This window comes from Notothenia rossii (genome assembly GCF_949606895.1).
Source record: "Notothenia rossii genome assembly, chromosome: 10".
In the NCBI taxonomy this organism is placed as follows: domain Eukaryota; kingdom Metazoa; phylum Chordata; class Actinopteri; order Perciformes; family Nototheniidae; genus Notothenia; species Notothenia rossii.
This window is the reverse complement of record NC_136908.1, coordinates 23,358,815-23,480,710: the sequence shown is the minus strand read 5'-3', so window position 1 is coordinate 23,480,710 and position 121,896 is coordinate 23,358,815. Positions and strand designations below refer to the sequence as shown.

At 40.4% G+C, this 121,896-nt stretch overlaps 4 protein-coding genes across 11 annotated transcripts; 2 read left to right on the top strand and 2 right to left on the bottom strand.

Annotated features, from left to right (window-relative positions):
• Nucleotides 1-2,302: 2,302 nt before the first annotated feature.
• On the top strand, nucleotides 2,303-4,144 carry LOC307022092 (zinc finger BED domain-containing protein 5-like; the record flags this gene model as incomplete). The annotated part of the gene is made up of 1 exon (XM_079654665.1): nucleotides 2,303-4,144. One exon carries the CDS (start codon nucleotides 2,303-2,305, stop codon nucleotides 4,142-4,144), a length of 1,842 nt encoding a protein of 613 aa, XP_079510791.1.
• A 3,645-nt stretch (nucleotides 4,145-7,789) lies between these two features.
• On the top strand, nucleotides 7,790-12,977 carry hsd17b8 (hydroxysteroid (17-beta) dehydrogenase 8). Of its 2 annotated transcripts, none has more exons than XM_079655950.1 (9): nucleotides 7,790-8,205; nucleotides 9,175-9,350; nucleotides 9,513-9,629; nucleotides 11,123-11,218; nucleotides 11,573-11,658; nucleotides 11,759-11,843; nucleotides 12,286-12,328; nucleotides 12,597-12,671; nucleotides 12,759-12,977. In XM_079655950.1, the coding sequence occupies exons 1-9, from the start codon at nucleotides 8,160-8,162 to the stop codon at nucleotides 12,776-12,778; spliced, it is 744 nt and encodes a 247-aa protein (XP_079512076.1). In that variant the 5' UTR covers nucleotides 7,790-8,159; the 3' UTR covers nucleotides 12,779-12,977. The 2 variants fall into 2 exon arrangements, with proteins under 2 accessions (XP_079512076.1, XP_079512075.1); XM_079655949.1 differs by having other exon boundaries at nucleotides 7,798-8,205; nucleotides 9,175-9,377.
• A 1,942-nt stretch (nucleotides 12,978-14,919) lies between these two features.
• col11a2 (collagen, type XI, alpha 2) lies at nucleotides 14,920-66,861 on the bottom strand. Its single transcript, XM_079655565.1, has 65 exons — nucleotides 66,364-66,861; nucleotides 53,337-53,498; nucleotides 51,661-51,871; nucleotides 51,309-51,471; nucleotides 50,490-50,612; nucleotides 44,877-46,220; nucleotides 43,464-43,577; nucleotides 41,654-41,863; nucleotides 41,028-41,081; nucleotides 40,272-40,313; nucleotides 39,893-39,955; nucleotides 39,684-39,758; nucleotides 39,347-39,433; nucleotides 39,041-39,097; nucleotides 38,815-38,868; nucleotides 38,573-38,626; nucleotides 38,153-38,206; nucleotides 37,692-37,745; nucleotides 37,477-37,530; nucleotides 37,333-37,377; nucleotides 35,817-35,870; nucleotides 34,905-34,949; nucleotides 34,750-34,803; nucleotides 34,624-34,668; nucleotides 33,219-33,272; nucleotides 33,061-33,105; nucleotides 32,897-32,950; nucleotides 32,707-32,751; nucleotides 32,434-32,487; nucleotides 32,176-32,283; nucleotides 31,515-31,568; nucleotides 31,372-31,425; nucleotides 29,172-29,216; nucleotides 28,742-28,795; nucleotides 28,177-28,221; nucleotides 28,017-28,070; nucleotides 27,357-27,410; nucleotides 26,985-27,038; nucleotides 26,667-26,864; nucleotides 26,475-26,528; nucleotides 26,084-26,191; nucleotides 25,844-25,951; nucleotides 25,656-25,709; nucleotides 25,486-25,539; nucleotides 24,957-25,064; nucleotides 24,760-24,813; nucleotides 24,596-24,649; nucleotides 24,328-24,381; nucleotides 24,152-24,205; nucleotides 23,924-24,031; nucleotides 23,716-23,769; nucleotides 23,497-23,550; nucleotides 23,349-23,402; nucleotides 22,556-22,609; nucleotides 22,164-22,271; nucleotides 21,985-22,038; nucleotides 21,635-21,796; nucleotides 21,464-21,517; nucleotides 21,283-21,318; nucleotides 21,108-21,161; nucleotides 20,064-20,349; nucleotides 19,849-19,961; nucleotides 18,981-19,049; nucleotides 18,537-18,773; nucleotides 14,920-17,645 (listed from the first exon to the last, which is right to left on the bottom strand). The coding sequence occupies exons 1-65, from the start codon at nucleotides 66,479-66,481 to the stop codon at nucleotides 17,499-17,501; spliced, it is 6,654 nt and encodes a 2,217-aa protein (XP_079511691.1). The 5' UTR covers nucleotides 66,482-66,861; the 3' UTR covers nucleotides 14,920-17,498.
• Nucleotides 66,862-84,158: 17,297 nt separating this feature from the next.
• On the bottom strand, nucleotides 84,159-106,666 carry rxrba (retinoid x receptor, beta a; the record flags this gene model as incomplete). Of its 7 annotated transcripts, none has more annotated exons than XM_079655096.1 (13): nucleotides 106,551-106,666; nucleotides 105,623-105,765; nucleotides 103,934-104,169; nucleotides 101,903-102,056; nucleotides 101,556-101,735; nucleotides 100,020-100,040; nucleotides 97,869-98,029; nucleotides 97,578-97,707; nucleotides 95,346-95,478; nucleotides 92,906-92,941; nucleotides 91,202-91,293; nucleotides 90,974-91,079; nucleotides 84,159-89,777 (listed from the first exon to the last, which is right to left on the bottom strand). In XM_079655096.1, the coding sequence occupies exons 2-13, from the start codon at nucleotides 105,636-105,638 to the stop codon at nucleotides 89,630-89,632; spliced, it is 1,413 nt and encodes a 470-aa protein (XP_079511222.1). In that variant the 5' UTR covers nucleotides 105,639-105,765; nucleotides 106,551-106,666. The 7 variants fall into 7 exon arrangements, with proteins under 7 accessions (XP_079511222.1, XP_079511223.1, XP_079511224.1 ...); XM_079655097.1 differs by having other exon boundaries at nucleotides 106,447-106,589; XM_079655098.1 differs by lacking the exon at nucleotides 106,551-106,666 and adding an exon at nucleotides 106,267-106,285.
• Between the last annotated feature and the right edge of the window lie 15,230 nt (nucleotides 106,667-121,896).

The window sequence follows — 121,896 nt, the reverse complement described above, 5'->3', positions numbered from 1 at the left end:
CAGTTATGTTAATACAAATCCTCAGTTATTGTATGTATAGAGAGATTGTGTCTATTCTGTACTATAGGGATGTAATACTGTTATTGTACCACTGTGAGGCACAGTAGTATTACGTGCTACGTAATGACCAGGCTTGCGTCATGTAAATGAGGGTGCGTTCACCTGATCCACTGTACACTGTCTATCTTTGTTCTCTTCTAAGTTAGTTCGGCTGAGCGAAAGAATCACCTGTGAAGCAGAGGAATAAATCATGCTCAAGGGCTAAACAGTTCATCGTCTCCGTCTCCAATATTTCTCTCCGAGTGCAGCGTAAGAATAAGCTGCCATCCTAAACCTCAACAAGTTACGATGGTCAAACTACATTAGAACAGAATTGTCCCCATTTTGTTTTTGATAGTTACTAACATTAGATATTTTAATGAGATATGGACCGCAAAACAAAAAATGTCCCTGGTTTTAATTTTTAAAATCACGTCACCAAATGCAAGTAGTCGCCTTAGCTTATTTTGTTATGAGATGTGAATTACTGTTCAATTTAGTTGATGTAATAATCGTTTGGTTTCTTTTACATTAAAAACAAGTTACAATTTTCAAAAGGTCTTGTGTTTTTTATCAGGGGAGGCCCTTTTTCCAGTTTAGAGCAATAGCCCCTCCAAATGTCTGTGCACGTCCCTGCCTCCCAACTGAGACTTATTTTGCATGACAATCTGCACAACTAAACCAGTATATTAATGTTTCACGATTGAAATAAATAGATAGAAAATAAATGAATAAACAACCAAAATTAACTCCACAATCACTAAAGAAGAATACAAAAGTGTAGTGATGTCAATGGGTCGCAGGCTTGATGCAGTTATTGCAAGCAAAGGATTTGCAACTACATGCTAAGTATTATTCACTTTTCACACTTTTTAAGTCTGTTCCTATACTTTTGCTCACATGAAACATGGGTGGGTTTAAACAAAAGGTGCTATGTTCTCAGTTGTTGAACAGATCTAGATGTAAATGCCTGGAATGAAAAGCTGAAATACTGACCTTTTGTCTCATATTCATCTTTTGATGTCAACCCTAATTGTTTTCAGTTTACAGCAAAAATAAAGCAATTGGCCTTGCTGTTCCAATAGTTTTGGAGGGGACTTATATTCACTTTATTCTATAGGGTTTTATATTGTTGCATCTATTCACTTGTCTTGTGTCTTATCTTTCTGAGAGAAATCATTATTTATTTTATTTTATTTTTATTATCATACTTTTTACCTCCTTGCGTCTCTTAACCTGTTAAAATGTTATATTTTGCTGCATGTATCTGTAAAGGTTTTAACATCTGATCTGAGGGGAATGTCTTGCTGTTTATTTTTAACTTGTGATGTGTGCCATTTTGTAAAGCACTTTGAGCTGCAAGTGCTGTATGAAAAGTGCGATATAAATAAAGCTTTATTATATATAGATATATATATATATCTATATATACATATATTCAGGATGTTTGTGTATATATTTATATATATATATACATATACTGTACATCCTGGGAAATGTTACAATATGTTAAAATATTTTAATATATACACATATACAGGTAATAGATAAAAGAGGACAAACTGGGAAAAACCTGCCTTCTTGTGGCCACAATGATTAACAACATTATTGTCAAGGCACACATAATCACATAGTGATAGATCCGGTTAATACTTTCAAAAATAAAACAAACTATATGTAGTAACCCAGTGTTTCCACTGGAGGGCAGTGTTTATGTGTCACTGTAATATCAAGGCGTCTAACAATGTTACAACCATAGACTACAACCAGTCTATGTTTACAACTCTACCACTGATTTGGACTATATAACACTCCTGCTTATACATTCCCTATTTAAAGAAGACTACGGTTTGTTTATAATTTCTCCGAATATCTCAGTTGTTCCACCACTATTTAGCTTTTAAATCATGGACTGTTTTAACCACATTAGAGCAGTGGTTCCCAAACGGTGTGCCGCGGCACACTGGTGTGCCGTGAGGCAAGTCCAGGTGTGCCGTGGGATTTTGTGACAAACATACGTTATTATTGCAATATACAACTACACAAAAATAATTATTTTTTTATTTACTATATCAGTACTTTGTATGCACACATTTCATAATACAGAGGCAAACTCTATACCTAAAAACGATTATTTAAAAAATAATCCTCACAGAACCCCGTATTCCGCTGTTAACGCAGTTGCGCAGGTGGGATTTATAAGACTGTGACACATCAAAGGCTGAAGGACAATATTAAAACTGAGAAACAAGCAAGCGGGAAAATGGAGCGCTTTCTTGTGCGGAGCAAACCAGCAACCACCAGTGTAGAGACTGCCGACAACCCACCACCGAAAGAGAAGAGGAAAAAAACTGTCAGCAGACAGTACCATGACAGTTATCTGTCTTATGGCTTCATTTGGACCGGGGATGTGAACAATCCTCAGCCCGAGTACGTCGTCTGTCGGGAGAAGTTAGCTAATGCTAACATGGTTCCAAGCAAGCTGAAGAGGCACTTGGAAACCAAACATCCCGCCCATGTTCACAGTAACTTGGACTACTTCAGAAGAGCGCGGGATCTGAACCAGAGGCAGCAAGGACGTTTGTTGGATTCTGTGAAAGTGTCTGATAAGGCAATGGAGGCGAGTTACATGCTAGCGGAGCTCATTGCAAAGCAGAAGAAGCCTCACACAATAGCGGAGACACTCATCCTCCCTGCTTGCAAAATACTTGCAGGTGTCATGCTGGGTCCAGATGCCGCAAATGAGCTATCGAAAGTGCCGTCGTCTGATAATACGATCAAAAGAAGAATCGACGACATGTCCGAAGACATTGAGGAACATTTGGCAGAGAAACTGCAGGCGAGCGGCAGATTTTCCCTCCAAATAGATGAATCTACGGACATCAGTGGGGCTGCCCAACTTCTGGCAAACGTCAGATATGTTGATGCTGACTCCATCAAAGAGACATTTTTATTCTGCAAAGAAATGGAAAGCCACACCACGGGAGAGGAAATATTCAGGGTAACTAATGACTATTTTAAAGAGAACAGTCTGACCTGGAATATGTGCGTCGGTCTTTGCACAGATGGTGCGGCGAGCATGACGGGGAGAGTGAAAGGATTCATTGCTAAGGTGAGGGCACAAAACCCACATATCGTGACAAACCACTGCATTCTGCACCGAGAGGCATTGGTTGCCAAAACCATGCCCCCGGAGTTGACTGAGGTGCTGAATCAGGCCGTGCAGATGGTGAATTACATAAAATCAAGGCCCCTGAAATCTCGCCTCTTCTCCCAGCTGTGCGCCGAGATGGGAGCCGACCACCAAAGCCTGATCCTGCACACAGAGGTACGTTGGCTGTCACGGGGGAAAGTCCTATCCCGTCTTTATGAGCTTCGGGAACAGCTTTTGGAGTTTTCAGGTGAAAACGCTGTCCCACATAAAGACAAGCTCGCGGATGAGAGGTGGTGCGCCAGGCTGACTTACCTCGCAGACATATTTGGGCATCTGAACGAGTTAAACGCCAAGCTTCAGGGAAGGAATGAAAACATTTTATCGTCCACAGATAAGATTCGGGGGTTTATGGGCAAACTTCTCCTGTGGCAGGAGGCTTTGGAGCAGGGCTCCATGGACATGTTCCCGCTGACATCAGCTGCGCCGCAGGCAGCTAAGGAGCGCGCTGTGTATGCGGAACACCTTCAGACCTTAAAAGAGAGGTTTGAGCAGTATTTTCCACGTGTGGCTGACATCGAGGACTATGACTGGATCCAAGACCCATTCCACCAGGAATCCTCCACAGAGAAGCTCTCCATGAAAGAGAGAGAGGAGTGCGCAGAGCTCCGTGTGGACCGCACACTGAAACTCAAATTCAGTGAGCTCCCACTGGATCAGTTTTGGTTGGCTTCTGCATCGGAGTACCCAAGCATCTCCCACCACGCGATTGAGCAACTACTTCATTTTCCCACTACCTACCTGTGTGAGCTGGCGTTCTCTACTCTGACTTATATGAAGAACAACAGCAGGTCACGGCTGTCTGTTGAACAGGACTTGCGAGTTGCCCTCTCTTCAGTGCCACCGAGGATTAAAAAAATCTGCGCGCCCCGACAGGCACATGTATCCCATTAATCTGTAAATAGGCAAATTTTAAAATAGCACATGTTTCAATGCTGATTGGTGAAATGTTATATTCATAATTTGTAGTTCAGGACCATGTTTCCTTGCATTGACAGTTCTCTGTGCTGAGTTTCTGCTGAGTTTCCGTTGCCTCATTTTTAATTTTGTGACCTGTCTGGTTTAAATGAGTGTGTTGCTGCTTTGATGAAGCCTAATTTGCTAAAGTTTAATAAATTATATAATATATATATTATATATATATATATAATATATATATATATATTTATATTTATAAATTAATTTAAAAATTTTTTCGTTAATAAATATTTCATGAGTAATATAGTTGTCTTTGTCACATTTTATTTGCCATTAGTAAATAAGTATGCACATTTACAGATATTTTACATGATATGAGTGATAACACGTGTTATAAGGGCTATTTTAGGGTAGGTGTGCCTTGAGATTTTTACTTGTCCTTTGGTGTGCCTTGGGCCCAAAAAGTTTGGGAACCACTGCATTAGAGTATTAAATAGACTGACTGAGAGTTACGTCATCTCCGACCACTTTTTTACAGCAATGGCGGATCGTGGAGCCTCTCAATCGTTCCCCGGAAGTTAGCGCCAAGGCTAGCAGAGCTGTAGAGTTGCAGCATAATATCCCGTTCGTGACGGACTTTTAAAGGTAAGAAGAAGTTTAAAGATTTATATTTCGGATATTATCAGTACATCTGATTCAAATTAACATGTGTATTAAAGGATGTCAGTGGATTATCCCTAAATTAGTAGATTTAGGGAACGTTTACAGATAACAGATTAAGCTAGGATACCATACCATAGTACCATACACTATACCAGGGGTCTGCAACCTTTTTGACCAAAAGAGCAATTTTGCTCCTTTTTCCAAACCATTTTTTTGTCTGGAGCCGCAAAACATATTTCATATCTTGATAGCTAATAAAGTTGTATTTATTGTTATATCAGACAAAAACTACGTTTTTTTTGCATGTATTAGGCTATTTATTACATTATATAAAACTGTTAACCTCTAATAAGAAACAAATAACTCCTATAAGGAGAATTAAAAATAATACACAGGCCTACTTTAAAATAAATTAAACACAGCACTTGGGGAGTCCTCTGCACATTTGAAGGAAAACAAAATATTATTAAAATGGGCCCACTTTGAAATAAATAAAACATATAGCTGCACCCTAAAAAGAGTTAAAGGTAGGGTAGGTAAGAATGGAGAAACCAGCTCGAGTGCGCTAGAATTTGAAAATACACAACCGGAAAAAATATGCCTCTTCCTTCAGACTTTCTTACAGAGTCCCTCCTCCAACACACACGAACGCGCATCACCAATGAGGCCACGATATACATTTGTGCACAGATGGAAGGCTGACAGGCAGGTAGGCCATCCAATCATTTTAGCCGGGCCGGCTAAAATGCCGTGCTTTTCACAGCGCTACGGCTTCCAGAGATTAATTTTTGTATGTATTTGTTGTCAAAGCATTTAATATATTCATTGCTATCGGGACGTTAAGATCATTCCATGAAATATAACAAAAAGTGTTTTCTGAAATAAATTACATACCCCATTGAATTATGACCGAAGATTGTCAGCTGTCTTCGTCTCCCTTGTTGTTCCTCGATACGTAAAGGCTGCAGCACCGTTGACAACTTCTCTCTACACATCAAACATACCGGTAAACCAGCATCGTTTGCTGTGAAAGCATATAACTGTCCACACAGAATTTAATTCCTGTGGTCCTCCGGTACTTTTCTTTGATTTATCCATAGTTCGCTCATCGAGCCGGGGGTCCGGTTATTCACCCGCAGGAAAAGGCGCTCGCGCGGGACCGTAGCAGGATGTGACGCATATTTTAGTTGACCTAATTAAAACCGTTTTGTTTTTTATTTATGTGTCACAGTATCACCTCAAAATACAAGATACGAAACATTTTCAACCATGCAACAAAATATAAATAGTCCTACAAATACTTTTATTTTATTTCCTTCTTATTTTTGTCTAAGCTCAAGGGAGCCAGAGCAGAGGGCTTAAAGGGCCGCATGCGGCCCGTGGGCCGCAGGTTGCCGACCCCTGCACTATACCATAGTTGTTGAATACACAGTATTAGGAAACACTTTATACCTACTGGACATGTTATACTCATTACATACTGTATATAAAATATGACCAAGAATGTGAGACAACTTTATAGAAATTCATATCACATCTGTTACTGATGCCATTTGTCATACTTTGTTAAACTCACAAATAATAAAGTTCCATAACTTCAGTTGGGAACAAAGACCACACCTTATCTCCCCAAGGCAATTTCCCATCCAATAGGTGTGCTATATAGGTGTGTATAACCCTTTCTCCTGTCTGTTACTCCCTCTTTCAGCACAAGAACCAGAGGGGGATTCAATGGAGCCTGAATACCTGCACTGAGACCCTCACCCTGCACCCTGAGTCTCAACTCTCAGTGTTTTTCAAGCCTTTCCCTGTTTTTTTGTATTAAACAAAACATTAAGCTTTCCCAATGGTGTGGTTTTCGTTTTGTGAAAAAGTGCAAATGCAGTGTTTGTATATAATAACCTCACATATTTTTTTGCTGTTGGTCGTGAAATTGCTCCTGCTGACTTGAGCCAGCCATTTTTTCCTCCGCTCTGTGTCAGTGGGGAAGCCGTACATTCATACTCCTTTCTCGGAGCGATTTGAGCATCCCCAGGCAGCACAACAAACCATGGTGGCGACTAGGAGGCAGCACAGCAAACCAGGACGACACGGAGGAAAAGGTACGGACAAACTGCATGATATGCTATTCAATGTTTATTGAATTCCATGTATTTGCAATGGATGTTCCTAAAACAACACATTTAACATCATCATCATCATCATGCTGCTGCTGCTGCTGCTGCTAGTCACCTGTCGGTCTCCTGTCCTTTCTGAAAGCCATAAAGATGAAATTAGTCATTTAGATAACTTGTGTCCTCAATTACCATGGGATTACTGAAACAACCATGAATTTAAGAAAATGGTAGAAATGAATCTAATCTGAATTTTGAAGCATTCCTTTAGATCCCCTCCCTCTAAATATATCAATAAACATTAGAAAGTGATGCTCCTGACTACCATACAAGTTTAAGAAGATAATATTGGTTTTAAAGAATTCAAAGCTATAAATAAACAGCAACAGGCTCTTTAACCAAGGCACTGTTAGCCTAACATGTAAACTAGTTGTTCACACTAATCCTAATATGATCAATTAATATGATCAAATTCTATTTTATTTTTTAAAACATATTGATGTAAATCCATACACATATCGATTTGTTGTATAAATATTCCAAATCAAAACCTTTATTCACTAATAATTACCAAAAATCGTAGTTCTATCTCCTGTTATCAATGCATTCACATTGCCCGCCATGAACTTCCGGGGAACGATCCTCGTCTACATGAACCACGTGACGATAACCGTTTTTGGACTTCCGCTGTCGTAACTCTTCTGGACTGACTGTATTCATAATCGAGATGCCCTCCGGTGGCCACAAAAAGTAACTACATCACTAGTGTCAAGTTAAAGTTAAACACTCAATAACTGTGACACTTCCGCTAAATACTTTCAAAAATAAAACGTTTACAATTGACGTACCTGTATGTGCTCTGTGACCACAGTCTATGGTTGTGAGTGACCACAATTTAAGGTTGTAACTGCTATTCTATTTACATTTCACTATGCAACATGTTGTAATTTTTGTTTTTTATGAGATAGATAGATACACAAAGCCGCCCGGAAGCCGTTTCTTATTATTACTCTTTTACTTCCATCGTCAGGTCAGTGACAGTCCTCTACGAACTTCCTGATGACTTTTTTTTGTTTTGTTATTTAACTTTTAAGGTTGACTTTTAATAGGTCGATACAACCCTATGTTTGTTGTTTGTGCACTTGAGTCAAAAGTAACATGAGAGGCAACAAACTGAGGCTAATCTAAGGCTACCTAAAGGAAGCAAACCCATCATGGCGGCCGCCACAAGACTCATATCAAGGTTGACACTGGTCACTGGTAGGTTTATAATTTCCCCTTCTTCATTCACCGTGTATTAATAGGTACAGACAGTAATACGTGCAGTGTGCTAATCTCTGCAGGACTCGATGTTTTTCCTTAGTCACGGGCGTCAGTTCATTTGGTTTTACTGTTTAAACCCCCAAATGTTTGCTACGTGCAACTGTTTTGTAAAGGTAAAGTACCCGAATAACCCTGGGGAAGTTTAAAGTAAATTATTATAAGTTTCTCTTGGGTCACAACTAGTTAGAGAGCCCTTGGGCTTTGCTTTTGCCTATTTACATCTTAGCTCTGATCCATGACTTTGAAAAAGGATTACCAGCTGGCCCAGGACTGATTTACATCCAGTCATTTCAATATAGAGCATGACTGTGGCTCTAAATCATATTTATTACTAATTATATATGAATTCTATGAATGATCAAATTGTTGATAATAGTGAAACATGAGTACACTTTCCCTGAGTCTTGTTTTGTCTAAATCCAACACTCAAAAATCATAAAAAAACAGTGAAGCAGATTATCCTACCATTCATTCATGTTCTAAGTGATTCATAGACTGTAGTCATTTCAGGTTAAATGTAAAAGCTGAAGCATCATTGGTCTTTTACAACAACAGACAGCGGAAGCTATTGCTTTTTAAAATAAAGATCAACGTGGGTTTATTTAGTTTTTAGGGATGAAGTGCAAATACACAAAAAAAAGTCACTAAAGTTTAACAATAAATGTTGTCAATATCATAAAGCAAGACATGCACATTGATGTTGCTTGAACATGGAGGCCAGGAAATTCTGTATTATAAAATGGGAAACTTTTGACCTTTTCCCAAACAAATGTATCGATAAAGGAAGTCCTGGCACACACATTATTCCTCCTGCACACCACACTAAATAAAAGTGACTCGATTGGTCGACACAGGCTGTCCGTCTCAGGTATTGCTCTGACTTCCTGTTGCTCTCTCCCCACCCAGGAGGAGGCAGTGGGATCGGGCGGGCGGTGTGTCAGCGCCTCGCCTCTGAGGGCGCCTCCGTGGTGGTCGCTGACATCAGCGAGGAGTCGGCCCATGACACCCTGGGGAGCCTGCAGAGGGACCTCAGAGGGCAGGGTCACATGGCGGCTGTGGTGGATGTGTCTTCAAAAGAGAGTGTAAAGAATCTTGTCACAAGAATACAGGTCTTTACTACTGCCCAAAAACAATCAACACACTGTGTGTTTAATTAAAGCTGCAACGAAGTCAAGCTGCAACATTCTCCATTCAATTTTCCCCTTCTGTCTTGTCTGTTAACAGTCAATGCTCTCCCTCTGCAGACTCACTACTTTCAGCCTCCGTCAGTGTGTGTGAACGCAGCAGGCATCACCCAGGACGACTTCCTGCTCAACATGGACGAGGATCATTTTGACAATGTCATCCGGGTCAACCTGAAGGTACGCAGCCTGTACCGCAAAGCTTATCGTAGAGGTTAGTGAGTTAACTCATTTAAAATATAGGTAAACTTTAGAGGTTCAGACCGTTTGACTACTGACCAATCAGTTCACTGGAAAGATGTATGTCATCATTCCTGCAGGATCATTACAGGATCAAAAGCACTAATTTTCCAATAAAGTTTTAACCAATAAAGAGCGGTATACAGTTGCAAGTACAAGTATGTGAACCCTTTGGAACTACCTGGATTTCTGCATAAATTGGTCATAAAATGTGTTCTGATCTTCATCTAAGTCACAACAATAGACAAACACAGTCTGCTTAAGCTAAAACCAAACAAACAATGATATGTTTTTATGTTTTTATTGAACACACCATGTAAACATTCACAGTGCAGGGTGGAAAAAGTATGTGAACCCTTGGATTTAATAACTGGTTGACCTCATGGCAGCAATAACCTCAACCAAACGTTTCCTATAGTTGCTTATCAGACCTGCACAACGGTCAGGAGGAATTTTGGACCATTCCTCTTCACAAAACTGTTTCAGTTCAGCAATATTCTTGGGATGTCTGGTGTGAATCGCTCTCTTGAGGTCATGCCACAGCATCTCAATTGGGTTGAGGTCAGGACTCTGACTGGGCCACTCCAGAAGGCGCATTTTCTTCTGTTGAAGCCATTCTGTTGTTGATTTACTTCTGTGCTTTGGGTCGTTGTCCTGTTGCATCACCCATCTTCCGTTGAGCTTCAATTGGTGGACAGATGGCCTAAAGTTCTCCAGCAAAATGTCTTGATAAACTTGAGAATTCATTTTTCCGTCGATGATGGCAATCTGTCCAGGCCCTGAGGCAGCAAAGCAGCCCCAAACCATGATGCTCCCTCCACCATACTTCACAGTTGGGAAGAGGTTTTGATGTTGGTGTGCTGTGCCTTTTTCTTCTCCACACATAGCATGTGTTCCTTCCAAACAACTCAACTTTGGTTTCATCTGTCCACAGAATATTTTGCCAGTAGTGCTGTGGAACATCCAGGTGCTCTTTTTGCAAACTTCAAACGTGCATATCAGAACACATTTTATGACCAACTTATGCAGAAATCCAGGTAATTCCAAAGGGTTCACATACTTTTTCTTGCAACTGTATATTCCTATGGGACGGTAGACTCTTTTAGAAGTTCCAGAGATCCGTTAAGATCTCTCTTCCCTCAATGCAGTTTCCAAAACATCAGACAACTTTTTTTTAAAATAATAACAACATTGATAACACTTCATCAAGACTTTCCCATTTAAGAAATGAGTTCACTGTGGAGGTTTGCGAGAAAAAAAAACCTTCTTCTAGTATGGAAGGTCATTCGTAGTGAGAGATTGAAATACAATTGCTCATCTTCTGCAGTGTTCCTTTCATTGCTCTCTCAGTGAAGTCAAATCTGTTTGACACAGCATGAAAGTGAAAGTGAGCATGAATATGAAATGCACTTCCCTCCCTGCATCCCTCCCAGGGTTCTTTCTTGGTCCTTCAGGCCGTGGCTCAGGCTCTGGTGGCTTGCGGAGCACCCAAAGGATCCATCGTCACCGTGGGCAGCATCGTGGGAAAGGTGGGAGCATGGTCTCTCTAATAAGTAGCTTTAAGGTTTTTATCCAGAAAGGTAAAACACTAAAAGTGACAGTAGAGTCATCCCCAAATATTAAAGCTACAGGTTAGTGGCAATTGTGGTTATGAACTTTTATAGCAGTTTTCTAAAGCATAAGACACAAGAATACACTTTCAGAAATCTATCAAGAATATATTTGTATTTTTAAATAAAGTAGGAATGCCAGACCATTTTTTTTAGGAGCTGGTTAATGAGTCGTTCAGTCCTCTCTGAGTGGGGGGGGGGGGGGTTTGACCTTTTGATGTTCCATAACAAAACCTTTAATGCTGAACTTGATGTATCCCTTCATGCTCGTAGGTGGGAAACATCGGACAGGCCAATTACTCCGCCTCTAAAGCAGGAGTGGAGGGTTTGACCAGGACCGCGGCCAAAGAGCTCAGCAGGTGAGAAGAGCCTGAAGCAACAAACACATCCTGACCCACAGTGATGGTGAGTACAGAGTCATACAATATAATAATCTGCTTTCTTTGTCCGTTGCTACAGGTTTGGCATTCGGTGTAATTGTGTGCTGCCAGGTTTCATATCCACTCCGATGACGGATAAAGTTCCAGAGAAAGTTATTAGCAGGGTAACGCACACACACGCACGAGAATACACAGATTAAGTAACACTTGATCTATTAGGTTTAAAATCCTGATTTTAACCTCCCGTCGTAATTCTGAACAGTGATTACTATGAAGTTTATAAAACTACTTATATTTTGTGCTGTAAATGACATTTTGTGCATTTCAACAAGTGAAGCCATTTGAAGTCCAAGATGTACCAAACACAAACTGTTATTTAAGCAGAGAGGGTATTGCTGATTGTTTATGATAAAGTCAAAATAACATGAAAATTCCTTTCTTTCCAGTGTATAATTCATCACTAAACACCTCTTTTAGTAAACCCATTTCTTGCCTCGATTTTAATTTAAACTGCAGTCACTTTGACCTCCCTGCAGTTAAGATAATACAAAAACCCTTTATTGATACAGCCTTAAATCTGCTCTGTCATGTTTCATTGTGTTTCAGATGAAATCCTTGGTGCCTCTGGGAAGAATGGGTGAGCCTGCAGGTCAGTGCTGACTCATGTTAACATCACTGTGTTCACCGCAGACCTTCAGTCTTTATTTCACTGTAAAGGATTGTAAAGGAACTTTTCTAAGCTCATGAATCTAAACTAGAAAAAGGTTTTACCGTTGGACACAAAACCATTTGAAATGCTGTTTTTTGTAAATACTTCTTTCTTCTTAACTTCCCCACACCTCTGATTCTTTTGTTCTGTTAAGTGAAATGAAGTACAGGGATGTAGATTGACCTGCCATCTCTTTGTCCTCCTCTAGAGGTCGCTGATGTCTGTGCCTTCCTCGCCTCAGATGACTCTCGATACATCACCGGAGTCAGCCTGGAAGTGACAGGTGGTGTGACTCAGTTCTCTCACAGCTGTTTCTGTAAAAACTCTCCTGTCATTTCATTGTCTTCAACATGTGTTCTTTCTTTGTCAGGTGGACTCTTCATTGGATAAATGGACTGTCTGTCACACCGATGAAGACCAATGGGAGGCCAGTTTCTTCGTAGTTCATTTAAATGTTGAAAATTATACTACTTTGATAATTATGTTTTGAAATTGTGGTTGTGCCAATAAACACCTGTTTGTAATATTTCTGTACAGAATGTTGTATTTTGATTTGAAAGATCTGAATAAAGTGTTTAACTAAAGCCTTCAGACGCCTGCACTGTCCTAAACTCTCATCCTAACCCCGCTCAGAGGGCTGACCGGAATCAAACGTACTCAAGATCTTCAGACCGCTCTGTCACACCACTGGAGCCTCTCAGGATTATCTTTGTGCTTTAAAAGCTTTTTTCTGATCCTCTGTAGGTTGGTGATGGAAACACTTTTGGTTAAGTTAAAGCACTGAAAAGGGTTTGGACCGCTGAGCTCTTTAAAGGGCGCTCCACTCTGATAATGAGCTCATCTGCTTTCGCCGCTGCATAGTTTACCGTAAACATCAAATAAAAGCACACTATGGTAAATCCAAAATATTTTTAAAACATGCCATGGAATACTACCTCGAAAATATCATAAAAAAACAACATACACTGAACAAAAATATAAACGCAACGCTTTTGTTTTTGCTCCCATTTTTCATGAGATGAACTCAAAGATCTAAAACATTTTCTATGCACACAAAATAACTATTTCTCTCAAATATTGTTCTCAAATCTGAAAAAATCTGTGATAGTGAGCACTTCTCCTTTGCCGAGATAATCTATCCCACCTCACAGGTGTGGCATATCAAGATGCTGATTAGACAGCATGATTATTGCACAGGTGTGCCTTAGGCTGGCCACAATAAAAGACCACTCTGAAACGTGCAGTTTTGCTTTATTGGGGGGGTCTGGGGGGGTCCGAAAACCAGTCAGTATCTGGTGTGAGGGTTAGGATTAGGGTTAGGGTTAGGGTAATGTTGTGAATCGAGTTGCCTGTGTTCATCGTCCATAACATACGCCTGCCCATACCATAACCCCACCACCACCATGGGCCACTCGATTCACAACATTACCCTAACCCTCGCACCAGATACTGAATGTTTTAGATCTTTGAGTTCATCTCATGAAAAATGGGAGCAAAAACAAAAGTGTTGCGTTTATATTTTTGTTCAGTGTAGTATAGCATTTTGGAAAAAAGAGAATATCAAAACAAACAAGTTTGTCTAATTAATGTTCTAGTATTTTGAAGAATAACGGTAACGATTTAAATTAAAGCCGTGGTAGAGTCTGTCAAATATATCAGAAAAACAGCATTGAATAGTACACCAAAAATATCAGAAAAAATCACCATAGTACCATATGCTGTAAATATCAGGAAAAAGTCATAGTATGGTGTGTCCAAAAAAAAGGACACAGAATAGTATGTTAAAAGTAAAAGAAACCTTTGTCCAAAAATGGAATGAAAAACAACATAAAGTGTGTCAAATGAATGTAATGTTGAAAATATCCTTAAAAACGTCTTACATTTATATTATGTATAGTATGTAAAAAATATCAGAAAAAAACAAATAGTATAGTATGTTGAAAATATTATAAAAAACGAGATGGTATAGTATGTGAAAAGAATATATCGGAAAATATCATAAAACAGCATAGTATAGTTTGTTCATATATGAAGAAAATTCAGTTACAGCATGTCAACAAGTCATAGAATAGAATACTATACTGTACTGTGATGTTCTTATGGAACACTGGACATTTTTTACTTTTCTATACTAAAGAAATACTTTAAACTATGATATGAAGTATTTGCAGCACACAAACTATAATATACTTTACTATACTCAACTCAACTATATTATAAATTATGGCATACCATATCATTTACCTCCCATCTGATTTTCACTTCTAACTTCTGATATTTCCATCAAATTGCTATATTTCTCTAACAGCAGTAGAATTTTAAGATACATTTGGAAGGTGTCACAATGTACCCACAAGCTTTACACAACGTGTCCTCTACAACCTGACACACTCCGCAGTGTTTTGTCCACTGAACAGAATATTATGTATTGTCTTGTAATTTCCCCCGCTCTAAAGAACCTGAACAAATGCAAAAAGATCGACAACAACTAAAGATGACGGGGCGTTGGAAGAAAAACAAGAGTCAAACAGCTCTTTTTAAAAGATGATATATTACAGAAACAAGACTTCTTTTAAAAATTACTTACACACATTATAAAATAATACTTTTTTCTCTTTTCAGCACCATATTTCTTATGTTGAAACATTTGTCTTCAACACAATAAAACAAATATTTGAGGTAATTCTCTCTGGAGAATCTCAAGGTCAGAATTGTTTCGTTTTTTAGGTTTAGGCCATCCCGCCCGGTTTCCCTGCTATAGTAAAAAAAAGACAAATAGAAAAAACAGAACTAGTATGATATCCCCCCATAGCCACATTATACTTATAAACAATACTCTTATGAATCACTTTTAATCCACTGGTGGCTAACAGAGCTGTCTCCACCCTCTCACAACCTTCCTCCTCCCCGCTGTGGTCTCAGATAGAAATGTCAAAGATCGGAAGAGTATTTTCAGCTCCTGAATGTAGAACTGTTCTTGTGTTGCAATTGAAAGCCCTGTTACGCAATAATCTGAGCCTGAAACCAATGAACCACCAGTCAAACAGTAGCAACGACAAGGACATGTGACAGAACTGGAGAGTCACCATTTAATCATTACAGAGGAAGCAAAATGTAACAGCACAGTACAGTCGTTGAAAACACTATAAAGGGATGTTACAATCAAATATGGCCACAGATTCTTTGGTTCTACAAAAGGAGTTTGGACAGGGCGTGAACAGAAGCACCATAACTCAGGCTGGCAGTGAGTCTAACATGTGAGGCACTACAGGAAATAAATACAATGAAATATACCACATTTGACTGGAATATTTGGTGGTCCGTGTATTTTTTATTTCAAAGCACCCTGTTTGTTTTTAAATAAATACAATAGAATATCACTATTTCTGTACAAATGGAATGTAATGCACATTTCCCCCAGTTAAAGCTTCATGGAAAGAGAATAAAGGAAATGAAGGACTCAAAGTGAATATTAAGACTTTTATGCTTTGGTATAAGTAACACCTTGCCACACAGTTTCTTTCAGTAAGGCATGCATTTTATTCACTGCTGTTTAAGAAAAAGAAGGCGGGACCTTTTCATCTCATATACGTATTTAAACCCTGACGATGTTCTGAGCTGTGATGAGAAATCAGATGGAAAACAATATTCAAAGGACCCAGAAAGTGACTCAGCAAATACTGGACTGGTGTGTGGTAGCGACCCTGGTAGCCTGATCCTGGATCTGAAGAAGAATCAGCTCTTTTTGAAAAGCACAAGTAAAATGCAATTACAATAGTGTCAAGTTCAGCACAGTTTACAAAATAATGGCTTTATTCACTGATCTAGGATCTTCTTCTTGCCTCACTGCATGCTTTATTAGAGGTGAACAATCCAACTAAGGTTTCTGCTGCTCTCAGGGCGGAAAGATTACATTATACTGGCCTGAATCACATTTGATTTTTAAAACTGCGAGGTGTTCATTAAAAGAATATTACAATAGACAAGTGGCAGCTTAAAATACACAAAAAAACAGCCAACTGGTATCATTTGGTTAATTCTCTCCTTTTTTCTGGGTAGAAACTGGTGGCTTTGATTCTTTGGTTCTTTTCTGTGTAGTAAGATAAAAGCTAGGGAGATCATTGTGTTTTCATTGTGAGCAACATGATTGACAAGTCACTGGATTTCACAATAAGACAACCAGATGAGTTAGACCTTACGAAGAAAGATTGATCTGAGCCGCTGATGAACTTTTGCGACCACTGGCTGTGACTTAACAGACACAGTTAGGTTTCTACTCTTTTCATTGGTTTGGAATTTGGTTCATGAGTCAAAAGGCTAATGGCAAGTGATGAAAAGTTGATTCAAAACTTTAAATCAGGAGTAACTTTCTATACGAATGACTAAAGGATCAAAGGCCAAAGCAGTGAACCAAAACCACGATGCTGAAACAGCGTAGATGCAGACATCTACATAGGAGCGTCTTGCACCTATTGTTAAAGGAGTGACTGTCAAACACATTGCTCACAGTGGGAACGCGGAATCAAAGACATTTAAATAATGTCCAAGAGTGACCCTTTTTCGGGAAGAGGAGGGGGGAGGTAGAGCAGGTGAGATGAGTGGAAAAAAAGAGAGACGGCTGGGAAGAGAGAAAAGTGAGAGGGGGTCGGAGACGGGTGGCTTCAGGCCTCAGGCTACCGGCTTGCCCTCTGTCTCAGGCCGGCCCCTGTCGCTGCTGGTAAAGAAAACACTGTTTTATTCCGAAGAACTCTCCTGGTTTTTTCTTCCTTTCTCGCGGTCGTGCGCCCAAACGATGGTCTCCTCTCCGCAAGTTTCTTTCTTCTTCTCTCCTCTTTCCTTTTTTTTCTCCGTCCATTATTTGTCGGGAGGATGTTGCTTTCCCCTGGCACGTACGTGAGTGTGAGGGCGTGTTTGTCTCACAACAGCATCCGCGTGTGTAAGTGTGTGTGTCTGTGGGTTTGTGTGTGTGTTTCATATCATTTACAAGTTAATTTACAAATTACTGGGCATGTATGTTTCTTATATATAAGTGTGTCTCTAAGTGCATGTGTGTGTGCGTGAGTATTTGTGTTGTTCTTTGCATGATGTGTGTGTGTGTATGTGTGTGTTTTTAGCCTTGGAAACAGACAGGTCCCACTTCAAAGCCAAACTGCTGGTTGCTCTCCCCAAAGTCTGACACCTTGATATCCAGCAGAGGGAGATGCTCCACCTGGGGCGTGTTGATCTCCAGGACTGTCCTGTCGAAGCCCTTGCGATACTGCAGGGACAGAAGGAACACACCGGTCAGAAACTGGTATCAAAGTATTCAAAGTATTAAACGCTGTATAATTGTCATTTTTCTCCTCTGTGTATCATGACTTTGAATTAAACAACTTGGAAAGAGAGTTAAACATAATAACTGATGCACTTTAGATCTGGGTTGTCGATGCTTGAAAATCACTACAGATTATCCTTTATTATTGATTACAAATAAATGAAAACATATCTTGTGTGATTTCAAGAAAAATATATCCAACAGGCAGTAGATCAAAAAAGGCAACTCTCAAGAGTCTTAAGTTAAGCTAAATGCATACTTCAAGTGCACTTTATTGTGATGCCAAAGTGAAGGAAGTCAACTTATTCATTCTCAAATGTTAATAACCAAATACGTTGAATGGTGGTAGAGGAAGGTAAGGGGCCCTATTAACATTCAAGGTCTAGTCTCATTATGTTCTAAATGTGATCATGTGTTATCTTTTGAAACATGATGTTTAGGAGGGACGTAACACAGGAGGGATCAATCTACAGTGCAAACCAAGTGTTGTTTGGTTTAAGAGGGCCTTTGGAGGTTAGGAGATGAAAGAGGGAGACAGAGGGGTGGACATTGCCTGAAATATTGGTCCAGCTCGGGATTCGACCAGCTTACTAGGCAGCGGTGACTGCATTACAAATCAATTGTATATAAATGGGAGAGCCAGTTTAATTGATAGGAAAGCAAGAATGGCACACTGTTCAGAAATGGGTTATTGTTGTTGTTGTTGTTGTTGTTGTTGTTGTTGTTATATAGTGCAGCATGGAATATTTCATGTTTTAAAGATATTCTACATTGTAAACCAACAATCATTCATATGTGTTAAACAGGACAGCATCAGTTTTCCGTGTCACTCACAGAGCAGCCATCGACCAGGGCCTTGATGTAGGGGCTGGTCTCGTAGCTCAGCTTCTCGTCGTTGGCCCCCTGGAGGTGCAGCGCCCGGTTGTGGTTGTTATTGGCGCTGCGGTCGGCCCAGGCCACTGAGCGGTGGCAGTGGTAGGTGAGGTTCTGGTGGGCCTGAACGCTCAGGAGACGCAGGAAGCCAAGCTGGACCACGCCCACCGGCTCACCAGCAGAGTCCACGTAGGAGAACTGGGAGGGGGGGGCAGGGTGAAGAGGAGGGGAGGTATTCGATTGGCGTTTGAGGAGGGGAAAACAGATAATAGGATGGGATAAGAAGTCAGAAAGAGAAGACAGATTGTGAGAACCAATCCACGGTAATAAAGTTAAGAATTCTTTTTTTTGTTGCTATATACACAAGGTTTACTATCTGTCTTAATGTGACAGAGGGTTACTAACCTTACTACCAGTGGTGAACTGACTGTACCAGGATCCTGGAGTCTCATTGTCCCAGGAGCTCATCTTCACCTACCGCAAGAAATGTAAACATTGTCAATACAAGTAAATACAGCTTATGTGGAAAATTAAGAACAGTCAAGAACATGAGTCTCTAGAACAGGGGTGTCCAAACTCTTTTCACCAAGGGCCACATACACAAAAATATACGAAGGGCTGGGCCGCTCGCTAGAGGTGAGTTACAGTATATTGCCTCATAAGCTCAATTATAAGTTAGCAAAATCAATCAAATGTAGGTAAATTATGCTTGATACTTGAAAATGCCTTAAGAAACAAACAGCCTACATCAAAGCTCTCCATAGGGTTTAATTGATTCTGTTACAAACAGTGTTGTATCTCATCCCTTAAAACAAAAGCCTCAGACTGCTTATAATAAGGAGGAATAGGAAAGGTGTATTTCAAGCTTGCTTGGGCTTTTTTCTTATCAACTTAAATTTGTTAGAAAATGTTTCCAACTTTAATTGACTGCATTTATTTGAAAAGTGGGCTTATTAACACATTAATTCTACTACTATATGTTTTAAATATATATTTAAGAAGTACAATATAAGACAAGCACACGTTTCAGGTGTGGGCCATATTACATTATACTTATAATGATATATAATATTATAATTTGCTGAGGGCTGATTCAAAATCGCCCGCGGGCTGCATTTGGCCCCCGGGCCATAGTTTGGACACCCCTGCTCTGGAAAGAGGGGGGTCTGATACAACATACTGTACTCTTAACAATGTTTAGTTTAATGGTTTTATAACTTGCTTAGTGTTTACATTTCACACTATTTTTAGCAGACTGATTTGCTGGACTGACCGAGTTGATGCTCGTGCTCGGGTACAGGCACGTCTCTGCTCCGCTGGTGAAATTGCAGAAGACCTTGAGGGAGTCTCTGGAACAGCCCTGGTTAGGGTCAATCCAGTACTCTCCTGAAGGGGGCAGCAGAGAGACAAGGTCAAAACATCTGTTAAATCTCTCAAGACTCCAGTTAAGTTAAGAACTATCTCTACTGTGTGTGATAATCCCCTTACCGTCTTTGAGGTCTGGCTGGCTGAGGTGCAGGTCTTGGCAGGTGCGGGCGGGGCTGTCCTGGGTGCCCAGAGGGAAACGCATGGTCTCGATCTCCTGTCGCAGTGAGTTGAGAGAGCCGAAGATCTCTTCCATGCCTTCGCTGCCCATCAGGAACTCAGCGCCAGTGGCGTCAGAAGCAGGCATTTCTGAGTCGGTTTCAGAGAGCAGCTGGCTGGCGTCGATGGAGCGCTTGGACTTGGGACTCCTCTGGATGGGCAGGGGCTGAATGACCTCTCCTGGCGGGCCCTGTGTGTGAACATCGTAATCAATTAGCTGGCAATCAACATTGAGGTGCAAAGTATGATGGAAACTTCTGAACAATGGAGAGGAAACTCAGAGAGACACGGGGAGCTTGATGGCAAACACTGATGGTTTATGGAGTTAACGGCCGGACCTGATAAGACATGTGCTCAGCCACGAGGTGACACAGCGGCTGCCAAACCAATTCTGAAGATCTCTACCCCAGACCCATGTATTTAGCTGGTTCTGAGAGAATACCCACCCCCCCCCCCCACACACACACAATACCCCCCACCCTCACAAACAATAACACAGACTATAACACCCCTTGTTGTGAAATACCAACTAATTATATGCAATATTTTCAATATATATGTATGCCGTTAATAGCTGTGCAATATATACCTGGCTGCTAATACTCAGAACTGTTACAGGATGTGTATTTTGTAAATTGTGTAACTTTTTTTATTATAATTTTTTAATAGCTTGCTTCTTAGGTACACATTAAGCTGTCTTTGGCTCTTTTCTGCTGTAACAATGTAAATGTCCCCTCTGTGGGACTAATAAAGGTATTTTGATTCTGATTCTGAATAATCAACATTGTGCATAACAAGATCAAACAGGAACAATAACACCTCTATCAGCTGACGCCAACAGGCAGGAACAGGAAGACAAAACACTGATAAACTGGGTCAAAGTTATGGGTCTATGAAAAACATTTCCCCAACACAAAGTAGTGATTTACATTAAAGTGAAGTACTTACAGGGGCTCCGGCAGGTCCTTGTACACCCTTTTCTCCCTTTGCACCAGATCCTCCCTAAACACAGCAGAGAGGGGAAAGATTCAAGAAGCATTATTGCAACAAGTCCCAGTTCATTCACTTTTTGTAGAACATTTCCTTCATTTTTTAGGTACAAACATCCTTAAAGTATACTCACAGAAGAACCCTTGGCGCCTTTGACACCTTGAGGACCCTGGAAAAGATATGAGGCATTATTTTAATGATGGTGACCATTGTTGAGTGTTTTTCTGCTGTCATTTATTAGGGCATTTAAGAACATATTGGAAATAAGAAAGAGGAAATGAGGTGTTCATGGGACATAAAGTGCAGTCACTCACAGGCAGACCAGGAGGACCAGCAGGGCCGAAGGGTCCGGACGCTCCAGCCATTCCCTGTAATAAAACACAAGACATGTCTAACATTAGATAAAGAACAACTAAATACAATTGAAGGTCAATAATGCTGGTTGATTTGGCCCTCTATAAGAAAGATAAAGAGGTCAAACTTACATTTTCTCCTTTAGATCCCAGAGATCCATGAGGCCCAGGAAGACCTCTGTCTCCTTTCTCTCCCTGCTCTCCTGAGGGTCCAATGAGACCAATAAGACCTGGGTGTCCCTTCTCTCCCTTGCCACCGGGGTCTCCACGAAGGCCAGGCAAACCGGGAGGTCCCTGCAGGAATAGAAGAAGAGAAGGAAGAGTTCAGGAGATTAGAAACAGTTGATGATGAGAGAGGGTGAGGGAGATGGAAGACAGGAAGAGTGAAGTGGCAGTATTGGATGAGAAGGGCACTGAATGTACTCTATGTCCAAGTGCAGAGTAGAAGTAAACACACAAATAAAAAGGCATTTGGATCTTACAAGAGGTCCAGCTGGTCCTTTCTGTCCAGCAAGTCCTGGAGTTCCTTGCTCACCCTGAAACACAGTTAGAAACACTTTAGGAAGGTGGTGGACATCCAACAGATATGAAACATACTTGCTACTAATGAAAATGGCTTTATCTACAGTGTCCACAACATGAAATCCAACTCTTTACTGACCACTGATCCGGGGAGTCCTCTGAGACCTTCTGTTCCTGGTTTTCCTGGTTGACCCTGAGGGCCGACGGGGCCAGTTTTTCCTGGGGCCCCGACAGCACCTGAGTCTCCCTGTGAACGATGATGACAACAAAGATGGTTATACATCTTTTAAAAAGTTGTTGCATGCATTACCTTAAACTCTGGTGGTATAGATATATCACAGAGAAAAATACATATATTCTCAGGCAAAAGGCAGTGTATGTGATTTAACCTGGGATCAATGATGGAAATGATCGTTACCGGGAAGTGTGACAGCGATCTAATGCCAATTTGGTACATTGACAGTATATTTGTATTGATTAGCATGAGTTAGAGTGGGAGCTTAATAATGGAGATAAAGGCTCTGGACTCACCTTAGTTCCCTTCTCTCCGTGACGTCCCTCTGGTCCTCTTGTTCCAGCAAGACCCTGGAAAAAGATGAATACAAATGAGTGCATTAACAAACACAAAATGACGACTATATTCTGTAATCAAATTGAATTACTTGTCTGTTAAATATAGCCTTTCAACAAACCGATATAGACTACTGAAACTCTACCAAGTACTATAAGCCTGTCTTGATAGTCATGTTATCTTCTTATTGTAAATGATACATTACATCAATAATATAAATACAAAGCTGGCTTCCTTATTGCCTGTTGTGTTTACATGTGTGTTTCTTTGCATGTTGACGTCACAACATTTTAGGTAACATGATGCCAGAATAAACAGCAGGGTTTTGGCTACTATTATCAGACCTGGGCAATGTGGAGAAGAGGCCATTTTGTAAACAGAGCCAGAGAGTCCATTTTATAAATAGTTTTTGGTTGTATTTCGTTTTTATTTATTTAGAATATATATATATTTTCACATTTCAACACCAATATGAATATTCTTAAGAATAAAAGATAATTTATCTTTGAATTTATGTTCTTGCATTATTATGATGGAATTTTTACGAGATCCTACATTTATTTAAAAAATGACAATAATATCTTGTATCACAGTTATTTGTCTCTCAATTCTAAAAGCATACGACATAGGCTAACTCTAAATCAGAATACAACAGCAGAATGGATGCATGATTGAATTCATGACAGCCAGTGTGCGCTTTTAAAAACGTTGTGTAAGGAACAGGTGCACGATAAATGAGGTTGGTGACCTTACCCTCTTTCCCAGGGGGCCGGGGGGTCCGTTCTCACCAGAAGGTCCAGGGGAGCCCTGCGTTGGGAGGCAAAGGCAGCAGATTGAGGACCCTGAGACACTTTCATTACACTTAACTGACATATCTGCATTGTTGCATTTTTTGACTTACAGATTCTCCTTGTTCACCATCTTCTCCTCTTTCTCCCTTGGCACCATCTTGACCCTGAAGTAAAGCATATCAGGGTTAGTCATTTTTCCTTTATGTTAAGTTAAAAAGACAACAAGTGTGTGGAACAAGTGGAATTGTTGGAGCCGTGCAGTCACATCATAACATAGCTTTGAAAACAAAAATAACAGAATACTGTATTCTTCAAAACAGGGTACTTACTCTGGGTCCAAGCTCACCAGGGGGACCATGATCACCAGGGAAACCAACAGGACCCTGAAATTAGAGACAAAACAAAACTCTACTTAAACAATGGAGTTCAAAATCAGATTTTATGACCATACGATTAGGAGTAAGAAGAATCGTTTAAGTCTCTGTGTCAGCAATCATTGTGTGTATGGTTGTGTTTGTTTCATGGTAGGTGTCTTACGGGGTTTCCTTTGGGCCCGTCATCTCCGGCTCGTCCTCGTCCTCCGGCAGGTCCAGCTGTTCCAGGTTGTCCGGACTCTCCCTTTTCTCCACGCTCTCCACGGGGACCCTGCCGACAGGAGCACAGATCTCATGTTAACTCATTGATACATTTGTTCTAGTCAGTAAATCCACAGTCTCTCGATATCGTGATCCAGCAGGTGTTAGGGTCAGACACTCAACCGCTCACCTTCTTTCCGGGCTCTCCTCCAATTCCAGGTGGTCCACCCTCACCAGCCTCTCCCTATGCAGCAAACAGTATTTTATTTTAGGTGTTAGGACAAATTAAAATGATTTCAGAGTGCTATATATTTGGAAACGATCAAACTCATGCAGAAATAATGCTTCAAAGTAAGTTAAATGTACCTTCTCTCCAAGAGGTCCAGGATTACCCAAACCACCAGGAGGACCTTGAGGACCCTAAAAAACAAAAACATTTCATTTGAACAATCATCTTCAGAAAAAAGCGACTTCCCTTTTGTATTTACCTACCTAAAAATGACTAGTAAATAACCAGTTCACCGTACTTAAACTGGTTTCTAAGTGTTGTCCAAAAACCATACCCAAGAATGTTGCTGTTTTTGTAGATTCAATATTTGTTGTCTTTTTGTAAATAAGAGCTGATCACACTTACGTCAGCACCGCTGGGTCCAGCAGGGCCACGGGGTCCTGGAGGGCCTGGAGGACCCTGGAAACATAAGGAGGCTCACGCTTTTATCAACATTTATGATTGTATTTTTATGGAATGAATTACTGAAGCAGTCATTATGATTGATGTTATGTATTTCTGAAACTCACCAGAGGTCCAACATCTCCCGTCTCTCCCTTCTCACCTGGTGGTCCTGGCAAGCCCTGCAGGACAGAGGTGACAAACAAAGAATAAGTTTAGCTTAGCAACTTAGCAGAAAGGTTTAGAAAAAAAGATTATCAAAATAAAGTCTTTAATAAAGATTTAATAAAAAATTTGGATGAAGTGATTGTGTCTTTTAAGATACCTGAAGTCCGATGGGACCTGGGGCCCCTGGGAATCCTCTGGTTCCTTCGTCTCCTTTAGCTCCGAACGGCCCCTGCTGGCCTCTTGCTCCGAGCTCGCCATCAGCACCCTGCACCACAGGAGAAGAACACACATGTAAAGCTTGATCAAATAAGAGATAACAATACATTAGCAGAAAACTTCATCAATACATTGAAAACTTGACTTGAAGACTCGCGATAAAATGTTCAGTAATGATCGGCATAGTGTTTATAGTTTTCCTTATTTAGCTAAATATTCATATTTTACATTAAAAGCTGCAACACAATAGTGGTTGTCTTGGGAAAATTCTCCCCTGCTTATGTATATCATAACCTCAATGTTTGTAATGAATAGAAGAACTTTGAGTTTGACAACCTCCGTTTCTTAACAGTAAACTAAACTGGCACCAAATGCAGTATAATACATGTGTATACAATGAGGAACAAGTACAACCAACTGGCACGGCAAACTGTCTGTTTTGTCTTCAAAGAATGACATGTTGTACTCACAGCAGGACCAGGCTGACCGACAGGACCCATTGGCCCGGGTGGACCAGGAGGACCCTACCAACAAACAAACATACAAACAATGAGCAAAACTACAAAACAGCAGTGATTCAAACAAATGATTTCCAACCAGAAATAAATCTTAGGGCTTGCTGGAGGTCAGTGTCACTCACATGCTCTCCTTTGCCCCCCTTGCCGCCCTTCTGTCCATGCTCTCCAACCTCTCCCTGCATTTACAAAGATACATCACGTTACAGCGGAGACATGTTTGAGACAAAGCTCCCTGTTAAGTTCATAGTAGAATAATAAGGTAACAATGGTGATTATTAAAAGGACGTTTTGGAGTCTTAGAGCTACTGGCCTTGTCTCCGTCCTCTCCAGATACTCCAGGTGATCCAGCAGGGCCGGGCAGACCCACGGGACCCTGCACTCCATCACGACCGGCCGGGCCAATAGGGCCTTTCTCACCCTGAACAGGAAGAATAGAACAAAGAGGACAAGCAATTGTTGGTTATTTGTCTTTGACTGGATGGACAATGTCTTTGGAATCTTATTCTGCATTTTTTGTTAAATGCACAACTGAATATTTCCAGAAACTCACAGTAACTCCCTTCTCTCCAGAGTTTCCAGGAGGCCCCTGGGGACCTGGTCTGCCAGGAGGTCCAACAGGTCCAGAAGTGCCAGCTAGTCCTCTCTCACCAGGAGACCCCTAGGCAGGAACAATATCATAAAGACAAGTTAATACTTCATTCTTTAGATGGATGGACTGAGTATTTTATTATTATTACATGGTATAACCACAACCCATATTGAAATATTAGACAACCCACAATAAAGGGGACAAGAAACTCATACAAATAAATATTTCCTATCTCAAAATAACCTACAAATATTTGTTGTTAGTATTTTAACGGAGTGGACCAACTATATCACTGTTTTCTTTTTATTCCGCAAATTGGGGTTAGGTTGTGTTAGAATGATTTTGAACGTACAGCAGGTCCAGGGGGTCCGGCAGGTCCTTCGCTTCCCTTCAATCCTCCACCTCCCTGGAAGGAAACAGAAGAAAGGATTTAGCAGTAATCTTTCACCTCAACAATGCAAGGGATTTTTATCTAAAAGGTACATTTACTGCAAAACTAATGATAATAATAAGCATGATGAGTATTTCCCGTGGTCATACTCACAGGGGTTCCAGGCAGTCCTCTCTCTCCGGGGAAACCTCTCAGTCCTGCGGGACCGTCTTTACCGAGGCCTCCGGTGGGTCCAGGGTCTCCCTTGGTGCCCTCTTTGCCTGAGGGACCAGAAAGTCCCTGCTCTCCAGGTGGACCTGGTGGTCCAGAGTGGCCGCGCTCGCCCAGGGAGCCGGTCTCTCCTGATGGACCCTGGTAGGATGCAGATAGGAAACAAGATGTTGTGAGGAAAAAGAAAAGAGAAGAAAACCAAGGAAAATAAAAGTTGTATAAATGATAGGAACATTCTGCATCAAGAATGGGAAAACTCACCTGAGGTCCAACGACTCCAGGAGGCCCAGGTGGACCCACTTTACCTTGGAAACCCTTAGGGAGAGAAGATCAGTTAACAAAACAAACTACTTATTTGACAAATTATTCATACTTTTTCCCACAGCATCAGAAGCTAAAGGTAAATAGCATTTCTGAGTGACTGCATCCGTGATTAAAAATGAGAATGGGTGCTTACTGCTTTTACATTTATTACCCTAACCCAACATATTTCAGTCAGTTTGACCTTCTTTAGGTATATTTTGGAATTGCTGCATCCTCAAAGAAAGCCATGACTGGAAACAGGGAAGAATCTTAATTGCATCTGCTTAAACAGCTGATCTATCTTTAAGAGTAGTAAAAAATACAACTTACAACTTCTCCTCTCTGCCCAGGGTGTCCAGGCAGCCCGTCCTTTCCTGGAGGTCCCTGTGAGGAAACACCAATCAACCATCAACATTCATTTAATCAAACATACAAGAGCTTTTACTACAAGAAAAAGAGGCAACATGAACCTGTTATATTTTATTCTTCTTTGAATTGTTTGTATTGTGTGTATGTTGAAATGTGTATGTTTGTATGTGTATATATGTATGTATATATATACACAGTGTGTATGCATACATATACATATATATAAATGTATATATTTTTTTTTTATTATCGCAAAGCTATGTGTTACACTGATTATTAACCGGGAAGGGGGAGTTAGTATTGTTTCTATTTGTGAATTGTCTATGCGTTTTTGTGAATCACTTTGTGTTACAATTGTGTATGAAAGATGCTATATAAATAAAGCTTGATTTGATTTGATAAACACAACACTATGTTGTAACACTGTACTACAATTCTCTAACGAGTGGCCAAGCATCTCTAATATATAGTATCCTACATGCTCCCTGTTACTGTCGTTTTGTTCAGTTTTTAAGAGTATTTTCTGAATTGTAAGGCGTCCTCGAGTGCTTTGAAAGGCGCATCTAAATAATGTATTATTACTATTATCTAACATACATTTTAAATTAAACATATTCTTACAGGAGGTCCCTTTGGTCCAGGGAAACCATTGGCTCCCTGAGGTCCAGGCAATCCCTGTTGAGATGATAAGATAGGATATGATCAGAACATTTAGCAATTCTCAATATTGTGTTACAAAAATCTTTAAAATGTCTTTGTGTGATGAAGTTTAGGAACTCACCCTCTCTCCAGAACCACCAGGAGGGCCATCACTTCCTGATGTTCCCTAACAAGAAACAAAACAACAACACAGTTAATAAGATATAATATTTTGGATAACAAACTGCAATTTTTTCATATCTTTTGCTAACTAAGACAAAAAATGGAAAGATGGCTTTAAGCAAAACAAAACTTGCAATCCTGACTAATAATTATACCTCTGCCACTTATATCTCTTCAACTACGTCTGAAATAAATGTATATATTTATTTCATTATTTTGTACCACATTGTATTGTGTTGTGTTATACTGAAGTACTTCATTGATGACCTTATCCAGCCACTAAATTGTAATAACCTACCCAAAGATTACAGAATAGCTCATTGGCTAACAATGGCACATTTACCATGAGGTTTGAATGTTGGACGGTTCCAGGCAGATAAGTGAATAATAATAGAGACAATGGTCCATAACAAGACATGATCATCAACAATAATCTTTATCAAAGTCATGAAAATGACACCCACAATGCACCTGTAGACACAGTTTCATTCTCAAATCTGGAGAAATTCACAGCGTAGACAAACCTTTGCTCCTCCTTTCCCAGTGGCGCCCCTCGGTCCTCTCTGCCCTCTGGGGCCCTGAACGCACACAAAGAGAATAGAATAAGTTAGAATCAATATGGAAATTATGCTATCCCAGATAACCTTGATGTTAAATAATCAAATCATATTAAATCAGTACTTAAAGAATAAATCAATACTCTCACTCCATGAAATTACTGGTGGCTCTGGTTACAGGTGCAACAAAGCAAAGAAAAAAACAACTTGTTTCAGCTTCCAACTAGAGAGGGCAGTGTGTTTCAACCCAGTACTAAGTTATTCTTAAATACCACAAACAGAAAAAAACACTTTTTGTCCATCTTTGCTAAACATCTTGAGTTGAAGACAGATTAAACAGACATTTGTCCTTTTGCAATAAAACCTAACATTTAGATGAATAAAAGTAAAATGGTACCGTTGGTCCTCTTTGTCCTCTTGGCCCTGATTTGCCAGCAAGACCCTGAAGAAAAACAGAAAACAAATACAGACTAAGTCGAGCACAAATTATCTATACAATACTTTATTGTACAATACAACATCTATATCTACAGGGGTAATAGGTCTAGCGTATCATTAATTCATTTAATTGAGTATTTCTTTGTTATGCCGAACATTCTGCCCATTCCACTTTTTAATTAAAACCCCACCATTATAAATACATCTCATTGGATAAACAATGCTTTAGAATTGGTACAAGGAATTATTAAATATTTACAGATTTCACTAAAGAGCTTTTTTTTCTTCTTCAAGTCTTTCTCTAGATACTGAAAGTAGCTCATTTTTATGTGAACAGTCATCACAGAAACAATATCTATTTTTATTATTCAAAATAAAGCTCTTCACAGTAAAAAGGACCATAAGAAAACAGGGAGGAACACGCTTTCAATATTTTTTATGAAGTTTAGATGCCACATCAGACAGATATAGGTATAGATAATCAATCAGCTACTTCCTTTCACACAGTGCATTCCACTTGAAAACATTTTTTAAAGTAGTTTAAAGTGGACCTATTATGCTATATTGGAAACATATATTGTAGTGCCATACCTATACAAAACATGTCTGTGAAGTTTTTTTGCTTAAAATACCAAACAGATCACCCATTGTAGCCATGCCTCATACTGCTCAAACCCCTCTTTTGCAGCCCTGTTATGCGGCTTTCACACCAACGCGGTCCCCGTTCTAGCTCCGTGCTAGAGCTTTTCTGGTTCGGAACCGATTTTTATTTTCAGCCCCCGTATTTGTGGGGGCTGAAAACCGCCCAGAGCCCGACTGGTGCTGCCGCTGCTGGGTCATGACGTCACCGTTTACGTCGCTGATTTTCTCCCCAACGGCGTCGGGTCATACGAAGCCACATTAAATTAAATCTCAACCCTTGTACTTCTCTCCAGAGTGCCTTGGTTCATTGTTTATGAATGTGTATCTGCGGCATTTACCGACCGCTGCAGTGCTGCCCGCTGTTTGGCATCACAACGCTGTTATGAAAGTTTCTCTGGTATAAAATGGGTGATGTTAGCATAGCAACCGAAGCTAAACTGACTATCTTGACTACTTCTTGTCGGACATGAGTTATGACAACCTGTGCAGTCCAGGTATTGATTCCATCCGATAGCTGCTATAATACAAAACAAAAAGTCTGCCTGCTCTCCACAATGATCAATAACAGCGAACGGATGGTCAAAGTAAGGTACAAAGAAACAGAATCACACGAAGCCTGGTTAGTGTTGCCTGACTTCATAAAGTGTGTGGTTGTGTTCTAGTCACTTTGGTCAGCGCTACTGCTTGTTACAACTTTCGTTTGCCGTACTACTCGCCATAAACTGTTATTGCTCAGGTTGATCCTGCCCCTGCCTCCGACGTAAGCGTGACGTATGCGGTTCTTGCTTCTAGGCCGACCATTTTTTGGTGCTTGAAAAGCACCGGGTTTCGGAGCTTAGAGGCGGCTCCGCTGCGATGTAAAAAGGAAAAAATTGTGCTTTTCAGGCTCTAGCTCTGAACCGGCCCTGGAACCGCGTTGGTGTGAAAGCCGCATTAGAGAAACAAGGATTTTGGGTTCTTAGCTTAAAAAAAAAAAAAAGAGGAGGCGGAGCTAATGCCTGATCAGAATTCTAACGGAGGTAAAGTAAAATTCTGCTGTGATAAAACGCCATCCTGTTCTAAACCACATCAAGGATGATTTCTGAAACAGTATCGAGCTCAAATGCCTTTTCTCTTGCGGGTTTATAAGGTGAGTTCCTTTTTTTATTTCCTGCTTTTTAAACACATGTGCTCTACAGTACAGGTTAGCTCTGAGTGTTAGCAAGGCTTGCTAATGTAAACAAAGACGAGATTACGTCCAAAACACGTCAGGCACAGTTTCTGATAGCAACTTTCTGTGGGTCCGCCACCGATTTGACGTCATATCGGCAGCAAATCTGTATCAGCTCGTTGTACCCCCGTTTTTAAAAGATTTGGGTACGGAGGAAAAGAGAAAGGGTTTTATTTTCTGACGCTGCGTGAGTTCCCCGACGCACCAGGGACACATATTTATGTATAAAAGACATCAAAAAGTGCATTTTGCATGATAGGTCCCCTTTAAATTAAAAAGAAAATCTTCGAATGAGGGATTGACTTACCCTTGTTCCTTTCTCGCCGTTTGAGCCGGGGAATCCTGGGAATCCAAGAGATCCCTAAATACAAATAAATATTAGGACTGTTTCTCACCATAATGAGGAATAAAAGTGTCTGATGGTTGATGCTGCGTGTGTTTTTGTCTTACCTTGGGTCCTTGTCTTCCGGGATATCCAGGAAGTCCAGGTACACCAAGTTTACCCTGAAATGAGGACATTTTTAATCATGATCAGTTAACAAGAGTGAGCACATAATCTGTAATTGTTTTTAAATGTTACCAAACTGCTACACAAAAAATCCCATTACAAGACTGTTAATGTTGAATAATGAAATATATGCCATGATAAGAAGAGAACATGGGAGCTCATACAATAGCATTTATAAAGCAACATGTCAAAGGTTTAGTAGACTCACACAAAGAATAAAAAACACTTCAGTAAAAATAAATTACTTATAGGCCTACTTGTATTGTAATTATAAATGATTGTATACAATGTTTTTTTCCACTTAAATGCATAAACTTGGACAACCACAAGAGGGCAGCACAGCTAGGTTTCCTGATTAATATTTGATCATAAAGGTGACCTTGACCTTATTTAAAGAACATGCGACTACTTGGGTAAATATGTGGGAAAAATTGGAACTTGCAAAACGAAACACCTATAATCCAGTAGAGGAGACATTTGCTTGATGTGTGATGTTATGTGAAATAATACATAAATTAGGAAATGATTCCCCTAAGAATCAGTAACTTTTCTCATATTATTGAAAGCAATCATGTAATTGTGTCCTTATTGAACTGGATGTACCTTCTCTCCAACCAATCCAAGTGGTCCGAGCTCGCCAGGGGGCCCGACGCGACCCTTTGGCCCCTCAGGACCATCCTCTCCTCTGGGCCCTGACACTCCAAGCTCACCCTGTCAGCAGGAGACAAAGCAAAATATGAGAATAAATCAACAAAAAATAGGCCAAGAGTAATAACGCAGGAAAAATGGCCTTTATAGAGAAATGACAATTAAGATCCATAAATTATTGTATTAATCAACTGATCAATCAAACCATCTTACCCTCTCTCCCTTGGCACCAAAATCTCCCTTAATTCCAGGGAAACCATCTTCACCCTAGAACACGAAAAAGAACATACAGAACATGTTTAGCTAAATATTGTAATCAGACTTATGATATTTTAGATCGTGAATATGTGACCATGGCTGTTTTGTTTTCTAGTACCTTGCTATTGTGACAATGAAAAATGGACATAATACAATTGATAATCAAGTTTTATCAATCAAGGTAATTCGTGAGTGTCTTGAAATCTTCGAATGTCAGGAATCACTTACCTTCTCTCCCCAGTGGCCCTTCAGTCCACGGATTCCTTGACCTCCCTGCAATCAACACATTGCATGGTCAATACACTCTTATTCTATATTATAATACTATTCAAATCTGAAGGTAATTTAAACAGCAATTAAAAACCTCACAATAAAAAAACATTGTGCTCACTAACTGAAAACAATCAACTGTACTGACCTTGATGCCACGAGGGCCAGGATAGCCGATAGCTCCCTGGGGACCGTTGGGACCCTGGAGAAGGACAAAAATAGAAGGGTAAATTAAGAAAATGAATACCTTAATATAATATATATTGTTAGCTGGAGGGGACCTGGTGTGATGGGGATATGATTGACACCCACCTGGTTTCCTTTGGTGCCAGAAGGCCCCTCCTTTCCTGGGTGACCCTGTAAAGTGAAAGCATCATGAAGGACATCAGGAAGGACATCCAGTGCTGGTGTATTCAACGTATTACATTTTAATGATATAAATTAAATTTAAATTGAAGAGACAAACATACAGGAGGACCGTCAGCTCCGGGCATTCCTGGAAGACCTGGTTTTCCTGTGGGTCCCTGGAAGAGAAGACAAGGTGGTCATGAGTGAGAGTGTTGGAACTGCACCTGTAACTGTTTGGTAACTGTCCTAAAACACTATGAGAAGAATGACTTGTGCCAAAAAACATTGTAGCTACCAAGCTAAACAGATATCTTAATGGCTGCACAGATCAGGGATCAGCATGCTGCAATTCTCCAATTCATAAAGTGTAACATTTGCCGTAGCAACTTTCTTTCTATGCTTAATGTGACATTAGAGAAAATGTCATTTGAATATAATTAATTGTTCACAGTTTTTGGCTACTACCACCGGGGCAGTGTTTACTGGTGAGTTTTAGAGGTGCTGCTATGTGGATCTTTTTGGTTAGCTCTTCTCCCCTGTTTTGAAACATTATGCTAAGCTAACCAGCTGCTTGCTTTAGCCTCATATTTAGTGGACATATTAATGGTTTATCCTTCCAATGAAGCTCCGCGCAAGTTCAACCAGGAAGACCTTCTTTACTCATTAGTTTACTATTTCCATGTTACTACACTCTCTACTCCCCAGCTTAACCAATAACTTCGCTCTATTCTCACAAGCCTACCATAGCGCTCCGCTAAACCTTTTAAATCTGCTCTCCCCTCTGACAGCTGTCATTTCAGGTGACTCGACGCGACCCTCCTGCAACCCCTTTTCACCTCCTGTCCCTCTGAATCCAGGGTCAAGCCAAGCCACTCCCCTTCAGACTGGGCCTAACCATCCATTCACCACCACCAGTGTCTAGTCCCCAGGGGTTTCATCGGATCGGTTCTCCCCTCCCGAATGATACTCCTGCACAACAGGGCCTAATCGCCAAAACTCCATTACATTCATTTGCTTATTCCTGGTAATAAATATGTATTCTTACATCAAAACTGTCTCTCCTGATTGAAACACCCTAACCCCATTTAACTTTTGTCAAGAAAGCAAATGAGCATACTTCACAAATTAACTGCTGCTTTAAAAGTCTGCAATACATAAAGACATAATTAAAGAATAATCAGCAGGCAACCCTACTCCTTCTCAATGCAAATCAAGAACCATGGGGTGCACAGTGCACGTGATTAGACATCTAATCTATTTTTCGGAATAAAATAGCTTTTTTTAATACAAGAACTAATTCAGAAATCGCTTATACTTGAAAATCTGCCATTACATATTTTTGGACACACTCAAGTACCTCTCTCCATCATGAACGAATGGGGCTAAAGAATGTACACTCAATGAGTTTATCCTGATGATTCTATTCTATAAATGTTGATTGTTGAAAGTATTTCCTTTAACTGAGTTTACTTCCTGTATCATTCTGTATTTTTGATCCAGAGTCACTTTATATTTTGTATTGCTTACTTTCTCTCCTGGAGGTCCGAGGGCTCCCTGAGGTCCGGGCATTCCCTGCAAAAAGAAATGAAAGAATGAATACTCACTCTCAACATTACTGTGGTAATTGTACATATGCGTTCGCAGTTGTCTCACCTGAGTTCCTCCGGTTCCCTGCTGACCTGGAGGTCCTGGCTCTCCTTGGGGACCCTGAGGGACAGGAAGAATAATGGGTGCTCATATTAATCATCTGCGGATTCAATAACATGGTTAAATGTTAACATGGTAGATAAGTTATGACCAACACTGACCAAGTTTCCTTTGGGACCGTGAGGCCCGTCATTTCCACGCACACCCTGAGAAGAAAAGAGGGTGAGAAGGTAAAATCAGAGTGGAATTCTGAACAGAATCTGTCACGAATTAACAAAAATATTTCACAATATAATTACACCTCAATAATAATAACTCACTCACTATGGTAAAGGCTTCTATCCACGCAAATTTGCAGCGGAAATTATACTCGCTAAATGTCACTCGCAGCGAAGGGTTTTGGTGATAATGCTAGCGTGTATCTTTAGATTGATAGGAATCAGCAGGTACTTAAAGCTTGCTGCTTAAAGGGGGCGTCTCCCAATTTTACACATAGATGTCTGTTTACAGGTCTTGTGGAATACAATTGTATAAAGCCTTTCGTGTGTCCAGAGGGCGCTGGTTGAAGTCAGATACATCTCGAGGGAGAGTTGATTTGTGCTGAAGAGTTTGAGGGTGTAAAGTTAAAAAGAAGTGAGCACGTGCTTGTTGCATAGCACACCGAAAACTCCAAACGAAATGTTGTGGAAGAACGAAGAAGAATGTGTGGAATGGAATAGACAATGTGTTTGGTTGTTCTGCTTTTGTCAGACCATGTTATCTCAGTGCCATGCTAAATCAGTGCTCGCAGACCTCAACCACTGTCACCAAACAACTCTAGTACAAAGTGTTAAATGGATACTTGGGACTTTGCTGCCAAAATGCTGTGTGATTCTCTGTGTTTGTTTTGTTTTGAGGTGATTGCGGGAACATTGCATGTTACATTTTTAGATCACTGGGTATCCCCGTCTCTATGTCAGGCCTCAGCGTGTTGTTTCAGGAGGTGCCGTGGGTTTTCAGTCGTTACAGATGGATAAAACAATGCCACTAAAAATACCAGCGCCACAGTGTGGTTCAAAATTATTTTTACTCACAGGAGGTCCGGAGATCCCAGGGGGACCTTTGGGTCCGAGCAAACCACGAGGTCCCTAGAGAGAGACGAAAGCACACACACACAAAGACACGCCAATATTAGTCGGTAATCAAAGTCATAAATTATATATTTAAACTATTATATTCTAGAATAAATCACAATATAGAATATTAAGTCAATAACTAAAACAGCAATTTCAGCATTGGGATAAACAGACTAATTAAAACACAGAAGTAAACTGTTAAATATATTGTAATGATGACTGAGAAATAACATACATTTGTAACAAACTATATTGACTGATTCCAATCATTTGTAAAATGGCGCACTATTTTTCATAAAAAAAGAATGTCTGTTGAAGGGAGTTATTATTTTTGAATTAGGGTATTTATAGAAATAGGCATTTTATTAATTAAAGAATGATGAAAAACACAACAAATAATTTATTTTAGTTTTGTCCTCATGTGGATGGTGTGTGGGTGGATACAAAGAAATGGGTTGCCCAGGCGATGGCTTTGGCTTCATTCTTGAGTGTGTGCCAACAAACAATCATTTCATTTTTGATGTGAAGAAGAAAGATTTTCATTTATTTGTCAGTCACCATTATATTACAGAAGGCACCAGGCCAGTTCTAGGTATGAGTTGGTCATGTTTTTGTTGTTGAATGGGGTACCTGAGTTATAAAAGGATCATTTCATTAGCTCAACCCGTGCAATCATATGCAATCCAATACAACTGTTCTGCCTTAAAGTCCTGATATTGTATCTTTAATGTATTTGATTACATTAAGAATGTTGACCATGTCATTATTATTTTGCTTATTTATTCTTACTTATTTATGGCGTTGATGTTATTAATGAGGAGTTTACAACCATCCAATTACATTTCAGTCTGAAGATGGTATTTACTTGTTAAGGACAATACATAACACCAACCTCACATAGTGCACGGCTATCAGAAAAAACAGCGATGTCATTTCTGATATACAGCACATTATGTTTATGTATCTTCTGTTTCCATATAATATATATGTCATATATTTAGAAGTATGGCGTTTGCACACATTTTTCTCTGTAATATATGGAATTGTTAACTGAATAATATTTGGATGTTCTGTCAACCTGGGTAAGAACCACGCCTGCCACCATAGAGCTGGTCTGCCTATTGGTTATCATGAAGTATACATATGGGTGTGCTTTCCACTTTTTAAACATTCTGATCTGACGAAGTTCCAAGTACGATCCAAACATAGTCATTAGAAACAAATAATGTTTTTCTAGAATTATTGCACGATAAACCTGTGATCCTGGCAGCAGTTGGCTGCATCTACTATCACTGCCTTAAACATAATAACAGTGGAGATAACTACTTCAGGTATCATTGGGAAACAGCAGGTGTGAAGGTAACTGAAGTGCTACAGATGGATACACGGAAATGCATTCTGGGATGCTGCTTATAACAGAGATAGGGGAAAGCGGGAGAGATTTAAAATCAGATGTTGTCATGGAAACACTCACTGATTCACCCTGGAGACCCCTTGGTCCAATGTCTCCGTCGTCTCCCTGGAAACACACACAGACACACCAAGGATGTGAATATTACTTACGGAGTTGTGAGGGGTGCCTGGAATCATTAACAAAATGTTTTTCATATCTTCCTACCCTCTCTCCGTCCTCTCCTTGAAGTCCTGCGGGCCCCAATGATCCTGTGTCACCCTGGGGAGAAGAAAAAGTAGAGGAGTGAGGAAACAAAACAAAGCTGCTAACAAACAGATATTCAAACAAAGAGAGTATTACAATCTCATACTTATCCTTACTAATGTAATTACTGCATGAATTGTATGTAGCATTTTGATTGTAATGTGCATTGGACTCACCCTGTGTCCTTTGTCCCCGGGCAAACCAGGAAGGCCATCAAAACCACGGTCTCCCTGAAAGTGACAAGCATTATAAAAGACATGTTAGGAATAATTGCTGCATTGTAGTAGATGTACCAATGCATCAAAAGTGGATTTGATGCATTCATAATCCAAAGTTTGATTTGCAAATAAAGTAGTGATTTTGGGGTGCAAGAGTATGTGAGATGTCTCAATGGACTTTATTGTTCCAGCAAGACCAAGTACAAGTTGACCTTATCGTTTTCTTGTGAAGCCTACCAGGTTGTACATTTAACAAATTCACCATAATACAAATAATTAAGCTACATGCATCTAGAGTAACACCACAGTAGAGATTTTTTCCCTAACTTTTAACTCATTGACTTTTAAACACAATGTCATTTAAGCTACAAACAATTAGCAAACATCTCCATAAAGGACTGACACCAGAGAAAGCGTACCTTTGTTCCAGACTCTCCTGGCATTCCCCTGGCTCCATCAGCTCCAGCACGGCCCTGTGAGGAAGAACATGTTTTAAAGGGGCTTCCGTATACGAGACACAGTCGTACCACACATCCCTGTTTTGTTTTTGACAGGGTATTAACAGACAGAGAGATCCTAAACAAGACTTTGGAGGGGTGTGAAAATAGATGATTCCTTGTCTGTGATGCAGACAAAACCTTTCCTGGAGGATTTTGGGAGTAACACATTCTGATGACACACTTGTTATTTGTTTAAACATTTACACCATTTATTACAGAATATACATTTGGAGCAGCCCCTGAGCCCCCCCAGAGAAAAGAAGTTAAAAGTGATGCCCTTTTAACTTTGGGTTAGACAACAATAAAAAAAAAGGAAAACCATTCATTTGTCATACTCACTCTTCTGCCAGATTTGCCTTGAGGTCCCATCATACCCTGGGGTCCCCTGGGGCCCTGAAGAATGGATTATCTAATTAGATGTCTGTTGGCTTTTTTTTTCTGAGCTGAGTATAAATGTACTATAAGTTTAATTATAACCGCAGTAACTGTAAAAAGGAGAGTTCATTACATGATTTTGCATACAAGCTATCTCGCTGATATAACTTTGATATGAAACAAGAGTTCTGTTTGGATGTTCTTACCTGAGGACCGGGGTCTCCACCCTCTCCCTTCAGACCATTACTTCCTGGGTTTCCCTGAAACAGAAATCATCACCATCACCATCACCATCATACAATATTAACAAGAAAAAAGAAAAAAAGCAGTTTTTGCAATTAAGAGAATTACATGATCAAAATCCTTGAAAATGTAAACAAAACACCAACTCTTGTTATAAACAGGTAAGGGTCCCAACGATTGCAAACATACCAAAGGTCCAGGGCGTCCAGTGTATCCCATTGGTCCAGGAGGTCCTTTCAGAGCCATCTAGAGACAGTAAAATCTCAAAATCAATGATCATGGAGGCAATTGGCTACACAAAAGATGACCCTTCATTTAAATATAGAGCAAAGAAAGGCTTATGTCTACCAAGTCATATGTGCATACACATGCTATACACCTTGGTCCACATCATTTTTCAAAAAAGGTAACAATCCCTGGCAATGTCAAAGCGTCAAGACTCAACTGACATGATCCTTGATGCAAACGAAATGTGAAGTAAAAGTGAGGACTGACCCTGGCTTGAGACAAGATGGCTGCTGCCTGGGCTTCCTGTGCAGAAACGGATGGACCCTTATCTCCTCCACTCTGACCGAAACGGAACTGAAAAAAGAGAAGAACACATGTGAGTGTTTGATACATTTAATATCATTTATCAACACAACGCTGAAAAATTACTTTAACTAATAATAAGGACAAACAAATCTAAATATGATGATACAAATGTTTAAAATAATATTGAACAAGGGCCAATGTTAAATCTTAAAGGTATCCACAAAATGCAAACGTTGGGGCGAATATCACTCATATTCAGACATTTCTAATACATTTTCAAAGGATTACGGAGACTCACAGGCAGCATGACAGATGTTCCAGGAGGTCCAGGGACTCCGTCAGATCCAGGCATACCAGCCTTACCAGAAGGGCCCTGCAGGATGTAGCGAGGGAGGGGTGAAGATGGCAGGTTCAAGGACAGAGTGGAAGCTAAATACACTTCTTTTAAACAGACCAGTGCAAATACACTACCAACCTGTATTTCTTCAGATAAAGTGAAACACTCACCCTCTCGCCGGGGTCACCGAAAGAGCCAGGGGGTCCAGAAGAGCCGGGTGGGCCTGTAGGACCCTGAAGGAGATGGGAAGGGGAACTTGAGTATTCTTATTCGGACTCGATGAGGCTGTCATATTCTATTTCAGCGTCAAGCACAGTGTGATAATGGTGCCGAAAATATCAAATGATGGTAATTATCATAGCCTTTCAAAAAGAAGTGTACCGACTATGATGTTACCTCATACTTGCATGAAGCAAATTACAGTACTGCCAAAATAACTCTGAGAATAAAGGCACTTATGTAAAGGAGTAAACTACAGACGTGTAAATGTTTGGAAAACGGAAAATGTGTTTCGAATAAAAAACAAGGAGATAAACACAATGTACTTACAGCAGCTCCCTCAGGTCCGGGAGGTCCTTCAATTAGCATACCCTGCAAAATACACAATAAAGTTAGAAATGTAACGAAAGGGAACAAAAAAACCCTGACAAACATCCAATGGAGATCAGTGCAAATATTCCTGCAATTAGGCTACTCTGTTGTTTATTTGAAAGTACAATTGTAGTGCTATTTTTTAAAGCAGAAAACGTGTGGATCCCACTGTGGGGATCTGTTCCTTTTCAACGGCTACATCAAATGCATAATAACTAATGACAATATTATAAGGTAAAAGATGCAAAGGAAAAATACATGAATCAGTTCAGATGACAAATGGAAATGTGTTGTGGCTTTGCTGCAAGGTCAACGGGCTAAGGTTTGTCCTTCAGTCTTTGGATGGACATGGTTACCGTTACTTGAATGACGAGCTGTTTAAGCTAGGGAATTTGTCAAGCTCCCAACTGGAAATCAGTAAGATGGTTTATAATGTAGGTCACAGCCAATTCAAATGACAGACAAAGATATGTAAGGTAGCCCGATGTTTATATGTTGTTTTGTTTTTTAACAGAGTAGGTGTGGCTTTCAATGACACCCTCAAATTGATGTGGCAAAACCTTCTAGAGTTGGAAAAGCAAGATTATGACAAGAGGGCTGCTGATGTGAACCCCTGGAGCTTCTTGGGAAAGTGACTCTGTAAGGTTTTGTCTTTCTGTCCCTGAATGATCCAGTTCAAATCAAATGCTCAGTTAAAGATAATAAGTAACTCACAGGCTCCAAGACAGCAGGGTCTCCTTGTTCTCCTTTTTGTCCTCTGACGGCAGCCTGAGGAAAACACACATGTAGCCAACAACACAGCATAGTCAGTATAGAGATGCACACACACACACACTCATAGAATGCAGATTTGGCTGCATGCATTTTGACAACAGGTGCACATGTACATACATACACCCACAATAGTTTGCCACATTAATATGCAAGTGTAGAAAATAGAATGATAAAAATAAAAACCTGTTTTGCTTTGGATAGAATTATAAGCTTTGGCTGAAATGATGATGATGATGATGATGATGATAATTCAATAGTTCTGCACACTTTTGGTCTATTACTTAGCATCGATCATCATCTGGGCTTAGCAGCACTTAATGAAGCCATGCATTGCAATAAATTGCATTTTAGAAAAAGGATGCAGCAATCGGTTACTGCTGCACTTCAAAATGCCTCTTTATGCAGTGTACACAATAGTTCAAGTTATCGTTGTGTTTATCCATAATGGCCTGACACTCAAACAAGTACTTTGAGAGGACATTGAATAACATTTGACCAAGATAAGTATTCAGAGTTAGTTGAAACTGGTTTTGTAGTTTTTTTGCGTCAGGAGCAAAACGACTTACGCCTCCCTCATCTGTCACAGCGGACAGGGCGGGGCCCATGTTGGCATCTCCATTCTCCTGTATTGGCTCATTGTAGTCCCTGTAGGAATAGTCGTATTCCTTAAGGCCCAAGTCCCCAGTCACATACTCCTCAGTGAAGGGTTCCTCCAGCACCCCGCCTGCCTTGGTGGCATCTACCTCCTCTCCCAGAAACGTGGTCTCCACCTGGGGCTGGTTTGGTTTATCAGAGCCGCAACAGGATAGATAGAGGGGCGAGAGAGGAGGAATCAAGCGAAGGAAAATAGAAAGTCAAGGGAAAGAAGGAAGGAAGAGAGAAAGGTATGTATGATGGGGAAATAGTTAGAAAAAATAAAAAATAAATATAGAAGCAAACAACAGGGGGAGTGGAAGAAGAAGGCATATGTAGAAGGAAGTGAGTCTTACCTTTTGCAAATAAACAGTGACACATGGACAGAAATAAGACATCTGACAGGATGTGGGGACCTTTTCAGCCCTTAATGCTGTAAATTCAGTCTGATTTTTTCAGTTGAATTACGGATTAGCAGGTTTTTCCTGCCATTTCAAATCTCCTGTTAATAATCTATTATTGAGACTATAATAGTATGTGTTTTGACCAAAGCGTATCCTTATCAGCTTGTGTGATGAGGGACTTCTCCAAATATATTATTTCACATTTGAAATGTTGGTTTAAAAAGAGAGACAGAGAGAAATGCAAAAGCACTATTAATCTCAATGTCATGCTTGCCTTTTCCCTTAACACACTTAACTGATATGAAGCACTTTGTGAAAACAAGTTGCAATACGCTATGCTTTGCAAAGCAAAAACTATGTTATTTTCTATTTTACTTACCATGGGTGTTTTTAAAACAAATGAATCCAGTGGAATAATGCTGTACCGTTACCTCATACAAAAAGAGTTTTAAACTCAAACAAATGTGCGTATTTGGTCGTAAAATAAACCCTTCTATAATAGGCACCAAAGAATTAATGGCGTCAACATTGGAAAACAAAACAAAGTCATCAAGGTCAGCTAATATACATGGATGATAAAAGGGTTATAAAGACAATACGGTTTATTGTCAAAAACAGGTGAACTGTGAGAAACAGATCAAAACTGAGAAACTCATTCTCAAATTCTGATATAGTTTAGGCTGTAAGGTTAGCCACAGCAACTACTGTATTCTTTAGTTCAGTTAATTTTTCTCTCAAACCAGAATGCATTATATTCATCTCCATTTGTTGCTTTGGTTAAATCTGCATATCGAATATTCCTATGCGGATCCATTTTTCCACAAGATTGTTGTTCTTATGTCAAGATAACAACCTGATCAACAGAATACCTTGAGATGAGAACAGGAATCTTGTTGTTAGGGGGGAAAAGGAGCCACGTACGAATATTTGATGATACAAGCAGATGAATGTCATGCATTCTCTTTGAAAAAGATTTGTTTCTTGTTATGTGGCATCGGGTCCAACAAAACATTGATGTGTGGTTAGAAGAGAGACACGGAGTTGTACTACTTGGTTAAACTACAAAGACTGGGCTCACCACCACACAAGTGTTACACTGTCTTCTGCTTTTGGCGATGGAGGTCTCTTGTATTGAGGCGCTGATTTCTTCCTGTATTTGTCACTGTAGGCTAATCGGTAACTTCTGTTTCTTTATATTTTACTGAGCAAAAAAGAAAATCTATCTGTAGAAATCAATAATTTTCATGTATGTTAATTATAAAGTTGATATAAAATGTTTTTGGACTATTTAATTTTTCTTTATCTGTGTGACTGACCAGTTTGTAATTTTCTTTTTTACCTGTACAGGGATTTCTTCCTCTCCAATCACCTCACCCTCTGGCACCGTCTCCTCATAGTAATAATCAGTCTCTGTAGGGGTGTGGCCAGCCTCGGAATATTCAGTATCTACATCCTGATTGGTCAAGTTGACAGGAATTGGGTTGCAGGGAGGAAATAAGCAGATTTGAACGGAAGAGCGCGGTTAGTTCAAATTCTGCTTGTAAGTTATGAGTCAAAATAATAAAATGGAACACGTCATAAAACTGTGGTTGCCAGTGCTGAAGGAAACTTTTTTAGTGGCAACTCACATTTTTAAAGTTGTAAAGATCCATTTTACAAAAGAAATGTCAGGTTTCAGGATCTCAATAACTATAAATGTTGCCATATGCAAGATTTAGGGAGTCATTGAGTCTACTTTGCTGAGAATTCTTTTTATTGTATTGGTCAACAACTTTTTAAAGTTCACAAAGCCAATATTCATGAAAGGTGGAAGTCTCCTCTTTTTGGAGGTAGGACTGAGAGCCTCTATCCATCCCTTAAGATAAAAACATCAGAACTTGATGCTTTGGGATGTTTAGTTTCACCCAAGACCAGAAAATAGAGAGACAACTCAAATCAGCAGCCTCACAGAAAACAATCCAGTTAATTCCAGATTTTACATCTATTTCCCAGAACCCACTAATGACCATGAACCTCACAATGTCCCTCAACCTTAAAGCAGGTCAGCGTCATAATAGAGTAGACATTTCATGAAGTTAAACTTCTACAAAAGCACCCTTTTTTGTTTCTGTGAGGCTGCTTTATTCGTATTTGATACAAAATATGGCAAAAGACAGGGAGAGAGAAAACACAGGTACTTAAATCTAACAAAACAAGGAGAGAATGACAGAGTAACAGAGGAGGTTTGTTGTGTTGCTTGTGTATAGAATGTGATAGTATTTGTGTTTTCTTAAGTTTAGTTTTTGTGCCATAGAAATCCATGCTCATTCATTTCACCGGTACGTTAATGTTTTCCCCGAAAAGAAAGAGGTGGAGTGCTGCGTATTCAGTTCCTGAGATCCAGCTTCAACAGCTTGAAGGAAGTATAGGGAAGTAAAGAACAATGAAACCGTACAATAAGCCATGCTTCAATGTGCACCGCTGTATCATATCATATGGAGAAGTTGGGGCAATCATAAAGATCATATGATATATAAGAAGGCACCCAGCTTGGTATGAACCAACGTCCATTCTGATGACCAGATTGTCCACCATCCAGGATTTAACTCAACATCTGCACTGCAAGCCACCTATTTAAAGATGAAACTATGCATACAAAAGACTGCAAACGAGTTGCAAACCCTAGATGGTGAAACGTTCTGGCAACCAGATGGGACAGATGGGACATACGACTCTGGACATTCTGACCCAAACATGGTCCTTCTTGTTGTACCTGTTGATAACCGTTGGTATTTTTCTTCGCTGGGACTGAAGTTCCACCCAGCATAGTCTTGCCAAACGGTGGGAATGGTTTGTGCAGGGACTTGACATTATTGTCGACCGCCACCTTTGGTTTTGTAGGTCTGGGTGGAGTGGGCTGGACAGGGGCAGATGTTGAAGCAACTTTCTTCTGGATGGTAACCTTTTCGATCACATTCTTCAAAACTTTGCTGACGCTTGTTTTGACCAGAGGGACTTTGGTGACAACAGTTTTCACTTTGGTGACCTCTTTGACTTCCTTTGCTGGAGGTTTCACAGCTGGAGCTTTGGTGGCCACAGGCTTCACTGTTTTTGTAGATTCAGGTTTTGGTGCTTTTGCAGGTTCAGGTTTTGGTGCTTTTGCAGGTTCAGGTTTTGCTGCTTTTGTGGGTTCATGTTTTGCTGCTTTTGTAGGTTCATGTTTTGCTGCTTTTGTAGGTTCAGGTTTTGCTGCTTTTGGAGATTCAGGTTTAGCTGCTTTTGTAGGATCAGGTTTTGCTGCTTTTGTCGGTTTAGGTGCCTTAGTAGCTTCTACTTTGGCATCTGTTTTAGGTGCAATGACCACAGTCTTTTCGGTCTTTTCTACTTTGACAACTTTTTCAGTCTTTACTTTAGTAGTGGTTTCAATTTTTGCCTTTACAGCTTTCTTTTCTACAACAGTATTAACTTTGCCATTGGCCTTGGCTTTAGCCTCACCGCTGACTTTACTCTCAGTTTTGCCATTCATTTTGACTTTAACCTCTTTAACCTCAATAGTAGTTTTGCCATTTCCATTGGCTTTCTTCTCTGCTGTAGCTTTGCCATTGCCATTTCCATTAGTATTAGACACAACAGTGGCTTTTCCATTTCCATTGACTTTCTTTTCTGATGAAGATTTTGCATTTGCATTACCATTGACTTTCTTCTCAGCTACAACCTTGCCATTGCCATTCCCATTCACCTTGGCCTGAGCTGCTGGCTTGGCATCAGCTGTAGCTTTACCATTGCCATTAGTTTTTGTTACAGCTGCTTTTCCATTGCCATTGGCTTTAGCTGCACCATTTCCTTGTTTTTCCACCGTTGGTTTGCCATTCTTAGCTGGAGCAGCTGCTGGCTTAGATTTAGCTGCTGCTGTTGGTTTTATCTTAGACAACAGGATCTCTACAGCGGAGGGCTTAGCTTTGGTTGCCTTGGCTGCAACAGTCTTGGGGGCTTTGGCAGGCATAGGCAACTTGACGACAAGTTTGGATGGAACAGTCTTGGCTGGCTTAGCAGTAGCTGGTTTTGGTTTGACAGGAGTGGATTTAGTGGGGACGGATTCTCCATTGATCACCTTCTTCTAATATCCGTGATTGTTTTGTTTTTTGGTTGGGATGGTGTTTAGTATGTAAAAGTGTATAATGATAAGAGAGAGTGGAGGAAGACAAAGATACAAGGAAGGGTTGGGAGGGGGATCAAAAGCACAAACAAGGGTTGGACAGAAGGAGAGAGAAAGACAAGAGTGGATGTTTTGAGAAACAATGACATTAAGATGGCCAAGGCTTGGATGATTTACTGAGACTGTACAGGCATTACTGGATACAGCTAAGGATTAATTCACATTTTAAAACAGTAAACAAAAATACAGCTGGATAAGAAAATTCAAAATTCACATTTTAAGAGGTTTATGGTTTTTGCTGATTTCTCCAGTAATGCCATTCCCAATATTAAATTAAAAAGCAGCATATTTGCGCTAATAGGAACTGGAGCCTGTGGTTTGGCAGAGGCACTAAGGGTGTGACTGGTCAGGTGAAGCTGGTGCTAAACAAGCACACACACACACACACACACACACACACACACACACACACACACACACACACACACACACACACACACACACACACACACACACACACACACACACACACACACACACACACACACACACACACACACACACACACACACACACACACACACACACACACACACACACACACACACACACACTCACTCACTCACTCACTCACTCACTCACTCACTCACTCACTCACTCACTCACTCACTCACTCACTCACTCACTCCCTCACACGCACACATACACACACTGTATGATGCACTGACAAGTCAAACTGCAGGACGAAGAGGTTGACTGCTTGTTAAGCTATGCAAGAGGGAATATGGATGCCAGGGGAGCATGCAAATGCATGTTAGTAACATAAAACAAAAAAATGAAAACAACAGTAGATGATTCATTCCTACTGAACCAGTCATGCTGTTATAATGAAAATACATGCAAATGAACATTTAATTTACAAAAAGTTCACTCGACTAATATAGTATGCAGAGAGAAATGTCCATCATTGTGAGTTAAACACCTTAAATATGCAAGAGCACAAACAGTCTTAAAGACAGAGACTTTGGCTACATGTGTGTCATTTGTATACCATACTGAGGTAAGGTGTACAATTATGAATTCTTATATCAAGATAAAAACACGTGCATTGACATTCCCATGTTGCCTGGGAAATTTGTATGGAAACCGATGACCCAGAAGTACAAGCATGCGGTGACATCCTTTACAATAAATAAGAAATCATGCAAGTAACAAGACAATACAGACACATGCCCTGGTCAAATGGTATTGCAAATATTTCTGTGCTTTTTGTGCTCATGTGTTGAGGTATCTGTTGAAAAGCTGGGTGTAGTCGAATGAATGCTAAAAGTGTTGTGCCGTCAAAAAGCATTTGTAAGTCAATTTATTGATGCTTTCTGCGATAAGCAAATTAAAACCCATCGTGTGACGAAGTTAGGTACAATTCATATTTTATAAATAACACAACTTATTTACAAAGGCTGTAAGACAAAGGTCAGTTTAAGAAAAAAGGAGATTCCCAATAATCATGTAATCCATTAGTTTTATATTGTAATTTCAACAGATCTACAAATTAAAAATAAGAAATTGATATCAAGTAATCTCAATAACAGGCAAATATATTTTTGTTTTTATCTGATTAACAAATGAACTATTTAAGGTGACCCTTTATGTGTCAAATATGTTATGCTCTGTTGTTATCTTTGCACTTGTATATTCCAATACATTTTGTGACACCTGTTCATAAACACAGGATATATAATGAAGGAGTGCAGACTGGAGGAATGTGAGAAAAGGCTTGCATGTGTGTATAACAACACAGCTGCACCTACACCACCCTCGTGCCCCCACTTGGCCACATCTGAACACACATACATATACGACAACATGTAAATGACATGAGGACAACAATAATCACAAGGAGCAAAAGTAATCCTGTGTGACGGAGACGGTGGAAGCGAGGTGATTGTGTCAATGTGGATTAAAGAAAATGTGAAATGTGAATAAAACAAAGGAGGTATGGATGAGGGATGAGAGAGGCATATGAAATGCTAAAAGTGAAAATGTAGATTTGATACCAAATATTTTAGGGAAGATGTAATACAAATGTGGTTGATACTCAAATACTTGGCTAGCTAAAGCTATATTATTGATAAATCCTCAGTTATTGCTTCAATACCTCTCTCTCTCATTATCCTTCCCTTCCATAACCCCGCTGGTGTTTTCCCTCTCTCGTGCTCCCTCTTTACCTGTTGATTGGGGGCCCAAAGTTGGGGAGAGGGGGACGCAGAGGAGGAGGGAATGCCTGTTGTTTTCTCATAATAATAGGGGTATTCATGGTCATCCTGCTCCTCATCAAAGTACTGAGAGAGATGGGGGAGGATTGAAAGATGGAGGAAGGATAGAGGGAAGAATGAGATTGCAGAGGGGGACATAAAAGCAAGAGGGATGGAAGGAGAGGAATGCATGGAGAGGGGGGGGTGGATATCCACACAGAGGTGAATAGGGGTTCGCCAGATAAATGAAGTTAACAAGGATAGGGGTGAGTGTAGGGAACAAATAAAACATGGTGATAGATAGCAAGAGACAGCAAAGGTGATACAAATAAAATGCTACGTTTTTATTTTTCCCTTCATCAGAAGGCGTCTGTGCTGCTGGTTAAAATATGTTCATATTAAAAAATGCACAGACCTCCTTGATGAAACAGAAAAACATAATGGGTGAAGCCAATGAATAAAATCACACAGATTTATATTCATTCAGAAAGCAGTCATTTCAACAGCATCAACAGGGACGCAAAGGGTTGGAGCTCTGTACAATGACTGATACAATTATTGTATTGCCTGATCCGTAATGCAGGCTTATAAAATAAAGGTCATGTACTTTGGATGCATGAATGCGGATGCTACTCTAGCTAATGTGGCGCAGCTGGTGTCAGGGAATCCCAAATATCAGTATGTTTTTGACAGAAAAAGGGAGAGAGCTTTCATGATTATGACGTATGTAATTTGTTCAACCAGTCTCAGTAAGCAAAGAGGCTCCACCTTAAGCCATCTCCATGTCATATGCCTATATGTCTCAATGTAACCAGAGAACCAATCAGAATGTATCTTTGTTCGCTTGTTCTATGAACTCTTTCTTTCAGTCCATGGGGGAAAAAATGAGAGAAAGACACATTGGCTTGTACCATCCTCTTTCCCCTACCTTTCTGTGTTCCATGGCAGAAAAAAGTAACATTTAATCCACTGCTGTAACAATACAAGCTTATGTTTCTCCAATAAGATGGTGGAAATGTGCCCAAAGGTGTGATATCACCATACCTCTACTTTTCTTTCTTTACCTCAGGGACACACAGACCAGGGAGGAGAGGAGGAAAGTGGATGGATACAAACTGTTGCTAACGATGGGGATGCGTGAGGAAGACAGAAAGAGAGAGCAGCACTTTGATGACATCAACAGATAACAAACTGAACCTGAGGACTTTTCTTTCATTTTCAGACGACAGGTGCCTTTAGTGTGTCCTTTCTTTTACTCCTTGGCCACATTGTTCATGTAGTATAGCTTTCCTAACACAAATCAAATTTTGAAAGACTGCACTTATTTGGCCCTTGGAATTGATAGAAGTGACAGAGAAATGTCTATAGTGACATCGATGATAAAAGTCAGATGAACATTATTTATGTTATATTTGACCCATGGATCTGGGTTTCTCTTTGTTTCATTTTCCCACTTTGAGAGCCTTCTTCTAATTGATCCTCTATTTTTCCTACACATCTTTCCTTGATCAAAGGAAAGGAACAAAATACAACGACAACACTAAGATTATTTAAGCACCGTGAATAGGTTATCTTTCTCCAAGTAAATCATTATTGAGAAAAGTGCCACAGAAAAGGAAAACAAAGTCCACAGATCACGTTTGGTCTGCTTTATCGGAGCTACAGATGAGCTTACAACTTTAGGGATGAGTTGCGTAAGCATAATGCTTAGCACTATTAGGTTATTAGATCGGTATTAAATGCTAGTAAGTAGTCTCGTTAGAGCTATGGGATTAATATTGAATGTAACAACTGAGAGACCTCATCTCCAGTTACCTCAATGAGAGGGGAAAGTGTGTGAGTAAAAGATGTAGAGGCTAGTTTTTGTAGCCTTTGGGAACGTTTTCAGATCAACTCGAGTTTCATACGTGTGAACGACCACATTTTGGTTTTCATAAGTCTGTGGATGGACTTGTGTTGTGGCTGTGTTACTCACGTATGTGTTGGGGTCCTGAGCCTGGGTCTTGGGGATCGGGGAGTCACAGTCAGGGCTGTAGTGCTCACAGTAGTCATAGGCAGCCTGGGGGTTGGAGGCGATCAGCAGTTGCTGGATATCTCCCTATGGAAGAAAACAAACAGATTCCCAGCTGCATCATCTATTACTGGGCATTATGTAAACTTCTATGGAGGAAAATATTATATTAATGTTTTATTTTACTTGTGCTTACTTTTAATTATTCACATCTTACACTGCACTATAACTTGTATTCATGTACCTGTGTTATTCATGTTTTATTATCAAGGTTCAAGGCTTTTATTGGTCATACGAACATAGCTAGTGTAGTTATGACGATGGAAATCTTAGATCACAGGCTCCTCCATCAGTGCAACACAATAAAACAGATAAACAGAAACAAATAGTGCAGGTAAATAGTAAATACAAAAATAAAAATAGTAAAAAATAGTAAAAAAGTGAAATAGTGAAATAGTGCAATAAGAGTATACAAGTGATTGGTATATGATATATTACATAAATAATTTCTAAGTAGCAGCCAGATGAATGTTATGGATGTTGTTTCAATGTTCAGGTGTTTAATAGTCTTCTGGCCTGTGGGAGGAAACTGTCCCTGAGTCTGGTGGTTTTAGTCCTGATGCTGCGGTACTTTCGCTTTTTAATGTTTCTAATGTGTTGTGCTATATAAACTTGCCTTGCCTTACCTTGCCTTTACTTCAAAGATAGTACTTTGTATGCGTAGAACAATCAGTTAAACCATGAACAGCGTCACTCGCAGGTTATCCAAAAAAATGGCCTTACCTGGAAAACCTCCTCATCGAGCAGGCGGGCTCCGAACACTGTGATGCCGTTGGTGTCCACCTCTGCATGGTTGCCGCGGGGAAGGGGTCGGGTCATCTTCTTCTTGCAGTCCAGCAGCAGTGTCACATTTTTCTTGGAAACAGAGATAGCAATGCGATGCCACCTAGAGACAAAGAGGAGGAAGCGAAGGCGAATAAATTTGTACTGTGACTACAGGCCTTATTAGATAAGTCTCAAACCAACCCTTACACCACATATACACTCCAACTCTCACACATACTGCCCCACCCCTATAATAACCCCAAACATGTCATCTCAACCAGTCACAAGCCGGTTGTTGCTGGTTACTGACTTGCCATCAGCCAGGTTGACGCCTCTGAACAGCGGGTAGTCCTCAGGGGCTGGCTTGCCGTTCTGGTCCTCGTACAGGAAAACAGGGGAGCGTCCCATTTCAATACCCAGCTGCTGGATGCCCTGCTCGCTGTAGATGGAGAGGAGGAAGGCCTGGAGACCAGACTGGGCCTTAACCAGGGCCATGATGGAGAAGTTCTCCGGGAATCGACCTATTGATGGTGGAAGGGAGGGAAGGGAGGAGAGAGGCAATGAAAGAAAGAGAGAGTTAGATCATAAACATGGGGTGAGTGTTTTAGGACAGGAAGAAAATAAGAAAGAGGCAAATGATAGAGAAAGTAGCCGAAAAAAAAGCTGACCGAACTGCACCAGAACATTTCTTCATCATGGCAAAGGAGGAGAGGCAGGATAACAAGGTTTAAAGTAGTAATATGGTCGTGCAAGATAAGACATGTATGTTGCGAAAAAAGTCATCAGTGATGAGCCTAAAGGGGATCTGTGTCAGGAGAAAGTGCTTTCAGAATAGCAGTGTTATTCCCTCAGGGCATAGGTGACAAAGACACATAATAACAGGTGGGCAGAGATGGAAGACTAAACTTTAGAAAATGAGTCGAAATCAACATTGACTTTTGAGGATTTATTCACAACCACATAAGTGCTACTTTCTCTTTATTGCTCCTCACTCCAGCGTGTCAGACAGTATCCTTAAGTTACTTTCTTTTGGCTCTCCCACACAGCTTCACTCAACTCCTGCACTCCACCACACAATTATGCTTTATATCCATGAGCAATCTAGCCTCACTAAACCCAAGAGAGCTGAGTTTAAAATACCTCCAAACATAAGTAGCAACCTGTAATTATAATGATAGGTTTCTGCACTCTGGAATTCATCGTAAATATGTTAAATATAAAGATTATCCTGTCCTTCTTTACTGTTACCACAAAGTCCAAAAAGTCGGTTAAAAGACATGCATGAATGAAGGTTTAAAACAAACAAATATTAACATTAAACAACATTTTATAGAAAAAAAACAAGTTACATATTTGAGCCACTATCAGACCTACAACTTGTACAATGACATTTCAAGGGAGGCTTAAAGATATGATCACAGCATGCACTAGCCTGAGGGAAACAATATATTACTGCATTCTAATAGCTTGATTTTATTTGTAATATATCATACAGAGTAAACTGCATAGCCTAACATTTGTTCTCTTCTTTTTCCCTTGAGAAAATACTTTGCCCTTATATTGTAAACCTTACTGCTTTGGCAATATTGTACCTCATTTCAGTCATGGCAATAAAGCTACATTTGAACTTGAAGGTTAAAAAGAGGAAACAAAAATAATGAACAATCAAATAAAGAGCCAGCTGTTCATTCAGTTGCTCTCCAATGAAACAATTCTGTAAAAATAAAAGCATAATTAAATTAGCAAATTGAGCAAAAGGGATTATTTAGTTTACTAATCAGGACTATTCAGCTTATCATGATGTCCTCTGTGGCTCTGATTGGAGCTCCTTAAAGTCCTCCAACATGATGGAAATGCAAAAATAAAGTACTCCTTCAAGTCAGTCATATTGAAATGAAGATTTCTACTTGTTTTCAATATGTTGGAAATGCTGTATTTCCATATAGTCCAACGATCTAATCCCCCCATACGGGACTGTCAGCCTACCTGAGAAGAGCTGCTTGGTGGGGGCAGAGATCTGGGCCTTCTTGCTGATGCGGTAAGCATGGTCGGGGGTGCCGGAGCGGCGGGACGTGCAGAAGCCGGGGACTTTCTTCACGCCCTCAGGGAGAGAGGGAACCTGCAGAGCCCGCAACACATCCACTGGGTCTGAGGAAGAGAGAAATACTGTCATTAAATGTTGTTTTACATTTCAAAACGTAAAGCCTAAGTAATGTAACACCAGACGATTACATGCATTCATCGATACAGGATCTAACTTTGACACCTTTTTCTGGCCATTAGCACTTTCTGCAGATATGGAGGGGACATACGGAATATACACATTGATTGAAAACACAATTGATTACTCATTAATCATTCAATATTGACTACCTTTTCTGCAAAAGCCTCAGAAGGCCCGCCATCCTGTAAACCTCAACACCTTTAAATGTACTCCTATACTTTTGCATTGTTGAGGTCAGTTTCATCCGTCATTGCAGCCATTATTTTGCAGCTGCAGAAGCCTAACTTTGGATACAAAAAGTGAATCTTGCAAGTCATCTTAAATGGTCTTGCAGCTCTAATGCGATATAGGAGCAGGTACAGGGTATGTCCACAATGGAAACCACTGTATATATGTATAACGTAAGAAAGGAAGCACTGTGTCAAAGTAAACTGGCCAGAGTCCAAGCCACATACAGTTAAGCTCAGTTTAAGTCTGAACGCAGACAGCTGCCTCTATTCTGCTCACTTTTATCAAGCAACAAGTGGCCGTTGACGTGATAGTGCTGAGTCAGGTGAATATTTGAGGACACACAAGCATCTCACATGACATACACAGAACGTGCACACACATTCCAGGTATTCAGTGTACACAAATACACACACAAACTGCCCAGCCTCACATCCTGTCTCCACTCTCACAAGCTGAGGTCTGTTTCTCCACCCTCAGTCTGCACCTCCAAGGCTTTCTCACATTGCTCAAAGGCACTGCGTCAGTCTGTGTGTTTCAGTTTGAAATGTATGGCTGTAGTTTCTGAAATGTAGGGTTTTATTTCCTTTATGACCACCAGAAAAAACTCAACTGTAAGACAAGTTTGTTTTAAAGCAGCCATGTTTCTTATGTTATATTTCATTTCATGGGATACTATACATTACATAGAAATAAAAAGTAGCAAAACTACAGAGGAAAAAGGAAAATCAAAGTCACGGGTACTAATTTAGCAGATATATTTAAAAAGAAAAGTCCTCTTAAGTCTGTATTATTGTTTTGGATTGAATGAACAGATCATTTAAAACATAATATACATTTAGTTTGACATACTTGGAGGCACTTATTTCACCACAGGAGTTAAATCTTTAAAAACAATGGATGTCACATGCGTTGCGAACACTTTTGCTCAGTCTGGTTGTGTGTTGCTTTATACATTTCAGTATCACGCTTTTTGTGATATTTGCTCAAAAATGGGTGGTTTATGCTGCACATTTCTATGGTGTAACTATGGTCCCAAATTGCCGAGCAGACGTACCCTGCTTTCAGGATGGAATGACAAATATGCATGACTTAAATTCTGCCAAGATTTCAAAATAGAATGCTTGCAAACTGTTCAAACTCAGAAATCCCAAATCTAAATGTAATTCAAAGTCATTATAGACAGTTAGAACATGTTGATGGGTCCCTATGCTTTTAAACATCACCCAGTATTCATATTTTCCCAAACTCAGTTATCCTGCCTCCCTCTTGGCTAGCCTTCCTGTGTTTGAGGTGCTCCAGAGAGCGAACTCTGCTGTTAACAGCCAATTAAAGTCATTTACAGCCGGCCCTGCTATGTCCCTTCTCATAATAAACTTATGGTGGCAGTGATGCATTGGCTGTGTAAAAACTACAGCTCTAAAGAAAACATAACAACCGGGTCCTCCTGCGATGCGGCCTATGAAGTTACCGGTTTGCTTTCATTCAGCAGCCACTTTAATAAACTGTCATTTACAGGTATGGAAAAATCATATAAGTGCATATAAAACCATATAAATGACACAGGGAGCCCATTAGCACTTGGGCCACTGTTGTTACATACTTTATAATAACTATTTGTACATGAAATGCTGTAAAGTGCAAAGGTCAGCAGGAGGCACAGCTGTCATCAGAAACCAACATATACAGGACTGTCTCAGAAAATTAGAATATTGTGATAAAGTTCTTTATTTTCTGTAATGCAATTAAAAAAACAAAAATGTCATACATTCTGGATTCATTACAAGTCAACTGAAATATTGCAAGCCTTTTATTATTTTAATATTGCTGATTATGGCATACAGCTTAAGAAAACTCAAAAATCCTATCTCAAAAAATTAGAATAGTTCCTCAGACCAAGTAAAAAAAAAAGATTTATAACAGCAAAACACAATCAAACATTTGAAAATGTCCATTAATGCACTCAGTACTTGGTTGGGAATCCTTTTGCACGGATTACTGCATCAATGCGGCGTGGCATGGAGGCAATCAGCCTGTGGCATTGCTGAGGTGTTATGGATGCCCAGGATGCTTCAATAGCGGCCTTTAGCTCATTAGCATTGTTGGGTCTGGTGTCTTTCAGCTTCTTCTTCACAATACCCCACATATTCTCTATGGGGTTCAGGTCAGGGGAATTTGCAGGCCAATCGAGGACAGTAATGCCATGGTCAGTACACCAGTTACTGGTGGTTTTGGCACTGTGGGCAGGTGCCAGATCATGCTGGAAAATGAATTCCTCATCTCCATAGAGCTTTTCAGCAGACGGAAGCATGTAGTGCTCTAAAATCTCTTGGTACACAGCTGCATTTACTCTGGGCTTGATGAAACACAGTGGACCAACACCAGCAGCTGACATGGCTCCCCAAACCATCGCTGACTGTGGGAACTTCACACTGGATTTCAAGCAACTTGGATTTTGCTCCTCTCCAGCCTTTCTCCAGACTCTGGCGCCTTGACTTCCAAATGAAATACAAAACTTGCTTTCGTCTGAAAAGAGGACTTTGGACCACTGTGCAACTGTCCAGTGCTTCTTTTCCTTAGCCCAAGTCAGACGCCTCTTCCGTTGTCTTGAGTTCAGAAGTGGCTTGACCATGGGAATACGGCTATTGTAGCCCATTTCCCGGACACGTCTGTGAACAGTGACTTTTGATACCTGGACTCCAGCTTCAGTCCACTGTCTTTGAAGCTCCCCCAAATTCTGGAAGCGACTCTTCTTCACAATGCTGTTAAGGCTGCGGTCATCTCTCTTGGTTGTGCAGCGTTTCCTGCCACATTTCCCCCTTCCAACAGACTTTTTGTGGATGTGCTTTGAAACTGCACTCTGTGAACAGCTTGCTCTTTGAGAAATTTCTTTTTGTGTCTTACCCTCCTGATGGAGGGTGTCAATGACGGTCCTCTGGACAGCAGTCAGATCAGCAGTCTTCCCCATACTTGTGATTTAGTTTACTGAACCAAGCTGAGTGTTTTTCAAGGCTCAGGAAACCCTTGCAGCTGTTTCGAGTTAATTAGACGATTCAAGTGATTCGTTGAACACCCTACTAGTATACTTTTTCATGATATTCTAATATTTAGAGATAGGATATTTGAGTTTTCTTAAGCTGTATGCCATAATCAGCAATATTAAAATAATAAAAGGCTTGCAATATTTCAGTTGATTTGTAATGAATCCAGAATGTATGACATTTTTGTTTTTTTAATTGCATTACAGAAAATAAAGAACTTTATCACAATATTCTAATTTTCTGAGACAGTCCTGTAGAGCCACAATCAAAGACTCACAGCACTTTATAATAAAACAGAAGCTAACATGCATGATTTTTTTTATAAATCTGGCAACTAACTTAATTTTTATCCAATGAGGATGTTTTATATTGGGTTCAATTTTGAAGTTTTCTTTTGTTTGTCCTGAAACTCACTGATCCCATCAGTGGTGCTCATGTTTAGGTGGCACCAAGTTTCTGAGAGTTAACAGTTAGTCCAATAGGCCCACAGCTTGTAAGATGTATTCAGACAGAGCAAACGGTGTGTTCATATCACTCTCATGGTGTCTAGACCACAGGCAATTAACGTCACTCGACACCAGAGGCAGAAAGAGGAAGAGGATGGGGAGAAAGAGATGAATGTATGAGCAAACAATATGCAAGGAGGAAAGAAAGTGTGTGTTGGATTGAGTGGTGTTGTGAGGCTACATTAACTATCCTTAACAGACACGTCCCTAATACCAGTAGATTTAGGCAGAAATGAGTAGTTATCAAAGGTAGAAAAAAGGGAGAATTGTTCAAGAGTTGTGCTTTTTCCCAGGCGTCAATGTCTAGTTAGACCATCAAATGTTATAATATTCAAAACAGGAACCTTTATAAAAGGACAGAAGAAAATAAATACACTTTTTTCATGTTTTTCCTGACTTTTTTTTTAGAGGGCACTGAATTTGTTTTCCACTTTTTTCAAAACTTTTGCACATCTTCACAGGAATGCTGGGAATGAGAAAGAGGTCGAAGGAGGAAAGGAGGCAGAGAGAGGTTCAGGCAAAGGTGCAGTGTGTGTTGGTGTTTTGGGGGAGGTCAGGGAGTGACAGTAGACAGCGTGGTTCTGTGATGGCAGGGTACTGGATCAGATTGCAGCCCGAGCCCCACCAGTACACCCAGTACAATGTGCCGCTCTGTTCCCCGCTCACATCTGCAGCCGGGGCCCTTCCTGCCCGGAGGACCACAATCACGACAAAAACACACCCACAAAAATAACACGGGGCCACAGAGGTGCACACTCACTCTGCCGGGGCAGGACAAACTGCAGCGACACACCTCACGAGATGAGGAGAGGTAAATATGAAACAAGGTAGAAAAACAGAAAGTCAGGGGGAACAAACTCTCTCTCTACTTTCTTTTTCACCCTCGGCCTGCTCCATCGGCCTCTCTCGCCATAAGCGCTCACAGATGGCTAAACTCTTTTGGTGTAAACACGGGACAATTACACTGCAGTCATTAAGGCAGGTAACACGGGAGGCAGGTGCTGTAGGCAGAGATTACAGTAGCCGGTACAGTGATTCCCACTGAAAGCTGCTAAAATAAATCAAAAACCATGTAAAGTATATGTGACACTGATTATATAACACTAAGCCTTCATGACTTCTACCTGATGTTTTTGAGATTTAATTGAATTTTTCTTTTTTCAAATACGGGGAATAATCTTGTATAGACCTTTCTTTCTAAACATTTTCATTTATTGTATTAGTGTAGTGCAAACAGCTAAACTAAACTACACCTTCAAAATTGAAAAAAGGGATTGTGAGATGAGATGTGCCGGCATATATACATTTGAAATCGTGTCAGTATATTTTGAAAGTTTGAAAAACTCTTTGCACTATTTAAAAGCTCAAATCAATGCTTATGGTCAATATATAGCTCATATCTACAATTTACCAACATTTCAAGACACTCAGAAACACCAGGGGTGACTTTCGTACATCCTGAATAAAGTAAAAATGTTCGTAGTGCTTGATTCTCTCATTGAGGTAGTATGCAAACCACTGAAAGTTGTATAAATATAATCAAACAATAATGATATGCCGTTGGTGTATAATGGTGCACTGTACTGCATGTATGTTTTCAACAGGTGTCTCAGCTCTGAAACAATCCAATCATTGTTACACTCTAACCCACTCAGAAGCACACAGCCAAAAGTGAGCAAACATGCAGACCACCAGCCTAACCCAACCTGATAGAAAACACATGTGATACCCAGGGTGGCAGTCACACCGCAGAAGGGCTCGTGCTGCTTAAACTGCAACACTTTTCGTGTGCAAGATTGTAGTTTCCCTCTATCACCACTAGATGGAGCTAAAAGTGATTGCAATCAAAGTCACACACTCACATGAGTGAGAGGTGCAAATGCTTACTGGATGAATGACTATAAGCAGAGGCTGTACATACTGTCAGTTAACAGGGTAAACAACTCTCACACACCTCTTCTGTGTGAATACAGACAGCTTGACACACACACACTGGACACACACTCATTAATGAGAATAACTGATCAATAACGCTCACACGGTTATACAGCTTGTTTCATTTCTCACTTGATGAAGTGAGAAATGAAGCATTTAAAAAAAACACATATTAATAATAAGAAAAGGGTATTCACATTAAAGTTAGCATATAATTTTGATATTCCATATATATTTCATAAATATATTATATATTCTTATTCCTTGAGCTTGAAAAATACACTTCTGTGATATATTAAAATACTCTGCAAATTTTTCTATGTTGAAACTTTAATAAATTACACACATATTCAGACCTATCACTCTAGACCTGTGTGAGGTGGCAGCTTTGTGATTTTCAGTTTTCTTTTGAAGAAAGTCTGTATTTTCTGCCCTAGACTGTCTGCCATACAGTACGGACAATTTCAGTGTGCACGATATGTACAGATGTGTGTGCACGTATGTCCTCTCCTCTTTTGGTACAGCTGTGCCAAATACCAGACACACACTCCAGCTGACACGTTGAGCCCTCACCTCTCACCTCTACACAACAAGCACATTGTTAGACACACAGAGCAAGAGGGACATGCAATATTGACCTGCGTATTAACACACACACAAACACACACAGATGCACAAATTCATCTGAACACCAATTTTTGTTTCAATATTTGAGTCTCCTGGCATTTTGAAGAATAAGCAAAGATGGCAGGATGTTTGGGGTCATATATTTCAGAAAGTTGAATTTATTTAAATCCTGAAAAGCGTAAACTAAGCACCAGTTGTTCCTCACTCACCAGCTGTGTGCCCATCCTCCCAGCTGACCACGATTGCTAGGCGTACGAGCTGCTGCAGGTTGTAATTTTCAACATGGTGCTCTGTAGTTACGATTTATTTATAATGCCTCGTGTACACAGAACAAAAATCCATTATGAGTACCCATGCTAGTAAAAATGGGTTATTAGACTTCGCATTATTTATAAGGATTAACATGAGGGTTTGCTTTGTCACTGTGGTGTTAATTATCATAGAAGTATAGCACAATTTCAGTGTCTGGCTATCTGCTCTGAAAGAAAATACAAACTATCTTTTATGATATATGAATTTATTGTAGGGTAATCCTGACCTATTCATTACAGGAGATCCTGCCATAACAGGTGTTTTAGACCATTCCCATGTAAACCTGAAGTATTTTAAGATATTTAAAAATTCTAAAACTAACTGGGAAGTTACAGTCAGTCACATCATTAATTAACAGCTTTTGCAGTACAAACTGAAAATGAGCTGCAACGTATTTAAACAGAATAATTGATGTTTTTTTTTTATTTACGATGAGAAATACAATGTCTGCGTTGCCAAAAGTCTCACAAATGAAGTACAATAATTGAAGATGTTGAAGTAAGCACCATATGGTGACAGCACCGATTGGTGCTGTGTAAAGGCCTCGTGCCCTGGGAAAAGCGATTGAGAAGAAGTTAAGAGAATTTTATTTCAGTGGAAAAACGATCAAACACCCAATTTGTAATAATTCTAACAACAAGCTCCTCCATCACGCAGCAATCTGAAAAGCAGGTTACAGGTGTGCTTTCTTAAGGAACTGAGAACTTAACTAACTTTAAGAAGTCTTGCTGGATGTCTGTGAGTTCAATCTCAGTGTGACACTAAACACGCTGCTAATTCACCAAGTGTTCAAACACCAAATATACATGCAATCATCTATCATGAGATTCCTGGTTTTTACACCTGCTTTAATCAGCGCTAATTTACCAGAATAAGGTTTATGAGTCACTTTAGTTCAGAGACTGTGTATTTACTTCTATATTCCTTGGTGAGTCCTCTACTGTCCCCTGTGTTCCATTATGTGGTCTGTGCCAGTCTGTGCTGCGCTCATACTGCTACGTGTATCATTCTGGGGGCGGTGTGGTTTCAGGGATGGAGGCCACAGTCTTAGTTTGGACCTGAGGGTGGATGCTGACACCACAAGGCCCTGCACGGGACCACAGGGCTGGGGCAAATGAGAAACCTGTCTTGAGCTCTGACTGCAATGAGTTTACAAAACCGAACAGGAACACATTATTCATTTGATTTTCAAAAGGAAAAGCATTATTTCACAGCGAAATAGTAACTTTATTTAGATTCAACTTATATTAAATGTTACTGTTACAATGGATTTTAAACTGCCAAAAGTAGAGATTTCAAAAACATGAATACTGTACAGCATAACAGTTCAGAAAATGTAAATGTGCCAATGGACAGCTAAGCAGTGCTAATGATAAACATCATTTATAGATAATAGCTTAAAACTAGTAAAATAAACTTTTCACAACATGTTTTATTAACCGTAAAGATACTACTCGATCTACTGGTTTAATCCTAACAGTTAATCAAACTAATATTTGACACAGTGTACGGCACAACCTATATGTTATCATTAAATAAAAGATCTAACTAGCACTGACAACATATTTTTGAATACATAGATTTATCTCAGACTCTAGTCGGATGTCAGACTTATAATAAAGACAAGAGTGAGAGCAGTGAGTCAGCATCCCATAATAATCATCATCGCTGTCTATAGCAACACCTTTTCAGACTGGAAATCCCCACATCACAGAGATTTACAGATGTTATTTGGCTGGAGAAAAACAGGTCTGAGAAGATTGAAAGCAGAGTGATGTGTTGTGTGTGTGTGCATCTTACATTAATTATGAACCTAATGTTTTTCTAGATATTTAAATCCAATGTGTTTCATCTACATTGTGTAATTTAAAAACCCCACAGGTATTTAATAACAGAAATCCTGCTATCCTTGTAATGTATACAGCACTAACTCATTCACATGTCATATATTCCATGATTTATCCATATCTTAAGTTTAGTAAGGGCACTGTTCATGGTGCACCCCTAATTCACCAGGGTGTCTCCCTTCCTTCCCATTCTGTGAGCTTATTCAGAAAGAAACAGGTAATAAAACGAAAATATTGTATGCTACTTATATTATTAGTTGATTGGGAATTTATGGAGAAGGTCACTTCAAACAGTCCCACATAAGTTATGACATAGCGCAAAGAGGTACATGCTTTACAGTGATCAATTACCTTTGTCTTCTAGATATATATATATATATATATATATATATATATAGATAATATAGACTGAAGGGTATGCTTAGGCCTCATCCTATTCTAGGAAAACAACTATCTTTACCTAACATTTAAACTATTTTCAAATGGATAGACTGTATTAAGATCTGGTAGAGTTGTACGTTAACATTAAACGTAAAGGCACACAGCTGGTCCCTCCTACACTGGTGAAATAACAGTGACTAGGAATAGCATCCTATGCAGACAGCCTGTCATTATAAAGCTGGCACACTCTCGTGCCCTCCTTGTACATCTTCTGCTAGAACAGTATGCCTTGGAGGAAGGACGCACACCCACCAACCACTAAATCATCACCTATGAAAATAAGGAAGAGCTATCTTCAACTCACTTTGTTCCTTTAAGTCTGCAGTGCCAAAGTGGTTTTGTCTGAGAACGTTTTTTTACTAGTTTCCAGTTTGAGGGGATGTCATGGTTTAGAACCGAGGCCTCAGACGTTTGTATGTGTAGCTTTGACTTATGTTTGTTTTATTTTAACACCACAGTCTGGGTCTTATATGCAAATGATGTCATTTAGCTTTGGTGAAGGCCATTCAGAGACTGCGAGTGATAGTGTACAGTCACAGTTGCCTAAAGAAAGGATACCTGAACCATTTAACAGTTTTAACAAGTGGCTCTAAAAATGATTTTTTTTGTGTGGAATTCAAACCAGCTTTCACACGAAGAAGTCTCTATTATGAAAATAAAAGTACTTTAAATGCATTGGAACCATCAGCTGTTTATAGTAGTTAAACTGAATTAGATTAATGACATGCTAACCAACTTCAAGACAAAACCAAGCCATTTTCAGATGGTGGAGATTTTGCCCTGAACTCAGTGTCCCAGGCAGCCTGTTCTCCCTGGCGGAGGTCCACCTCCAACGTAGCCATAATACATTACATGGATACATTTATGGTTGAGCTATGGCTGTGGTTTTTCTCGATCTTGGAAAAGGAGGCAGAATTATAATGAGAGTAAGTTCTGCCTGGGAGACTTAACTGATGGCAACAAAATGCTATGCAAGATCTTTTTGCAACAGCTACATTTAATTTTGAAGGGGGAAAATCAAATATAAAAAAATATGTACACAACATGATCAAACTGGACACTAGCTTGGACAACAGGGTCTGTGCTAAAAGCAAGAGAAGAGTATTGACGTGAATCACCAGAGCCACAAGGGCCCATGGGAAAATGATGACAAAGCAAAGGAAAAATAAAGAGGGACATGGTTAAAGCTGCCAGACTGGGTCACATATGACGAACAGAAGCCTGACATACCACACACTTCCATACAGTAGGAATGAGCTGTCAAACGCCTGCTCGCCCGCCACACATAGACACTTTATTCAGCAGAGAGAACCAGAGCAGGGTTAGGTTATGTTTGGCCAACTGAGACAGACTGCCCTTTGAGGAGGGCTCAGCTTTGAAATGAGGCTGAGGAACATCCATGTCAAGACAATATTGCCCTCTGATTTTCTCCTCCTTTGGACACAAAACTCTGCTTTCATGGCTTTTGGGGCCTTCTGCTCTGTGCTTCATGCATCCCTCCTCCTTTTCTCTAGTCCTCATTCTCCCAGCGAAAACAGAATAAACATGAAAGATCCTGACCACTTTCTTCTCTAAATCAGTCTTTCACTGGCAGGGTGGGGCGCAGCTATAGTTTACACTAACATCTGGGCTGCTGCACGCACCGCACTGCGCGCACAGGAACGCGCACACAGACGCAGTGGTTCAGCCCGTCTAGCCAATACGCATTAACTCTTCTGCAAAATGCGGCACGTGAGTGTATTTGTGTCACTCTGATATTATCACAAGGTCCGATGATTTAAAGCATGTTTCTACAAGCAAACGAGCACAGCGCCTCTAGAGGCATCCTTTAAGATGGGAAATACAACCTGCACAAGCTGTTGGACACAGACAGAGCCACATTCACATGTATGTGGAATACATTTCGACACCCAGAACTGGGAAAACATCCATAGCTCACAGACGCTTATGCACAAACAAAACTGTACAAAGCGCACATAGACACGGAGACACTGGACGCTTTCACTCCCAAAGCCCTGTGACCGAGGTGCTCCGCCGCATAATAACCTATTCATAAAAAGCAAAAATGTCTCAGACTTCCGCCTCCAAAATACACACGGGAGACGACGGGAAGGTGCAATCACCTCTCGCAATCTGAAATTGGAAACGGGGCCAAAGAATACACTGGAGGGGGGCAATTTATGTTACAAAAGCCCCCTTGGTCCGTAAGCTGTCCTCGCAAGCTCTCCACAAGAGGGGTAAAGAGCCATTGATCCATCTGTCCACTGAAACTTCTGAAGCAAATGTACTTCTCAAAACCTAAACGGTTAAACCTGACATCATGTTTCTATTCAAAATCTGGATGATGGGCATCAGCGAAAGCAGTCATCCGTTGCTTCTTAACCAGCTATTATCATATAACAAGTGTTAAAATCGTTCAGTTCCCCTTCTGTAAGATATTCAAAAGAGTCATAATTAATAAATGGTTAACAAAAATTTCACACCTTATAATCAATCAAATCAAACACGAAATGTTCACATATCTGTGGCTGCACCTATGAATGTACTAATGATCATTATTTAAGAATCATTGAAATGGTGTGGCATTGCGTTTTATAAGTCTCCTGCCAGATCTGAACTGATCTGGACTCAGGTGAATCAATGGATTCTCTATGGTAAAAATAACTAAAGACAACTAGAGGTCCGTCAGGGAACTGCATCACATACAGATCATTCCTTAAAGTCATACTCGGTATGACTAGAATACAAACAGAAAATGTTGTTCTACTACTGTAGGTAGGAGAACAACTCAACTTTACATGGGCTTATTGAGCCATACAAACTTGGTGAAGAAATCCCTCCTCCCTGCAGCAGAGGCAGTGATGGATGGACTGGTGCACAGGCTGAGCTGGTAAACACTCTGCCATCCTCACACAGTGCTGCTGTGGACCCGTGTACACTCAGATATTCAATTCGACCAAACTTCTAATAATGCAACCGAAGCAATATGTGCACCGTCATATTCGCAGGGTGGTGTAAAATAAGCTGTCATTTCAAAACTGAAAGGGATTCTTCGAGTTTTTAGTTTAAGATAAATAGGAAAATTCAACAAATGACAGAAAAAGCACCTGGATACCCAAAGAAATCAGCTGAGGGCACAATCGATGACACCTGTCAGCAAGCTCTGGGCACGCAGAAAGGGGAGACGCCCGAGGAAATGATATCCAAATAAAAAACTTAATTCAAACCATAATTACGCACTTACGTTTTACTACAGAGAAACGCAATTAACATGCTTTTATAACGACCCTACTCCTTCACCATTCCCTAAAATAAAAGCTTAATTTGCAATAGCAACATATTTTCGTTTAATTATTTTTCTTCGTTTGTTTTAATGGGATAGACGCAGTGCCCATTGGCCCATTATTGGACTCTTAGATGTCCCTCGCATCACTTATTCTTATGTCTCGACTAATTTCACTCAATTCCCAAATGGTCGTTAGCATGGCCCATTCATAAAAACCTTTATGAACCTGTGAAGAAAACAAGTCACACTTCTTTAGGAAGTTGATTCAGTGCCAACATAAAAAATAAATAAACTTCTTAACATGCAAGTACATGCAAAATATATCTGAAATACTGTGGGCCATTGCTTCTGGGCCAATGTTTACCACAGTTCTCGGGAAAAATCTAAAGAAACAGCTCAGGTGCGCAAATAGCCAATAATGGATGAGGTATTACGCAAGGTAAATCCAAGTAGACAGCGAATAATGACAAGGTTTGGAACGTTAAACAACATTATAAGTAGCCAAATAATTTAAGCAAGTCTTTAAGAACACATTATAAACATATTTCTAATATAAACTGTCTTACCTGCACGAGCCACGGTCGTTTGGCATACGACGAGTACCACGGTTGCCAAGGCAAAGGATGAGAAGTCCATGCGCCATGGTCTCCGTTTCTTCCGGAAGGGACAATCTCCAGTATCCATAGTGTTGCAGTAGTTTGCCGGCTTGGTTGAGCTGTAAATGTAGGATATGGTGGAAGTTATCCTCTCACAGAAAGCCAGCCGACGAGAGGGACCCGACTGAACCTTCTGCCAGGCGACAGACAAAAAGGCACGCCTCTGACGTCGCTGCCTCTCTCCCGGAGACTTTCCTTGATGAGTTACCTATGTCTGACTATCTAAATGCACGAAACCTAAACACTAAATGGGGTTTGGGGTGAAAATATATTTTATTTTTTAACGTGTAACCCCTTAGTGCTAAAGCCCCATTGAGTCAGACTGGGTAAGAGTACCCAAAGTGGAGAGAGCAGCAGAGAGAGACCTGGAATCACGCTCTCTCTCCCCTTCTCCCTCTTTTCCTTCTTTACTTACACACTTACTCTCACGAAGAGTGAGAACATGTGTGTGCGTATGTGTGTGCGTATGTGTGTGTGTGTGTGTGTGTGTGTGTGTGGAGAGAGAGAGAGAGTGAATGGCAAAGGAGGAGAGGGAGAGAAAGGGCGTGCGTAATTTTGCATTCGGCGTACGTACGTATACATGCACGGAGGAGCCTCTGAGTGTGAACAGAACGTTTTTAATGATAGGCCTATGCAAATACTTCAACCCCACACTAACAACAATTGCGTCCTTCTTTTAAACTGTGAGTTGGTGGTTTAATGGTAATCATTGGATGTACAGCAGTCAGTCATAACGCTTCTCTCGGTCTAAATAATCCGAATTCACTAAAAACGGCTTGCAGAACAAAAAATATTTACCTTTTATATTTCCTTCTTTTGTTTCTTTATAAGTATCTGTGGCATGAAAAGGCCGGTTTTATAAACCATGAAGGGGAGTTCGGGTAGAAAAGACAGGATCGCTCACCTCGCTGAAACAGCAGAGAAGAGTGAGAGTCCGGCCAGCCAATCAGGCATCTGTCCGCTCTTCTCGCAGCGCCGCTCTCATCTAATCTGAGAAGCTCTCATCTCGTCCTGATTGGTCAGTCCCACGTGGCCTTGTTTTGCAACATCAGCTCAGATGTGTGTGTGTGTGTGTGTGTGTGTGTGTGTGTGTGTGTGTGGTGTGTGTGTGTGTGTGTGTGTGTGTGTGTGTGTGTTTGTGTGTGTGTGTGTGTGTGTGTGTGTGTGTGTGTGAGAGTGAGAGAGATATTAAAGGCTCAAGAAAAACAGACATGAGTAAAGAGTAATTTGTAAATCAGTGTGTAGTGTGTAATCAACGTTTGCCTGCCAACCCCAAGTCAGCTTCTATCAATCATTTCTCTCCTATATTTATTCTTTTTACATTTAGTAGACATACTGGAAGGATTTGTTAAAAAAGTTGAGTTAAGTTAAAAGCAGATGGAAACATGGCACCTTACTGATTGTTTTATGCATTTAAAAGCAACCCACACATATACTGTCTGGTAAAAAAGCTGAATGATTTCACAACAGTTGAGCTTGGTGTTTTTAACTTAAAACACTGCAAATGGAGAGCTGTGCTTTAATACTAATGTAGTTCTCGTTTAAAGGCAGCAGGATGGAGACTGAAAGTTGGATTGGCTAAAAGTAAACTAAGATGAACTAAGCCGGAGTTAAACTTTTAGGGGGATCTGTTGGCAGAAATGGAATATAATATGCATAACAATGTTTTTGTCAGTATAATCACCGGAAACTAGGAATTGTTGTGTTTTGTTTAGAATGACCACTACATAATGCAGGGTCCTCTTAAAAGAGTCATGTTTCTACAGAGGCCAAAATAGACAAACCAAACTCTACAGAAAATCATCTGGCATATTTATTGGCTCGGATATACCGGACCCAACAATAGCTGAACATTAGAAGCTACACAAAAGCAGTATTTACTGTCATATTATTGTACTGCATTGGATTAGCAGGATTATGAGTTTATCGCAATATGTTCCTATTGCACTGTATGAAACATGCTTTTGTCAGTAAGAGATAACCTGAAGGTTAACAAACAATATGAACAACACATTTATGACAAGTAAGGTTTCATTTTCAATTTCAAGCCCCTGATTCTTATTGCCACTGAGAATATATCAAACCACTGTCACATAAACTTCAAACCTCCTTTAGAAGAGACATTCCTTTCATAATTTCAAAGCCACTTTCATATCCCTACCTGTCATAAACACTCAATAGCATCTCCTATATTTCAAAGCTTTCCCCTGTGCCCAGCCGTCTGCCTTCTAAATGTTTCTATAGTCACAAAGCCCATAGTTAGTCACTTTCTTTGAATGCAGACTCCACATGCAGAGAGTAGTAATTAACCATAATTATCCCCTGATGCTCTATAGAATTTCTACCACCCTCCATTCCCCCTATTTCTGTCTGAGTCTCTGAGGGGAAAGGGGGGTGATTTGTTTGCATTCTGTGGCATTTACATGATAACTCCCCTGAGTATCATTCATTCTTAGTGCTGAGTAGCAATAAAACTATGGAACTATTACCTTACATTATATAAAAATATAATATATTCTGATGAGATTACAGACAGAGACTTGTTCTGTAGCTATTTTCCATAACATAGAAAATATATCCCTAAAGATTTTGAAGGGCCGAAAATATATTTCCTATTTACCTAGCCTTACGTGGCTTGCGTATGATTTGAACAAAACAGGCTTGCAATATGATAAGCTAAACATATTATGTGTGTCCAATTGATGTACATTAAATTAATCTTATTTTCATATCATTTATATAGATCACATGACATGCAACAGACTGTTGCTGCTCTTAAAACTTGTAGAATTGTTCTTTACATTTGAGTTATTAAATCAAAGTCTTATCTACACTGACCCTCAGCGATAAAGATTTTAGTGGCTTTGCAGCAACAGCATTCTTATGAGACACTCAGCTGTGACACGGCACCTCTCCAACACCAGCTAAACTACTATAAGGTTAGATACATAGTTGAAGTACTCAAATTGTGAGTGTTTTATGAATGCAAACTGTTCTTTAACACTAAAAGTATTGATGTTTGAATTGCTTTACTATTATGAAATCAGTGTGCTATTTTAGAAGTGTGTCTTCCAAGCTTAATAGTTTTTTTGAATGCATCATCAGTGTCAGGCCAAAACAGAAGTCCAATAAAGTATTCGGGTAACTCCTTCTGAATACTCTGCTGCAGCAAGAGACCTGCTAGGAGAGAAATCGAAACAGGACCTCACTTGGAGTTGACAAGGTAGCAGACTAAACATAAACATGCTCCAAGTAGACATTAAAATGTAAACATTTGTGTCACTGTGGCATTACTGTGGCAGTCGTTGAGTGTTACAGTGACAGGGAACATCTGGTAGTAAGACATTAACTAAGCATCATCAGTGGCTTTAACACTATAACCTATTCTTTTAGAATGAAGTGACACAAATAGTAAAACCAGGTGTAAATGTAAATGAACAAGTAGACTGAAAGGCTAGATACAGTAGCTTTTATTAATTGGATTTAACAGATTCAGACCTGTAATTAAATGTTGTCATCAGAAGTTAAAAAAACTAACATTTCGTTTTACTCAATAAAACAGTTTAATCATATTTTGGTCAAGAATGTCATTATTAGGAGTCTACTCTAAGGTTTGCCTAAAATTGGGTGTCTAATTTAACGATTTCATTATTTTTACGAGTGGCAAGTTTAATTTTCTACATTCAGTTTCGCAGGCTTTGATAAGAATTGATGAAACATTTGTATTTGTTGTAAAGGGTTAAATGTAAGGATATCAGCTTGATGTCCTGCCACAGACAGCATTATATTGTACATTGGTTGAAATACGGTGCTATATTTACCATAAACCCCGATACAGACCCTCTCCAGGTTTCTGCAGGTGCTACCTTCTTTTCTTTGTATATGTTGTGGGATTATTTTTGGACCAATAGGCTCATAAGCTGCCTGACTCCACCATCTCATTACCCAAAATAAATGTCCTCTCCATACTAAACTCCAGAGAATCAGAAAAGGGACATGCTTAAAGTACCATAGCCATGTTTTACTTCTGTTTAGCGGTAATGTGCGGCCTATGAGTTTGCATTCAATGCTGCCAAAAGAAGAAAATTGTATAGTACTTTCTCAAAAGGAACTATATGGTTGAGCTTTGATCCACTTGAATGAGAAGGAGCGGCTGTTGTGTGATCATTATCGAAAACCATCAACTAAGCTGCTGCATATAGCAATTATCAGGAATTGTAAGGAACATAGGGCAGTTTCTACGCCTATATATAACTATATGAAAGCCCTAAGGAATATATAGAATCTCGTTCTCAGATGTAAAAATAATGAAAACAGGATAGGGGTCACAGAGCAGCAGGAATGCTAAAAATATCAGAAATCTGAGAGTAACAAAGCAAATGAATGAGCATGTAATGCAATACAATGTAGTATCAACAATTTTAAACTCAGAAGTTGTCATTTATTGTTAGGGTTCATACACTTTTTCACCAATGATTTCAATGACTTCTCCATGACCTTGACCTAATTTTCCATGACCAAAATAATTACTCTCTCAGCAGGACAGCTGAAAATGATTTATTTTAAAATGGAACAGGAAAATAAGGTCTGCATATGAAACATGTTGTGCCTAAATCTAAAACAAATCACATAGTAGGCTTACTAGCTCCTACAGGCTAAAATCTCTCACCAGCAAAATACCTCGACAGTTAAATGCCATTTTACATTTCATTACTATACCATACAGTATTTATTATCGTTATAGTATTACTATTTCGACGATTAGATCAAATATAAATTATATTTGATGCAACTTTAGTTACATTTCCATGACTTTTCCAAAACTTTGGGAAAAATATAGTTTTCCATAACTTTTCCAGGGCCTGGAATTAGCATTTTGAATTTCCATGACTTTTCCAGGTTTTGAATGACCGTAAGAACCCTGATTGTACCTGAATGCCTAGTTTGGAGCCATGTTCCTCCTTCTGTAAACACTGTAGCTTCACTACTGTTATTTTCACTTTCTGTAATAAATCAGAAAGTCCAGGAAATGCTCTCTCACTGTGGCATCTCTGGGTTTTTTATTTTTGCTTTCTTGACACAGTGGATCGAGTGTTTTTAAGGTTGCAAAGATTGCCTACCTTTCATATAACATTTGGAATGGCTTTGTCCAAGGTGTCTTTTTTGTCTTTCAATTTTTGCCCGTCCTTTAATTGGGACAAAAAAGCTCCATGGATTTCACAAGGAAAATAATCAGATGATAAAATATAAATATGGTCATGCTTCTATGTTGTTACTCAATGGTTGTATATGTAATAAAAAAATAGGATTATAAATGAAAGTATAGGTATTTTACTCTTGCTTTGATCTCTCTACAAAACTGTATCATCTTTACAATCATCCGCTCTTGCTTACTCTGACATCCAAACTAAGACTCTATGTGTTTTTCTATCTTAAGAGGTTCACAACAGGTGCTTTAGCAGGTGCCTACTTGTTCTCCCTCTGATCCTGTGGCTTGCTTCCATTTGGCGTGTTGTGCATCCTCGAAGGTGACAGCTGGAAAAAACATAAAAACACAGACAGCAGGAACCAAGTAGTATTTCCAAGAACCTCATTGATGCTCTAACTGGCACATCATATTTATTTGCAGAAAGATAATACTGGGGTTGGGTTCAAATAGTTATTTAATTCCCAAAATTCCTTTTCCTTTTTGCACAGCAGTCGCGTAGTGCTAAAAGTAGTGTCATGTAGTATGACCTATCATGAGTCCTGCATCCACAGACATTCAGTCACCTACAAATCCTGCCTGAGTGACGTCAAATTCTATCTAGTCTTGTAACATACCTTTGACGGCACGAGGGATAGTTTCTTCAAATCCTGAAGTAATTCTCATTTCCCAGGTAAAATAAGCACCACAAGGAGGAATTAGTTTGTGTATATATTACTATAAGTAGACTTTTGATTTGGTACTTAAAATATATACACTGCCATAGAGGCACAATATTACAGTAGCTGGAGAGGCGAAGTCCCTCCCTTTCCGGGGGACCTCCATGGGACCTTATTTCGGAAAAAGTATGTATTGAAGTCAATGGGGAGAGAAAGATCATCTTTCGATCCCGTTTGAATTGTGCCACGAATTACACATATGATGTTTGTCAATTTAAAAGATAGATTTGCAAGTCAAAGTAAAAAATAAATGTGTCGTAAAACTTTGAAGTAACACATTTTTTGTGTGAAACCGCTCAATGAACTACATCTCCCGTCTCGCACCACACACCAAGACGGCCGTCACGTTGGCACATTTCACTTCTTTTTTTCAGAATGAGGCAGAAAGTATTAAAAGAGGTGAAAATCACTACTCTGGGCATGTTGAGAGCTGTACATACACAAAAGGGGAGTTATTTGGTTCCGTAAGAGCCAGCATGCGGGACCGGGATTCTGGGATTTGTAGTCTTTCTAGTTGCGTATTTTTCATAGTCTTATATTTCAACAGTTTTACGACAAACTGTGACTTTTTTTATACGGAAATTATTTTTTAAGATTGACAAACATCATATGTGTAATCCGTGGCACAATTCAAACGGGATCGAAAGATAATCTTTCTCTCTCCATTGACTTCCATACGTAATCTTTCCGAAATAAGGTCCCATGGGTCGGAAGTAGATGGGCGGGACTTTGCCTCTCTATGGTGATTATTACTTTTCTGTAAAAGCATTTGAAATGGATGTACTAAGCTTTTAAATCTTGTCTAGCACAGTTATAGTTTCCAATATGTTTCATCCACAGTTCCCACACCGTTAACCAAATACGGCACAAAGCGAACCCTGCCCTAGCAACAGTGTAATCCTCACATCTGCTGAGCATCCACATTATGAAGGTACCACAAATTCCAAAGTACAGGAATTGAATGTATGCCCCCACCAACAGCATAACTTCAACATCCTCAAACAGACTTAAGGCACATCCCAGTGACCACTTTACCAAGAGGCGAAGGTGTTGAGATGTTACGACGAGGCGAAATATCCTGACATGAGAAGACCGGTGCAAAAAACTGTGTTACAGGTCAATGTGAGCCCTTTAATTACCCTATTAAGGCTCAATGTCAGCCATATTTGAATTAATAAAGCTTTATAAATAGCTTGGATGTAATTTGAGGGTTATAAGAACCCCAGGACCACAAGGTTTCCCTGAGGGATGCTCCATCAGCAGGGCCACCCGGCAAACTGATTCCCCACACTGCATCCAGTCCGATAGTATCTCAAAGGGCAGCAATGTTAAAGAGGAGGGGGTGTTTAGCTGATAAAGCCACCTGGTGGGGGAACATCTGGGTCGATGCAAGCATGGAGTATTCAAGGACGCAGAGAGAAGGGCGTAGAAGAAGCATAGCAAGAGATGGCATAGCTTTCGGAGACGGACTCAGCCAGTGTCTGTGGGCAGCTCTCTGGGTGCGCTATTTCCAAAAGGAGAACCTTGTAATTACAATAAAGCGGCCATATTATATTGCTGACTTCCTTGAAAAGTCTGTATTTTACTGGGCAGGGCTGCAAATGCACACACACCCTGCTAGCCACAACACACTGAAATAGATCAGAGCAGGGGCTCGGCTGGGAGGAAACGGAGCAAGGGAGTGGGCTTATACTCTCCAACAGTTGGGTCAAAGACTGTGTGGGGGGAATACACGCTCTGCTTGGCCTCCTGGTGAAGCTGCTGGAGGTGAGCGGAGCCAGGTAAAGGAGGGAATTTAGAAAGAGAATGGCTCAGTGATTTTGAATCTGGCCACCGAACACACCCAGCTAACCACATACCTCGAAATAGGCAGGAGGAGGAGGATGAGGGGGGGGGGGGAGGAGGAGGAGGGAGGACAAGGGGTGACTAAGGGGCAACGTGAAGGAGGGGGAGGCATAGCAAGGGTGCACCTAAGTGGGTGCGTTTTTTTCTGTGGGGTGAGCTCTGAACTTTGCATGCCAACTGATTTAAAAACAATGTGTGTTTGTGCGAGAGTTTATGAGCACACATTATATCTTCACAAAATGTACCGGTCTTTTTGAACAAAGTTAGAACAAAACGCAAAGTGCTATTTGACATTCTCAGCATTTTTCTTGTGTACATTTAATTAGTGGATTTCAACTCGTAGCAATTCTTTTTCTGGAGAGTTTGAAAACAGCTTCCTTTTCCTTTGTTGTTAAATATAGCAATGGGTGATTTGCACAATTTAGCACAATTATTCACTGTTAAAAGGTCATTTGCGCAGATGGCTATAATTGTTGTACTAATAATACAATTTGGGGGCATGAACAGAAAGAGAAGCTATACTGAGCCACAATGTCAACATAATGTAACGTCTATAACGGAACGTTCATTTATACTATATTTATGTGTTCAAAACATACATTCGCAACTTAAAGCACTAAAGCTTGTATAAGAAGAGTGCATACAAGTAATGGCAATTCATTTAGTTTAAATCATAAATGCAGATAAATATCATTTAGGCATGATATGACCACATCTGGATCTGTATTTAAATACCAAAATACACAAAATGAAACCAAAGATGGAGGAGATATGATTTGAGGTTTGAAGAAACGGCTGCCTGGGAGGGGTCGTTCGGGCCATGGAAAGGTACAGGCAGGAAAAATCACAGGAATGAATAGAGAGAGAGGGGATGGGAGGGGGGGGGGGAAGGATGGGTGGGCAGAGAAGTTTTGGTGGTGGTGGGGGGCACAGAGGCATGCAGAGGGTGAAAGGGAATGAATGAGGGCCATTGATAAAGATGGGGCGAGAGGACGGGGGTGAGGGGAGGGAGAAAGAGAGAGAGCAAAAGGGAGGGATCAAACGGTATTTACACATGGAGATTCCTGAAAAAGAAACTGAGGTGAGGGGGGGAAAGGTGGATGGGTGGATGGGCAGAAGAATCGTTACTGACCTACTGACTTTAACCCAGGGTGGGACTTTGGAGTCTTTGATACAGCCACATACTTGTATCCTGAATGTCGCAGCTTTTTCCACAAATGAAGTCACCTGAACAGCTGTCCCTGCACACAGTGGGCTACAGTAAGTTCACAGCACCCTCAGAAGGACTGAGCAAAGGTTACCTCAGTTTAAATGAAGTTCACATGAACAACACCTTTTCTGTGTTGGTTATATTGTTCAAAGACTATATTAGATTACATTAATGTGGTGTTCTCTTCCTTATATGGGTCAAAACTGTTTTGATGACACACCTGGAACATGGGGGCATTTACAAATATTCCATCCATTCATGGCGGCATCAGCTGACTCTAATATAACTGCTGGAATGAAATTATGGCTGTGATGGAACAGTTTTTCCCCCTACACCTGTGCTATTATATCTATGAAATGGGGATGACAGTTGCGATAAGAAATCTTACATTACATGTTAGACGCTTTTATCCAAAGCGACTTATATACTCAATACTGTGGACAATCCCCACAAGAGCAATTTGGGGTAGCAAAGTGTCTTGTCCATGGACACAACGACATGCTGACTGCAGTGGGGTTTGAACCTGTGACCCCCTCATCCCAACACCAAGGCTCTATCCACTGCGCCACACGCCCCCAAAAACACGCCCTCTTAAAAATTGAAAACGTAACTTGTTCCAGTTTTTATCAAATTTATTTTCAATTCCAGTGCCAGAGTATTTTTAGGAAGAGAAGGTTCTGACTGAGAACCAGTGTGTGTTGTGTGTTCATTGTAAGGGATGAAAGAGGAGAAGCAGTAGGTATGTGAAGCATAAAAAGCATTCACTTGGTGAAACAGTGAAGGGACAGAGGGCAGTGAAGCCTGGCTGTGACCCAGACTAGTCAGCTGGACACTGTAAGGTCAAGGCGGAGGTCAGCTGGGTCCTTTTGCCGATAGAGTGATACCGTGCTATACCTGACCATTGCAAAGAAGTGTGGAGGAAACATGGCAGCCACTGCAACCTTTTTCACACCATGCTGCCCAACTGGTAGTAGTACTGCTTCTGTCTGTCCACTGTGAGGGATATATCAACAGTACAGAGGCAAGAAATAGAATAACTAGAGCATTATGCTTTGGGGTTGTGGAAGCCACAGCAACATGCAGGGTAATAGCAGTGCAAAATAAAGAACTGTCGGATCATAATGTTTGTGCTGATGTTAGAAGATTAGCTGATACAAGCGTGACTTCAGACAGTGCTGAGTCAGAAGCAACACATACTTACAATTATTCAAATACACACAGGATAGAAATGTTGTGCTATAAAACTATATTCTGTGTTATACTTGGTATGATGTAACATTGTTGGGGGGTATAGTTTGAGTTGATCTAACACAGCGTTGCTTCTGTATCTGTGGGATGAGTAAATAAATATCATAAGCTTGGAAATAGATACAAAATAAATACGATATATCTACTCCTGTTTTAACATATGTACCTTTTTGAAGTGTGTATACATGTACACTTTCAATGACATCAAATCTTATCCTGTAATACATCAAGCAAACAGCTGCTCAAGAGCTTAACCACCATATTAATTGCGGTGTATAACGTTGCAGCTATATGCTCTCATGTGTGTTCTAACAGTGGAAACACATAACATAAGATGCATTTCATTAAAGACTAGTTTCTTAGTTGATTTTGTCATGTGACACTTTTGGGTGTGCAATGAAAAATTATCATATGGTAGTCTTAAAAAAGTTTTTATGTATATGACATTTTTATTAAAATACTGTGTTGAGCTTTGTGTTTGCGTCCTGTTATCAACTCTCTAAAGAAAGTCGTAATGGGAATAAGGTGAACTCCTTTTTAAAGGCGTAGACTCATTCCTCCACAGATGAGTAGAGGCTCAGCTCCACTCTCACACTGACAGAGGGACTCCTCAGCCGGCCGAGGTCAATAAGGAATGCACCAGGGGAGAGGGAGGGAATGTACCACAGGGGTGTTGAGGAAGGGGGTGGGGTGGCAGCGGAGGAAACACAGAGGGGGAAAACAGAGGGGTCTTTTGTGAGACAGGAAGCTGCTGAGACCAGGGCCCTCTCTCTGGGTACAGTAGTGCAGCAGAGAGAAGCCTGGGATATGAGGAAGATGGGACTGAGGGATGAAGACGAAGTGAAATGAGGAGGAAAGAGAGCTCAGGACATGTAAGAGAAGAAGACACCTGGGAGGTGGTAGAAAGAGGGCTGAGTGATGGAACAAGATGCTCGCTGTAGGATAACCAATATGCTGTAGGAGTGGAAACATTTATATTGAGTGCCCAAAAAGTTATCTTTCACATAGACAGTATTGAGGGGTTGGTATCGGAGCCTTTCCAACACTTTGGATTGGTTTAATATTAGGTCTATGGAATTAAGTGTAGAGCAAGTGTGTTCAAAAACTATGTTTCAATATAAAGAAGTGTAATTGTTCATAACAACCTAAGTGAAGGGTAACCTTTAGCCCTCAATAGCTTTTTTTAAATCTTATTTATTGATGTGTATCTTGTCATTTTGTATGTGATTTGGACCTTGAGTCTGAAATAAAGATTGAATATGAATAGCATAAAAAATACATCAAATAATCAAGAGAAAGCATTAACCGCCTACAGTTTTAATTGTGTTGGTGAAGTTTGTTGATCTTTGTTGAGTTGTTTCATAAATACACTGAATTCAATGTGTATCCATATCCATGCAGCAACTATGGTGTGGTGAGGCATTTGAGTGGCAAGTAGCCAGTTGTATTCCCGGACTGGTAGGGGCAGGATACATCTGGCTGGAGAAAGTGCAAGATCAGCGCTGGCCCTTTCAAACACATCTGAAGTTTCCTTTAGCAAGTCTAAGGCCCCGGCCACAGGAGGACGAAAACGGTCGTTTGCGTTACTGTTTAGTGTCATATGGACCGTTCGGCCACACGAGGACGACCGAATATGACAGTAAACAACTGCGGAAACGATTATGGGTCCCAAGGTGGATAGAACGGCATACGCAACGCTCTGGGGGGTCCAACGGCTCCGTGTGTACGATCATTTTCTGATAATGATGACGCAATAGCCCCGCCTCTCCCCACCTCTGCTGCTCACCCCCGCGTCAAAGTAAACTGCACACTGAATTCAGATTATTTATCTTTCTCTCGATATGGACATAAATGCGAGTGAAGTCTAATCTGACAGGACGGAGACACGCAGCTCTGCTCACCTGCAGCTCCTCCCGCTGTGATGCAGCGGTGAACGGAGCAAAACACACACTTCAAGTCAGATCATCGCCCTTAGCTATTTTAATTACCTCTCAAACTACCTAAACTAGTTATAAATATGTTTATTTTTACTGTCGGGTCACTCATTACTGGATCAGCTGCTCTGCTGCTTGAGACAGACACTGACGCTGTCTGAAGAGAGGGAGGAAAAAGAGAGGCTCCATGTATTTTATTATTATATTATATAGACTCGTTATTCATTTGTGTTAAAGCTCAATAAATAACAAAGAAGACCTTTGACCAGCACTTTTATAATTTTGTCCGGAAGATTTAAACTTTAATACACGTTGACTGGCGAAAAACTCTGCCCGGTTCCCTCGGCCCCACCGCAGAGAATAAACAGAAGGGCAACCATAAAAACCATGCTTCTTCGCTGCTTTTGTAGAGAAAGTTACAGCGCCACGTACAGGCTCCTGCATATGTACTGAAGCTTCTCCAGCGGTTGGAGTTAAACGGAGCTGTCTCGTGTGGACTGACACTATCCGGTGAACTTTGCGTGTGGACGGAAGCTTTTTTGCGATTACGTTTGCGTTAATCCTATGCGTTTAGCCGTATGCGTCCTCGTGTGGCCGGGGCCTAAGCCCTAATGCTCCAGTTAAAGCTGCTCAGTGACCAATGGGTCTGACGGTGTACTCGGAAGCTTCCATGTCTAAATGAGTCTAACTGTGTGTGGGAACAGAGCATTCCTGAAAGATGTCCGAGGATAATTCAATAAATAAATAAAGATAGAACAAAACAAATATTTTTAAAAGGCAAACAATAATTGTGGTTCAAAGAGTGGAAGAGGTTCAAAAGGGAAGAAAATGAAAGGAGTGAGAAGGAGGATGTGAAGACCCTGAGTGGGGTTGAGGTTAGGCTGTCCCAGGGACGGAAGTTTAAAGAAAAAGATAAAGAACATAAAAGCTAATTATTGTATCCCAAAACAAGAGCTGAACATGCAGGCCTGCAGTCGTGTTAATGAGGTGAGGGAAAACAATTGGAGCTGTTTTGGCCATCAGCTCGTTCCAGTCTGTCTTTCCTCTGATGAGCCTTTAAAGGGCTTTTCATCTCTGTTCAGTCTCATCCGGGCAATTACTGCACGAACAAATCATGCCCATTTCAAGATGGCAGGATAAATAACTGTGATGCAGAATGAAAATACTACCCTCCCTCTTCCTTTCTCTGTCTTCCTATCTACGCCTCTTTCCTCTCTACAGCTCTCAAGTTCACTCCTGGCACACAGACAAAAGCTCTGCAATCAACACACTGACTGCCCAGTCTCTCCTGTCATGACAGTGAAATCAAGAGGTGGCACTATGCTATGCTTACGCACAAAAGACTTGTTGCTAAAGCTGTTGAATATTGTGAAATGCTGAGCTGCCCTACAACATAATACTTTTTTTGTTCTAAATTCATGATATGATGTTTGAATGACAGGGGGTCAGTAACTATGATGTCAGCTTTTGCTTTACAACTGTGGTTTAGAAGAAGAGAGATTAGTATTTTGGCCAGCGCCATTTTGTAATTTTTTATTGAGAAGTGTAACAAAATTGTGGATTACAAACTTACGCTTAACAGAAGGCGACAAAAATTACAATTAACTTTGATGCAGTAAAAAGCCTACTCTGAAAGGCAGCCAAAATGGACATCATGGTGTGGTGACCTGTTAATCACAAGGTTGTCCCGCCCTAAAGCCTTCCCTACTTTATCATCTATTAAACTCTAAGTGGGACCATCATTTACTAAATGAACATCATGCTGTGATGAAGAAGACTTGAAACTAGCCATTGAGACCAGCAACTCAACAGGACAATGTTTACTGAGGTCATTCATTAAGTGAAATGTAGAATCATTTTCTCATAGACTTCTATTCATCTGGCCTTCTTTTTGCAACAAGTGGAGTCGCCAACTTCTGGCTATTAGAAAGAGTACAGGTTTGATTGCAATATGTGCAGGATAGTTGTAAAGTATCAAAAAATCAAATACAAATATTCTGAACGCCAACTTTTCTGATCTGTCTATTTGGACAGGGTCGGTATTAAAGATTGTTCTAACTCTCCGACACATGTAACTACAATACCTTTTTCTTCATCGTGTGAGTCTAATATCATTGGGATCTTCTGTTGGTTTAATAATATATGCTTTGACACTTTAGTGCACTTAATTTGTAAATGCAAAATGTCAATATGCTCAAGCCGATGCATTTGAAGCTTGGAACCACAAAATGCAAGTAAATGTAGCTGCTTTCAAGTTCTGTATCGTTATGTTTGGCACTATGATTATGTCTTTCTGAAACATTTTGTTCCGCAAATCTCTGAATCTGATATATTTTCATCTGACATGTTCCTGTGATTAAAAAGCAAATGTAGAATGATATACCTTGTGTGGGACCCATTCTCAGTTTTACCCAGATTTAGCTCTGCTCAGGAGGTGCTCTCAGTCATCTAAGTGTACCCTGGCTCAGATCTGGTCTGTGTATATCCCAAACCGAGCATATCATTACAGCTGAAAGAACATGGGGACAGTTGGCTGACCAGTAATTTGGCTTCCCTAAATGTTGTCACTAGTCATTCCAAAGGTTCTTCCCATCCCCACAGTCTGGACCTTACAGAGGAAACAAGCTGTACAATTAAGCGGGCATTTATAAAAAGATAAATATACCGGGAGAAATGACTGTATGTGAATTTGATGCAAATTTGGACAACCAACAGACGTGACCCTTTAATCCAACATGCATGCAAGCATGGAAATATTGTCTTTATTTTATCGCTTTCTACACTTAGTAGGGGATGATTTTAGTCAGAAAGCTAGAGCTGTTGTTTTTTTTTTAACTTGAATAATCTGACTTCTGTAATGTGAATTACAGAAGGGGCTCTGTTATGCGACTTTTCTGTTTCATATTTGTATATTGTGCTTCTATGACATGTTTACATGCTTTATTGTTCAAAAAGAGCTTTATTTGTCTTGTCTGAAACCAGAGCCCAGTCTGGTCTGAATGTTTAGTTGGCCGGCTCTGTTGTGATTGGTGTTGTGTGGTCAACCACTTAGAGATGTCCCGCACCTTAGCCTATCATGTACAATGTGTTAGAGCGCTAGCCAATAGAAGCGCACAGTTACATATTGATGTTACTATGTCACGGAAGATAATAAAGGAGTCCAATGGAGGCATTTTCAGGGGGCTAGTGTGTGGAAGAGAAACTTTGGGATTTTAACTCCCCAAAAGCATGAAAGGGCCTCTTTAAGGTACCTGTATTTTTCTTTTGGGTACACATTCCCAATTTATTTGGCAGACTGCAGATAGTTTACAAAGAAAACACATTTTTTAAGTTGTAAGTTCTCTTTTGCACAGCCAAGGACACTTGTGCAACCCTGAAGTTCAGAGGGGGGGGGTTAAAGTATTTAACTGTGGAGGTCGATCTTCATACCTAGAACAGAAAATAACTGAGCATCCAACACACCTGACATCTTGTCCTCCATTTTGGTATTTGACCTGTCAAGAGAGTTTGCAAGCGTGCGTGTGTGTGTTTGTGTGTATGTTTGTGTGTATGAACCATATATACAGTCTATGGTATGAACGCCACAGCGATGCTGGCAAATTACTTCAAACACGGCTGGTTTTTTGGTGCACAGTAATAACATTCACCCGGTAAAAATTGACATTGGTGAAGCAGAAATGAAGAGGAATTTGACCCCAGGGATAAAAGGTGTCTTTCTGCAGGGCTCACCCTCACACGCTGGAGGGGAGGGAGTGGGGTGAAGAAACAGGAGTGAAGGAGAGGAATAGTTAGAGCCAGAAGGAGACTGGGGAGATAGGAGGGCAGGACACTGCAAACCGGGATTGAAGGATTAACAGAATCAAAGAGAGAAGAATTGAAGGTGAAAGAGAAGAGTGAGACCTAGAAGGTGAGACAAGATTGTGATGAGGGAAACATTAGTCAGGAAAAGAAGGATGGGAAATGAAGAGAGAAGGGCAGAAAGGTTTAAGGGCCTGAGAAATGTTAAGAAGGACGACAGAATACAGTTCAAAGAGGGCACTCAAACAGGTGTCTAAATGATGAACTATAATCAACTGGTTTTCAGCTAAATCATTACATTTCATAGCATCAAGTGATCCTCTGAGAAATAGTATCTTACAACTGGTGATGATCTTATTTTGGAATCTTAACAAAACTTATGTTGGCAATTACTGTCCTGAATCATAATGGGCAACTTACTGTCTGGTTTTATAGTCTCCTCTAAAACTGACGCTGCTGATCCTGGTGCAGAACAGAAAACTCATTGTGCCTGCCCCCTCTGTTGGCAGCTGCTGGTACTACAGGAGCAGCTTCCACAGTGGCACACTTGGCTCAGACATCTGAAACATGGAAAGTGATGCTTAACCTCAACCTCATTATACGTAGTCTACTTATTCAAGTCATGGTAACCAACTGCATGTTTTATAACAAATTAACCACCATTTTGCACAAGATTAACCAAGAGTTTAGCTAATTAAACCTTACACTAAAGTTAGATTTGGCCTGCTCAGTAAATCACACAAATAAGAGAGGCTGCTTGTGTTTCTATTAGCCGACCAACCGCACATAACACAGAGGAAGTACTGCTTATTCTGCATGAAGTTCTGTCTTCCAAAAAGTGTGTTTTAAAGGGTGACATTTTGAGATATGAAGATTGATTGATTTGAACATGAAGCACAGCTTGGCTTTTTAAAAAAGAATCTATTTTGTGGCCTAAAACCAAAGTTTAACAAAGCCTCTGTAGAATAAATGACATCAAGATCTAGACAACTTAAATAAAGTTAGGAACTTAAGATGTATGCAGGCCTTAAATAGTGAGCTAAGCTGAGCAAGGGCTTTACGTTCTAGCTCATGGCGACCAGGAAGAAGAGCTGATCTGGACAGACTGTGAAAGGCGAGGGAGGGGACATACTGAAGGTGGTGAAAAGAGATATAGATAGAAAGAGCAGCTTCTAACTATGGCCACACAGATGCAAGCTCATACCCACATTCCTGTCTTTCTTAACATTTAAATAAGCAGTTGAGGGAATAGAGCCACCGGTTCAGGGTGAAATGTACTGATCTCAGCTCTGCTGCTTCCTCATTGGCCAAGGTGTGTTCAGTAGGCGTGGATGCCATGGAGGACAATTTCACCATCCAGCAGCTGTTATCAAGGGAGGAGGTGGAGACCCTGGAGGACAAAGGGGTCAGTGCTCCCTCTAGAGGGGGAAAGATGGGAGTGCGGAGGAAGCGGTCAGCCGGGGCCCTGCGGTCCTGCTGGACTGAGGAGATCAGCAACATTTCTCCAGGACAGAGGGAGTTTGGACACTTCAACTCATGTACAGTGAGTGGGTGATATATGTGGAGCCACAATGAAATTAGCACAGTGTAATGTTCAACCCACAGTGCGTTAAAGGCTGTAATTAAAAGGTCATTTTCATTTAAATCTTTCAATATTCATTTGACATCATTTAGCTTGATAACAAAATACTTTGCAGTGTTTGAAATGACTTTTGCGAAAAATGATAAATAAAAAACACTTGACATACAGTATTAAAACCTTTACTCGGACATGATACAACAAACAAGATTTAGAATTAATGACTGAAAAAGTATTCATATTTTTTTTTCTTCTTTCAATCCCCGAAGTACACGATAGTCACTCAGCTCCATGTGTACGATGGAGTCGGATACAGACAGGACAAAGAACTGACACGAGAGAACAATAAAAAAAAATAAGGGTGACATATTCCACTTCTGATTTTACAGTTCTTGCTTTTGTTTAATACTTTGTCGCCTAATTAATAAAATATGAATATCACAGCTGGAGAGGAGGGAGACAGGAAACAACACAAAGAAACAGCGTGAATAGTTTTTTTAAGGTGAAGAAGTGTAGACAATTAAGGGAGATTTGAGTTCTACCAGAAAATAGGTTTTCTTCTTGAGCGACTTAACGACACCTGATCTGGGTTGTGTTTCAGTCCTCACCCCTCCTTTTTCTCTTTGACTTCCAAATATCATCACACCTAACACATGATCAACAACCTCCTCTTTAAAGTGCGCACTCATATTCCTTCCATCAAGTTCAATACATGTAACCAGATTCTGCTCAGAGGTGCCTCCTGCAACCAGACCTCTTCAGGCCTTTTCACTGCGTCTCCAAAGAGCCACGGTTTCTCCCTCATGTTCTAAATGGTGGTGTCCAGCTGCAGCCACATGTGACTGACACAGTAGAGCAGGGCTATCCCTGTTTTAACCGTTCCCTACTTGCATTTCAGTCATATATGCATTTCCCTGTGTCATGGAAACAAGAGCATACGTTTTAAGGGCCGGGGGGGACCCTATAAAAAAAAGCACCAATGAACTGCTTGAGCACCAAGAGGGGGCCACACACTGGTGCACTACTGTCTCCAGAGAACAGCCCTTCCCCTCTCCACACAAACTGTCACTCCGATCCTCTTAGGGTCCCTCTTTAGTATGCACTACACAGCCTAAGGTTAGCACACACTCTTTAGTCTGCTGCACAATTAACACAACATACATGACAAACAAGCACAGGGGACTGAGGCCCTGCATTAAAAAAAAGAAGCCCAAATCGGCGTACAGCTTGGCAGTGATAAACCAGTGAGGGTGTTTCAAAGGCGGCATAGCACACACTGCCTCATTGATCATAATGGGATAGGCCTTGGCTCCAGAGGGCCTGTGTCAATAGGTACAACTGCCGCCCTGATATCTATTTGATACACGATGATCAACTCTTCAGTCACAGCCAGCGATCTTATTAAAAAAAGCATGTTTAATCCATGTCCTTATTTTCAGAAAGCGATTCATTTAAAAAAGTAACAAAGATGGCGACAACAATACTGCTACACAGTCAAAAGGTCACAGCATGCGTCTGCCTTGAGTGCACACCGTTGCAACGATAAACATGTGTGGGCGGCGCAGTGGGATATAGCGGTCTCCCGTGGCGAGCGCGGATCGTCGCTGCCATCAAGTAAAGTAAGCAGAGAGGGACACGAGGCACTGAATCCCTTCCTTACAGCTCTCCAATGCTCGTCCCGAAGAAAGCTTCACATCCTTTTCAAAACAGTCCAAGAATAAGAGGATTATTTTACAAAAACCTTTCTAATGCAAAGCCAAGTTCAACCCAGTGAATGGATGAGCATTTGTTAGGTTTAAAGTTAAGCAGTGGAGACGGGGTAAAGTGGAGGAAGGGAGGAGGCTGTGTGGATAAAGCATCAGGTCAAAACGGCTTTTCATCAGCCCTCCAGCTTGGCTCCTCTTCCTCTGTGTATCAAGTCTATCATCACACCACACATCACCACCAAAGCTATATTATCTGCCAGTCAAAAGGCGGAGCTGCAGACAGACTCATTACATATGTGCATAAAAAGCATACACATGTGGCCACACATACCCTATAACAAATGTTAAAAAATAATTAATACCCAACCACCAGCTCTCGCTCAAACAGCTGGCCTGATCAGCAGAGCTACAGGTGGCTTAGCATTCAGAACCTGCACGGACTTCTCTTTCAAAAGTGTTTACTGCATCAGTTCATCATTCTTTTAATGACATACACTCGTAGTGCAAAGTTAAGAAATAGAGAAATTGGTAATTTTTAACACATTGCTGTTATTTATATGGGATGGGAAATCTAAATCCTTTCACTGCCAATTCACTTATGTAACAGATAAAGCAACAATGTGCAGCAATTAGCATACTGTCACTTCTTGATGATTATTGGCATTTGCTCAGTCCGCTGATACATGACTGCCTTCATAATGATTCCCATCTCCAGGTATGAACATGATGCAGTAGAACTCCAAATACCAACATCCTGCACACATGCTACAGTCAGCCTACTCTCTGAGAGACAAGAAGGTTGCACTCACATTCATTCCAAACAGTCTTAGGACAGCTGTGCTATAATCCAGATCACAAAGCTCAACGTTTGGTGGCCACATATTCCTTGTTCACTCAAGTCAAAAAACTCAGACTGCTAGTTTAGGCTGATCTGAACACTCCAGATACTAAAGCACTGAGACCACACTGCATCTTAAACAGTGCAAGAATGCTAGCAAATGTCGGTGCCCGTCACCTAAACCATAAGCGCGGCACCAGCTTGCGTTTCTTTGCAGACACTCCAAAATAATGGATCAAGGGTTTACAAGGGGTCGACTTTTCCCTACATGTAGGGAATGAACAGACATCAGGAGAATACTTCATGTGTTGAATGCATGGATGGAGAACAACTGAAACAACACTTCTATGGTTAGACCAACACACTGACATTAAACAAAGCCACCTGTCTTACAGGTTATCTAACTGCCAACCTCTAATCCGCATTTCATGGGGGAGGCTAAGGGTCCTCTTTCAGAAGTATTTGGACTATCTGCAGGGCAGGAAGCTCGATGCTAATTCTGGTCAAAGTATTTCACCTTACCTTTCATCTTTTCACCAGCCTAACTGATTTCTAAAATACAAGAGACACTGTGTCTTGTAGAGTACTACGATTTGTCAGCCACAGTCCAAATGTACAAGCTGGTAGTCTGCAATAACATAAGGGGTCGTAAAGTAAGAATAAAAACACTCTACAAGGGAAACCTGCATCCTAAGAAGAAGGTTCAATAAGTGGAGAATGATTTTCCTGTGTACTTGCATACTTTGTTTGCATTGATGTGAATGTGCAAGTTTTGAACTAAAAGTATTATTTAGCACCTGGTAGAGGACAGCTGTACCTCTTCCCTGCAGAATGATACTGTAAAATATATGTTGTTAGTTGCTATTAATTGCGGAGAGTATACCTAACAGAAAACGTTAAACATGAACATAAAAGGTAATAAATCTGTGTGAGACCCCAGTATTGCTCACCTTTGAGCATGTGTATATAGATTATCTCATAGTTTATCTCCTGATCATGTGTTAGCTGCATTTCATATTTCACTGTGACGCTTCAGATTCAGTTGCACACAAATTTCAATCACAGTAAATGCCAAGTGCCATTGTCAATTAAATCCAGCCAATCAATTACCAGGAACAACAGGAAGCATTGGCAGCAGATGGTGCAAAAGCAGCATTGAGGTGTGGTGTAGTGTGGTGTGGCCCTGGGCTCAATAATAATAATCTCTTGTTGATGTCCTTAATGCTAATGTTGATTCAACAGCAAAAAATTGAGCTTTTTAAATTTGACATATTTCACATTCACATTGATTGTGAACAGGCCTTTGTTTCTACACAAATCCTATGTTTTTCTTTTTTTAGTATTTACATCAACTGTACAAAAGTTGCAAGCATTGAGCCAATACACACTGAATAAAGTTTCCAAAGTTGCAGGTAGTAGGTGTAGGATTTCCATTATATAACTGATATCAATGTTGCATTACATGAACGCGACACGCTAGTTATTCAGCAAGCTGCATTGTTTACCAGACTATATTCCCATCCGGCAATCCTTCATGAGGAGCAGGATAGCAGAGAATTGGATTGATTGATGATCAGGTGAAATGTTGCATTACTGCCAATTTGAAATAATTTCATCTGGTCTTAACAATTCTTGCTGCTGCTCTTAGTGTAGCTCTTCTTTTTGAGTCTGGTTTTACATAGGGGACCGGGTGCAGCATCCTAAATACAAAGCTGTGTGATGCAGACACTTTTTGATTTTCTTCCAATGGGCAGTTGATTTAAAGAAGATATTTTTGGAATAAAGAGCATCGTATCTGAAAAATCAGCTCGACTGGGTGTTTTGACAGGCGATCATACCGGCTCAACGGTTTCAAAGGGATCAGTCCCAAACTTCCTTATTGTCTGAACAGGAAGTGGGCAATCATTTAACATGTTCTATAATAAATCATCACATCTGATTCAACAATGATGCAATAATGACAAAATCCTACACATAGTAGCTTCAAGTTCATCTTAGGTGTCTGAGAATAGATGGTCATTTCTAGGAAACAGGAACATTTACACAGTAACAATTCACAAAAGTGCATAAATGACCACCAGCAAAAGGAGGATTTGGGAGAAAAGGAGATACAAGAAACTAGGATTAAGTCATGCAGGAAGATGTACTTCCTGTGAGCCTCAAAATGATTTCAATTGCCAACCAACTGCCCAAATAGAGAAAAGGAGGAAATCAAAACTAGGAAAAAAAAAAAAACTTCAAGTCATTCTTCTAGTCTTACAAAAAGCCCGCTGTGCGCATCACGGTGGGAGGGACACAGCTCGTCTTTAGACAAAGTGCTCCCACTCCCCTTTTCCTGGATTTCAATGCCTTGGAAAAAGCTTTCATTTCATGAGTACAGTACTTCAAAAAAGAAACTCTAACCAGTTTCAGCATGAATATATATATATATATATATATATATATATATATAAAAAAAAGCATACAAATAATATTTCAATATTTACGGGATTGGATGAACTCACTGGGAGGCTAAGTCTGGCTGATCGTTAAAGGACACCTCCTGACCAATCAGAAGTGATGATGATGATGATGATGATGATTGAAATGCTAAGCACCGTATGTTAAGCTAAAACCATACATGAACAACTAACCGGATAGTGAAGGACAGAATATATAGAGGTGCAGCTAGCAGTGTAAGATATTACCGAAGTGAAAATGGGGAAAGTTTACCAGTTACGCAGAAGCAAAAACCCACAGTGAGATGAAGACATTTACTATGTGTGACAAGAAGGGGAGATATATTCCTTGATTCATAACCCCTATGGTGAAAAACTGAGTATGGAAAAGGAGGGATAACGTTTAAAAGAGTGTGTGTATGTGTGGTAGCATTATATTGTTTTCGTTGCATGTCAATTGATGCAAGTTAATATCTGCATGTGTGTGTGATGATAATAAGTCAGTGACATGGATTATGTGTGTGAGAGCCGGTACATTAAAACCATCAGCTGCTGCAGTTAAGCGAGGCTCGTGGAGGAGCCGTAGACCCGATGTGGGGGGGCGTGTTGGTGATCCCGGTGTGCATCGGATCCTGAGGGACCGAACCTGGCTCCTCTAGGTGAGCTGGTGAGGCGCCTCCAGCATCTCCATCAGGAAGGTGTCGATAGGCGTGTCGCCGATCAGCTTAAAGAAGAACAGGTGCTCCAGGCACTTCAGACCAATGGAGCGCAGTGCAGGGAGCCGGAGGAGGAGCTTCGCAAACCTGCACGACAGAGGGAAGGGTGAGAAGAGTAGAGTTAGAAACGATCTTAGAACGTTCACTGTTGGAAAACGTTATCTGGGCGTAAAACAATTCATATCCTGGCCTTCAGTCAGCTGCCCTGGGCTACATCCTACTTTTTAGTGTAGAACTCCAGAGTGAAGCCCACTTTTTTAAGACCATTTTGCATTCATTAACTCCATTACCTTTCTAGAAATCTTTTTATAGTGGGTTTAGAACATGGAATCTAGCTAACAAACTATGGGATGAATAGAGACCATAAATAATTTGATCCGGTGCAAAACAATTGGATAAAACAAAAGTAATAGAAAAGATAATTTTAAGAAAACCTTAAAGACTGGGGACACTGCGCCTTTTAAACTTACTTTTGCTAATCTGAAATGAAGGGATTCAGCAAGGGCATAGTTTATATCTTGCCTCAAATGTTTCCATCAACACATTATGGATGATATCATTTGGTCTTGTGGCTTCTACCGGAGCGTATTCCATCTTTCCATCATGGCTTAGGACATAAAACACAATCTTCTTCTATGATCTGAATGGGACGTGTACTTCCAGAGCCTCACCCTACGTCCACACAGCAGCGAAAAAAAATCTGTTGGAGGTGGGTGTATCTGAAGCTTGGGGATTTTTTGCGAGCAACGCGACCAACAACCAATCACATGAATCACCCGCCTCCGACATACAAAGCAATAGCAATGTTAAAACGAAGTAAACTCCATATAAAATCCCCACAGGCGAAAACCTACCAGACTCACCCACTGTCTCTGCCACCTCCCTCCATGCCTGGTTCCTCCAGTTTGTAAATAGGGACTGGTCATAAAGAACCGGGTGATTTGCTACCGCAATTACTAATTTCTCCTCCATTTTGCATTTTGTATGTCTCTCCCAGCTTACACACGGTTTGATTGGCTAGCGCTTCTACTGTCAGATTTGCATAAACGGGATTTGATTGGCTGCTGCTTCCACCTCAGCTTCAAAAGTTGAACATTGCTCAACTTTTGAATCCTGAGATGCCTGGAAATCTCCGCTTTACTTCCCCACAATGCAGTTCGGCGAAAAGTGAGGCAAAGTGACGTCACCCCATTCAAAGTGAACGGGCAGAAGCGTTGGAAGATTTTTTTAACGCTGCTGTGTGGACGGGCCGTCACTGTTGAGCTCTGTGTGTGTGATCCTACCTGCCCTGCTGATCGGGGTATTTCTGTTTGCAGTAAGACTCGAGCGATGCGTACACCCTCTCTCTCAGGAGCTCCACTTCACTGGGGATGGACAGACCCTTGGCATCTTTAGATGAAAAGAAAAATGTACATTAACATTGTCTCTGTACTGGAATGAAACACATTTGACACGTTTGCCATTTGAAACGCGGTATTTGGTGATTTTCAACATTCTATCTGTCCGTTTACCTGGGTTGAAGAGGATGATTGCTCGAAGGCACCCGAGCTCTGTCTTGTCCATTTGCATGTCTCTCATCTTGCTTACAAGCTCTGTCAACACCCTGCAGAGAGGAGAGGAGAGATGAGGAAAGGAAAGGAAAGGAAAGGAGAGGAGAGATGCAGGGGGAATCCCAGTTGGAGACAGGAGGACAATCCCAGATTAGGGAAGAAAGAGGAGTTAAGAGAAAGGACGGGAGATGGAAAAGAGAAGGGGAAAGAGAGCAGAGAAAGCAATAAAAACAAGAGGAAGAAAGGGAGGGAAAAGGGTAAGAACAACAGAGAGGGACCAAACTCTATAATCACATTGTTATTAATGGTTACATCTCAATGTAATGATTTTTCGTTTAAGCTAGTAAATGTATGGCTGAACTGCTGGTTCTGCAGGAAAAAAGAAAGCATACAAGTTAAAGTAGAAGTTCAAACTGGCCAGGGTAGCAATGATTGTGCTTTTTCACCTTTGTGATATTTATAATTAGCTGTGCTAGCAAATGTTTGAAGTGTTTTGCTGCCAAAGTACAGGGACCCAAATCCTTGATTTTAGGGAAAATATCATTTCAAATTCAAGGATCTACGCCCAAATTAGGGTGGGTCACGAGTTTGGTAAAAAAATTAATATGTATTTTAAATCTGTATTAACACGAAGTTCTGACAAACACTGTTACATGATATGTGTTGCTGCAAGAAGGAAGACTTGGCCAGAGCGAGGGAGTGATCAAGGCATTGCGGTTGTACTTTAATGTCACACATTCATTCTTAAAAATGCTTCACAAATGCTGAAACCTAAAGAAGTAAGATGTTATTCCAGAGCAAGGCATACACAACTAGAGAAAACATACCAAGGTAAAAACATATCAACACATTCTCATACAGAAACAAAAGAGATTCAGATACGGTAAAGTAATGCCAGTTAGGCAATGAGTGCATATTCAATCTTTTATCACTACTTCTGCTCGCATGCCTTTAATATGGATGAAAGAACTTGAACAGTAAAGCGTAAGAAGTGATGGCCACCAGAGAAAGTTTATTTGCCGCTTATCATCAGTAGCTGACATTTTAAAAGCCAACGCCCGCAAAACCACGTTTTTTTTAATTCACACATAGGACCATGAATACAGTTTTTTGAGTTATACGCGATAATGGAGGATTATGAGATTAAGTGCACCAAGAGTATATTTCATTAATGTTATTAAAAGTAATTATAGGACAGGCTCAACGGTGAATCAGGGCATTTAAACACACTCTGACCTCACGGTGTGAAACAGTGTCCTCCACTGGAGTTCTATAGTATTTTCCCCACACTAATGCCCTGGAAAAGATAGCCCACACATTTTGGTCTGGTAAGGCTCAAGAATAATTTGGTCTGGTAAGAAGAGGCATCGGCAAACCATAAAAAATAGTCTGCAATTGCATATGTCAAAGCCACAAACCAAATATGGTGCTGAATACAAATTGAAATCTCAGTGCTACTTTTTGTCACCATGACCTTAACCACACCCATTTGGTAATCAGGTCAAAGAAATCTTAGTAAATGTTCAGATAAGAATCTTTGAGCGGACACCGGCTGCCTTCTGCAAAGCTGCGGAAAGCCTGAAAGCATCAACCTGCGAGCTTTGCTTCTGTGTTTGTTTCAAGAGGAGGGGTTTAAGGAAAGTGTTTGTGTAGTGGCGTAATTACCTGTCAAATATGGCCCCAACCTCGGCATTGTGCGCCCTGTGTATTCAATCACAATGTGTTATTACAATGTCATTACACAGTTAGATTGTTATTACATTGCTTTCTTTTTTCTGAACTCTTCAGAAAGTCAGTGCTTACTTGTGGTGGTACAAACCACTTTCTGTATGTATAAAACTGTTTTTAAAATAGTTTGTCACGGGGATCATTTGTTGTGTCTCGACTCAGTTATCTTGTACCTGTACCTACACATCTACATGACTAAATGTGGACCTCTGATAAACATGGATCCATTTTATGGCATCATAATGTGGACTTAGATAAGGGACCAACTACAGTATATTTAAATGTTATGAGGAGGTAAGGATAAATAAAGCGAACCAAATACATAACAGCAAAAAAGAGTTATTTAAAAGTTAAATACTATTAACCCCTTAAGTTTGTAAGTGTTTGTTGCTAAATCACAATACTTCATAAAAGGTAACTTAAAGTCCAACTGATTATTACGCTTACAAATGTTACCCGTACATTTTCCTGTGTTTTCCTTGGAGAAGGTTCCTTTCTGGTATCGGTATACATTGATAGCAACCTTATTTCAATAGAGCTAATCAAATCATGCATAAAGCAGTTTCTGGGTCATTATACTAAAGGCAGAGCAGAAGGTGACATTGAGCCAGACAAGCCTGCTGCACAACACAAGAGCCACACACTTTGAGCAACTCACAACCCACATTAGCATTCTTATCCTACTAGCACACTAAAACATGGCTTTAGCTTTTTTTAACGAGCGACGAAACAGACAGTAACCCAGGAGATTGTAGTATACTTATTCATCTATATATATATATATATATATATATATATATATATATATATATAGGCCTATTATAAATTTGAAGATCATGTTATTATTTTTGACTATATGGTTGATTCCAGTTGGATTTTAAGCAAGGTCAATTAACTGTGGCTATGTCTGAAAAAGAGAGGATGAGATGCAAATTACACAAAACAGAAACTGGCAGCTTGTAAATCAAGAAAAAGAGAAAAAACAACTTTTAAAAAACCCGAATCGGTCGGATAAGAGATGTGCGTACTATCTTTGTCGTTGCTTGACTTTTTTCAGAATGTTACTGGTTGTGAATTTGGGGATAGTTGTGGAGACAAGAGAGCCCCCCTGCGTAGAATGACAAAGGTAGTACATACCTACTCTTTCCAGTTTGTAAATTGTTGAGTCTATTTTATAGTTTTGCGTCTTCTCTTTGCTCAATATTTTTTGCAAAATATGTTTCTGTTGTGTGGTTGCGGTGTCTGAAAAAGTAGTTTAGTATGTGTGTTGTTTGGTTTAATGTTACTGCACTTGTGGGTCAACCTAGTCCGAAGTTTACCTCAAGTAATGCAAAGAAAATACGTTCTGATATTTTAAAATGTACATCCTCCACAGTTAAATAGGATTCCATGGCTTCAAATAGAAGCTGACACAAAAGGCTGCAGCTAATAGAGAGCAGTGCTTTGAGAAAAATGAAAAGGTGTCAGAGGGAAATCATAAGGCTGCTTGCCATAGGCCTAGTTAGCTTGCTGCAGGACAAAAGGCAAAAGTATCATTTTGAACTATGTAAACACTGTGCAATAAACAGTGAAGTGACACGTTGTGATATAGTTGGGGTTTGACAGAAAAATCCTCAATAATTGGAGCATTTTTCTAAGTCAAGGTAGGTGATAACAAAGGGAACAGAAGAAATGTTTCAATCAAAGCAGAACATTTGTATTGAAAACTGTCTGTGCAATCTACCCCTGGAAGATTCCAACAACTTCCCATTATCACATTAACCAGCATTTATTGAAATCAAAAGTGTTAAGGAACTTTAAGGGACACTCCTATTATGTATTCACATGTTAGTATTACATAGCCAGCCGTTATCACGTTATCAAATGCTGCAACAGGTGCTATGCCACAGTGTGTGTGTGACCATGCATGGCTATGGGTAAGCATTAGTCACCAGCGTCCGCGGCATGCGCTGTCACATCCAACGCAGAACACAGCAGCTGCAGCCAACCAGACATGAGGACACAATAAGTTCTTACCCCAGCCACTAATGTAGCTAAACCTGAGTAATTTATATGGATAAATAAGAAGGCACATATTGTTTTTTTTATTCATGAGGCTCTCAGGATTGATGTGGATTTACAAGGTGATTTCAAAAAGGAGAATGAGGATATCACCTGGATTCTTAGGGTCAATCTATTTAAGGCCTAAAGTAGGTGGTCCTAACACTGTTTAGGGGCAGATCTTTTCTGAGGAGTAAAAAAGCCTTTAAGAAAGCACGTTTCTATGGTGGCATGTCCTCTCCAGTTGGGTCAGCCACCCAAACCTCTGAATGCTGGGAAATCACTGATGCTTCTGTCAAAGTGACACTGTTTGTGCATGTATGCGTTTGTGTATTACCTGTCAAAGATGGCTCCGACGCCTGCACTGTGAGCACTGTTCCTGTGGACATGCAGGCCGGTGGCCAGCAGAATCCCGTCCTTCACCGAGATGGAGCGATGGGAGAACGATGCAATCAGAAGTTCATTCCAGCCTGTTAAAGAGTCAGTGTCTCAATTAGGGATGCTCTGATCAATCGGCTGCCGATCGATATCGGCCGCCGATCGATAAAATACATGACACTTTTCTCTGTGCGCGGCAAAACAAGCTCGCCAAAATGGCTTCACCAGTCTGGCAGTATTTTAAGGTGTCCGAAAAAGACAATAAAATAGCGGTATGCAACGTGTGTGAAGCAAAGATTCCTCGTGGTGGAACGCAATAACGACAATTTAATACCACAAATCTCATTAGACATTTGAGATTTCCTCTTGTCAAAGAATACAGCGAGTATGAAAGGCAAGCCAGCGCCAAGTCAGTAAAATCTCTGTCATCCACTCAGTTGACAGTTTGTGACACATTTAAACGACAGGAACCCTATAGCCAGAAGTCAAAAGAGATAACAGCAAAGGTAATGGAATAGTACATAAATATATAATGCTACACAACAGAGTTTCCATTAGAAAGCTCTCCCGGATCACCTGTCGCTCCACCCACGGTGACTGACCGGTGACACACACTTCAAGTTAGACCTAACACACTTATCTATTTTATCTACCTCTGGAACAACCTAAACTAATTATAAATATGTTTATTCTTCACCGTCGGGTCACTCTTTACTGGATCAGTGAGCTGCATGAGACGATACTGACGGGCTGTCAGGGGAGAGAGAGAGAGAGGGAGAGAGGAAAAGAGAGCGCTTCCGCTCATTTCTCCCGTGTCATTATCCAAAGTTAATGTAAACTTGAATAATGTACTTCATTTGAATTTAATAATTATGTTGGTTGTTGTTTGTGGAAGCGCATCATGTAATTAAACATTTATCGGAACTTTTCGATCCGTTACGATTATAAACTGAAGCAATATAAAAATGAGCCCCATTGACTGAGTTTTAAACATCACTTTAAATGGAAGATCCTCCACCCACCCGAACGTATCGGCATCGGCCGATACTGATTCCGGTGATCGGCCACAAAAACCCCAATCGGAGCATCCCTAGTCTCAATATTTCTAGTGAAATAAAAGTCTAAATATTCTACAGTTTTTTTTTCTTCATATGCTTCACATAACAAAAGTATTGTTCAAACCCTCATTTGACATGGCTGTAGGAGACCATTACAAAAATAATATTTCTTTAGTACTGACTCCTCCAGGTTTTTGGAGAGTATGGACACTAATATTTAGTTCTATATTTTGAAAGAAAAAGGCAAAGACAAACACCAGATTGCCTGAAGACTACATCAAAGAAAGCAATATGATAATTAAAACTGTTAAACTGTACACCCCAGCGCGTGCACCTCGCTCTGCATCAGCCAAACAGCTCACTGCACCCTCGCTGCGAGGGGGACCCAAGTTCCCATCAGTAAAAACACGTGGGTTTGCTATCCTGGCTCCAAAATGGTGGAATGAGCTCCCCATTGACATCAGGACAGCAGAAAGCTACACATCTTCCGGCGTAGACTGAAAACTCATCTCTTTTGACTCCACTTTGAGCGATAGAATTACTAACAAAGCACTTATATACTAATAAAGGGCTGGCTTATCTAAAGCCAGTTGAGTAGCACTTGAAATGTTTGGCTCTATGTAACCTGATGTACTTATATGATTCTGTTTTCTTCAAGTTTGTATCTTCCAGGTTGAATGTACGTAAGTCGCTTTGGATAAAAGCGTCAGCTAAATGCAATGTAATGTAATGTAATATATATATAAATATATATATATAAATAACATATAACAATACAGGGTTTACTACTTAATCCGTTTTTAAATGGAAAATATTGGATTTACATTACAAAAGCAGTGTTTGTCTAACATTGTCTAATGTTTTTAAGGTCATTAACCAAAATTACTCAGACCAACTGCTATAAGGAATCACAGTGGTATTAAAGAACAATTTGATGGAGGAGCACAAAACCCTGCAGTAATTGTTGTTTTGTAACGCAACCATTATATTGTTTTTTTCCCCCCTATTTATTTTCTTTATACATGTTCCCTGTACTGTTGAAACTGCTTTGCTGAATTGGAAAATATGAAAACATGATTTTCTTTTCTTTTGAATCCCTATTGATCCATGAACCCTTGTTGAGGGAGACCCACCTGCCCGCAGCAGGATGACCTGGTCGTCCAGGGCCAGCTCAGAGAAGTGAGGGATCCTCTTAGCCCACTCCACCAGGGTGAAGAGCTGCTTGTCTGCGGCCTGACAGATGTTGGTCACTGGATCGTTGGGCTGAAGAAAGCAGATTAGAGTTTGGGAATTATTTCATCTTTGAACTACAAATATAAACTGAAAATCATCAAATATTTGAATAAACAGTCATTACGAATTTTGCAGAAAGCCCCTCAAATGGATGCATTTTGTGGTTCATTTCCACCATTCAGACTACTCACAGAGCTGCCACCTGAACTTCCATCAGCATGAAGCTCCGTCTTCTGCTCTATAGCCACCTCAGCTTCCAAAATCTTCTCCACCGGCATCTCCTCGTTCACCACGCTAGTCGACTCCACCTCGCCTTCTCGTTCCCTGTTCCTCTGCCGTTCCTCTTGGACAGCTGCAGGGGTGGAGGGAGAGGAGCACAGAAGAAAACAATGAAGGACAAGAAAAGGGAGGAAGAATAGGATGATCAGAGTAAATGTTGGTGGGAAGGATGGGCGAATGCAGGTCAATAGGAAATAATGAAGGAGCAGGAATGGTACAAAGGTGAAGGAATGGAGGAAGATAGATTAGAGCATAATTAGAGACAACAAGAAGAACGCAGCAAAAATGAAAATAAAAGCAGTTGAAGAGGAAATGACCGAAGGATAAGTACAATGTGCCACCAGACAACCGAATGGAGAAAGAGAGAGGTACGAACATGACGATGAAGAAGTTGCATACAAAAAGGACAGAGGGAAGTAAAAGTGCAAGACCAGAACAACATAGATGTGAAAACGAGTGAAACAAAATAGAAATATATGTAATTCATAATAAGTCTCTCATGCTATCTTTCATACTTCTTTCAGGCCCCCTACCAATATGGATGTAAAGATATTTACAGCAACATTCAGGAGGGACTAACAATCTTAAAGTGGGAATTTTGCCAAAAAGGAAACCTTTTTTTTTTAAAATAAATAAGTGTATTTCCTTAATCCGTTACACAGATTAAGAGGACAGTTTTTCTGTTCATGAAGTTCAAGAAAGAAGGTTGCTGTAAAAAGGCAAGAGCAATCAGTTCTATTTAAGTGCATATACCTCCAATGTATAAACCGCCCCATTTTGAAGTTTTGTTGAACCAATCATTTGACAAATTATGGACGAAGAGTTTATCCATTTCTGGTTAACTGCATAGGATCTTTTGATATACATTACAGCTTTTCAGGTGATCAAAGAAGATTTGGAGGAATTCAATATGTCATCCTATTTATTATTTTGAAAATATATGTGTTTTTTAAAGTCAACCACCCACACACATCAGTAGACAGAGACTCAGGTTATGTGACTGGCCAGGTCAGTGAAGAACTTTCCCATGGTTGCACTACTTAAAAATACCAATGTGAACTCCCTTAAACAATCCAAGCTGGTAGTTGCAGCTTACATGGGGAATCATTTCTAAATGTCAAATAAGTCATTAAGGTACTGTATTATCTTCCAGAGAGCTTTGTAAAGACATGTGCTATGTTTAGTGTTTTGGTGATTTGTACAAATAGCAGCAAACCTATCTTGATTGGGAAAATCTATTTAAAGTGACTTCATTACGAAACATGCACTATTATTCTGATGATTCACTGATTATCAATGTGTCCTGAATCCTGTATGTATGAGCAGAGCAAAGCAATGACTTTATATTATTACACTTGATACCACTGTCATCCTGCATTGGTCAGTGTGTCTGTATTAAGAAAGGACACAAAAGGCGAGCCAGTCGTTTTGAGAAGTAGAATTGTCCCGGAAAGCTGCCTCTTTATAAGACAACACATCTTGATGGATGAGAAATTAAATGAACATCTATCCTTCCGTGGTCCGTGAGCACCCCCTAGTGGTCCGTGAGTATATTGGTAACATTTCACATTTGAAATTAATTAATTTAAGTTTTCCGCACTCTCGCGGGAATATCTCCGCAATGGAGCGAGCTTAAGTTTCACTTTCAATTGCATGATATAGCCCAGCGCAACACCTTCGTCACACATGTTGCCACTTCTTTGTACAATTTTCAGGCGATTTGTAATCTGTTCTAGAATAACGATGTGTTTTTGGATATTTGTGGAGTTAGGTGGTCTGCGAGTGTTTTTTTATTGGTTAAGTGGTCCTTGGTATGAAAAAGTTTGAGAAACACTGATTTAGGGTAAAGGAGGATGACGAATAAAAAGAGTATGCATTCTAAGCAACTGTCACTGCCTCTGTAAACGGTTTTTAAAACAATAAGGGAAGGGATTTCTTTGAAAACTGGCAACAAAGTCTGGAAAGACCTTTTAAACTAGCTCCTTTTCATAGATGTAAAATCTCTCTGCTTCTTGCTCACTCATACAGACAGACACACGCCCCTCCCTCCCTCTTCTCCTTACATCTGTCGTTCATCTTGGCCACTACAGAAGGAGGGAGGGGGGGAGAGAGAGAACGAGAGGAAACAAAAAGAGGAAGAGAGGGGGAAAGGGGGTTAGTTTTTGCAAGGCTTACCCACCCTTATCTCCCTCTCTATCACTCTGTACTCGTTCTTTCAATGCACAAAATAATTCTGACTTATTGTCAAGCTAAAATAAAAGTAGCCCTGTCATTTGCTAGGGGATCTATTCCTAATAAAATGATGTAATATAAGAAAGCTACAGTTGGCTCGTACCGACAGCGCCCGACAGATCTTTGCAGTTTGTGCCTGCTTTCCTTTCAGCATAAAGCGCTATGAGCATGAATGAAAAGGAGCTATATAAATTCACGGGCACTGTCACAACGCATATTTAATTATGGGGTTATGGAGTGGACAACTCTTAGATTGTGATAGGAGTTTTAAAGTAGCGCTGGCTGATATTTCAATATGATAATTTATCGTCTTTTAATGGAATCAAATTGTGAGGAAGACATAAATCCAGAAAATCTCAAGTATCTCAAGGGGAACTATTTTCAGGACTGTCCTTTTGTTTTTGATAATTAATTAACTGTTCAGTTCAATGTAATCAACAAACTTGACTCCAACTGGCAACCCTCATTTCACAAGCTTGTCCAACTTCCAGGCTCCATTTCCCCAGAATAAACACAGCACAGGACAGGGCTCTCTCTGTGTGATAATGGTGGACAATAAAAGGTGCACTAAGAACTCAAATGATAGCTCAAATAATGAGTATTTATTTACCTTTTTATTTATTTATTCTGCACTTAATTTCTTAATTCAATTAGAATAAACTCTAATATTTTTTTATATTTCTAATTATTATTTCGTTATGTATAAGGGACAGGCATTTCATAGTTTACTGCACACTGAGGGCCACCAAGGATCCGCTAGTTGTGTCCCTCAGCTTTAGGCAAAAGAAGACTTCTCAAAACACATCTGAAAGAAATCCTACTGGCGTGTCCTGCAGTACGATTTTAAGTTTAATCGAGCAAGCCCCTGAGTTGGGAAAAATAGTTTGAAAGAAAAGTTTGCAAAACGTCAGATTTTCTTATGAGGGAAAGGAATAGTGGGCTTTTTATTAGTAGCAAAAGACCTGAAGATCAAACTTGCCACTGGGAAACTAAACCAAATATGTGTGTATTAGAGTAGGAGCTTTTCGTATATGCCCCTCCCCGAAAACTACTATTGGATCCTCTTTAACAAGATGTGGCGTATTAGATTCTGGTTCATCCGTTTATCCAAAACAACTTCACCACAGCAAAGTTAAGAAACCTTTCGAAGACATTTCTGTCAGCTAAATAACTATCATCAATATCAAATACAACTTTAAAACCAACGTTTTTTTATCATAATTTATTTGCAAACACACAGTGTAGTGCATTTAAACCTAAAATTGTGTCCGTGGAAAGGTGTAATGACCTCATTTGTAGGGGTCATGAGCAGAAGGGGCTGAGCACCGGCCATGAACAGGGTGTTCGAAGTGCCTCTGCTCTCTTACCTTCTCTCTTCATGCCCATGGCCAGGCACTTCTGGTAGCGGCAGTACTGGCAGCGGTTCCTCTGTCTCTTATCGACCAAACAGTCTTTACAGTCGCGACAGGTGTAGCTTAAGTCTTTGCGCACTGTGCGCTTGAAGAAGCCTTTACAGCCCTCACAGCTGTAGACACCATAGTGCTTACCTAGAGGATGAGGGAAGGAAGGAGGAAAAGCACCAAAGAAGTAAGACAATAGCGAGGACAACTTGTTTGAGAACTGATAAAGGATCTCAGGCCTTTACATCTTCTAATTTGTAGACAAAGAAGACAATGCAAGGCAAAGAAGATAACAATTTAACTAGTCTATTCACCGGATGATCTGTCTCCGCAGATGGCACAAAGGCGTTTCTGGGAAAGCATCGGCCCTGGGCTTTGGGGCGACATCTGATTCAATCCGAACGGAGGTTTCACATCATCTGAGCTGCTCACTGCATGAAGCCCTGACATGGACACTGTTGAATTTATCTGAAAGAATGACAGAGGAAAAGGTCAACACAAATACGAAACAGTTTGGCCAGATCGCTCCTCAGGCGTGTACTAGGAATCCAGTTCAACATACCCTGGATATGTTTGAGTTAACTAACCCAAAACAAACGCGATCTTGCTAAGCGGTCCTACAACGCTGGTTATGAACTCGGTAACTCAAGCCAGGGTTTCTCTGTCTGGCTGAGTGCGCGTTCACATGAAAGGGGCGGGGTTAGTAACATTTGACCGATCAAAAACATGGACAAGCGTACTGACAGCGCAGCATCATACTTCCTGAATGAAAAGTAATCTTATAATATTAGACAAATATGAAGACGTTAAACTTTAAACATCCATGACTTAAACACTTTATCCAGGAGGCATGTGGTGCAGTGAATAGAGCCTTGGTGTTGGGATCAGGGGGTCACAGGTTCAAACCCCACGGCCGTCAGCATGTCGTTGTGTCCCTGGGCAAGACACTTCACCCCAAATTGCTCCTGTGGGGATTGTCCACAGTATTGAGTATGAAAGTCGCTTTGGATAAAAGCGTCTAACGAGTGACATGTAATGTAATGTAATAAAAGCCACATAGCTGCACCTGCAAGCTGAATGCAGCTGGTAAAAGAAAAAGTGTTTGAATGAGTACATTAACAGGTTTATGATATCACTGCCCCGTCTAAGACACGAGTGGATCTGACTTTAATTTCATTTGACTTGAGTGTTTCGTCAACTTAATGTGTTGCTTAAAATAATACTTCTGCATACAGTGTGTGACACTGGATACGGCTCAAGAAGCTGACTCAGATAGGGAAATATATGATACATTATGATCATGTGATATGAATGATAATGGGACACATCGACGTCTGCACTCACAATGCCGCGGACGTAATGTTACTTTGATCCGGTTGCTTATGTTGTGGCAGATATTTAAAGGTGACCTATCATGCAAAATGCACTTTTGTACGTCTTTTATACATGAATATGTGTCCCCGGTGTTCCAGGGAACTCACCAAGTGTTAGAAAACACAACCCTCTCTATTTTCCTCCATACCCAAATCTCTTCTGCAACGGATCTGATACAGACTGATCCAGATTTGAACACTTCTATGACGTCACAGAAGTGACGCTACGGCTATTGGGCCAACTCCACCAATCAGGAGGAGACAGCCACGGACATTGTCGTTCGAAAGCGCTGGAGACGCTGTAGTAGATATGCCAGGCCTGTAGATGGTGCTGTTCTCACAGAATCAGCCATGAAAAGACAGTGTTAAATTGAGCGAAATGAGGAATGGCTAAAATGCATGATCTGTTTGGTATTTTGAAAAAATAAAAAGTATAAATATGCCTTATATAGGTATCGTCCTACACTATATTATTCAAATATAGCATGATAGGTCCACTTTAAGTAAACTTTCTTAACGCTAATGTTATATTAGTCAGATTGCTCTGAAGATGGGAGGTGATATTCTATTAATGTTCACGTTCACAGTCAGTTGATTTTTGCCGGCCGTCTTTCCTGCAACTGCAGTTTTTCTGTATTTCCTTTATCCTGCAATATGACTTGATAGCTTTAAACTCTGCACACTGAGTTCTGATTGATCAGCAGGCGGTGCTTTCACTGAGTTGATCTCTTATCCTGGTCCGGAGCAGGTTTGCCATTCAGCATAAGTTACCATGGAGATCTACCCCGGTAAGAAATGAACCAGCCTCGTAGAACCGGAAACCCAGAGTTAACCCTGAAGTTACCTCGCTAAGCGAAAATCTGTATTCGTAGTACAGGCCTCTGACATTTCTATGATGATGTCTATAATGGAACAGGAAAACAACTGCATGTATGTATGTTTAACTAATATCCTCCAACAGTCCTCTCTTACCTGTGGGCTGCTGATGGGGCCGTAGCCTATTGATGGCGTGCCAGGTAGGCATGGGGAGCCCAATGAAGAGCTGATGACAGAAAAGGGGGAGCCGATGCTACTGATGGGGCTGTCGACCCCAGAGGTGCTGATGGGAGGAAGGGAGGTCATGGAAGCTGCGGATGAGGGAACCAGCGAGGGCGAGCGCTGGCCTGAGGGAGGGGAGGACACAGACGAACTGTCTGGGCTACGGGAGTCTATAAAGAGATGGCAAAAGGGAGAATATGCAAATAGAAAATCCAATCATTAATATCTCATTCATAAATTATAAGGATTTTAAGCGGGAGAAGATGGATGGATATAGTATAATTTAATACAAATAATTTGGTGCAGAAAAGGTTAAAGCTATAGATTAGAGATAGATATTTATATAATAATAATAATAATAATAATAATAATAATAATAATAATAATGGGATTGCACAAATTAAAGCTTATATACAACCAATCATTTGTATATATAACAATCTATCCCTAGTAAAAACAATTTCTTCAACTACAAAGCACACGTGCCTTTTGAAATATTTCACTTCAATTTAGAAAATTACAAAAAACTGTTGGCTTTAGGTCCATATGGGGTAATGAGGTAATTTTTCCAGTGAGGTTAGGAATACTTTTTTGGAAGTATGGTGTATTTTTTGGTTTTATGAGAACAATGTAATTGATAGCTAGTTGTCAATGGAAACTCAATGGCAGTAATGTCTTTTATGTGACCTCTAATAATGCTAATCATAGCCCTTTCCTAAACATCGGTGTAACCTCCTCATTGTCCAATAAGCTTTTTTGGTGTGAAGATTCAATAGTTTGTTGGGTAATAAAACTGCAATGGACAAAAAAAGGGCAATATTTGGTTGATTAATTATTCTCTACATTTCAGATTTACCATCTGTTTCTAGTCAGGGCCTGAGTCTGCAATCAAAAGAAGTTGTTCATTTCAGTTTTATACAAGACTTGTTTGACTGTCAACGTTTTATTTATTTGTTTTCATTTATGCTGTGGTGGTTAGTATTGTGCTTGGCTTTTCTCTGCATCTGGCTGTCTACTGTATTTGTACTGCTTGAGGCTGTGCACTTGGTTGTTGTCTGATGTTATCTATTTTTCTTCCTTAAAACAAATTACCGACAGTAACGGCCCTGTAAATACTTATCAACTCAAATGACAAAAGGAATTGTGGTTTAAACATGACATTTCTTTCCATTGTTTTTTTTAATGTATTTTTGAAGTCAAGGTGCATGGCAAGATGGGTGGCAAACCAATGTGTGGCGAGAATGACACCAACACGTTGATGTTGTTACATTACTTTCCTGATGCAATGTCACTGTAAGGTGTTTAGGATCAAGGGTAAATTAAAACTAGACCCGTCAGTGAACTTAAACCCGACATCACATTGAAAGCAAGTTACATTAAGATGGCATTTCAAATAATCAAGTTATTCAAATGCACTTTGCTTTGTTTAGATAAATGGTGGGATGCCATCTGTGCCACAAAATTACCCATAATTTCCATATCTAGTTTAACAACAGTTATGATGTGTAAGTATAATCAGTAAAGTAATAGCTAGAATTCAACATTAGTTAAACATGGGCATTTTTGTTTACATTCACGTTGTTGCATTGCTGATAACAAAAATGAGTGCTGTTATTTTCTCACCTCTACTGTCTCCCATGATGGTGGCTGGATCAAAGGGACTTGTTGGCAGCTGCACACCAAGGCGTCTCAAACAGCCTGCTATCAAACTCTAGACCGCGGACTGAGGCCCGGGCCGGAGTTGTTTTGGGAAACCAAAAACGGGTCTGAAATTCCAACACATGAGAGAGCTGCGCATGAGACAATGATGTGGCACAGAGAATGCCAATTTTGCCTTAACATTGTTCGACACAAATTATATCCCTCATGAGTCATGCCATTGCAAGGATATGAGCTATATGCTTGTCAATTTAAGTGCTTCTGTATTTCATCAATTCTTTGGCATTAGATGTGACGTTACAGCAGTAGTTTGCAAAGCTGTCAGCTGCTAAACTCATGGCTAACAAATACACTATGTTTAAAATAAAATAGTAAACATTATAATAACAGCAGAGACTATATATTTCAACTATGTTCCACGCAGTGAGGAAAACGTCCCATTCTATGATATAGCTGGAGCCCAGACAGAAATCAACAAACCACCGTTCTTGCAAGCTAACGTTAGCCACTATATAGCTCATAGACTAGCTAACACTTAGATGGGCAAACCGTAAAACTATGTAACTTAAATTAGCTATCTTTTTTGAATACACAATTCACAATTATACCATATTGCGACATGGTGTTCACGGCAAACGTGTCGTTAAAGTTACATTTAGTTGAATTAATGCTATTTCTGGTGTAAGCTGGCAAACAGTCTAAGTGCTATTAGCTACGTTTAGCCCCCTAACCTAGCTAGCTAGCGAGCTAGTTAGCTCTGGAGGAGATTTAGAAAGCCAAGAACAGACCATTTTAGAACTGGTTGGCTCCACCTATGTCTCATTTCCCTAGACATATTGTACAGCTACATATTGTAAGATATTTCGACGGCAAATAAATACGGATCACTGACGTTTTAGCGGCACAGCTTCTTCGTATGAAAATATGTGACGACTAGGCCCCGTGTGTGTCTGTTTCTCCCCCCACTTTGCCTCGTAGTCAACCCTCCCTCCCCCTGCAAGGATGAAAACATGATGATGGTGGAGGATTTGGCTTAGTGCTCTCTAACAGTTTAACATTGGCGCTGAATCACTGCAAAACACTGCAGCCCGGGTTGCTTAAAGGCAGAAGAAGGGATGTGTGTGTCTCACATGTCAGTGAGGGAGACGTATCGAGAGCAAGAGGTCAAGAGGTCAAGACAAGTTCAGCTCAGTGAGTGTGTAATTTGCTCAAAAGGTTATTGGAGGACATTGGTAAACCTGATGCAATGGAAAACAAAGTATGATACATCACATTTGTATTATCAGTGTTCAAATAGAGAATTATATCTGCTCACTTGAAGGAGCGGCAAACATACAGACTGATGATGACTGGAAGCTGTGGGAACCTTTGTAAAAGCATAAGTCGCAGACTATAAAAAAAGAGGAAAAGCCAGATATTGGAAGGCATTGGATTTTCAATAAATTCATATATCGATATGTAGGTTTACCTCAACTCTACCTTTCACTTTATCAATTTATATTTTATGTGTGACTGGGTGTAAAACGCAAATGTCAGTTTGTGCTTTATACATTAAATTCTGGCTTTTTTGTAACAGTTTTTAATTGTTAACATAGATGTAAATATTTTGTCTCTTATCCAGAAGACATCAATTTAAACATTATAAAAAATGTATATCCTCACCATCCAAATAACAGTACACCTATATTGTGGCAACCTATTCATATGATCTAATGATTTTCACTACCTAATTGGACAGCGTTTTTGAAATGCAATGTCAAGGAAATCCTTCAGGTAAAGATGGTTATGTAACAATGCAGCATCACTTTTAAGTGTCTACAAACAAAACAAAAAAACAAGAAAATGCATCAGTATAGTTTTGATGAAATGTTTTCCTTTTAGGGATGCTGGAAGGGTAGCACAAATTACTGTGACAATAAATAGTCCTAAAATCATGTTTTGCCATAGGAATAGCATAGTTACAAGAGCTTTTTTGTAATAATCATTAATCATAAAAATGCGATTATTTATTAAGTATTTTTTGCATCACCCCGTCTGTACACATGTTTTCCCTGCCTTTTTTTCAAAATTGGCAAATAGTAATAACTAAAAACATGTGCTTGATTAGGGAGTTGTTTAAACTGTTAAAACTGTTGTGCTTGAAAGCTGCAGCTGTGCTTTTAGGCTCCAGCCATTTATGATGCTTGATCCCCATCAAGGGGGCTAAAATGGCATTACACAAAGTGCTGGAGCCTTTTGTTTCTGGAAGTGTTTTATAACATACATATCACATTACATTCTTCCCATTTACAAAATTAAAGTTGTATACACCCGTGAATACACTGTGCCGAAAGATATTTTCCTTGATATTATTAAGTTGATTCAGACAAAGTAATGGATAAGTATATATAATGATCACACTTAACTAGGAAATGTATTTTTGAAGTCGCATAGATGAAGCAGACAAGTAAAACAATACAACCCTTATTTCTTACTAGCGTTTGTAATTTCTTAAGGGTTTTTGTCCTGCTAACCTTTCAAGAGAATAATTACTTTTCTGGCAATTGGCTCAAGAAGAAGAAACACAGACAATCACAACTGCGTTTGAAATTGCATTTTTATTAACAAGTAATCCTCTGCATTTTCACCTGTAATATGAATGATGACACACACACACACACACACACACACACACACACACACACACACACACACACACACACACACACACACACACACACACACAGAGAGAGAGAGAGAGATAGGCTACATAAGATAAGAAACACATGAAAGCGACAGTTGGGAGAAATGGATGTTGCAATTATGTAAATAAAAATGTGGTCTTCTCCCTCGTATTTGGTGTGGCAGTGAATTTGGTATATTTTGGCTCGGCTTTCCTTGAAATTAAATAAAATATTTAATTAATATAGCATTCATAAAATCCTTCGCAGTAAGTTTCTTTCTGAATCACTAACACACCATTCTATCAACATGGAAATAAACACCATACACATTTAAAAAAAAGGCAGCTTTTCATTTTAAATCCAATGAGCTGAGACAAAGCAACAAAAAATATGTCACCTTCCAAATATTTGAATGTACACTGTCTGTTCCTGCATGTGTGTGACCATGTGTGTGTTGGTGTGAGTGCTGCGTGAGGGATTAGCCTCAGTGTGTGTCCACCAGTGATTAGCCTGGTCAGTGGGCCTGTTGTGCATTCACTCAAGACATTAGCATATTAATGCAGCCTCCCTCTTGATCTCCCTCCCTCCCTCTCTCTCCCGCTCTCTCCCTCCCTATACAGCTCTTTCTCTTTCTCTATACATATTTCCCCGAATGAGTTGTCGCTTCCTGCAGCTTCAATCTATAAATATCACCAATTTACGTCTGTCGTGCTGTGAAGCAACGGACTATTTCACAACACAAATTTCAAGGTGCCTGGTCTTCTCTTTCCCTCCAAAAATGTTCCTCTTGTCCTCATCTCTCTCTCTCTCTCTTTCTCTCTCTCTCCCTCTCTCTCTCTCTCCCCCGTCAGATCTTTGACTTTTTTTTCATCCTGCTCACCGTCTCTCTCCCTCTTTCTCACACCACCTCATTCAAAGCCTTTACTTTCTCTCATTTTCCCTTTTCTTTCTCCAAGTCTGGCCCCCTGAACTTTGTCAAACACAGGATAAAACACATAGAGGCAAATTCACAGGGGCAAACACAGAGAGGGTAAGTACACACACATACGCACACACACCTCCCTCCTCTCATTCACTCTCCTTTTCTATCACTCTCACCCCTACCACTGCGAATTTAGCAAGACCCCAGACGCCAGTACTGAAGTGCAAACCGGACACATTCAACTGTTTTCAACACGGAGAGAGCAGCACTTTCTGCTCCTTCAACAGACTCCAACCCCTATCTCCAAAATCTCCAAAATGGGAAACACCAAATCTTCAGAGTCATGGAATGAGTGTCTAGCTTTGTGCCTGAACAGAACAAAAGTAATATTTTTGAAAAAATTCCATCTGCATTTAAGATATTTGTTTCTTTCCTCTTCTCTTCTAACCCTAACCCTAAACCTGAAAGCAATACGTTAATCTCAACCCCAGCCTATAAATCCCTTTTGAAACTGTACAAAATAGAACTTTATAATATTGTTTTGAATTATGGAGGACATTGTTTGCCATGAAGTATGTGGAGTCTTGTGTGAATAATAAATTGCTTCCTCTTCCTACTTGCCTGCTGTCCTGCTGTCCACCTGTCGTCTCTGTGCTCTAATAACTTTTCAAACTGGTGATGATGATAATTATTGTTCACCAGCCTGTCTTTATCAGGAAGGCTCTGTCAAATAAATGTTTTCTCAGGTTTCACCTGAAGGGCAGAAATGACTGGTTGCATCTTGTTGTTCTGTTACAAATTAAAGCTTTGAGCCAAAAGATTTTGCAAGCCCAACTTGAAACAAAACTAGAGTTGACCTCCAGAAATGTCAACTGGGTCTCTCACAGGTTTTACATTTACATAAACACACACTCTCCCTTATTCAATATCTCCCTCGCTTTCTCCCTCTTTCTGTTTGTCTTTCAGTGTCTCTCACTTATGCACCCACAAAGCCACTGAGTTGTATCCCGACCACGGTGGTCTGTGCCCTCGCTGATTTTCAGAGGTCAGGGGCGTGATGTCCATGCACAACTCCTGGTTTCACAAAGGCAGACGCAAGAATTGCGTTTGGACAATCAGCTCCGGACCCCCGTACTTCTCTTGGACATCGGGAAGTTCTCATACTCACGCATGCTTGGCTAGTCAGACGGATGGCCTGCTTTGCTGACTGGGGACTTAAGGATGCTGAGGTCAATTAAGCTTCAATTTACTAAAGTCAGTGAGGGAATGGTGCCATTCCATCCAAATATCACTTCCTCCATCTGATGAAGTTCAGCGTTTGACCTCCGCCCCGCCTCAGGTCAGCTCATATCTATGGAAAAGAAGGAAAGGATGGTCAGGCTAGAACAGAGGAATGAGCGGGAAGGCAAGGAGAAAGGAAGGAGAGAAAAGGGAGAGGGAGTAGGCTCTAACTCATGCTTGTCCTCTGTGTGGGTGACACCATGATGAACGAAGGGGTCACCACCCGGGGGCAGGCCCGTCCAAAAGGAGCCGGTGATGTGACCCTTTACAAAAGAAGGAGTGGGTCCCCCAACGGTCACACGGATCAAAGAAGACAAAAGCCTGAGATGATAACTCAGCGCAGCAGTAGAGCGTATTATTATCAGACACTGCTGTGGTAGTACATTTAACTGAGGCAGGGGGGTGGGAGGGAAAAAAATCTAAAAACTAAAAAGTAAAGCTCTGACTCGCCCTAATCTGATTTGCCATATGCAACATTTTCTCTTTATCTGATTCGCTCCGTGAGGTGTTTTCTCTTTCTGTGGGAGCCCGTCTTTATCCAAATGATGTGGTCTTTAGTGAGGCCTGGCCTATTCATGGGAACCCCATGTGCTGTGTGCCCACCATTGAGGTGCAGAGCAGCATGGCCACAAAGGATGGCAGCATTTCAGAGTGCTTTCCTTACAGTTAAAGTCTCTGTTGAGAACAAAGTTTACATTTAAATCACAGAGCCAGAAAATCCACCACAGTTAAAAAAAAGAAATCAGTCTTCAAATGTTATTTGAATGCTGAAATATAAGTGTGTGTTTCTGTTCAAGTAGTCTATAAAATTACTTTGAATTCATGTACATGGAAGTAAACTTTCTGTCATGAATACCAATGAGATATGAAAATGTTCCAATAATGGAAAAAACTTTGCATCAAAGTTTGCTAGGTGTCGAATACCTATATTAAAACATGTGTTCTCTGTTATCTAATTCAAACAAAAATAGTTACTATATTTTTTTGATAGATACAGGCAGTGATGCTGGTCTTAAAAGAGGCCTGGAGGCCCGACCTGATCTGGTGTACACTTGTCTTTAGGTACTGCCACCACACAGGCTATTTGGAAAAAAAGACCTGCACTGTTAAAAAACAAAAAAAGGTTGTAATATTTAAATGTACAACAGTTAATCAACTCAAAGCTAAAAGGCATGAAGATAAAAGCGAAGTAGTACCCAGTGTTTGGACCCTTTGGGGCCTAAAATCTGGATCAAGAATTAGTGCAAAAAGCAGGAGACAAAGTCCTTCTCAGCCACAGAGGACTCATCCTTACGTGTCCAGCAGACACCCTCTCCTCTCATCCTCCCCTCAGGTCTGGGTCGAGTTCTGGTTGTATCGCTGTCGACGTCTTACCGCACTTGTCCTACTTCTCCATCTTTCCCTCTCGCTGTCTCTGCCTCCACTGATTCTGCGTCCTTCTCCCTCCTCTTCTTCAACCCTTTCTGTCCGGCCCTCCCTCTGCCTTTACATTTCCTTCGCCCTCTCCCTCTCCCAATTTCCCCGCCCTCTCTCTCTCTCTCTCTCCCCCCCCCCTCTCTCTCTCATTCTCTGTCTCTCGCCCTCTTCCTCTCCTCATTTCATGCAGCGCTGGGGTTACCTAAGAGACTGGGCTTCAATGGAGAAAATCTCCTTTGGTACAATGAACTGGGTGAGAGGCAGGGGGGAGGGAGAAAAAGGGGGGGGACAGGGTAGCATGGGGGGGTGTTGGACACAGGAGGGGTGAGAGGGGGAGAGAAACTAGAGGGAAATATATAGTGAGATGCAGATGCATTCAGGGATGGGATACGAAATCCCCAAAAATTGAATAAGTGGCTTCGCTTGTGTGGGTTGGCCTCAATGGTCAGTCTGTTGGCGGTTGGTGCCCACCCCCACACAAGTGCTACCCAGTCAGCCCAGGTGGTTTAGCTAAAACAATTTCTTATGGATACTCAATTCGATGGAAATATTTAAGTTCCACATAGTTTTGACGCCTATAGGACAAAGATGAAGGCCATAGGAGACCTCCGTTGTGTCAGTGGTCGCCATTTTGTTTGTTTACTTGTTTGTTTGCTCTCTACAGGGACAGCGAGATGAGACCCCGAGGTCTCTTTACAAAGACAAGTGTGTTTTAAGCAGTGTAAAACCTCTCTTCCTCTGCACAGACCCCATTCCTCTGAGTAATTACACTATCCGCCTTTAATCTACTCACAGTGTCTCTCCGAGAGGTGTTCCCTAAAGACGGAGACAAAACACAAGCAACCTTGTTTCGAGGTTAGTTACTGATTAGCACCAAAACTGTTGCAGTTCATTTTCCTGCTGCACCTTATTGAGCTACTCAACGATGCCATTCAGTTTGCCGTTTGTCTCCGAGTTACCAAACAGCTCCCCCGCTGCTCAGCTCTGTGTCTTTACAACTCTCCCCCCCAGCCCCTCTTCTCATCGGAGGATGTGAGAAAACAATAGGGCTAATAAAAGAAGCAGAGAGATAATTACAGCGCAGTGATGAAGTAAGCGCTCCTACGCCCCGGACCATAAATACCAGCAGTGTGAAATGGGATATGTGGGTGACTTTGGGGTGCCTTTATGTGCTTTTCTGTGCCAACAACGGCAATTTATTCTTAATACCATGTACGTGCCGTGTACATGCCAGGGGGAATCTGGGATATCTATGGTAATGACTCTATCAGGCCCTGATACCCAGAGGCCCCTGCCAAGGGGATTGGGGTGAATGTGGCACAGGAGGTGTCAAAGTTGGGTTGGGGGTGCAGTGTGTGTGTCCAAGTATGTGAGTGAGACAGTGGAAGGAAGGAGGAGGGGGGGAGGGGGGCTTAGGGCAGATTGTGCATGGTACTCACCCTTTTGCGGGCGGGGCTGAATGAAGTTATTTCCAGGCCCCTGTCCATCTGTTACCGTGGCAGCAGCAGTGACCAAGGTGTTGCCATGGCGAGGTGGACACAAAAAGGCGTGGCGTGGGAACGGGTCCAGGGGTCAGGAGTGAGGGTCAGGGGGTCATGGGTCACAACCAGCTGGACAGCACACAAGAGGAGGCCGGGTGAGAAAAGAAGGAGGGAAGGTTTGGTTTTCTTTCTCTTTTTGGCCCTTTCTTCTCTGGGGTTTTCACTCGGGTGGGACACGTCCGAAGAGTGGACACCACTGGACATTAACATTGAACTGGGGCGGTTAGATGAAAAAGAGAGGGGTGGGGGGATTGTAAAAGGTGAAGGGGAGTGAGAAGGGCCATGGGGTTCACACAGTTGGGCCCCCACAACGTTCAGGCTTTGGGAGGCTCGCCCGCATTACGCCTCATACCTACTGGTGTCTAATCGCGCATAGCATTTGACAGGCAATTGACTCTGGTCAATATGCGCAAATGCCACAATTGAAAGGTTGTGGATGACTGTGTGTGCATGTGTCTATGTGTGTGTGGCCGCGGCCTGCACTTCAGCCAGATAAGTGACACCCTGAGAAAACAAAAGGCCATTCGACGACATTTCATTCTGGTCATTTCAAGCTCAAAACTGCTCGCAGACAATAAGACAAAGTGTAGGCGGCAGATAAATAAAGTGTTCCATCAGCATTAGAAAGCACATTTTCCAAAATGTTGAGGAAATTCAATTTTTTACCTATAACTTCTCTATCATCCTTCTTGTGTCAAATGCTGTCCAGGCACTATGGCTTTGAAAATTATGATCTCTTATTATTGTTTTGTGATGCGCTCATTAGTTTGAGACTTGAAAGCCAACATAGGCAAGTTGAAAATACCAATTAAGTAAAAATAAATGACATTCAGGTGTGTTTTCTTTCTTCTTATACCACTAATGTGTACACAGCTGAGGCACACTGTTAAAGTTTGTTTTACAATGCTCCATAAGATGAAAGAGTGAGTCCATGGGGCTGTGTTAAAAAAATGATATAGACATATTAAGTTACTTACACAGATTTTCTCCACAGTATTATAAGTTTGGCAGTCATGATTAAGCGGATATCTTGTTGATCACAGGAAGACTTCCTGTAATCACCAATAAATAATCGAGCAAACCTACAACATTCAAGATATGAGTGTGTCACTATTTAAAGGTCCCATATTGTGAAATGTGAGATTTTCATTTTATCATAAAAGAAGATTCAAACTGCTAAATAAATACTGTGAAAATTACAAAACACTCAATCAATGGAGAAAAAACACAGCATGTATTTATAAACTTAACTTGAAACTTCTGTCAGGTTTGACAGGCCTTCTCTCAAACTTCAGTGATACCAGAAATGTTGTAGTCAATATCAAAATGAAAGAAATTCTCCAGCTGCAAACATCTAATGTACACTAGCTCTCCTCCTCTCCAATTTCAACGATTGGTTTATCACGATTTATAATTATAAGGAAAAAAAGTGCATGTTTCCTGGAGGTGTGTGTAGTAATTTTACTGCACCCCGACCCCATTTTCCTGCAGCCCTGGGAAGCCCTTGTGGTGCTAGAGGTCATTACAATACCTGTGTTGCTGAGAAAAATAAATAAAAGAGTACCGTCAAGTGACATCCCTAGTCACAACTACATAATATACATATTATTTCAGTTTCTAACCTTAACATTCTGTCTCTGTTTATTTCCAGGTTCAGTCAAAGGGTGCCTTCGTAAAAAGTCACTCTGGACTGTCGGTTAATTTGGAGCGCATGCCATAATGAAGCATGTGGTTATTCAGAGCAGCTCACTTCTGGTGTGGCAGAGACTACTCTGGGCACTCTGTCTGAGGAGAATGTGCAGTAGAGCGCCACACGCAATGAATGTTTCAACGTTTCTATTGCCATACTATTCGAGAAAACGGTAGATAGCTAATTACCTTACATTTCATCTTCTAACATTAGCTATATGCATATGTTAGATTCTACAGACTATCATGTCAAAAGTCAACGTTTTTATAACTGGTAATGCACCCAGTATGAAAAATTGATTTTTTAAAACATTATAGCATGTAAACATATTGTATGTTATGAAGTATGTGAAAAAAAACACAATATGTGACCCTGAATACATTAAAGAAAATACAATAATAATAATAATTAATATATAAGACTAAATCAGCCAAGGGTCCCGTAATGATGTTAAAAAATGTTGTAGATGTAAAACTGCTCATCTAGAGGGGATAAGAGTCTGCACTAGTGAGCAATGGGTTAGGTGGAATGCTGTCACCTGTAACTCAAGCAAATTGTCTTGGCAATACTTTTTCTGATTCTGACCTCTAGCTGAGTTTTCAGATGTTAAAAATCTATCAAGAAAATGTCAACAATTTTGAGAATGTGCCTTTTTTTTTTAAAAGACATTTGCTAGTTTTTGTATATGCTATGCACATGACACATGCAAACATTAAACAAACTAAACTTTTGTCCTCATTGCACCATGAAATACCCTCCAAACTTTAAACAGATTTGAGGGGAAGCTTCACGAAAGACGGATGTAGCGGCTAAAGTTCTGCGGAACTACAGCAGCAGTAGAGATTGAAATGTCCACCTGCTCCGTAACGAACAGAAGTAGACTGCAAAACCTTGAGCCGCATGAGTGGATAACACATTATGACAACGTGGATAAGAAGTCGCTTACAATGCCATTACACACACTAGAACACACACACACATGCACAGAGTAAATACACAGGGCCTCTTTAGACTTTTATAGTTGCGGGGATCCATACTTCTCCTCAGAACACAGTAATAGGATTAGGAGCAGCCATGGGAGGACATTGCAGGCCAAGTCCAACGCTCCGTTTGACACCTTTTGTCCTCGAGCCCTGAGACGCAGATCACAGCAATAGGATGAGGGACAAAGGCTTTTGAACATTGTGTTGTAGCTACAAATATACCCTGATGGGAGAACGCTGAGCTCCTGGTTCCACAGCGGATAAAACGAACAGACAGCAATTTTGACAACTCAATCAATTTTTAAGATGAATTAATGTGTCTTGTAAACCAATTAAATGGTCTTCTAACTTAAGTGACGCTACATCCTACAATGTTTACATATTTATAAAATGTGAAATGTGTAAATCTGTGCCCTTAATTTTACATTAAAAAAATTGGAGGGAAAACGTTACAATAGAAAGGTTATATCAATGACACTGATTGTACATATAAAGAGTATATTTGATAAGATGCTTTGGTCAAAATAAAATCTCGTCTTAATATTATTTTGTACCTTTCAATAATGTTGATCCATATAGATCCGAACAAATACATGTGTTTTGATTAATTTTTGATTTTATATTTTGATTTTTGATTTTCATTCAGTTGTTTAAATGTTCTGGCTTTTTTTCTCTCTTGTCATACTTGTCAGGTGACTTATGTTGATTTTTTATAACCATGCAGTTCTTCTTACTCTTAATCTTAAACAAAAACACACCTTTCTGACCTGTAACATGCCTTTCACAACACAGTATTTCTAATGCTGTCAGTAACCCAATATTATATTCGTTTTTCAAGTAGTATTTCATATTTTAATGTCTTGTCAATTTGTATACGTTTATTCCTGTTATTTTGTATGCATTTTAACATGGATGGGATTTGTCTTGTTTGGATGTTGTTGTTGAAACTGTTATTCAGTAAAGTTAAAACATGTTCAACAATTAGCTGGAAGACAGTGTTAATCTTAATCATAAAATAATTACTCAAAAGTTGCTTTATCCTCAGTTAAACCACCACCGTTACCTCTCGACTGAGCAGATATCTCAGAGATAACCTGTGATTTTATTGTTAAATATGTATTTAAAACCATTTCACTTGTGTAACATCACCTTTGATTTCACAGAACGAAGCCCTCAGTTTCTCATTGTGAAGAGATAAAGGGCATGCACCTTGATTGTATAGTTATTTATATTTACATGTTCTTATACTGCATGAGGTTCTGTTGCACTGAGAGCAGCAGCTCATCCTCGGATCGAGTAATTATTGGCATTCCCAACGATCTCCTCACATGCCGTGCCATCACGAGGTGACAGAGATTCTCTGTCCTCTCCCCTGCCTCTGCACCGCGGGAGAACGACCAAAAGCAGTTTTACGACCAAGAGCTGCTGACCCTCACTTCCTGCCAAGAATCAGAGAGACGAGGTTCAAAGTGATCCCAGGCACACAAAGCAACACAAATGCAACGAGGAGCGCACATGAACCCTGGCACACACGTTTTAAGATTTAGTGTCAGGTGCATTCACATGAATACACTCAATGCTTTAACATAATGGCTAAAAATCTTTCTAAAACGGTATTTGAATGTCTGGATGTGAATGTTTGGAGACATTTCACTGAAAGACAGCCAACAAGTGGATGTAACAAGTCCATATCTGTTATCTGGGAGCTGTCAAAAGGCATCCTGTGAAAAATACAGGTGAACTTTAAATGTTTGCGGAGAAAGTGTTGAGCAATTACAGCACCTATCAAAAAGCAGACCTACAGTAAAGCAAGTGGCTTCTCCGTTTAAAAAGAAAAAGAGCACAACAACAAAGGAAATTAAATTGCTTGCTGTAAATCCAGCGACAGAGGAGAATAAAGTTCAATCACTGTGCTGAGTAGAGAAATGATTGAGGACCAAAGTGTGAATGCTCAGATTACATAAAGACATTCAATAAGACAAAACTACAAACATTAACAGCTCTCAGTTACACCAATATGCAAACCACATAAAGACAGGATATCTGAATTGCTTCATGCTGTTTTTTTGCACATAAAAAAATACTTTGTTGTGTCTCAAAATCTTGTTTTATACACAGTTCTACTTAATTTGTTAGTCTGAGATACGTGCATTAAGAAGTTAACTAATTATAGCAAACAGTTGTGCAGTTTGATTTGGTAAAGCAATTTGAACTGCCCGATGCAAGGTGGTATATAATAAGTTGTGTTTGTCACTCCGGAGAGCTGGTTGAACTGCAGTTTTCTGTCAGAATCAAATTTGATAAATGGAACGCTTTAAACCAATTTTAGAAAAATGAAGAGTAGTTGGTATTGCTTGAAATGAATGAAAACGCTGGTTTATTAAGTGGTTTAAAACATTTGATGTTTCAAATATGAGCTCTATCAACCATTTATCAAATAAGTGTCTACAAAATAAAATCAAGACAGAATGCACTTTCCTTAAACAGTTCATGCCACACTCAGGAACATGCTGTTGTACATTAAACTGTAAACTAACATTTCAACAGCAAATTGTGGTGAGGCTAAACACGAGTTGCTTTAAACTTATTGACATCTTCGCTCTCTCTTTCCAGCCCTGAAAGAGATCCTGATGAATCAATTTGAGCGATAAAAAAAAGGAGGGAAATGGCATGGCAGAGATGTGTGAATAAGAGCCAGCGGTCAGATTTGATTACAATAGGAAAGCACCAGAGAAAGGAAAGCCTTCACTTTCAGCAAGTCATGTCTTTTCAAGAAAAAGCTTGTAATATAAATGTGTAAGTGTGTGATTCTGTCTGTGTGTGTGAGAAAGTACGAAAAAAAAGAGTGGTGAATGTGATTATTGGACGAGGGCCGGTCAGGGGCCGCAGGGTGGCCCACAGACGGACCCAGAGAAAGGGACATTTACCTTGAACTCCAACTGTCCCGTCTCTGGGGCGGGGTCAGGTATTGTAGCTGGGTCTGACAGGGTCAGGAGGGTACAAGAGGGGGAGACAGGGGGAGGCGGGTGGGGAGCAGGGACAGAGGCTGCCCCCGGGGTCGTGGGGCGCTACCCCTGTGGGGGGCCAGAGAACGTGGGGGCAGGGGGGGAGGGAGAGTAGGTATTGGCAGATTTTCATGGGGTGCAGATGCTCAATATGCAGATGTCTAATCGAATTGTGTGACGATGAATTGGTTCCCTCTCCTCATTTGCATCAGGACAATCGCCGGCAGTGGCTCAGGGGTCAGCGGAGCTCCCCCGGACAAAATGAGAAGCCGGCTGCAGACGCCCCTGAGGACGTGTGAACTTGAAGTAGACTTTACTCAATGACAAGATTATTGATTGATTCAAATTTCTGTCTGTCTGTCTGGGAGTGCAAGCGACATCTGTCATTTCAGTAAAGATGTCGTTTCTCTAAGTATGAAATGGAAAAAGTGTTTATTGTTCTTCGGTGTTTGGCCACTAGTAGACTTACCATTATTAGTGAACAGGGTTAGCGTTTAGCCAAAACAAACACTCAGATGATGCCATATTATTGACATTATGTTCTTGTACTGATTGTAAAGTTCCAGATTTAAGTGTTTCAGGCCAAGAATTTCTTTTTTTTAAAACCCGGATAGGGCGAAGATTAGAAAATAGGCTTGTGTTGTTCATGGTTATGTTTTGTCCTCAAACAAAAGGGCAAGTCTCAATTTTTTGGTTCTTGTTTAAGCAAAACACATTTAACAACAGCCCCACAACCAGCATACATTTGTTGTCATTTCCTTGAGCAGTCACCCCAGGAACAGAAGGCGACAAGACCCTCAAGCAGACTGAAGATGCAAAACAAAACCAGAGAGCAGCCCTCTCTGAAAAGAGAGCCCCACAGATAAAGCTTCTCTGTGATAGTAATTAATTTAAAGCCATAAAGAACACAGCAGAGTGAGGGAAAGGAGGCAGAAAAGAGTTTCATTTAAATGTTGAAACACCAATGGGCTGAATTACTTTTCAGATGTGATTTAGAGTTGGAAAAAACACATATACACTCGCTAGCCATTTTATTAGGTACACCCGTTCAACTGCTTGTTAACGCAAATATCTAATCAGCCAATCACATGGCAGCAACTCAATGCACTTAGGCATGTAGACATGTTGAAGACAACCTGCTGAAGTTCAAATAGACAGAGCCTCCAAATGGGGGGATTTAAGTGACTTTGAACGTGGCATGGTTGTTGGTGCCAGAAGGGCTGGTCAGAGTATTTCAGAAACTGCTGATCTACTGGGATTTTCACGCACAACCACCTCTAGGGTTTACAGAGAATGGTCAGAAAAAGGGAAAATACCCAGTGAACGGCAATTCTCTGGTGAAAATGCCTTGTTGATTCAAGAGATCAGAGAAAATGACCAGACTGGTTCAAGATGATAGAAAGGCAACAGTAACTAAAATAACCACGAGTTACAACCAAGGTATGCAGAAGACCATCTCTGAACACACAACACATGCACCTTGAAGCAGACGGCTATAGCAGCAGAAGACCACACCGGGTGCAACACCTGTCAGCTTAGAACAGGAAACTGAGGGTACAATTTGCACTAGCTCACCAAAATAGAAGATTGGAAAAATGTAGCCTGGTCTGATGGGTCTCGATTTCTACTGCGACATTCGGACGTTCAAGTCAGAATTTGCTGTAAACAACATGAAAGCAGGGATCCATCCTGGCTTTTATCAACGGTTCATGCTGGTGGCGGTGGTGTAATGGTATGGGGGATATTTTCTTGGCATACTTTAGGCCCCTAAGTACCAATTGAGCATTGTCCATCCCTTTATGACCACAGTGTACCCATATTCTGATGGCCACTTCCAGCAGGATAACGCACCATGTCATAAAGCTCAAATCAGCTCCAACTGGTTTCTTGAACATGACAGTGAGTTCACTGAACTCAAATGGCCTCCATAGTCACCAGATCTACATCTTATAGAGCACCTTTGCGATGTGGTGGAACGAGAGATTCGCATCATGGATGCGCAGCCGATAAATCTGCAGCAACTGCGTGATGCTATCATGTCAATATGGATCAAAATCTCTGAGGAATGTTTCCAGCACCTAGGTGAGTCTATGCCAAGTAGAATTAAGGCATTATTAAGGCAAAAGGGGGTCCAACCTGGTACTTGCAAGGTGTACCTAATAAAGTGGCCGGTGAGTGTATACCAGCATTGACACACTCTCACAGGGTGAGTGAAAGGCAGCAAGGACCCAAATGCAGAGAACTGGACAGACAGGGAGAATGTAGGGATTCATTGCGATGGTGATCGTAGCTTAATAGCTTGAAAGCAATGTCAACAAGCAACAAAGAAAAATGACTATCTGACAGGGAGTGGAAAAGACATGGTTAATGTTTGCAGGGCGGATGAGGAAAGTGGGAATAGGTGAGCAAGTGGGTGGAGAAGGTCAGGTGACTTTGACTAGAGGGAAAGCAAGATGGGCATCTGGTGAACCGGAAGAAAATGGGGGGTGTGGCTAAAGGGAGAGAGAGAAAGGGATAATATGATAAACATTGTTTAAATAACCAACAAGAACCTGCATCGATTAAAATAATTATTTATTTTTACAGAGTGAAAATAAAATGCAGTTAAAATTATTCTGGGCCCAGAGTGACACAATGTTTCGACCTTTGCTATTTCATTTAAATTCTTCAGTAAGGACCATACAACTGTGTTGTCATTGTGATTTGATTATATCTACACTGGAAAAACTGAAACGTT

Excerpts from the sequence above, each read along its gene's own strand:
- col11a2 (XM_079655565.1), bottom strand. The coding sequence starts at position 66,481 with ATGGATACTGGAGATTGTCCCTTCCGGAAGAAACGGAGACCATGGCGC. Across the intron at positions 35,871-37,332 it reads GGGGTCTCCAGGGTGAATCA|GGACCTCGTGGTTTGCTCGG; the intron begins GTGAGTGTTTCC and ends GTCTCTCTCTAG. Across the intron at positions 32,752-32,896 it reads CTGGCCCTCGTGGCATCAAG|GGAGGTCAAGGAATCCGTGG; the intron begins GTCAGTACAGTT and ends TGTTGATTGCAG.
- hsd17b8 (XM_079655949.1), top strand. The coding sequence starts at position 8,160 with ATGGCGGCCGCCACAAGACTCATATCAAGGTTGACACTGGTCACTG. Across the intron at positions 9,378-9,512 it reads ATCTTGTCACAAGAATACAG|ACTCACTACTTTCAGCCTCC; the intron begins GTCTTTACTACT and ends CTCCCTCTGCAG. Across the intron at positions 9,630-11,122 it reads TCATCCGGGTCAACCTGAAG|GGTTCTTTCTTGGTCCTTCA; the intron begins GTACGCAGCCTG and ends CATCCCTCCCAG.